Source organism: Rhipicephalus sanguineus, chromosome 10 (assembly GCF_013339695.2).
Source record: "Rhipicephalus sanguineus isolate Rsan-2018 chromosome 10, BIME_Rsan_1.4, whole genome shotgun sequence".
NCBI lineage: Eukaryota > Metazoa > Arthropoda > Arachnida > Ixodida > Ixodidae > Rhipicephalus > Rhipicephalus sanguineus.
Window position 1 is genome coordinate 5683851 of NC_051185.1, and position 144179 is coordinate 5828029.

A 144179-nucleotide genomic window follows, 5' to 3' on the forward strand; every position below is an offset into this window, starting at 1 on the left:
GCTTGATAACTTGCTATTAGGCTAGTTAATTCTCTGGAGTCTTTAAAATGGAAGAGGGTGCGGGGAAGGTGGGCTCAATTAAGCAGAGCTCGCTCGCCATGAGCTGCACAGTACCCTAAGAGAGAAATCGTCGTCTTTCAGCCGGCTTGCAATGGTGGGGCCAGCCTGAACTGTTGCCTTGTTCCGCTGCCCACTCTCAGTGCGCAGGCTCGCGCTTGCATAGCCCGCATTCTACGAATTGTTTGATTTCGTAGCATTGCGCGCTACGATGCGCATGATCGACAACACCCGCGACTGCGTTATGCTTTTTCGCTGGCGCTTCAACGTGGGTGGTTGGGTGCCTGGTTTAGACGTTTAGCCGGTTTTCTGTGAGACCGCAACACCCCACCCCGGCTACTGTTTATCGGTGTACTTGTTTGTAACACCGATAAGCGCTCCCTCACATCAAAACAGTAATAATTTCTGAGGTTTTACCTGCAATAACCACGATATGATAATGAGGCACGCCGTCGTTGGGAACTTCGGAGTATCGACCAACGGGGGTTCTTTCATGTGCACCTGAATGTAAGCATGTATGCATACACAATTTTCTTGCATTTCGCCTCCATCGAAATGAGGCCGCCGTGGTATACGGGACTGAACGCGCGCCCTCGAGCTTAGCAGCACGATCACATTAAATTGCACTTGCAGATCTTCGGATAAGGGTGTTCGTGCGTTTTCGAACGTGTTTTTGCGCCTGTGTGTGTGCTTCCTCGCCGTGGGTACATGTTGGCTTACGAAAGCGCTTTTTTTAAGTAAATGCACAAGACGTTCAACGCCTTCAAAATTTTATGTTTTGCAAATTTCCATCTAGCATTGCCGCGCTTTTCCATATCCAAAAAACAATAAAAGCTTGACAGCGCGGAACTTTTGGACGAGCAGAAATGCCACTTATGACGCGGTTGATAGAGCATCACGTCACTGTTGACTGAGGTCCTAGCAGTGGTGAAGCTGGCAAAATAGTGAGTCATGATTACTGGCACCCTTGTGGCATATGGCCCAGTAACCGCTGACACTAGGAAAATAGCCATACCTATGCAACGCCAGGCAGAACATTTCCCTTTAACTCAAATTTCAAGGCGGTGGTGTGTGACGTTCCTGCTGAATCGGGAGTTTCGCTGCTGTGCTTTTTAGAATATGGAAATAAGCAGCACTGCCCTCTCTTTCCGTCATTGATATTTCAGTTGTAGCCCGAAGACATCAGAGAGGAAAACTCAAGCTATGAGCAAATAGAAAAAGTAAAGTATCTTAGCTGTCGTATTTCTTCAAAGCAAATGCGCCTCGCGCTTCTTTAAGCGGCTGCGCGCTTAACAAGAGAGGAGTGCGAAGTAAATTGCTTCCGCCAGGAAACGTCGACAACCCGTTTCGGGAACCTTAACTGCGTCCCTCACCAAAGTCTTCAAGACCTAGTTAACAGACTGTCGACGGACTGCCGTCAAAATAAGCAGCCGCAGGCACCGTAACGTCTGAACACAGCGCTAAACGCAATTTCTCGAAGGTGTTTCCTGCTTCTAATTTTCCTTCGCTCGAAGACAATGAACACCGTTAGTTCTCGTTTTCCACAGTGCTCGTAGTCAGATTTCGCTATGCAAAAGGAACAAAATAAAAAGAAAGAGAAAGAACGAATGAAAAGATGATGCGAACAAAGACAGGTCGACGGTGCCAAAGTTAAGGAAACGCGGGAGCGAGGGATGGAGCTGAAAGAGACAATTGGCGGTTAAGAGACAGACGAAGATCTTAATCACCGTCTCTGTCTTGAGACTCGAAGACCGCGCTAAACAGCAGGCGCTAGTTTCAACAACTCCACGACGGAACAACAACAAAAAAGTTAAGACAAACTACAACTCGAACCGACGGGCTCCGCTTCTCGAGTCTTCCGAGGCCCTCTTCGCAAAGCAGTCGCTTTGTTTCGTATAAATTGAATTAACGATGCCGTGTGCTTTGACAGGCATCAGTACAGGGAGCGTACTCCTGGGAGATTTCGCTGCAGATGTTGCACGAATGTTTTTGTCTCGTTATTCGCTTCCCGCGGTTCGCTGAGAAGCCGTGGCGGGCGACCAAGGGGTAGTACATAAGACGAGAGGAATTTGAACGGAATAGAGAAACATGCAATAAGAGGAAGAAGTAAAAAAAGGGTGGGGGGTGAAATGTCACAGAAGTCAAGTGAAACACCGAAATAAATACCGGAAAAAGATTGCAAGCTCCATTGACATCACTTACAAAGAGTAAGCCCACTATAAGGCAGCACGAGAAGCGCTGTTCACAGTTTTTCTCTTGGTTTCTTGTTGAAAACTTCTTACGCTGAGGGGTTTAACTCTCCTGCTTTCTTCTTTTGGCTCGCCTACATCCTGTACCTATGTCTCTTGGACTTTAGATGAGTCTTAACTTCCTATCACAAGAAAGTTGTAATAACAAGTACCACGAAAAATTATGGGCCCTGAGATGATAACCTAATTATTCCTGTATAACTGCATGGCCGTGTCGTTGTTCAGTGCGTGCCGGTACTGTTCCTGCGGGCGATCATCGTTGTTCTATCAACGCTTTGTGTTTGTCCTTCCTGTGTCTCTTAAGTCATAATTTTTAGATCTTGACGCACTAACCGAATTCGCGAGGACTGACGCTAACATTAAAACAAAACAGTTGTATGTAAGCTTATCGATCTGGTGCCGATTCTGTAAACAGCCTTCTGTATACAGTCTTCTGTATACATATGGGGCCTCCGATCCAAGTGTTGTCTAGTAGATTACCTATCAAGCAATCCAATTTCGTTTCTTTTTCTACGGTTGTCATAGGTGGCGCATGTCTTGAGTACATCCTTCTGAATTTCTAACCACATCACGCGAACATCTATCCCACACTATGTCAAAATTTTCTGATTGCTATAATCTGCGATGCCTATGGCAATATACACAGTCCAGTCACATTAATGTTACCACCTGCCAAAAGCCGGAGTAACCATGCACCTTTCGTTGAGCGCACTGCTGCGAGGCTCGCATGCAGGTAGAGAGTCAATTAGGTTCCTGGAGGTGTTCACTGGGATGTTGAGCCATGCCGACGCCAGTGCTGTGGCCAGCTGCGCTAGATTACACTCCAACGCGCCAGCCTGGACCCTTCCGGCAATGGTTGCAGGGTGTTTTCTTTCAAAGGTTTCACGCCATATACGCCAACGTCCATCTGTCCGATGGAGCATAAAACGAGATTCATCGGAAAACGCCACCTGTCGCCACTCAGTAGACGTCCAGTGGCGGTACTGGCGTGCAAATTCCAGCCTTCGTCGCCGATGAACAGCAGTCAGCATAGGTGCATGAACCAGGTGTCTGCTGCGGAGGCCTAGACGCAGCAACGTTCGCTGAACTTTAGTTTGGAAGACACTGCTGGTAGCCCCTTGGTTCATCTAGGTGGTCAGTTGCACAACGGTAGCACGTCTATTTGCCCGAACGCATCTCCGCAGCCGTCGTTGACCTCTGTCATCTATGGCCCGTGGTGCACCACATTTGCCACGTCGCTGGTTTTGACAGTCCCATTTTGCCATGCACGGTACACTTTTACCACGGCGGCACGCGAACAGTTCAAAAACTTAGCCGTTTTCGGTAATGCTTCCAACCTGGGCCCGAGAGCCAATGATCAAGCCCTTTTGGACGTCGGATAAATCGCTCCGTTTCTGCATTACGCCAACGATTGCAATGTTTTCCGAAGCCCTCATACACCCTTTATATACGCTCAACTTCACCGTGCTGCTACCTACCTTTTGTGTATTAGCTTACAATAACAGAGAGCTGAGCTAGTTGGTAAGTATTCATTCTAAAAGACAGGGCGTGGTGTCCTGGCTTCTTTCTTGTGTCCGTGTTTGCACGCCCTGCCTTCTGTGATTGGTTATTTAACGTCAACGTCGAAAGTACCTGGTGGTCACATTAACGTGACTCGACTCTATACGCGAACAGGGCGATCACCCGTGCAAGCGTCCTCTGCTACACTGCTCCCTTCAGAATAGTAATATCTGGGGATTTTGCGCGCCCAAAAACCACGGTGAGGTTATGAGCCACACCCTAGTGGGTTGCTACAGATTAACTACGGTTTGACGCGTGCACATATATCTAAGCACACCGGTGTTCTCGGATTTCGCCCCCATCTAAATGTGGTCGCCGCGGCTGGGAATCGAACCCGCGCCCTTAAGCTTTCCTAAGGAAGAAAGCCATGTAACACAGATGCAATCAGTGACTGCTCTGCATATACGCGTGGAGGCATATATCGGTGTTGTCGACTGTCCATTCATGGTTCTACCTAATGAAACCAAAACAGAAAATGAGACCAAGGAAAGTATAGGGGCATCATTTGCAGTTTTTATCTGTTAAATACTGTTGTAACTGTTATAGTTAAAGACTACAAATAATGCCCCTATACTTTCCTTGGTTTCATTACGTCGTACAAAACAAAAAAAACGAGCCCCCTCCCTTCGTTCATCCCTGGTTCAGGAACATTTTGAGGCCGCGGCGGCTGCATTTTTGATGGAGACGAAAATGCTTGAGGCCCGTGGACTTAGATTTAGGTGCATGTTAAGGAACCCCAGGTGGTCGAAATTTCCGGAGCCCTCCACTACGGCGTCTCTCATAATCATATCGTGGTTTCGGGACGTTAAACCCCAGATATTATTATTATTAGGAGCATTTCGAGTATTAGACAAACAAAATGGAAAGAGCATATACTTTATCCCCTGAGCTTAGGCGACAGAAGGAAACGAAACAAGGGCGGCTTACCCGGAAGTCGGGACAGATCTAATAAAGCTGGGCCGGGCACTCGGCCCGGAACGTCGTCCGAAGAACAACCGGTCATTGGCGATCAAGAACAAGTAACGCACAGCGATCAAAGTACGCGTCCCGTTTCCGAAAACAATTCCGAGCTTGTATACGTGGCTCTCGATGAACGAACGTGCAGTATAGCCGTGGGAAACTTGCCGAAAGCGATGGGCGGTGCCTCCCTTTGTTTTCTGAGCAGCTTTTGTCGACGCTCGTTCCCTCGTTTTCCCGCCGTACACACTTTACGATAGAGCGCAATGGTGAACGAAGCGCGCCTCGTGACGTCTTCATCCGCGCTATAAGTGGTCCTCGTTTTTCCTGCTTGGGTGCGCGTGTTCTCACACGAAAGCGATCACCTTGTCCAGGCTATGCCGTCGCGCTTTAGAAACGAACACCTTTCTAATTAATGCTGCTGCGCCTAGCGAAAGACACGATAGGCTAACAAAGAGAACAGGACGAGTAAGTGTATGTCCCCAAAAGCACGTCGAAGATATGCACACAAAGCATGCAGTAATGACAACGAAGGACTATGTCACAACGTGATATACATAAAAGCAAGTCATTTCAAATCCTCGGGTTCCGCATGTGTAGCGCCAACTAACCTAGCAGTTGTCAGTCAAGTTAAAGGCTGTCTCACTTAGGGCGACAGAAGGCACGCTCACGTGGTTATGTGACTTTAACGTGAAATATGCCTCCCAGATTTCGCATGTTCCTTTAGAACTGCAATGCGCCAACTTCTGCGCTTGACTGAAAATGGGCTAACATGCAAATCTTGTGCAATGTGTAGCTAAGTGCCCTCTTGACTGAAGCATCTCTCTAGTATATGCACGTTCTCTTATTTTTATATTTACGCAACATCGGGACTGTCCAATGCAGAAATTTCCGCACGCGAATTTTATTCACTACACGGTCGTCACAATCTACATATCCTCTGGCATGCTTGACTGTGCACTTTTTCTTAGACGATGTTTCTGGGGAGTTATTAACTTGCTTAGATAAGCCTTTAAACTTCGATGGGGTTTGAAAAACAATCATTGCAGCATGCTTTTCCCCGATATTTTCGAGAGCATGCGAAATCTTATGCATATACGGAATTATGCTCCTTGCTTGCTCAGATTACTTTGCTGCACTCTTACTGTTAAGTAAATATTTTTGTAGCTATTAGGAAAAGCCGGGTATCCGCTATTATTAAGCTTCGTGATTTGTTGCTGAATACTATCACCGACCCTGTGGTCACATGACCTTCTGACGGTCTGTGTTAAGCGTGAGGAAACAATGACTCTCTTTACCAGTTTAGTGTGACCCGATACGGAAGCAGCAACTTGTTGCTTCGAGTTTTGTATTTCCAGCATGTATCGGACGCGTGGAAAGTTAACTTTAAGTCTAAAACTTGCCAGCTGTTGTTACATGGCATCGCGGCTGTGAACTCGAGCCTCTCGGTGTGCCTGTCTGAAGAAATCCAAAGTTTTCGTTTCTTTATATTCCGCGAAGCACGTGCCCATGTGGGAAACTAATCAAGAAATCGTCCACGTAACGAAAGCATCTCTAAGCCCCCAAATTGCTCATTTTTTCTAGCAAAATTCTGTCTCCTCTAGCTAAAAAAATGCCACAGAAATACGAAACCAACGACAAATGGTTTGCCGTCATCTGGCGTCATTAGGCTACTTTTACATTGCGCCTAATTAGCTAATTAATTAAAATCAACTGTGCAACATATTTAGTACTCACTTTAGGGCCACGTGCGTTTCGTTACGTTGTAGAGGGCATTCCAAAACGAGCGATCCAATTTTTAGCGGCAACGTACATGCTGCGTGGTGATTTCTTCGGGCGTTTAAAAAAGTCCACGAAAAAAATTATGGCTCCAATCCACGCTATGAAGGTGGTTGGACAGCGAAGCTGTAAACGACGCCCAGAACGATGACCCATTGCGGCATCGCTTGAATGGTCTTCCGCATTAGAATCGCACAAGAGTAAGATTGCCGTCTGACCTTCACCGGGAGCGAAGGCCAAGAAGTGCGCCTGATATTGCAGACCGGCTATGCATGTTTCATCGTAAACAACCGTCTGACTCGACGCGTTCATAGCCATGGCGCATTGCTTTGGGTCATCCAAGTTGTCGACGTCCATCAGCCTCTCGACCTCGTCGTCGTCTATCTACCCTTCGTCCGCAAGACGTTCGAAAGTCTGTGGGTTGAAGCGAATGTTGTTGAACTTGTAGAGCGGACTCTGGAGAAGAACGCCTATTAAACTTAGAATCTGCACCCTTCAAACAGTTGACAGCATTGCACCTTCTTCGCTACGCTGAGCGAGAACGTCTATTGAATTTATAATCTGCACCCTTGAAACGGAGCGTCCGAGCACGACACCCTTCTTCTTTCTTTTTGCTCACGCGTTTATTGCCCACGGAGACGGAACCGCCGAGGGCTAGAAGTATACGGCTTCGCTGTAATATTAATTAAAACCACGTGACCGCGCTCATGCCCTGCAGTATTGCAGCGCTATCAACCGTGCTTGGAACGAAAGAGCCGAGCGTGCCGACCGTGGTGAAATGAGCCGCCCACGGCTCCAGGTATCGGCTTCACAGCGCGTCAGCATTTTAGGTGCGAAGCAGCTTATGCGCTCGGGCCTGTCGTCGTAGCCCATAACGGTGTCTCCTGTCGTCACCGGTCAAGGTAAAGCAAGTGGCAAATAAGACGGCGTGTTCGCTCAGTGAAAGCTCGCGAGAACGCGCGCTCGCCCGCGAAAGACAATGCCACGTGCGCTTCCCCGAGTGACAAAGCGTTGGCTCGGGAAAAGCTCTGCTTCTGTGATGGACGCTGTCGACGATGGGCGCTGGACGCTGTCTGCAGCAATGAGAGGACGCTGTCCCCTCATTCCTAATGACGTGTCCCCATGGGAAACACCGGTGCATCGCACCTTCCCAGGTTTCACGTTACTGGAGCCGTCTTGTATATAATATAGTATAGCAGGGGGTGGGAAAGGGCAGTGAGGGTGAGGAGGAGGGCAACGCTACCAGCTCCGCCGCTTCCTTAGTCTTCGCACAGCTAGTGAGTATTTGACGGCACCGCGCGGCAAGGAAGCGCCGTCGTCCCCGATAAGCGATAGGCTGACGGTCCGCGCGCACGGCTGTGAGCGAGGGTCGTGGTGGACCTCAAGGTCCGCCGGCTACCAGACTGTCTTGTTGAAAAAGAGACGGCCGGTCCGAAACGAACAGTTCAAGCTCGCCGTTGGTCCGTGCGGCGTTCGCAAAAACTCGGCCTTGCTTTGGCGAGTACGTGCCACTGAAAGCGGATATGTGCCAAGCAGCTCCTAGCATAGCCATCGATGCCTAATGATAGGCAATCGATAACCAATCAACAGCTAATCGATCATCGAAAAATAACCAATAAATTCTAGAAAATGCTTGGATGTGCTTTGCATGGTCCAAATGCATGACCGATACCTTGATAACCAATCGATAGCCGATCAATAGCTGATCGATAATCGATCAATAATCAATACATTATAGGAAATCCTTGGATGAGCTTAGCATGACCCCCCCCCCCCCAAGAAAAGTATGACCGGCACGTTGTGATAACCAATCGATAATCGCCAATGAATAATTGATCAATAACTAATAAATTCTAGAAAATCCTTGGTCGTGCTTACCCTAGCCGTGTGTAGTACAATATAGCAAGGGGTGGGAAAGGGAAGTGATGGTGAGGAGGAGGGCAAGGAGGGTATGAGAGGGTTGAGTTGAGTTGAGTTGAGTTTATTTACCACGTACAGTTGTACATAGCATAGTCTTGTGCATAGCATAGCATAGCATAGCATAACATAGCATAGGTAGAGCATAGCATAGTCTTGTGCAGTATAGTACAGCAAAAGGTGGGAAAGGAAAGTGAAAAGAAGGGAAATTAGGGAGGCTTCCTCAACACTAGTGCGTAGCTGCCCCAACTTTTGGAACAACATGAATAAAAAAAAAAGGCTTCGTGCGCAGGAGCGAGAGGCAGCTCGTGAGGAGCAATAACGATGACGATGAAATACGTCTGCTAGGCTGATGAAGACCAAGTTCCAACAAGGATGTTTCAAGCGCTAAGAAATTACAAACGCGCGTTCACGTGTCCATTAAACTGCGTACGAAAGCGGAGGTTTAATCGCATAAGTTAAAAGAAGATGGGAGAAAACCCAAGCCGGGTGTGGCGCGCAAATAATCCGCACCATGCCACTAATAAAAAAGAACGCCAGACTTGCTTTCAAAACTAAAGCAGGGTTTTAGCACGGGCTAGATGGTATTCCACTGCAAAGTTTCGTATTTTTCTGCGCTGTGCGCAGAAAAATACGAAAGGACAGAAAGAAGAAGGAAGAGCGCTCGTCCATGTCGTTCTTTCTGTCCTGTCGTCTTTTTCTGCACTGCATGCAAGCTTGCTTTCAAAAGCCTCTAGGGGCCAAACACGTACAACCTATTAAATGTGCTCAGCGCCTGTATGCGTACAAAAGAAGAGCTACTTGTTACACATAAAAGATGCGAGATAAGACTTCCCGCTTCACGGTCTTTAAAAGTAAATTGGGCTTTATTTCTTCTTTTAGTGTCCGGCACCAATCAACTCAATCCAATCAGTTCTGGCTTCAGCGCTGATTGCATGGTTTCAGCTTCTTATGAAGGAGCTATTTCAAGAAGGAGACCCAAAAGAGAGGACATCGCAGGCTCTGAAGATTATTGCCTCGGCTCAGCAGTGCACGTGTGGGCGCTCATTCAAAGCACGCTGAAAAGGAGCGTCCAGTAACAAGAAGCCGAGGAGCAAAGGCGCTGCATCAAATGCTCGGGGCACCTCGCGGCCGCTGACCCAATAGTCTAGCTCCGTACTTTGCTCACAGATGGCGGGACGAGTTCCAAATTGGCCGGTGAGACCGGCTCGGGACGGCTCTCTTCTTTCCCGTCTTTGCGAGCGCGTTGCGTTGCAGACGACACACGTTCGGCGCCAAGTGCGGCGGTTCTTGTGTGTAGTTCAGCTCCGTGCTTTTTGCTCTTGATTGGTGCGCTTTAGTGGTCGGTGCACTTGTCACCTTGGCACCGAGGCGAGACACCGTGGTTCTGAGGCGAGGATGCGGCCTCTCGTTCGGATATGGATACTTTGCGTCACAGGTGAGACACCGTTTGAGCCGCCTCACTGCATCGCGCGGCTGACTATGAGAAGCACGTGCGTTATTAATCTTCGTGAGTGTGATGAGGAAAAAAAAACACGGCCGTGGTAGCATAACAGGCTGAGGCGTTGCGCTCTAAACTAGAGGTCGCGGGTTCGACTACCGCCATGGCGGCAACATTTAGATGGGGGCGAAATGTAATAACACCTATGTACCTTAAAGAATCCCAAGTTGTCAACATCAGTCGGGATTCCCCTACTGTGGAGTGCCTCATAATCATATTGGCCTTTCGGCACGTGAAACCCATGAATTATTATTATATTAGTGTGGTGATAAATCCATGATGTTTCGAAAATACTTAAGACAAAAACAATAAAGCGAGATGGAGAGCAACGTGCTTACAGGCACAGACAATTGTAAACGAAGCATTGATTGCAAGACGAGAGATGTATTATTTTTATCCTCACCATGCGTGCGAGTTTCTAAGAGTAGCAGCTACACAATCTTGCATTATAGGCTCTCTAGAAGAAGCGCCCGCGGAAAGCGTAAAGAAGTGACAGACAAATTTCTTATTTCGTACAAAACGCTGCCGGTTACATAATCAAAGTCATTCTATAATAACTCCGCATTTTCCAGTGTTTTATAACACATACCTGTTTCTTACTAATAGATGCGTTTTACAGTTAGCCTGCTTAACTTCGAGTTGTAGAACTTTTTGTGTAAAATTTGTTGTCATTCCATGGAAATAAGATGAAATGTTGCATCGTGTCCTTATATTTCTTCTTGTCATTTCACTTTTTTTCCCACACGACGGGAGATAAAGAAAGAGAGATCAAATATTAGAAAGGAAGATACATCGACACTTGTTGGACAAAATTGTTGTTTCTAGGTGCCGGTAAATTCTTCTTTGCATATCATCTTCAATTTCAAATGTTTGAAATACGTGCTGATGTACTATTTTTATTTTAGCACTAATGTGATTTCATTTACTGCTCTGTGAGATTTCTCGAATACTTTGCACATCTGCGAACTCATTTCGAAACCGATTATGTCATTAGGACCATTGGGAGATGGAAGCGGAAGCAGACATCAAAGCCTTTGAATAACATAATTTCTGCAGTGGACGATAGATGAAAGGTGTGGCCTACTAGTCCCGAGGACAAGAAAATCATGATTGCGCGATTGCATGGCTACCGCTTGCCGTGAGCTGAGAGAATAAGTGACCCACCAGTTATTTTGCTTTCACGCAAGAACACAAAAAAAGTTTTGAAAGAACCAGAGGCTCAACTAGAGGCGATTAAGAGTTGAGAAAGTTCTTGTTGCTCTATAAAGGCAAAAAAATAAATAAAACACGCTTAAATTTATGACATATCACAATATTGTACCGACACAGGGGCCTACATGCGAACTTAAAGAAAAATAAAAGATGATACGAAAGCTTCGTAAATTCTTTCTTTTCTGATATTCAAATCTTAGTGCAAATGGATGGGTATTTGACACGCCAGTTTATGTATCTGAATTGATTTAATGTTTCTCTTTATTATCTATTATATGCAGCCTCTACAAATTCTTGCCTGGCTGCACATACATCTAGCATGTTATAGTCTAAGTTTGTAGAGTCATACATGGAGTAACGTCTTCATGCATAGCACACGCACAGAGTCAATGTTACACGGTAACAGTTTTAAAAAGTGTAGGCCGTTAACAATGACGAGCACATGCATTCTTCCTGTGGCTTGTCGGAACCTGCTGCCGCTGCTTTATTTATTTTCTTTCCTATGTTCCGATTTTCTTAGGCGCAGTATTCAACCAGGGCGCAATTCCCCAAAAATTGTTTTACGCTGAAATTGTTCATAAAGGGCAATTCCAACCGGTTTTCTCGCTGGACCTGATGATTCTGATGGTGATCCCGATGTTGTTCGCGACGGCTGTTTACAAATATCAAAGCGCATTTACGAATGCAAAGATTCGCGAAATTTGGCAGCAGGTTACTTGCAGTAAATAGCGTTCGCGCGAAAATTTTTTCTGTATTCTCAATAAATATCTTTGTCCAAACGACGTGAATGAGAGTTAACAGAAAATCAAGCCAAGGGAAGTAGAGGGGATAGTACTTATAGTAATTATGATATATAGTGGACCAAAAGACAACTTGCCGGCGGCAGGCACCGAACCTGCAACCTTCGAATAAAGCGTCCGATGCTCTACCAATAGAGCTACGGTGGCGGTAGTCCTCCCGTCCACTTTATTGGACATATCTGTGCATTTAAACCTGGGAGTGCTAGTCAGCGCCGCTCGTAGCCACGACGGCGAGAGTGGGACAGTCTTTCTTTTGCCAGCTGGCGTTTTCGCTCTGGTTTGCTTATTTTCCACGCATAAAAATTGTGTAGTATACTTCATTTACCCGGTACAAATATTTTCTTACTTTTATTACTCTAAAGGCTTTGCACTTCTACATACTACAAATTTTATCACAAGAAACTTTTAACGTCTTAGGCATGTTCATAGTAGCATTGCTTGTTCATCAGACGCATTTTTCGGTGATCCATTATATAAGTTGCATGGAGTATTCAGCAGGGTCAGAAAGAGATTGTATTGCTTGGATAAGGAACTTCCATGTTTAGCCATCGCTCCTTTCTTTCTTTCGCGTGCATCCTTGTGTGTTACAGTACTTATAAGTGAAAAAAGAAAAAAGAAAAGAAAAAACAACAGAATCTGACAGTCTCGCTTGGAGGTTAAGCATTGAAAAACAATAGAAAGTTAAGTTATGCTTGAGTTTCTTGCACATTGTTGTAACAATGTGCGGGGAAGACATGAAGCAACGCTGCATGTGAGGCACTTGAGGCTAGACGGCAAGAACATCGTGTTGGCCAATACCAGGCCTGTGGCAACGCTGGCACACTGAGAAACGCCAGCAGCAACGTTACAAGCGCCGCACCCCAGTGGCGTACAAGATGAAAAAGAAGAGGAAGAGAAAAAAAAATACGAAGAAAACAATTCACGATTATTGTGATAGACAATTTGTATAGCGTTTTCACTGAAGAAGCGTTTCTTAATGCAGCTTCATGTCTGCACCATGATCGAATGAACGGCGACTCGATGACGCTGCGGCAGTGTTGTGAAAACGCGCCAATCGTTCCAACGCGCTGGCACGCACGAAGGAAGTTCACCGGGAAACCATAAGCGTTCTGGAAAACGTGCCGCGTTCCTGAAGGCATTTACTCGCACGCGGGATATTCAATAAGGTGTTGTGCTGGACCAGGGGCGTAGCCAGAAATTTTTTTCGGGGGGGGGGGGGTTCAACCATATCTTATGTATGTTCGTGCGTGCGTTTGTATGTGTGCGTGTATATGTACGCAAGCAAAACCGAAAAATTTCGGGGGGGGGGGGGGTTGAACCCCCCCAACCCCCCCCTTGGCTACGCCCCTGTGCTGGACATGATGTGCCTTGTGGCTTGTGCATGTGGAGTAGTGGAGTGCATAAGGCTACGGTACTGGAGGTCCAGAGTTCAAATACCACTGTCAGAACATTTTGAAACACTTTATTTATGTTCATTCGTTGTACGTGTGCTGCATTGACTTTTTCTCTCTCTTTTGATTTCTCTTCACCACGCGCGCGCGCGTGCGCGTGTGTGTGACGTCACTCAGATGCCGGGTCGGCTCTTATGGCTGGGAGATAGCTAAGGATATGCTGTAAGCATGTGAAAGCTGCATATTCGTTGAGAGCGAACAAGAAGCTTTTGTGAATTTTACATGTAAATGTCTGAGTTTGTTTTCAGCGAAGCACACGCACGCACGCACACGCACGCACACGCACACACTCACACACACACGCGCACACACACACACTCAAGGGCGTTCTATGCGCATTACTATATCAGAGTGCGGTTATTATTTAGAACCATCGACGCATTCATTCCGATAAGAAATTTCCTGCATAAAGACTTTCCCGTATGACACATCTCTGCTGGAGTTTGCTTCGAATATTTCTAATACGCTGCATTCTACTCCACTTACGCAACTGCCCGTTTTTCGCAATGCCTTTGTAGCCTCAACTACTGTGTCAGCGCTTCCGCATTTATTCCTTTGCCCGTAATTAGCGCGCGGCAGAGTGGAACCACGGAAAGTGGCCCGCGAACGCCTCGCTTTTTTCCTGTATCACTGAGCGCTGCCAGAGTATGGTGCAGTTGCTTGCTAGCTCTTGATTCCATGTCGCAAGAGGCAGGTCGGTGAAAAGGAAGAAGGGCGAGAAAACTTAGAAGAGATGGTATAAGGTGTCTTGAAGCAGGGCCCTCTTTCATACACGATCGGCAATGCGGTGGTTTGTACTGCTATTAATAATAATATCTGGGGTTTAACGTCCCAAAACCACAATATGATTATGAGAGACGTCGTATAGTGGAGGGCTCCGGAAATTTCGACCACCTGGGGCTCTTTAAAGGGATACAAAAGGCAAATAATAAGTCGACGTTGATTGTTGAAATAGCTGTCCAGAAACGTCGTAGTGCTACTGATGTGCCAAGGAAAGGCTTATTTTGAAGTAAAATCACGTTTTAGTGGTCCGCATCGCGTTAGCGCACTTCAAATCGCCCGCCTGAAAGCGGTATTTTGCACGTCGCTGTTGCCGTGCCCAACGTTGCCCGCCTGTACTGCGCGGCGGCGTGCACTGGCGGCGTGCACTATTCGGGCATCCGGCAACATCACATGCATGCGGTATTTTGTCGAACTTTCTATCAGAGCTACTTTCACGAGCGTGCAAAACGCACGCGGCAATACGCGATACCGAAACTACCGCTGAGACGTGACCGCGTGAGCGAAGCAGGGCGCCGGGCGAAGCGCAGTTCGGCGAAAACGGAACTTTTGAATCAAGCGTGCCGTTCCCCATGGCAACGCCGAAGAGGTTCTTTTTTCCATGAATCAAACAGAAACGAACAAGCAGCATTTTATTACGTCTCTTGATGCACGGAAGGTTTTTTTTATTGCAGCTAGTTTGATTACTAGTGATCAATTGTAGTCGGGCGCTCTCACGTCATCGGGATCACTTCCAAAATGTCCCACTCGTGGCGCTCATCGTGTGACACATTTAGCTAAATTTCTCGGTAAGTAGGGCACTGCTGTTGATAATACTGCCGTTCTAGACGTTGTCATACATTGAGCTTTCACTCTGACATAAATTGTTATTTGCCTGTAGTGTCCCTTTAACGTGCACCTAAATCTATGTACACGGGCCTCAAACATTTTCGCGTCTGTCGAAAATGCAGCCGCCGCGGCCGGGATTCGATCCCGCGACCTTCGCGTCAGCAGTCGAGTGCCACAACCACCAGACCACCGTGGCGGGGCTATACTGTTATTAAGGCGATAGCCTCACGCGATGGTGGCCTTGAGCTAAAAGCCGTCAACACGAAATCGTACAAAATAAGGGAGTTGTATACGAACAAGTCATGATATATATATATATATATATATATATATATATATATATTGTCACGGGCGGAGAAAGGCAGGAAAGTAAACCAGAGTTGAAACATCCGGTTTGCTACCCTGCACTAGGGGGAGGAGGAATAGGCAAGAAAGATGGAAAAGTAGCCTAGAGATGAGCAGGCGCTCAAGAAACAAACAAACAAAAAACAAAAGGATTCGATCCCCAATAATGGTAACAGGTAATCTTTTTCTTCTTAGAGTGTACTTTGGCGACAGGTTAGTAAGAAACCGTCAACGTTTCCGGGTTCTTGAAAGGTGTGACATGGAAGGCGCAACGCCGGGCCAGTACAGAAAAAGTTTAAGGAAGACAGACGGCAGGCGTAATTGTGTAAGCGGTGTATGTCCGACTTCTCCATTTTTCATTACCTCGATCTATTTATGTTGAAGTGCTGTTCGCGGCTTTAGAAGAATGACTGCAGAAAAATGATGAAGCATGTTGTAGCTACAACAACAGATATTAAGGAATGAGACTGAAAACATGAGTAATCACTTAAAGTGGGTGCGCCAAGAACTTTAGGGCTTCGTATTAGGATTGTGACTCACCCGTTTGGTTTACTCGATTTATTTAATTTAGAAGATCTGTTGAAGACTGAGTTATCTGCGTCCTCTCCTGTTCCTTCCTTGAAAGATAAAAATTTCTGCCGATTCTGACGTAGTGTTAAGATAAAATTCGTAGTAATAGAAAACTTCGAAACAGGAGATTGAAAATTCTACAACACTTAGCAGCGCGGCAGCTGTCAGCGCCATGAAAACAAAGCACGAACTTTTTTTTCCCTTTGAAACGCTTCTTCGCGGAATGCCTTCAGGATCGTAAGTAAACGAAAGTCGTGACTATATGTTAAGTCAAGTGCTTTACCACCGGCGAAAGGGCGATGAAAGCTTCTTCGAGAGAGAGAGCATGCATGAATAAGGAAGAACATGTTAGCTATGAAATATGTTCAACAGAGTGACATCAAACATATTGCAGGCAAGACATGAGCACAATGTTTCAACGCATAATCACCTACGCATTACTGACGGCAGAACGATATGCGCTACCATACGATGGGCGTTTCTGGAAGCAGCCCTTACCGGACTTTCACGAGAATCGGCCTTTTTTGCTTCTTTGTTGGCTAATCGTTGGCCATGAGTGATGCTCTTCCGTGGTCGGCGATGAATGACCGCGCTGTCCGGTCGGTGGGGCCCTCTGGACAATCCATTACTTCGCACTCGAAACGATTCCCTCGTGTCTGCGAGCTGAAACAGGGAGAAGGTCATCCCTGTCAGGCGCCGTCGGATAGAATGAGCGGAGCGTCGTGCTACCTTGGGCCTCTGCTTTGTGGCCTAATTTATTGTGTGTTCCCTGTGCCGGCCCACACGAGAATTTCGCCAGTATCTAGGGATACTGTGCGTATTTACCTATGTTACCGTAGAATGTCTGCATGAATAGAGTGTATTCTTAAGTCACAATTATACCTATACGAACACTTGTGAACGGTTGGACACTGGGTGCGTAGGTATGTATACATTCGTGAGCAGTAGGAGAGAGAACGCCGAATCCTTGTTTAATCGGCGATTCCCCTTAATGCATGTGACGTGTTGAATGACAAGAAATGCGTTTCCACTAGGGCATTTAGTGTTATGAGCATATTTGCGCTTGTCATCTGCATTTACCCGCTATGGCGTTTAAAAGGTAATTTCGGTGTTCTCTTTCGTATTGCTCACGAATGTACTTTGTGTATGTGCAAAGTATTAACTCTTCTCCGGCTCGTCATCCAGTTTTCATCCCGTTTCCCTAGGAGAGAACAGCAAACCGATCTCAGCATTGTTAACCACCCCGCCTTTCGTTTATATCTCGCAATATATATATCAAGCTCCTAAATTTGAGGCCGCCCACTTTTTATGCGTGACAATTTATATGCTGAATCCACCAGTAAACTATTCGTGAGTCCCTCTGTCACGTAAGACGATCGACGCCATGAAGAAATAAACAGTTTTCTTGGCGGTACTGGATTTCGAACACAGGCCCCCGAAAGGCCCATGAAAGAGCGGAGAACCTCGGCCTGCGCGTCCCGACATAGCACTAGACGAGAGTGGGCGAAGACCTCATACTCATCGCTCCGGACCAAATAAATGTCTTTTCTTTCTCTCTCTCCCCCCCCCCCCCCCCCCCCGCGCGCGCGCGCTCCGAAGGCGAGTGTCTTAACCACTGGGATGAACGCCTGCGCTTACGGGATATAAATGTACCTGAACCATATGAATGCGTTGTACCCGCGGTAATCATTATTATTATTATTATTATTGTTGTTGTTTGATTTGAGAAATAGAAAAAAAAGAACCCACTGCATTCCAACCGGTTCCTGAGCGCATTTCAAAATCCATCAAGTGCTGTACTTTCTACAATATTGGCTAAGAGACAATTTCACTCACAGATTGTTCTATGCAAAAATGGAGTTTTCAATGTATCAGCGCGGTTTATAAAACCTACACCTTCTTCGAACAACATGATCTCGATCGCGCAGCCCGTTCACGTGCCTTTTGATAGTAGTAGTTTCTGAGGTTTTGTGTGCCAATACCGCGGCATAATTATTGAGCATGCCTTAATCGCAGGTTCCGGGCTAATTCTGACCACATGAGGCTCTTTAACGTGCGCCTAAATCTGAGTAAATGAGTGTTTTTTGCATTTTGCCCTCATCAAAATGTGGCCGTTGAGGCCGGTAATCAAACCAGCGTCCTTGAGAATAACAATGCAACACGTTACCTGATAACTTACGGTAGTGGTTTTGTTTTGATACAAGCCTTAATAATTCCAATATTATACTGAGAAAGTACATAAACGAATGGCGAATTACATAACATATTACATAGAATGCATGAAGGCAAGTAACAAGAAACAAACCAGCGTTCGCGTCAGAGTATGTGCGACAACGGTACGGGATTAAATTTTTCACGCGCTGCGACTCTTAATTAGACAACAGTACTGGAATGCTCATTTCCATATCACTACCTCCTTTTTGCTCTGACGCAGAACCGGAAATGAACTCATTTATCTGAGCGCGCAAAAGAACGAGGGAAATGCGGACGGGTGCGTTCACCGCCATAACGGCAGGAAACTTAAGCGTGACGGTTGGTGGACACTGCGCGTACCTTGCTTCGTACGTGCAAAAAAAAAAAGCAAACGAAGCGGCAAGAGTAGGGATAATTATTGCAGAGAGTGTCCCGTGAAAAGACAGCCTCTAAGCGAGTCATTTTTCAACCGCGAATGGAACGTGTCATATCCCTACTGCGCCGTAAGGATTCAACGTTCCCGTCGTTCTTCAGGTAGACGTTATAAATCGGGCAAGTTGGCTAACTTCATGCCAGAACGAATCGGGCAATTCTTGAAACCCACTAAGACAAGTACACAAGTTCACAGATGAATCCATCTTAAAGGTCAACGTTTTCTTGAAAACTCCTGACGCTTCTTTATCACTTCGCCTTCTCGCTTTAGCGAAGACGAAGTGAGCGCGCAGCTCGTACACCTCGAGCGACACTTTTCTTACCTAGCTTTTTTTTATTACCAGTCGTGCTGACGTCAGCGACTCCGCATTTTCAGACTCGTGGGTGATATATGAGGCTTTCGCGTTAATAAAGCTGTATAACTGCACGAAAGCAGTGATCAATGACTCGCAGTCATGCTATAAAAAGAATACGCCAGTTTTTATATAATGAGAACTGCTTATTGATACACGGAAAGAATGCTAAGTGTACCGTTAACGGCCGTGGCACCATAGATTGTCGGGTCAAGGAATATAGCTGATATTCTTGTCCAGATTAGGAGAAGCGAGAGTTGGGTAGGCCATGTTATTTGTAGAACAGAGGACTTGTATTATATGACAGCATTAACATGGCCAACATTATTCAGTGTTATTACAGAAATATAGTGGGCGCGAAGATGAGGACGGGCAATCGAGGACAGCAGAAATCACGGTGGGATTTGGGATGTGATGGGGTATTTGCAGGTACACAAAGGGGGCTTTGACACGATACGGGAGTAATGAAGATTTATATATGGCTGTAAAAGCCTTCTTTCTGAACGGGATGCAATATAAATAGGCTCATTCCGACGAAGCTTTTAGGAATCCATTTTATGACCTACTTTTCGACTCATGTGGTAGCAGGACATGGAGTTCGAGTAGGACAGGGAAAACGGGTACAAAGTCAGCGCAGCTTGCACTGAGGCGCAATGCTAAATAGACAGCGGAGCCGATCGGCACCAACGTTGTTGCTCTTTGGCTAAGTTTTGAAATTTTTCCTTTTCTTTCTTCCTCTGTTTTTTTCTTTTTCTCTCTTGTCTCTGTTTTTGTGTATGTATTTTTTGCCTCTGTTTATTTATATTTCTTTCTATCTCTTTCTATCGCTCTCTATTCTCTTTCTCTCTCGTTCACGCCTTCTTTTATTTGTCTTCGGTCTCTTTATTTATGTCTTTCTTTTTCTTTGTACGCTATGCTTTATTATCTCCCCTCCTCCTCACCCTCACATCTGTCCTCCTCGCCCTGACTTATTTTTCCTGCCCCCTTACTGTACTTTACTATACAAGACTATGTACTATGCTCGGCTAACATGCCTGCATAGGCGAGTGGTTAAGGAGGAGGAAAACGAGAGAGAGGAGAGACAGGGATGTTAACCTGTTTTAAATAACCGGTATGCTACCCTGCACAGAGGGAAGGGATGGGGGAGGTTAAAAGAAAAGTAAAGAAAGAGAGAAAGAGAGGGGAACACACACGCACACACAACTTCACAGCGCAGAGCGGCAGTCTTGTGCGGTATGCGGCATCATTAGGAGTCTACAGCCGCTCGTGCAAGTCTGTTGTCCTTAGGAATTTGAGCAATGCCTTGGTTGCTTGATTTCTCGATGACTTTTCAGGATGAAACCAGTTGCGGTGATTTCAAATACAATCTGGACTCCGCCGAAGAGCTATGGTGGCTTTCACGAAGTCATATTCGTTTCGGATAGGGATGGCCGACAACGCTCTTTGCGACGCCTGCGGCACCGAGGAGACCTTGCAGCATATCTTCTGCGACTGTCCTCGCTACGATGCGCAGAGACGATCCCTCTTATTCGCTCTCGCTCGTCTTCACAACGGAACGATGACACTAGAAACAATTCGCCGAGTGGTTAAGACGCTCGCCGTCGGGAAGAATATTTTTACCGCTAGAATTTTTCTCTTTCCCTATTTCTCTTTCTTTTTCTCTCTTTCTTTCTCTATCTCTCTGCACTCGTTGTCTCACCCATAAGAGTTATTGCAGCACGCGCCGGAGCAATCGGTACACGTGCGAAGCAGAAAATGAAGACGACGACGATGAAGAAGAAGACGAAGAGAGCGCGTGCTGGTATCGCGGCGCAGCTGTGGCGTTAGCAGTTGCTAGGAAACACGAGGCACCCCGAGGAGGTTTTTTTTTTGTACACACCTTGTACACAACAAAGCTTTTACGACCTGCTTAAACATCTTCGCTATTAAAAAAGAAAGGAGGGCAGGTTAACCAGACGCATGTCTGGTTTGTTATCCTACGCATGGGAAAGGGTGTTAAGGGGTGAAAAAAAAAACAGTTAAACAGAGAGGGAAAGGGAAGGAGAGAGGCAGACAGACGGACATGTAGGCAGAAGCGAAAGAAAGAAAGAGAGAATGAAAGACAGGGAGGTTGACTTTAGCCAGACACAAAATGAGGCCTTGATTTTTGCAGCACGCTGATGGCGTATTTTTTCTTTTTCAAGGAGACGAGGGCTTGCAATGTGATCAGCCTCTGTCGCCATGCTATCGGACTCCTGAGTTGTCCTTGGGGGGCAATAATCAGACAAGTTGTTTTCCCGCCTGCGAATGTGATATCGTAGGAAGGGCCCCACGTTACGTCCTGTTTCTGATTTGTGCGTGCTAATGAGCCTCTCCATGCCGTATCTCACCACGAGATTATTACTTGGCGTGGGTTGCCATGCCGTTTCTTTTACTCAGCAATCACGGGACCAATGTCGTGATGGTGGCCCATGTTCACCATTTGTTATTAGTAGTTGCTTTTCTTGATTTTATTACGCAATATTGAGAATATGTAAGCGTTTTAGAGCGGCACCGGCTACTCCTTTTGACAAACAACTTTATATAGCGGGTGTCCCAAATACAGTGCAGCACGATTTAAAAAAGAGGAATGTCGCAACGCGAAGCACACCTAGAACATATTGTTCCCAGTATAATGTAGTAGCCACTACTAATTCTTTCGTTAATGAGGTTTAGTTAATTAGTCCCAATTATGTTTCTAACTCGACAAGTACTCACCAAATCATTAAAATGTCAATGAGGCATATGTATTAATAATTGCTGGGGTTTAACGTCCCAAAACCACGACATGATTATGAGAGACGCCGTAGTGGAGGGCTCTGGAAATTTCGATCTCCTGGGGTTCTTTAACGTGCACCTAAATCTAAGTACACGGGCCTCAAGCATTTTCACCTCCATCGAAAATGCGGCCGCCGCGGCCGGGATTCGATCCCGCGACCTGCGGTTGGGCAGTCGAGCACCATAACCACTAGACCACCGTGGCGGGTGATGGGGCATACGGAGGCATGTTCAAAGGACGTCTAAGTGCGTTATTCTCACAACGTACTAATTGCGTGCTCACTTTTTTTTGCTAATAAAGAAAGCCCGCGATATCTGAAAAATGACGCGGGACTAGATTGCAGCACTCATCAGGGAGCAGCGACCTCAAACAGGATCACTGTGAGGTAGCAAGTCAAGACTACGCTCCCACCTTTTGCGGGTGGGGGCGTAGTTACGTGTTATCTTTTCATATTTCGCGTGCTTTATGCATTATATATATATAGATATATACTGGCAATAAAGTAAAATGCCTGCACTGAACAGAACAAAGGCGAAAAAACTAAGCCAGACTCGTATACAGGGTATATATACTCTTTAAATATATTTCACGACAAAAATGACTTATAACGCAATGACCTATCTTGACACGCCTTGGTAAGTATCAAGATACACCATAATTTTCACCAAAGTTTCATCGATACGGAAGTGCTGGAAAACTTGCATACATTATGCGAGTCGTAGTTTCCGTCCTTGCTCAAATGGTAGAGCATCGGACGCGTAGTTCGAAGGTTGTGTATTCAGATCCCACCGACGGAAAGGGTGATTTTTTGTTCGCTTCAATTAACTTCAATTTGCTTCCGAATTAGTACACTACAGTTAAAGAGAACAATTAACGCCCTCTGTGCTTTCCCAGGTCTTACTATCTGTTCGATTCATGTGGTTTTGTCAAACATATAAAGAAGCCCCTCGGAAAAAAAATTCCCCTTCTTTCGCATAAGATATGTCATACGAGTCGCATAATATGTCGAATTTTGCAAAACAGCAACATGTTTGCCAATCTAGTGAATAAAAGGCGACATCTACGTTGAGCCGCACTTTTGTGAAGCTGGTAATTAAATTTTGCACGCGATAGCATGTTATGAAGGTGTCGATCCCTTAAGACGGGGTAAATTGGAGGTCGTTGGGAGAGGCTTTCTTCCTGCGGTGGGCATAAAAAATGAACTGAGAATGATGATGATGAAGTGTACTGTGTTTTGCTGGCAGTTCATTACAATTTATAGATTTCCAGACATCTCGCGTAGCGTGAGAGTTATAAAGATTTGCAATTTTTGTAAGGCTACGTTTTATCTAAAGAAATGATTCTTGCTTGCAATTAGTTGAGTCGGTCGATCGCTGACACAAGGATAGACTTCACACATGGTAGAATCCGCTACTTAGCTAAGCGTAACCCACCCTTCTGTTTAATATCAGGCTGTAGCGGCGAACAGACGTGTCCAGAATTAGAGCCGACGTCTGACAGTCGTCCACATTGTTGTGTTGTTATCACAGCTGAAAGCAGGCAGTCGGCGACCTAGCAGTCCAATCAGTTTGCTAGATTGAAGCTGCGCGAAGACAACCTCGTCGCTTGCATCGCAGTCGAGTGACGCTATCGAGGGAGGGCACTTTTCGCAAGCTGCCGTACGCAATGACAAACAATACGGAGCACCACGAACTTGGTATGCAGCGACGACGCTGATAATACACCGCGCACAGCGCGCTCGACTCAGTATCCATGCAGGGCACGTTTTCCTTGATCGCGTAGGCATAGCCACGAGGACGCACAGACGTGTGGCGTATTTCATTGGTCGCGTGGTCGAATGCACCAGGATGGTTGCTCGACTGTTTTCCCGCTGGGCGAACCGTCTCACTTTCAATTAGCCTCCTCTGCCAGTGGAGAAACAGCGCCTGTGTCATGCGCAATACAAAACCACTGTTGCTGTTTTTCAGAAGTACACGCCTTAGCGAAACTTTATGAATAACTCATTTGAGTATATGTGTGTGCGTGACTGCACGTGTTATTTGTGTGTATATGTGATCGTTGCAGATACCATAGTGAACACCCGACACCCGGAGTAGCAAGCCAGGCAATAAACCAGGCTAACATCTCCGGTGTTGTCATTTTGTAATTCTTACCTCCCGATCTTTTCAATAAGTGAAAGTGACTGCTGAGTATCCGCGTGCTCGCAAGCGCTATGCAGTTTCAGTTATTCAAAAACCCTGTTTTCATGCACTTATGCCTCTCTCTTCATAACATACACGTAAGCCCGGAACGCGATAAACCAACACGTCAGTAATTAAAATCCCTTTATATTACCTTGGTTCCGTGGCTCACCCCTAAGCGATTTCATGCTTGGAAAATTGTGTTATTATCCTAGTCCTTGAGGTAGGTTCGTGCATGACATCAGCGCTTACCTGTGAGCTTACAGCTGAAAGTTGAGTGCATGTGCAGGTATCGGCAAGCGTTACCGACTACGTGGTGGTGGAATAATCAATTGATTTGTTCCTGCGTTCAAATTAAGCACTCAGAACGGCATATATCAGAGTCCCTAGTGGTCACCGCCAGATGTATCTCTGTCACATTCGGTTCAATGTGCAGTGTGATCCCCTCTTCATAGGAAGCGGCTATCACAGTAAAAACCGAAATTTCGCGCTCAGCAGGAGAACGCCGAATCTACCGAGTCCCCGGTTTGGTCGCGTCTGTGCCAAGTCCTTTAATTTTGCTAAGATCATTATTAGACTTTATACAGGAAGCAAACTTGCATGTGTATTTTGACACCACCAATTACTGTGCCTAAGGGCAGGCTTTCGAAATAAAAAAAAAGCTTTAAGCACGCTCTTTATGCCGCATATACATCCATAAAAAAACTATTTCCTGTTACTCTTTTTGGTGTGTCCTGACCTGCCACATGCATAACTGTTCGTAACCCTTTCAGTCCTCAATTTTGCTTAACAGGTAGAAAAATTTTTTCTTGTTGAGTTTTCTTTACTAACACTTCAAAAGCACGAAAATAATGTATTCTGAGCACCCCCATCAGTATATAATATAAATGGCACCACGCACGATATACAGGGCACCAGGGCTTAGGGGTTGTAAAGTGAAATATGGGGAATTTCGATACTGCTGTTTATTTTTACCCTGTTAACTCGTGTAATTATTGTGAAGCTAGCATGTCAGCAACCATGAATTAGTTAGCGCGTCTGAAAGGTCCAAAAGCAAGTTTTTGCGCTCGTGATACACTGCTCTTCATTGCACTTGCATTGCCGTTGTCCAAGTATTGGACGCCTTCAATGGATCGCCGAATCTGCGTTTAGTGCGCCGAAATTATTTCCACCCATGCCTGCAAGGGCGAGCTGATGAAACTGAATTTCATCGTCGTTATCTTCAAGCTCCCTCACGCACCATTCATATAATGCAGCAAACGTATTCAAATCCATTATGTACAATTTTGTTATTGGAGCCCCCCTGCAAAATTAGCAAAGAAATCCAGGCTTACTTCTCGAGCAGAATAACAAGAAATCGGAAGCTGACACAAGCGCGCTGACTCTGGATCAGCATACAGTGCATCCAGAGCTCTGACAACGACTGAGCCCTGGTGTCCTATCTCGAGGCGATGAAGAAAGCATTGCCGAGGGCGACGCGTAAACGTTAGGAATGACCAACATTGTGAATAAGCCGGTAAACACCTTAGAAACAACCCAGAAATTTACCGAGAAGTTAGTTATACAATAAAATGTCATCAAATATTCGGTGGCGGCGTTTGTCGTCTTTTTCATCCGCCATCTTGCTTTCAATTTTGCATAGTTCCGAAGAAGACGATGATTAAAAAAAAGTACTACCTATGTTTGCGCAAGTGCATTGGGTATACCTCATACGCTTGTTTGAATTTCTTAGTTATTTGTGTCATTATTTATAGGAATATTTATTCGTGTACACGAATAAATATTCCGATACGATATATTACCTGTTACTCTTCTTGGTGAGTCCTGACCTGCTACATAACTATTTTTAAAATTACACCTTAAATTTCTTTTGGAACTAACTCTCTTTTTGAGGCTCGACACTCCAAAAGACAGTTAGCGTGTACCTTTAAAGAGAGTTATGTATTTGGTAAGCCAGGACCCACCAACGGGAGTAACAGATGAGCTTTTTTTTTTTTTTTTTTTTTTTTGCTCAAGTGCAAAGCAGATACATAATACATCGGGAGCAAAAAATATGCTCCTTCAGTAAGTTCTTCCCTTCGCTCTTCAACTTCGCTGTTCTCTTTCCCAATGGTCAGTCGGCAAATGTGTTCCGATAAACAGTTTAAGCAACCCCGCTGGTGATGATTTATGGGTTTCATGAAATCGCAGTGAGCATTGCGACGCTATATCGTAAATACAATATGTCAGGCAAGGGTGGTATTATTGCAAATCCCCTTTCAAATGGGTACTTAGCGGAAGTAAGTGAGGCAGATGGGTGGATTGGATTTCGGGAACAGGGTATCATGGATCAGATTCAAGGAGACTCGAAACTTACCTAACGTAGAAACGAGAAAACAACGAAAGATGCACGACAATGTCATTTTGATAATTCCTCACCAATTGGCCATGGTATCAAAAACTATAGCAGCAACTTGTCTTGGTTGGTGAAGAATTCTATTGTTGAAGAGGTGATAGACACACAGAAAATGTGAGCGACAACTAAACCCGCCATATAGGGGCAATTTCCCCGGGTTAAAAACGACTTTCTTTTTTTAGAGGGGTGGGGGGCGGGTGGAGGGACGGCTTACCGCGCTCCCATAGTTGAGTAGATAGTATTTTTTAATTGTCGACCATTTTCCTTGACGCCTCCCACTAATCAAGCGCAGCTCTTCTGAAAGAGAAACAAAAATGACATCTATCCAGTACCAGGACAAACCTAATGAACTGTTTGTAATTGCCTTAATATTTCTGTTGACCATGTTCCTATTTTAACGGATATGCTTCATAATAATTTTACTTGTGAGTGCATGAAAAATATTTATTTAATGTTTATCCGCGGCGAACTGTGCAACCGCCCACGGTGTTCAGCACTCTTCCCAGAAAGACTTTATTTGTACGCTAGCAATCGAACCTGTACATAGTGATTCCGATTGTTTCCTTCTTTTCGTGCTCGTTTGCCGATTTAAAATCAATTTCACGATGTCGGGATAGCCGGCTCTGACGCAGCCAACCTTCAGACGTTTTCACATCTAAATAAAAAAATTATGTCACTAGGAAGCTTTCTTGGTCTGTATAGACGTTTTTGTAGATTCGTGCTACAAACAGGTTGATGGCGAATTTTGTTGGGCGAGTTGGTGATTCATTATACTTGAAATACGAGAGCGCAATTTAAACATGGACTTAGGAAGACAAGAAAAGTTCTTGTCCTTGTCTTCCTAAGTTCCTGTTTAAGTTACGCGCTCGTATTTCAAGTATCCTTTCACGAACCTGTCTCCACAATCAGCAGAACCGATTTTACAAGCTTAGCTCCTGTGCCAAGACGTGAGCGAGCTGGCGGGTGACTTCGCATAATTACAATCGGCAGTATACACACAACAAATAAAACCAGTAGCCGCAGTTTCGCTCGCATTAACCCCATTTGCGGCACGCGAGCGTGTACCGCGGTCGGGGAGTACGCCGCCCGTAGGCAATGTAGGCAATGCAATTTGCGTGGGCGCGTGGTAGTGGGCGTGAGATGACGCGCTAAAGCGCGATGCTCTTCATGGTCGAATGAGTTGATGGGCCCCGCAATCTCGACTGTCGCGGCGCAAACAGGCGACTGCGCCTTGTGATGCAAATGCAAAGCTGGGCGTTCCCAACGCACGTACCCATCGCTTCTTAAAGGGGCAATGGCACACTGAGGAGATGCAGAATATACTCCACACTCCTCACACGATAGACTATCGTACTTTAACGGAAACTTAAAAAAAAAAAACTTGGAGGAAGCTGAAGCTTCGCCATTAATAGTGGAACACGATAGCGTCATTGCGCCTACGATTCACGTGTGTCATGTCCTGAAACATCTGAACTTATAAAGTACAAGAACATCTCTTACTGCGGCTCCCATAGGATACAGAGCGTCGCGGCCACCAAACCAATAGGAGTAGGAACTTGAACGAGTTGGTTCTGACTCATGACGGCGTATACACTGCAAACGCAAACTAGCCTAATTGGGCGTTTTAAGGGCTACAATCCTCCTTAATACTACCTTCATCTGGACAGTACTACCTTAGGGTGTAATGAGGTGGGTGTAATAAAGTTCTGCGTCCTCAATTTTACTTCGTTAAGAAATTATGTGGAAGAAAGGAGGTAAATTCACTATCTGACGCCATTCGTCGAATGGAGTTCAAGAACCAAGAAACTCCCATCTCATTTCCTCTGGCATGTTTTCTCTTTTTTTTTTCTTTTTCGAAGCTTTCCATAATGCCTTCAGTGCTGGCGGGCATGCATGCAGCTGTGCGGGGGAAAGAAGTAAAAGAAAGAGGCGGCATGCTTCAGCGCACTACAAATCCCTTGCACAGATAGCCCAGAGAAAGAGATATACGAGACCCTCCGAACGGCTGGAGAGGAAACGAGGAAGCCCTTTGGCCTTGGCGGCCCGCCCCCGCCAGGTCAAAAGCAAGCCAGACGAGGCGCTATTGAAGTGAAATGGGACAAAGCTTCGCGCCGCATGCGCGCGCGAAGAAAAAAAAAACAGAAAAAAAGAAAGAAACGTGAGGAGGGAGTCGTTCCCGCGGCGGCGCGATCGTCGTAGCAGCGCTAGCAGCGCCTCGTCGTAGCTAGGCCGGCTAGGCCTTGTGAACACCACTTCTCAAGTGATCAGCTGTGTCGGTCGTGTGTGCGCGTTTTGTGCCTGCAGCCTCACTGTGTTCTCGCCGCTGGATGTGATATGCGTGGTTTGACGACAGTGCGACATGCTGCGCTGCGAGTGCGATAATCGCGACGGCCTGTCGACTCAAGCGAGCGTGCCGCTGTGCATTACCATGCAGATGATGGGCACGCTGCGTGCTCGGCACAGTCAGGAACAAAAATGGTAAGTAATACTGATGTTCTCTCTCTTTGCGAGCCCTTATCGTCGCTTATGCACCTGTAGATGACCTTCTGCACATTGCGTCGATTGAAAAGTGCAATGAAAAGCAAAAAAAAGAAAGAAAGAAAAGAAAATCGGCATGTCAAGCTTGCGAAATGCCCGCCAGCGCACCATGAGCGTGGCATGTGACCCATGCCGTACATTACACGCATGTCATTCATTGTTTCCATGTTACCAGCCGTCATTTATGTACGTCGTACAGTCACGTCACGCTATACCAGTCTTGGTATGATATCAAGTTAGAGAACCGGACGTGAGTGCACCAGGCTCCATGCCGTAAATGACATACATGTCGTTATTTTCATGTTACTATATGTCATTTATGTTCGTCGCACAATCACGTCACGCTATATCAATTTAGGTGTATGTCAAGCTAGCGAACCGGCCGCGAGCGCACCATGAGCGTGGCGTGTGTACATGACATGCATGTCATTATTTTCATGTTGCCAGCTGTCATTTATGTTGGACGTACAGTCACACTGCACAATACCAATTTTGGTGTATATGAAGCAGGCGAAACGGCCACTAGCACCCCCGAGTCCATGTTGTCAAAATAACGCCATACATGACAAGCGTGTCATGATTTGCATGTTAGAAACTGTCGTTTATGTGCGTCATACACTCTTGTGACGCCATACCTATTTTGGTAAATATCAAGTTAACGAAACAGTCGCAAGAGAACCAAGAGAGTGACGTGTAAATCATGTCGTTAATGAAATGCATATCATGATTTTCAGGTTGAGACCCATCATTCATGTTCTTCATGCAGTCGTGTCATGCCACACGAATTTTGGCATACATCCCATTAACGAAACACCCACACGAGCTATGAGTCGTAGGCGGCTAGATAGATAGGTAGATAGATCCGTTCAAAGTTGTAGAAGTGTTTAACAAATGCTTCACATTTAAGTCGTTAAACTCAGATAGCAATGATGTGTGATGCACGTTTTGGAACTTCTGTGAATATCACTCATGCTTCATACGACCAGTCAATCGACCCAGGAGTGCGCCCTGATAAAGTTGTTTGCACGATATAATTTTCTTGCCTGCGATAAAGCATGAATGAGGCATGATGCTTTCAGGGAATATACATTACAGCAAAAGGCCACGATTATCACATTGTCACATGATGGAATGTGCATAAAGGACAACTTTGTTTTCGATTTATTCTTTTCTCCAACTTCATTTGTTTGTTTTAATCCTTCGTCATTGTGTCAATTTGCGCACATTGACATGTGACAAGACCGTGCGCTCTCATTTTGCAGCATCTACCTTGGATGCAGTCAACAACCCTGGACATCTTTCTCCCGCCATGCAACTGTGAGAACCCACCGAAGCACAGATTGTCATGAAGTGAAAAGACTTTTCGGCAACAATTTTGCATTGCGCACTCTGCCCATCTCCTGAAATAGCATATTAAGGTACATAAGCACTGTACCTTCATACATATGCATCAAGGAACAGTGAAATAGCATATCAAGGTACATTAACATCATTAGCTTGGATTCATTTAACTAGAACGAATAAATCATGTTAAAGCTATACAATGACGGCCATATCATGTGACAGACATCTGCTAAGTGCAGTGTGTATTGTGAAGCACATGCGTTTTATGGTATTGAATGAATGGATAAATGTTTATTCCAGCAAAATACAGGAAATGGGCCTCAAGTGAAAAGCGACAATGGTAGCTTGAGAAGTGTACTAGGCCCAGTAGAGCAAAAAGAGAGACAGAGCAGCGGAAACGTGTGCACGTTCAAAGGCAAAACATATACGCATACAAAAAGAAACAGGAAAGACAAAGCAGAAGAAACGTGCACATTCAAAGGCAAAACACCTACGCCATCTGCAAAGTGACAAAATCAAAAAGGGTGAACATTTACGCTAGTGAAAACAATGAAAATCAGAAAACAGTGAAAACAGAAAAGAAGGAACGGCCATTCAACGGCATGGAAGGAATGCAACTTCATTGGTCACGTATCAACAGTGGAATTTACATGTGCATATTCTTAGCCATTAGGAGATGTGCAAGGCTAATTTAATCGCATTGATATAAGTCAGCTGTTGAGTCTGTTGAACCAGATTGTTGAATCATCTTGTTTATTCCCTCTCGTTAATTTGCTGTTTTGCATTATGTTGCCATAGTTTTCAAGGTCAATACATAGTATCATGACTGTTGACACAATTTGACAAGGTGAAAGCGCTGTTATTGTGCCCAGGCCTTAGTTTATCCTGACTAGAAGTGCGCTGTTTATTTTTGCCATGGTTCAGTGCCAAGTTGCCCAATCTTCACTCCTAAGCAGAGTAGGTGCGGTTAATCAAGACCTTGCTAATATTCACAACCCTTTTAAGGTGTACTTATAATGATAACTTTACTGACATCAAAAACTACCCACATAATGGTAAACATGGCGAGAGTACACTTCTGGTGGTGTTTCGCATTTTTTTTACATCCGTTTGTTTTTCGCCCTGTGCACACGAAGTGAAACGCTCACAAGGAAATACTTAGCAGCATCTCAATGTTGTATTTATTTCGTGTTTTGACAAAATGTCTGCGATAAGGATAGTCAAGTGCGAATCTTTGGTAAGACATTCATTTTTATGTGTACAGAAATCTTAGTGGACTTCTTTTTTTGTAATTTTCAGGAATACACTTCTGGCAAAGCAGCAAGTGTTGCTTGCCCACCAGTCTGTGTTCAAGACAAGTGTATTGTGGGCATGAGTGTCGGCAGGATTTTGTCTTGGGGGTGCAAGGCGGCGTAACGTGTCGGCCTGATGAGCAGGAGAGCATTGGTGTAGCTTGCGTGGGTTCAAGTGCTGGTGTGTCTTGATGGCGGCAGGTGCCCTTTGTGCAAACCCCTGCCGACACCCATGATTGTGGGAACACCCTGATGTGCCTCACTTTACACTATGTCGAACAGCTCGTACATCTTACCACATTTAGGCCAACACTGGTATTGATGCAGAGTGTTATGCGCAATGCTGCGTGAAACGTTTCTGATATCTTGTGCATTTGAAAATTTCGCATTGTTTAAAAAGACGCTGAGTGGACCCAGTGTTATTCAGCAAACATAAGTCTTAACAGGGGCAGTTGGGTGAGTTGGTGTATATTCATAGTTAAAGAGGGTGCAAAAAAAATAACAGCACAGAGAAATCAAGGGGACAGGATGACGCGCTACTAGCAACTGAAGTTTAATCGAAACCACAGAAAGATGTAAACACACAGTACGAAAAAATTACAAGACTAAACAATCAGACATCCACAGAGGAATGAAGGGGGCAGACAGGACAATGCGCTACTAGTAACTGAAGTGTAATCAAAACCACAGAAAGATATAAACACACATGACTAAAAAAGCCAAGCACATGTTCAACTTCAGTTGTTAGTAGTGTGTCGTTCCGTCCCCTTTGTTGCTATGTGTTCTGATTTCGTTTTCATGTTTTCCTTACCTATGAACTGAACTCCTGACTGTTTCACAGTCTCTATATATGTGAGGTCAATATTTATTCATCCTCATGGCATATCAAGTCCTAGGATCCAATGTGCAAAGCGACCAGTCACTATTTACAGGAATTTTTTTATTTAGTGCCTGTGATTGCCTAATTGCAAGTTGACGTCGCAGCCATGGTGCTTGGATTATTTTCAATGTGGTAATTATGCGTAAGCCATCAAGTGAGGAATTAAGGATGAACTTTTGAGTTACAGGTGTTACAGATGGCACTAGCTGGCATAAAAACATTGAAGCATGGCTGTACTTGTTATGCATATTAGAAGTATTGGTACATTGCAGTCATGTGATTATGCCGACAAGTTCCCAAGCACACTTCCAGAAATTTACGATGGCTTCCAGGTATCTGTGAGTAAATATGTACAGCAACATATAAAGGCAACCTTGTAATTTTGTGGGCATTGCTGAATGCTTTTATGCACCTTGGTATGTGGACCTACAGTCAACACCACAGGTCTATTTTGGGCTTTTTTGTAGGAAACTCAACTCCAAAATCATGTGCGACATGTTTTGATGTCATAGGGCAAACTAATGCAATAAAAAACTGTACAACTGCCTGTCTACACGGTTTCATATTTCCCAAAAGTGATGCTAGCCTTATTGTACTAATTTAATTAGTTGCCTTCGTGTGTAGGCTGACACCAAGTTCCTTGGGTAGCTTATTTTTTTGGATTGTACTTACATACTGGCACGGTGAAGTGCACACGTTAGTGCACATCATGATGAGATTTTACACCCTACTTTCGTATTGCTTTACTGCTGTGAATTATGTATAGTGCTTAGGCTGTACTGTATATGTTGTTCCACGTATTCAGTTTTGGGAGTAGGTTCTGTTCATGACGATGGAAATATATACCTATATCCTTACATTGACACGAGAACTGCTGCTGTTTTGATTCCAATAAAATGTTGCAACAACTGGTTCTTGTATCAATTGAAGTATGACTACTTGCCTTGCATGCAAATTGAAGAAATGAATTTGTGCTTGCAAAACAAATTGCTGAAACACTGCCTGCTCAATGTAACTGCTTGTGTTTTATTACCAAACACATTGAACAGATGATTCACAGATTAGGACACATTGTAGAAGATAGGCAACAGAAAGTTAGACAGAAAGTCATCACTGTGTTCTAACGTAGATTGGGTGATCTTTTATCAATAGTAGCATAATTGAAGGTTGCTGTTGTATATATAAAGTTTAACGTAGTGTGCAGGTGGACGAGGGAGTGCACATATGATAGTTTTTCCAGTTTTCTGCATATTTGCTACAGTCCTCGTGTTTCTGTGTTACGATTGTGAAATTCTGAATTGCAAACAAGCCAACCTCTCTGCTGCTGTGGTGAAGTAATTCAACAGAACCATATTTTCTCAAGAATAGCTGTTCCATTGAGGAAGAGGGTAATGCTTTTTTTTAATGAGTACTGCATCATCTGTCTGAGGGGAGGGCCAAGTACACATGAACGTTCACAAGCAGGGGCGTAGCCAAGGGGGGGGGGGTTGGGAGGGTTCAAACCCCCCCCCCGAAATTTTTCTGTTTTGCTTGCTTATATAGGCACACACACATACAAACGCCCGCATGAACATACATAAAGTATGGTTGAACCCCCCCCCCCCCCCCCGAAAAAAATTTCTGGCTACGCCCCTGTTCACAAGAGAGAAGTGCAAGTACATTTTTTTGTGTTGTGGGAGACCTGTCAATGGTAAACTGGGGAGGTTGTCCTTGACCTTGGGGCATGCGTTAGGCATTCGCTTTAACGCGGTGGCGTGATGCTTACCAATAAAAGCTAATTAGTAAGAAATGTAGGTAGTATACGAGTATGAAAGCAAATAAATACTGAATATGCGTTATAGAGAAGCACTGAATGCCGTGCTAAAGCGTGCATTGCGAATAAGCGCTAATTGCGGAAATGATCAGCGTTCAGCTGCTCAGAAGGCGCTGCTGCCCCTATAGCTGCGTGCAGCTCGCGGCTGTACGCGCGCATTCAACCTGCATTCAACGCACTTTGTGTAGGCGCGTTACAATGTCCTTGTAACTCTCGAATTTTCTGCGTGTGTAATTTTCATATGCGAACGCAGGCGGTCCACACTAAAGGGTGCATTGCGAATAAGCGCTAATTGCGGAAACAGATTTTTGTTCAGCTGCTCAGAGAGCTCAGAGCGCTCTGCTGCCCCTGCGTGAAGCTCGCGGCAGTACGCGCGCATTAAATGCACTTAATGTAGGCGCGTTACAATGTTCTTCTAAGTCGGGCACCTGCGTGTGTAACTTTCATATGAGAACGCAGGCGGTCTTCGAACCACTCATAAAAGCTGCCGCATCTGGACGCGCGCAGTTCGCGGCTGCAGAAATAACGAAAATTGCTCCACAGCATACGCTCATGGAATGCACATACGTTCGCTCATCTGAAGATACCTTTGTCACGCTGGTATTCACGAATTTAGCGCGAGCGAAGAGGGCACACGTTTATAATTTTTCTAGCGGCACGGCACGGTGAACCGGAGAATTCGGAGCCGAGGGTGTTTACGTCGATCGGCTCGGCTTGCATGACGCCCCACAAATTATGTATTGACCTTCCGCAAGAGCAAACACACGCCGATGGTACAAGAACAGAAGTTCGAAGTTGTGCCGGCGGGTTACCAGCGGCTTTGTACATACATTTGTACATATATAAGCCCACGAAAAAAGCAAGCTTTCTAGTGGTGGCGCTGTGGTGTAATGGTTATAGTGCTTGCTTTGAGTGCGTGTGGTCGCGAGTTCGATTCCAGTGTCGTGCGTACTTGTATGCAAATGTCATGCTTGTGCATGAATACTTTGGTGTCCGTTTTCTATTATGTCCTAGTGATGAATAGTAGCGGAAATTGGCCGGTAAACGTAATATAGTGCCTAAAATATAATTTTTTTTTTTCATTTCGCGACCGCTCTAGGGCCTCGTATAAAAGGAGGTTTTAACAGCTCTCAAAAGAAGGAGAAAAACTCTCAATGCGCTCTGTTCAAGCCCCAAAAATGGCTTACATAAAAACACCAACTTTACCTCCAAAAGGAGGCTTTAAAAGCTCTCAAAAGAACCAGAAAAACTTCCAATGCGCTCCGTTCAAGCCCTCAAAATGAGTTCAATAAAAACACAAATTTACCTCCTTAGTTCCGTCTAATCACTGCCTTAAAGGATGTAAATAAAACCTCCTTTTGAACCTCTTCTTGAAGGGGGTTTTGCGTAGTACCTTTTGGATGCACGTTATGCGTCGAGCCCGAAACTCCCTAAAAGGCTCAAACCCGTTTGCAGTGTAGTACAGCACGTGAATTTAGGAAAAAAAAAGAGGACAGAGTAGGAAAACGTATTCTGTTCTTTCTTTTTTCCTACATTCGATATACGCACCACGCAACGAACTCGCAACCATGATTTTTCCGCAGTTTTTTCCATTTCTGATGTGACATTCTGTTGCGGTGTTTCTACTTGAGATGATGTTCATTTAAGGGTGAAATATGTTCAGCATATTGTACAGTAAGAAAAGGACAGCATCAATGTATCTTCGCCACCATTTGGTCGAAAGTGCGTTGAGTCCAGCGGCGCCTGTAACAGCGCGTATGCGGAAGCAGACCTGCCGTTGCAAAATCGGGTCTCATCTTATCCTCGGGCAACCAAGGCGGCGGCGGCTCAAGAGAGCTACTCGACCGGGTTTTTCGCCTTTATTTTTCGTTACGCCGTGGGCCGGTGGCGCGTGGTCCACTTCGCGTTATCGCATCTTCGCCACCGAACCGGGCACAGGCGGCCTCCCATCTGATCGAGAAAGCACGTCGCTTCGAGAAGGACCCGCTCACGACAGCTTCCTGCATTCGCCAACGGAAAACGAAGCCAAAGAAAGCGCTGCCCCGAGATCCACCTCGTACAGTGACCGGCCGACATTGTATAGGCACAACAGCCGCATTTACATTAATGATGAACAGCTGCGTGTATCTATATACGAAGTGATGTGTTAGTTCATATACTGTGGGTAAAACTGTAGGTATACAGTTGGTAGAGCAGAAATGGGTGAGCGTGAGCGCTCCATTGCGTAGTGTATTCATGAAATGAACTGTCCAATCCAACGTTCTGTTCTTTATGTTTCAGTTTGCTATATGTTTTTTTTTCTTTACTTGTTCATATTTTCTCTTGGGTAATCTTTTTGTTTTCCCTTTTCTTGCGCTGCGAAACTCATAGAAATGGAGTAGTTGAGGGGACATACGCCTCAACCTCTTCACAGCAAGCCAGTCAGAACAGAACAGAACAGAACAGAACAGAACAGAACAGAACGGAACGGAACGGAACGGAACGGAACGGAACGGAACAGAACAGAACAGAACAGAACAGAACAGGACAGGACAGGACAGGACAGGACAGGACAGGACAGGACAGAACAGAACAGAACAGAACAGAACAGAACAGAACAGAACAGAACAGAACTGAACTGAACTGAACTGAACTGAACTGAACTGAACTGAACTGAACTGAACTGAACTGAACTGAATGCGACTAATGGCGCATCGAATTTTTAGCGCCTCGCTTCTGTGCATGCAGTGTTAATTCGCTAGGTAGGCCAATCACATTAATGACGCGGGAGAAAAGGGCAGATCGAGAGGGCGAGTCGACTTACGCTTTGCATGTAAACGCTAGCGCATCGCACTGAGGGAGAGATGGAAAGTGTACCCGCATACACTCGGCACACACAAGTTCCGGCTTGTTTCTTTAGTGTCTATCCCACATGGACAACCCCTGTCCAGCCACCAGAAAAAAAAAAAAGAAATGTTAGATGTGAAGCAGCGTGGAAAACAATGGCACAATTGAAACTTCTGTACGATAGCAAACAGTGGCACCGAAATCGAACATCTAGCGATCAGCCTTCTGATCGGTGTTACGAAAACACTTCAGATATATAATTGATACTTGCATTGTAGGTACAAACTAAACTACTTCTCATGATGGCTAGCGCAAACGCGACACAGACGAAAGAAGAAGAACACAAGCGCTATGTCGTTGTTTCTTCTTCTTTCGTCTGTGTCGCGTTTGCGCTAACCGTCATGAGCATTTTCCAACTCGCCCAATTCTCTACCCTCCTGAACTACTTCTGTTTATGTGGAATACTCTAAATAAGTTTATATATGGTCCCCCTAGATGTCCTTCAACCTATATGCTATCATAAAGCTGCTATTGTTCTTAAATAGGAACAAGTTCTGTAGAAATGGGACAATTAATATTCTCATGTGTTTGTCCACATCTGATCTCATTTTTCGTACAAAGAATAGAAAGATACATTTTAGAATGGCTCATCGACAGGTTACCTTCCGTAGTATAATTACAGTCTCAACAGTTTATCCGCAGAGCGGTGAGGGTATCATGTAATGCCGTGATTTCCTGCATAATCAATTGAACCTGTTGAATTAAAATCGAAACATTTCTTAGCGAACCTTTGCCACTTTGAGCGTTTCTATCTATCTATCTATCTATCTATCTATCTATCTATCTATCTATCTATCTATCTATCTATCTATCTATCTATCTATCTATCTATCTATCTATCTATCTATCTATCTATCTATCTATCTATCTATCTATCTATCTATCTATCTATCTATCTATCTATCTATCTATCTATCTATCTATCTATCTATCTATCTATCTATCTATCTATCTATCTATCTATCTATCTATCTATCTATCTATCTATCTATCTATCTATCTAGCTGCCTCCGTCTGGGTGGTCTCCAACACAAAAACACAAAAATTGGCATGATAGGGTAAGAGGATCTGACAAATATGACTGTCGGGCCATACCATGAATATCGTGAAAATCCTGTCACGTACGTCATCAAAAGTTCAAACCCTTTCCTCCAGACACGTGTGACACCTACTCGTTTATCACGGACTGCGGTGTACGGGTATGCGCCACAGGGGATTGACAGTTTATATCCACCCAGGAACGGCGAGAACAGATTTCGTAATTTAAATGCGACCGCGTTAAGAAAAACCGACATTTTGAGCGTTGACCCGACGAATGGAAAGAATAAAGATTAGGATCCCAGCAGGAATCGAACCCAAGCATTCTGCGTGGCAGTCAGGTATTCTACCACAGAGTCACGCCGGGTCTATAAACTGATTGGGAAACACTGCCTATGCAGGCGTAACGGCGGTGCAACGTCAATTGTGGTTGTGGTGCTGGCTATCTAATTTTACAAGGAAGCAATAAACACTACATATGTACTCCTATGACACAGGCATCATGCCAGGCTAATGTCAACTGTGGTTCCAGTGTTGGCTCTGCTTTACAATAAACATTACATTTGAATTCCTATGATTCAGCAAGCTATATCCAAGCGTTGCTCGACCCTAGAGGAATACATTAATGAAAGTTACGTATGATATTCACATCATCGCACCGTAGCGTGCACTTCGTTTCGATAACACAGACGTATGTACTGTAATGTGAGGGCTGACGTTACGTCGCACCATAAGTTACCCTTTAAACGCCAGTGTTGACGTGCCTGGTAAGCCCACGATGTGCACACAGCCACTGCACTTACAAAAACACGTCGATACACCTCGCAACGCTTGGCTCAAAGCCATAAAATACAGCATAAAAGTACTCGCTGAGTGCTTCGCATGAAACCGATTCCCACAACGCGAGTTATCTGCCGATTTTTGTTTGTTCTTCATTGTACCCACCTCCTCTCTAACATGCTCCTAGGCCCTGACTGAAATGTAAGTGAATACTTCCTGTAGTGTGTATTTTTCTCACTGCTGTAGCTCACTGAATTAATGGATATTTCCATAACAAGTGTCAAAGTAACCGTGCAAGAGACCACGGTTGCTTGCAAACAGAATATCCGAATCCGAACCCACAGCCTTCGGATGACGCGTCCGTTGCTCTGCCAGTTGAGCTACGGCGGCGGCCGTTCCCCCGTCCACTTTATTGCATGGGTATTTCTGTGCGCGTAATGCAGAGAGTGTTATCCAGTGCCACTCAAAGCCATGGCGGTGAGTGTGAAACTCTTTCTTGTCAGATGGCGTCTCGTAGCACGTGATCTTTCTTGACAAGCTGACAGCTGACCAACAAATCCACGCATGCTACCTAAAGACATCAAGTCTGTCGGGACGAGACCCTCACTGTGAAAGGACGAATGCTATACTATAGTGTAGTAACTGTGACGTAAAGGGAAATGAATTAAAGAGGTCGAAAAAAACAGCTTGCCGCCGGTCTGGACCGCACCGACAACCGACAACCAAAGCTCAAGCGCATGCGGTACACCCGCGTGCGAGTCCTGCCGTCGATTTATCCTTAAGCAGAGAGAAAACGCTCTGCCCGTCTTGAAGGAGCATGAAGGGACGCCGGGGGAAGGGGGGGGGGGCTGTGCTGCTCAAGCAGCAACTGTGAACATTGATCATAAGGGCGCGGTCGCGATCGCTGGCGCGCGCGCTATCTCAGCAGGTATCAGCAAACGGCTCGTATACCCTTCTACGTGCTGTGCTCTCAACGCGAAGAGACGGCACGAAAACCGCTCCTCTCCCTGGCTACGTGAATAGCGCGGGAGGGGCACAAAGGCAAGGAACCATAGAGGGCTTTCGCTGGCATATATTAACACAATACATGAAAAAATACCAATACTCGCTGTCACGTATTGTGTTAATAAATGTTAGTTGGAAGTCAGCGCCAGTCCTCGTCGGTCCCTTGTCTTTGCGCATGTCCCGCGCTGTTCACGTGGCTATGGAGTACCATCTAGCCCAGTCACACACCTTGCTTCCCTCCCGCTCTGGAGCGGCCGTATTCTCTTACATCAGCGTTTTGTAGAGTTATGCGAAATCGGATCTAAAAGAGTTAGCTGCTAGCCTTACTTCGTATAATTTTACAATTTGTTGCTCTCGAATTCATTGCTTCGCCCTTGCGATGAAACTGTGATTATTTTTTTTTTGTCGAGTTTGACTCCTTTCCGGTTGTGTCAAAATTACCACACTATATGTAGACAGTTAAAAACTGCAAATGATGTCCCCTTTACTTTCCTTGGTTTGTTAACGGCTCTGCATGCCTTTAGCCTTTGCTTCTTTCTTTCCTTCGGTGTCTGTTGGCTTTATTAAATTATGCCGAACAAATAAACGAGCCCTTGATCCATTCTCCTTACGGAGTAACACATGCAGCCTTGACGCGACCGTACAGTAACTGTGCGGTTACACATGCTGCGACCTGCATTGCGATGGCGTACAGTGAGCCTTTGTTTTGCTAAGGCTCACTTTGTTTTGCTTCGTGGAAGCAGGACTTCGTGGAAAATACGGTTATGTTTCTCGCAGGTCCAGATTGCACGGTTATCTCTGTTTTTTCCTGCGTGTTCGGCTGTAGTAGACACTTCACTTCCCGCCCAGATCTGATGGCTGAACCCTCCCCTTGCGCTATCAGAAAGAAAACGGCACGTAGGTGGCATGCATTAGCGCCTTCTACGTGAACGCGGCGCCGAATCCCGTTAACCTGAGTTGACAATGCCGAGAAACAGGGTTCAGAAATACACATTCTACGCACGTAGCCCATGTATCCATCGCTATTATGTTTGGTACTATTTATTGAACAACACCAATTATTATGCTCTATATGAATTAAATTTACTTTAAGTATGAGGGTTTGTGTGCCAAAAGCACAAAATCATTATGAGTCATGTCATGTGAGGGATTGCGGAATAATTTTGACGACAGGATATTCTTCACCGTACCGTACCGTAGCAGTTAGGCCTACCCTTTATTTAAAGCTTGAGGCACATCGAAAGCTACAACCACAGATCCCCGTTTATGATCCATGCCCACAGGCCATGGATGACGTAAGAACAGCCTCACAGGTATACTATAGCAATGACAAACAGCTGAGGTAGAAGTGCCTGCTATATGCCCACAGTACAAGGTATGACCCAGCTGATAATTGGCACTTCAAATCAATGTATTAAAGAAATATTGCATCTAGGAATGACACACTACAGAAAATAATGGGAAAACCCATCTACTACTAGGCCAATCTTTAGATGGAGGCTAAATGCAAAGAACATCCGTGTACCTAGATTTAGGTGCACGTTAAAGAACACCAGGTGGTCCAAATCCGCAGTCCCTCACTACGGAGTGCCTCATAATCGTGTCGTGGTCTTGGCACGTGAAATTCCAGCAATTATTAACGCGCTAGTGTTAAAGAGCTCGTTTCGCAGTAATGCCGGTGTCGGCGTCAGCGGCGTCGGTTGTGAGCGAAAAATCATCATCTTGTCCGTGACCGAAAAATCGAGAAAGATGCAAATAAAATAAACAATAAAAAACTTCGGTTCGAGCGAGAGTTGTACTCAGGCCTTCTGGGTGGCAAGCAGATTTTCTACCACAAAGCCACGCTATTGCTTGAAAGCGCTTCGGAAAAAAAAAGAAAGAAAGAGCACTATGTGAATGTCATGTAGTGGAAGGTGTCTCCTTAACGCATGCAAATTGCGCGGCAGGAGCGTAGAATCGCGCCAGGCATCAAAACATGTGAATAGCGCAACGAGTGGGTGTTTTAAAGGCCCATCCATTACAAAGCGCTCAGGCATAATTAATTATCATCAGCTGCAAAAGCATCAACAAAGTGAGCAGCTGCGTAGGTTCGCGTGTTGCCTTACGGACGCGTAGTGGGCCCTTCACTGATTTGCAAAAGGAATAATTATGGCGTAGTGGGCTCTTAACAACTGTACTTGCGGTAGGCATTCTAGAATAGTTTCAAACGGCCAATGTTACGCGCACAGTCATTCGTTTCCTTACGGCACGGTTGAGGCATGCGCCGAGAACCGAAGCTAGGCTAGCGATTGAGAGGGCGATGCGCACGGGGCCCGATTGCACTATCGCGTTCTACTCTTGAAGTCGAAGCTCAAGCGTCCTCCAAGTGTTTATTGCATTACTCGGCCAATTCCCTGCATTGGGTATGGGTCATGATCATAGGACAACAATAACAACAGCAACAATAACAACAGCAACAATAATAACAACAACGATCCAGCTACTCGCGACACGACAGCAACTTGTATAGGAAATGCACACGAGTGTTCATACTCCGCTCTCGTCATATTGTCGCCCCGCCGGACGCGTAATGTATACAGGGTGTCTTTCTTACACAACACAGATTTTTGATAAACATCCTATGACAGCCAGGCTCTTGTCGTTTACGCACACAAATTCTACGTCGAGGCGGAAATACTTTGCCGTAAGGTGAGACTAAAGTGACTAATTGACAAAAACCCGTTAATGGACTTTTTAACGATTGACTTTCGGTCATTTTTTTATATTACGTAATTGTAGGCCGTTACAATTTATGGCATACCGACTTAAAAAAAAACAAAACGTGCATGTAATTCGGGATATTCGCATGCATGTATGATGTGTGTGTGTGTGGGGGGGGGGGGGGGGGTAGGGGAGGGGTGAGACCCCACATTTATCCACGCTAATAGAAACGACACGCGGCGACAAAATTATCCCTTGACGATTTGAATCCTTTAGTTTGGAAGCGGTCTCCATTCTCTGCCATTAGGCCGGAGCTCATTTCTTCGAGAGTCGCTCGGTGGGCATAGCCTTTGTTAAGCGCGTGTGCGAACACGATTGCTATTCCATCATCGCCGAGGACCGAACGCGCTCTAAGTAGACTGCTTGTTCGCCGTTCCCTCCGATTGGTTTCTTCAGCCTCGTCACAAATCCTGCCCTATAGCCTATCTTCCCAGATTGCCTCCCACGCACGCTGCAGCGTTAAACCCGGTCATCTGCTACGCTACACAGTTAGCGACTGGCAAGACGCGGCGGTGCTTCAATTTGCTCAAGTCCCACAGACGCGCACGACAGAGAGAGAGAGAGAGAGAGGATGGAAAGAGAGCTGATGGAAGCGCCGGCCTTGAAGCTCAGATCAGAAACTGCGTACGGCGGCACCGATCCAGCCGGCGCTTCCTTCAACAAGCGACGAGGCCATGCTGAAAACGGTGCAGCACTTCCAGTTCTCGCTGGACGCGCTTTCCATAGGCGCATATGAACTTAGAAGTCTTAACCATTCTAGAATTCGGTATTTCACGTGGGCCAGATAACGTCATGCTTATTTTGGCATGATTCGGCTAGCCTGCAGAGATAGATAGATCATAGGGTTTACCACGCTTGAAGGGACAGTTGTAATGGCATCGAAAAACGATGATTTAATACAGACGGGAAGAACACAAAGGGCGCATGATACGCAGAAGCAGTAGGAAAAATCGCGTAAGTTTGCCACGGAGAGCCATTTATATCAGACACTGTATAAAGATATTGCTTTCTGCGTTGATGCTTGAGTACAGAGCCGGAAGCGAAAGCTCCGAAGAGTCGAGACTCGAGACTACCACGTCTCTCCTTGACGTCTCTCCTGATAGACTACATGTCGTTTCTTTGCGTGACTCTCTCCGGTCTATCAAGCACGTCGTGTAGTACTTGCGTACAACTATGAACAACTGAGCACTGTTAAAGTAGTTTATAACACATTGGTGATCAGTACACGTACACGATATCTGTATACCTTATTTGAAAGTGTTGATATTGGTCGTGAGCTAGCCGCTCGCGATAGCCAATCGTCAAAACAAAACACTGGTCTGCCTGTATTCGGCTTGCGAGTTGTCCGAGGGACGCTTGCTTGGTGTCAGTGCTGCACGTTTTTATTGAGATTATAAATAACCCGCTTGCAGTCGGAAGTGCGGTCCCCAGCACGGCTATATATATATAGTTCGCGGCAGCGCGGTATTGAACTTGCAGTGGGCGGAATGCTGTGTGCCCACGCTCGGCGCAAGGCAGTTACGGAATGGGCAGCCTTGGCAGCAGCGCCAGCCATTCGTGTGGTAGCGAGATAACAGCAACGAGATTGCCCCGGAGACGAGAATTGGAAGTGCTCACACAGACACAGGGCATTATGCAGAGTCACCAGTGCGGATGGCCTTTGCCGCGTTTCCCCTCCTTGCTTTGTTAATTTGTACCATTCTGTCCGTCAAAAAACAAGGACATTTTTAACAAAACGTTTGATTCTCGACGGCGTCAAAGTGTCTGTCTGTGCAGCGCTTCGCAATATATTCTCTTTATTTCTTCGGGTTGGACAGGATAGCAAGAGACGACTGGAGTGTGAATTCTTTCGCGAGTCGTACGCGTCGCCAGAGTCATATACTCAGATGACCAGATCGGATGAGTCTGAATTGAATGCAAGAAAACGCGTGTATACTTTAGGTCTACGCTATTGATCCCCGGGTGATCAAAATTCACCCGGAGTTCTTTACGGCGCGCGTTACAATCGTCTACTAGCTTTGGCACATAAGACACCAGAATTTAAATTTATTTCTGTGCTGTTGTTATCTATAAACAAACAGCGCGAATCTGCCACGTCGATAAGCCGACGAGTCCTTCCGCAGTCACTGCGAACCTCCGTCCTTCGCAGCCTCCCTCTTTTGTAGCCCCGTCTTTTGACTGCGGAGCAGTTAAAGGGACCGCCATGTCGTCGTCTCATTTCTCGCGTAGGTGTCACGCAGGTCCAACGTTTGATACACATAAGCCGGGAAGGCTGCACGTTTGGAAGGCCACCGCGTGCTTGCCCGTGAACGCCAGCATCGCCGAAGGGCTAATTCGTCTGTCTGAGTCAGCGAAGTGACAGCGAAACGCCAGCGCCGGAAGTTAGACACAAATCTACAGAAGAGAGAAGTGGTGGCGAAGCGTCAGCTCCGGTAGTTAGACGCGCCGCGCTCGGAGCAGCAAACAGTAGAAAGAGTAGAAAGGAGACAAGTGAACAGAAAACAGATAATCGCAAAACAAATAAGCTAATCACAAGAAAAGAACAGAAAAGGGTATAAAGTAGCACATATAATCACACGAAAAGACCAGAAAAAAGAGCCGATAAACACGAGACAAGCACAAGGGAAACACGGGCGAATCAATGCCCCGCAGTTCGTGCACCTTTCACTTGGGCTAGAACCGGCTTAGCTTTTTCTTGTCATCGTATACGACGCCAGTGGTTTGCTCGCGTTTGTCGTCGCCTCTCAGTCGACAAACTAAATCAACCGATGGACAACGATATCGATCTTGCAAAGCCACTGGACCGTTATGTGTCGGGGTTGGGACCTGTCTCGTCCCGAGCCGGAAAAGCCGGACGAGGTTTCCGGCAAAACCGTCGTCGGCGATCGAAGAGGATTCACCGTCGGGAGCGGAGATGACCCGGAACACAAAAGGAAGCCACCGCCGCCACTTGGAGCTCGTTAGTCCGAGAGTCCGTAACGACTCGACCCGGCAACAAAAAAGGGGCAGCACGTTGAATCGCTCGCCTTTTCTTTTCGGATAAAGATCGCCGAAACCTTTCATTTTCCCTTCTGCTTTCCGCAATGAACGACTACGCTATCGATAGAGTATAGAGGCCGCCTTTCTGTAGAAAGCTTGGACATCAGTTGTGCGGAATCCCGCAGAGGGGCGAAAGGGTTAAGAAAGGGAACTCGACAACCGCCCGTGTGTAGCACGAGGCCACAAGAAAATCCGTACGGATTTCTCAGAAAGAATTAGCGCAGCTTGCACAAAGTCGTACAAGCCAGGGTCACAGCAGAGCAGGCGGGCACGTTTTGGCTTCTCTTGTGAACAATCTGTACAGAATGCTTGGGCGGTCATTGAGCGCGTACCGGTTCATGATGATGATAACTTTCTATCTACGACACACGGCAAACCTCGACCATAACAGCTCGGCTGCGAAAGCTTAAATGCCGGAAAATTCGTCCTGGTCCGGGGCTCGAACTCGGGACCAATGCCTTTCCGGATGACCGCTCTACCTGTGGCTTCGTGCTAAAAATTGGAGGTTGTCAATTTCTCTTTCTTAAGCGATTCCTTGCACAGAATTATTCGCAAGCTCTTTCACATGCTTCCCGCCAGAAATATCAGCGGAAATTTCATCATCGGTGCCTTTCTGAATCAGGAAGGAAGATGTATATTTAAATTACCCGCGAAAAGTTGTTTCTAATAACAACGCTAAATTGTATATTGTATGTACTGCGGGTTAATTGTGATTAGAAATTTCGACCCCATGTACTTTCTGTCTATGGACCCTATGTACTGCAATAGCTAAGGAGTAGCCGGCGCCTTATTTGTGCCCCAACATCTCCTTACATCAAGTTAATAAAAAGAAAGAAAAGAAAACGACTGCGTGCCGAGGTGCCCAAACCACGATATGATTATGGGGCACGCTGTAATGGGGGTCTACGGATTAATTTTGGCCATCTGGGGTTCTTTAACTCTTTCTCTTTCGCCCGGCTATTGAGCCACACAAACACATACACAAGAAAAAAAAACACAAGTAATAAAGAGTGTTTGCTACATCACTACCGTCTTTTGCTCTCTCTGTGGTCGGTGCTTCTGCTCACTTAGATTATCACAGAACACAGAGCACTACAATAGTTATCGGATCTAACAAACGTAATGGGAAGTTGTTGATGAACTCTCACGTGGGGACAATGCACATTCGGCAAAAAGAGAAGCTACAAACTTCCCCATCGCTGCACGCAATTCGCGGAAGAGAACGCGGACACGGTACGCGTGTTCTAATCACGCCGGCATGCACACGAACGAGGCTCAATTTCAAGTCGACCTTATTAATCTGCGATCCAAGAGAAGGGATTAGAATGAAGCCTCTCAAACCGTCTCCGATGTCAGTCTTCTTTTTTCCATTACGCTTGGATTTTCTTGAAGAAAAATATTTTCCACTTCAAGTCCTCCTGTCATACTCGCCGTTATGCCTTCATGCTTTATTTCGTTATTTTCACACATTCTTAGTTAACTGCGTATTACTGGTGGAAGGTTATTAAAAGCTTGGTCAGGTTTTTCTTCAGATGACAGTAGCCTGTCCCTAGCACTTCCCTCACTCTTTCATACCGGCCTTTAAAAGAAGAGATAGAAATGTTTTAATGAAACGCTGGAGATGTTAGCCTGGCAAAAACGAAGTCTCCCGGGATAACCATGCCTTCACTTTTTCTTCGGTACCGTGCAATTTCGAGGTTCTTACGAAAGGTGGTGGTGTGTGTTTCACTTAATCCCTCCTTAAGAGGCCTCTAAATCACTGGACGTATCTCTGTGCTGATTATAATGAGCCACATCTTTTCATTTCTACGAATTTCTCGCACATCCCATCTAGCTTTGAACCGCTCTTCTTATTACAAAAGCCAGCCTCTGTTCCCGCGCTCTCATCATCCGAACCACCCCTCCCGCCAAGTGGTCCTTGCTTCCTTTCTCCTTATTCTCTCGAACATTTGATAAATTCTTTTCGTGCACCGTACGCAGTTCCGACATGATTGGCACGCGCGGAGGATAAGCCATCCGTTCTAGGAAGGTTTGTCACGTGTATCAGATTCATCGCCCAAGTTCGCGAAGTTATTCCTCGTCATTTAATTGCTGAAATGAAAAAAAAAAAAACACGCGGGCACGCTTCCGCGCGTATTTGGGACACTCATCATTAAGGATAAAGTCTTCAATGTCTTCAAAGTCTTCAGCGTGACCTTGAAGGAGAACTGCGGCGACAACACGAAACGGTCCAGAAAAATATCACGTGAACACCCGAACTGCGCGATCACTTCGTCTTTGCGAAAGCGTGCAACAGGGGCGATAAAGAAGAAGATAAAGAGGACAAACCCCTGGCGCAGCAGTAGTCACAAAAAGCTTCCGCGGAGCGGCGCCGGCTGCTTGGGGAGTATAGAATAAGTGGCGTTCGCGTGACTCAGCCTACTGAAGGCTAAGGACTAAGGCGAAAAGGGTGCACGATGGAAGACGCTGAGCCAAGGCCTGCTGGATTGTCTGGTAGGCCGAATAACAGGGCAGTCGACTGGATAACAAACACTCACAGGGTCCCTTATGCATTCGCCTAAGACGACTCGAAGGCAAGAGCCATCTTCTTCTCAGTCGATGTATTGATCTTCCTTCGGCCCCCTCCGAAAGCTTTCTGCACCTGATGTCGTTTTGTGCTGCCTCCAGGAGCGGAGGCATTGCAAGCTTTCAGCACGTGCCTCACCTGGTTTTGCACTGCCTCCGCGATCGGCCCGCCTTTGACCAAGCGACGGTGTCATGTGATGACGTCATCATGCGGCGTCACTTGATGTGACATCATGATGAAGTCGCGATGACGCCACAAATTTTGGAGATCTCTGACACCATCATGTCGTCATATGGTGAGGTCATCACGTGATGCTGACCGTTTGCATCACTCGTGTTGACGTCGACGCCGACGGTCAATTTTCGCATTTGATGAGGCATCTAAGGCGTTCGCCTTAATATATTGTTTCAGGGCTTTTACGTGCAGAAACCACAATACGATTATACGTCAGGCATTAGTGTAGGGTTTCGGAAATTTCGACCATCGGGCGTTGTTTAACATGCACTTACTTGCAATAGAATAATAACGTCAAAGTAATTTAATTCGCGCCTCTCACACCGCGGCTCGTCATGCCATGCTAGAAGTCTGGTCCCCGATAGCGTAACTAAATGCATTACCAAGTGTGCAGCAGGCTTTGGTCTTTAATTCGAAGGTTGTGAGTTCAGATCCCAATGAAGAAAACGTTGATTTTTCGCCCACTTTTATTCATTTCTATTTACGTCACTATTATTACGCGAGAGTTAAAGACAACAATTAATGGTCCTTACGCTATCACTGACCTAATTGTCTGTTGGATTCATCTGGTTGTCTGGAAAAAAGAAACGAGTCCCTCGTAAAAATTGCCATCCTTTCTTTCAAGTGTTACAGAGAGTAACATGCTGCTCAATTTCTTTTTTAGCTTACGTAATGCGTCTACGTCGGCGATATGGTTGATGAATGGAACTGTTTAACACTTCATTTTTGCACGCCACTCTTCTGTACGCTCAGACATTTCCAGCGATTACCTCAACGCCATTTCAGACACTCGGGCTTCATTTCGTCGCGTTGATGACGACGTTGCTTCATCGTATCTGAAGGAGGTTCTCGTCCAATTTCTCGGTTGAGCGCCTTCGGGCTCGCTTGTAAATTTATCTTGTTGTTTCTTTTCGGTCGTCCTGAGCTCGGCTGGAGCAGGCGCTTATTCTCCGCGCGTGCCACCTTTCTCAGTGATACAAACCGCTCGCTTCTTTCCACTCGGATTTTGTATGCTTACCAGCAGTTTACCTCTTTTTAAATATTTGTGACGAGTTTGCAGTTTGTTCGCATGCTTGCATTTAGACATCGTGAGGCTGCGAAATTCTCTGGCGCTATATCGAGGTATCGATTTGTATGTTTTTGCTGTACATCTTACCCTGCTCGCCGTTTTTTGTCGCTTACGAAAGAACGTTCGCGAGCTTAATCTTCCTTTTTCTTTTTAATAAGGGGGGGGGGGGGGGGGCTTAGAAGATAGCAATCGAATAACAACATCTTAGAAGGCACATCAATTGGAGTAGGATAAAGGAACAGGAACGTTGTACGATATTCGCTCGTCGTCTTCTTGGTACGCTTACTTCATTGCAAAGAAAGAGATGATAACAAAGAGCAGCAACTGCGAACTTTGATCACAACGGCGTGGTCGCGAGTGCTGGCGCCATCTCGACAAGACTTCAGTAGACGGCTCGTATACGTGCTGCGCTCTCACCGTGTACTTCGCGTTGAGATGACAGATAGCACGAAAACGTCTTAGCTCACTGGAGCAGCCGCATTCGCTTAGGCCAGCGTTTTGTGGAGTTACGTGAGATCGGATCCAAGAGAGTTAGCTGCTAGCCTTGCTCCTTTAACATTCGAATTTATTGCTATCGCATTCATTGCTTCGCGCATGGGGCGAAACTGATTTTTTGTATGTCGCATATAATTGCTGATTTATTGAATGATGTAAGTAAATTTCAAAGGAAGACAAGAACAGTCAGGAACCACATAAGGAGGCATGATTAGATATGCAGGTAAAACTAAGGCAATTACGTGTTGGAATTAAACGTAGAAATGTAATTGGGCGCCCTTGTGCAATCGACATAAGCAAGTGTTATCGCGATAATGTGATTCCGAGCGCAGAACCGTAACGTGCGCATCTGCAGACACCACTGAGGCTAAGGGAACCAATCTGAAGCTGTTAACCTCAGGCTTGCGTTAGTCGACACGTGTGCATGGGTTATCGATTACCCCATACCAATGTGTCTCGGAGGGGATGACGGGAAGCTGCTGTGCTCGTCCCAATATTCGATGACCAGACGAGAACAAAGCCATTTCATCCGTGCCTTTTCAGGCATGGAATCTGCCAGAGTGAAGCAAATGCCGGCCTCTTGCGACAACAGTGCTTCGAAGCGTCAATCCAAAATCGATGACCCCTTCTTCGAAAGTGGCTCGGATGATCAGGTTGCCGAAACGAGACGCGCCGAGACGTGGGAACAATGGGTGGGTCTCCTTTGAATGGCGCGAGAGCAATCCTTTGTGAGCCAGGAGAGAGCTGGTGTCGCTGCCCGCTAGCGACGTGGCCTAAATCAGATATTCCGTAATAAAGCACCAAGTTGGTCGCACTTTAAATGCAAGCCGCGCACTGTTTGCTACGTAAGTGGCTAAAGGTCAGTCTATAGATAGGGTATTGTGGAGGTGCCTAATTGGGCATGCCGTCGAGTTTCTCCTGACGCTATTCGACGAGCAAAGGGAACACGCAACACGCAAGGTTAAAAGATGATGAAAAGACAAGTAAGTTCTATCAAACCGAAGGAAGGCGCCGTTTCGTCAACGCCGACAAACTTAATTAATTAATATCTGAGGTTCAACGTCCCAAAACCACGATATGATTATGAGAGACGCCGTAGTGGAGGGCACCGGAAATTTCGACCACCTGGGATTCTTTAACGTGCACCTAAATCTAAGTACACGGGCCTCAAACATTTTCGCCTCCATCGAAAATGCAGTCGCCGCAGGCGGGATTCGATCCCGCGACATTCGGGTCAGCAGCCGAACGCCGTAACCACTCGAGCACCGTGGCGGGGCAACGCCAAAAAAGTCGTCAATGACATTAAATGTCATCAATGCAACAACTTCAATACAATGGACGCTACCTCCCCGAAGAAAAATGTTCGCTCTCTTTTACATGTATACATCGCCTTCAGTAGTTTATGTAGTGTTTTGAGATGAAAAGGTGCCATGTAGAAAAACCTCGCGACATACAGAATATCGTTTTCGTTGTTTATTTTTTTTAAACAGGAGAGCAACAGTTATATACAGGTTGTTCAAAATTAAGCTTTACGGTTTTCTTAAAATTCAGCACTGGGAGGCACGTGGAAACCACCTTTGGAGATAAGTTTTTATCTAGGGGGACAAAAAAGTGAGACAATAATTATCTCTGTCATCCGCCCAAATAATTAAGATTGAATAATTAACCTTTTAATGAGTGCAGCACGCGGGCATGTTTGCATTCAAAAGTTGGAGACAGTCGCGATTCTACACAGTTCCACTTGCAAGGATTCTTCTAGCATGTCTGTGCCCCGAGATATCCCGCTGCAACGTTTGATTGCAGTTCGCATGATTACGCATGCAAGACAGTGAACACTAAACACTGCCGCAAAGCTCCTCCTTGATGTTCCGATAGATAGATAGATAGATAGATAGATAGATAGATAGATAGATAGATAGATAGATAGATAGATAGATAGGTAGGTAGGTAGGTAGGTAGGTAGGTAGGTAGGTAGGTAGGTAGGTAGGTAGGTAGGTAGGTAGGTAGGTAGGTAGGTAGGTAGGTAGGTAGGTAGGTAGGTAGGTAGTAGGTAGGTAGGTAGGTAGGTAGGTAGGTAGGAGGTAGGTAGGTAGTAGGTAGGTAGGTAGGTAGGTAGGTAGGTAGGTAGGTAGGTAGGTAGGTAGGTAGGTAGGAGGTAGGTAGGTAGGTAGGTAGGTAGGTAGGTGGTAGGTAGGTAGGTAGGTAGGTAGTAGGGTAGGTAGGTAGGTAGGTAGGTAGGTAGGTAGGTAGGTAGGTAGGTAGGTAGGTAGGTAGGTAGGTAGGTAGGTAGGTAGGTAGGTAGGTAGGTAGGTAGGTAGGTAGGTAGGTAGGTAGGTAGGTAGGTAGGTAGGTAGGTAGGTAGGTAGGTAGGTAGGTAGGTAGGTAGGTAGGTAGGGTAGGTAGGTAGGAGGTAGGTAGGTAGGTAGGTAGGTAGGTAGGTAGGTAGGTAGGTAGGTATAGGTAGGTAGGTAGGTAGGTAGGGTAGGTTAGGTAGGTAGGTAGGTAGGGTAGGTAGGTAGGTAGGTAGGTAGGTAGGTAGGTAGGTAGGTAGGTAGGTAGGTAGGTAGGTAGGTAGACATGTATCTGCTGGAAGGCGTCTCGTTCTCTAGACGCTATCAAGCGCATTCCGTGAAGCTGTGGATCGATCGATGTTCTCCAGGCCCCTTTGTGTGGCCACCATCATCACCGCCCACAAAGCGATGCGAATCCCAGGGGTTATGATTTACGGACCTCTCATTAGGAACGGTGCGGCCTGATTTACGGGCGCCATGCGTCCAGTGCTTGAAGCAGCAGCGAAACGGGAACAGACATTTCCTTTTTTTGTACTTGAGCGGACGGGCGGGGAAAAGGCTACTTCATGGTTCATACGGGATCCCCAAGAAGGCCTTATAGGCTTCTGGCACAATAGACTGCTGAGCCTCCAATCTTTGTACAGAACGTGCCGAAATCCTCTCGAGCGCCTACTTAATTGCCATCAGAAGCATGTATGCTTAGCTTTGCTGTAACGGTTGCTTATTAGCTCAAACTGTGCAAACCTTCTCGACTTCTGAAGCATAATAGTTGGCGCCGGAGAGTTGCAGTGGCGTGGCTCATTCGAAAGATGTTTCTATAGAAAGAGTCATGACTCATGGGCAACTGTTCTTTTACAAGTGATATGACTCTAATATCGTACATAAAGGAACCTGCTAACTATGAATTTCTATAAAATATTACACAGAGAGTGGTAAAACGGTTTGTTGTAAAGATACAAATGAAACTGGGAGGACGCTTGAGCTTCGCCTTCAAGAGTAGAACGCAATAGCGTGATCGGGCCCCGTGCGTATTGACTTCAGCCGTGCCGCAAGAAAAGGAACGTTTGTGCGTGTAACATTGGCCGTTTCAAACTGTCCTAGAGTACGTACTACTGCAAGTGCAGTTGCGAAGTGCCGACTACGCCATAATTCTTCCTTTTTTGCGAATCAGCGGAGAGCCCACTGCGCGTCCGTAAGGTGCCACGCACACCTGCGCAGCTGCACACTACTTTGTAATGGGTGGCGAGATTTAAACCCTCCACTCGTTGCGCAATTAACATGTTTTGACACCTGGTCCGGTTCCACTGTGCTACTACGCAATATTACATGCGTTAAACAGACTCCTCCCAGTACATGATAGTCTAAAAGATTTTTTTTACGAAGCAGCTTCAAGCATTGGCTTGGCTCCATGGTAGAAAACCTGCGTGGATTCGATTCTCACTTAAAGAGAAAATTTCTTATTTATTTATTTGCATCTATATCGAATTTTCGTTCACGGACAGCGCATATTTTTCGCTCACGACCAACGACGCCGACACCGACGCCAACACCGGAATTTGTGCGACAGGAGCTCTTTAACGCTATACACGAGGGGACCGGAAACAAGTACGTATTACGTTCCTTAGGCTGCGCATGTGGTGCTCTCATGTTCGCTTTGCTAAAAAAATATTGATGTCAAGGGTGGTAAAAAGACAAGTATGTACTACCATAAAGGCTAAACACCATTTTACATAAGAAATATTAAAACAGCTTACCAAGATATTTGTGCTAATGGAACTTTAATTCCTATTAGGCCAAATAAATAAATTGTATTGTGGTTAATTAATAAACGGTCTTCTCAGCAACGCGAAACCGAAGACTCGTTCTAAATTGTGCAAAACAATGCAAAAAGCGCTCCGGGTTAGCCACGCCTAAAACCGAAGCAAGAGGCACTGAAACCGGAACATGTTAGGTATTGTTTGTTGGCCTTCCTATAGGGTAAAATCGTCCACTTTCAATAAGGCATATTGCTCGGGCTGGTGCTCTAGGGCCTGTGGTGATTCTTGCTAGCCTGAACATAAAAGAAAATGCGGGACGTTTGCACTAAGTTGCGCAAAGACTGCCACATCGTAGTTGGTTGGTCCTCAGGTCGTCGTGCTGCAGCACGGGAATCGCAACGCCGGCGGCGATTGGATCCAGCGTGCTTGGCCGAAGAAGCGGCAGGCAAGAGATGGCGACGGGCAGATACGGAATCCGCCCGTTAGAGTGGCGAAGCTTGACACTCCGACCTTGTTGAAATCGCTGTCCCAGAGACACGGTGTAGGAAACTGTGGCGGTTGCTAAGGCGATGGCTCGGCGGCGGCTACTCCACGGCGTGGCGGTGGCTTGGCAGTTGCTATGGCAACGGTGCAGCAGGGTTTTTTTTTTTGTCAACGGACGTCTTACTGCCAGCTTTAACAGCTTCGCTTTCGAAGAAAAAACATTGCGGAATCAGCTACGGGCCGGGAACTGTCGCCTCGATGTAAAAATATGGTTGTTGTACATACACAAGCATCAGATATATTATTACACGAAGCGTGTAGACAAACTCACAGGGTCCCTTATGCATTTGCCTAAGACGACTCAAAGGCAAAAGCCCACACATCACAAAGCAACCACACATGTTTCACAGGCTAGTGGGAGGCATGTCTTGAGCACGAGGACAAGCAGAGCCAAATAGCTTTGCTTGACCAGGTACAGCGAGCCGCTCGTGCCAGCGGAGCCCTGGACTGAGGGCCCGACCAAACTGCCTGCATTTTATTTTATTTTTTTTTTCTTAATAAAGTTTCTTCCTCCTCCTCCATCTTCTCTTCTCAGTCGATGTATTGATCCTCCTTCGCCCCCCTCCATAAGCTTTCTGCACCTAACGTAGTTTTGCACTGCCTCCAGGATCGGAGGCATTGCAAGCTTTCTGTATACCTCAACTGGTTTTGCATTGTCTCCATGATCGGCCTACGTTGACCGAGCGCTGATGTCATGATTAGATTTAAAACTCGCGAAGGCGACGACGGACAAGAAAGATAGACACACACAGGGCGCCTTTTGGCACACTGGTTAGAAAAAACACTTAGCGGAAAGCCCGATATACCGGAAATATACGATGTTAGGGTGCACAAGTGGGAGTGTTGGTATTGCATGATCCGATGTAAAAGACGCGAAGACGACGACGGACAAGAGAGAGAGAGAGGCGCTCTGTGTGTGTCCCTCTCTTGTCCGTCATCGTCTTCGCGCTTTTTACATCGGATCATGCAATACCAACACGCGCATTTGTCCACCCTAACAAGACGATGTCATGTGATGACGTCCCAAATTTTGGGGGTCTGTGATGTCGTGATGACGTCATATGGTGAAGTCATCAGGTGATAATTTTTTCCATCATTCGTGTTGGCACCGACGGTCAGTTATCGCGTTTGATGAGGCATCTAAGGCTTTCGCCTTAATATTTAAGCATAACTGGCGGTTGACATTGTTGTCTTCACTATAATTTTCTTATTTGCTGTCATTTTACTCGTTATTTCTACGCAGTGATGGAAATGCACGCGCACTAATATAAAGACTGACTGATTGCAATGTTTTGTTGTACCACATTTTGCCGTCCAAGGCTGGATTCAAGCGGCACCGGAGTTCGACCGGTAATGAATGCGCATACTTGAATATTTGCCTTTAAACCCCTTTCTCGGAGTCTTTGAAGAGTCGCGCGTTGTTTGTTGAGTACATGGTGCGGGCAATTCACCCCAGCTTTCACCATTAAACCCAATCTCTTCATTTCCTCCATCAATCTTTCTAGTGTGTAGCAGAAATTACGCAATATCGGCGCCAGGAAGGAGGGACGAGAAAATCAAACAGAATGTTATTACGCGCAGGAGAAACCATAGCGACCTCGAGTGCGTTGCCTCCTCATTATTTCTCTGCTACATGAGTGAGGTGCCTGTCGCAATGCAATTCTAATGCATTGGCTCCGTTGCCTCATCAAAAGCATTATGGACTTCAGTTTATCCTAAAGGCCCAAGCAGAATCATAACTTGTATGTGTTTGAAATTGTGTAATGTTGCGATCATGTGCTTTACGTTATGTGCAATTGTTTGTCTTGTGTGTTTTGCCGTGTATTATAAGCCATGCAAATATTTCAATTCATACACGTACATCCGTGAGCAAAAGTATACGGACCATAGCCGTCCGTATACCTTTGCCGTCTACGCCGTCTAGTGGCGAGTCGTCTGCTGTCGACAGCATTGCTTTGGCGGAATTGCTGTCGAGAGCATTATACCCTGACAGAATTTGTCAGAGAAATGCTCTCGACAGCGGACGGCTCACCACTAGATGGTGCAGACGGTAAAGGTATACGGACGGCTATGGTCCGTATACTTTTTCTCACGGGTGTACATGAGAACTGATTTTGCTTTTCCTGAACTAATGTTCATATCTTTGTGACTCATGTCCTGTTGGATGGTACTATGTTTGTACATCTGGTGTTCTACAGTATGACCCGTCTTGTGCCATTGTTTATATACATTTGGTATTCGATGTTTTGCTTGCTAAGCAAGAAGAAGTAGCCACCACCACCACCATCATCATTCACAGCCTGTTTCTGTCCACTGCAGGACGAAGGCCTCTCCCAAAATTCTATAGTTGACCCCATCCAGTGCGAGCTGATTCCATTTTGTCCCTGCGGACTTCTTGATTTCGTCACTCCATCTAACTCTTTCCCTTCCTCGAATGCGTTTCCCGTCCATTGGTAACCATTGTGCTGCTCAAACTAACGAAGTGTTGTCTGTCCTACGCATTGCGTGGGCAGCACAGGTCCACTTCTTTCACTTGATGTCAACTAGAACAGCCGCCACACCTGTCTGTTCCCTGATCCATTAGGCCGTGTTCCAATCTCTCAATGTTACGCCTACCATTTTGCGTTCAGCTGCACGCTGCGTGGTCCTTAATTCGCTAGTTTCTTTGTTATCCTCCATGCTTGAGCCCCGTATGCTACGTAGGTGGCGGTTGCCATTATACCTATACTAATAACAACAATGATAATAATAATGACCTTTAAAATGTTACTGATATTTGCATATCTTATCCAGACATCGCGAGCTGACGAATTACCCTTGCCATTTAGACATGCGCTAAAGATTTTGCTCTTCGTGCTGTCAAGCACTGCATTGTTCTTTCGTAGCTGAATATTGTAATATGAACTTCCATTTTGTAAAAATTAATGATTCATCCGCTGCCTCAGTCTTAAAATCAAAATATTTCCCAATTGCTCTCGTCCTGTTTTCATGAATGTATTCTCGTCCTTGTCTTGTTCGCGCTATGAACTAATTAGCCAATTCCAAGATTCTTCTGCTCTGTCCCTTCGTTCGGAATTCTTTCTGTTATAACAGCTGCAGAAATAGGAGCATCAGTATTACATGTAGTACACGCCCATCACTTCCATAATTAACCAAAAGCAAATCAATAAACTACAAAGTGGCTACACAATGTAACGCTCTACCGCGTCTTTTTCTGTGCGTCCGTGCCGCTGTTATTAACACGATCTGTACCGACAGTTATCCTTCACCTCATCGACATGACAGGACGGTCGTGCACTGTTTGTGCAGCAGACGTTAGGGCAACACCGTCCCCGACGCCTGTCTGTCGACAATGCAGGATACTCACTATTGCAATTCTTGAGAACTACAGGCTTCAGCGAACGTCACCGTGCTTCATAATAATTTCTGGGATTTTACGTTCCAAAACCACGATATCATTACGAGGGATACCGTAGAAGAGGGCTTCGGGAATCTGTACCGCCTGGTGTTCTTTAACGTGCATCTAAATCTATCAGCATACGGCCCTCAAGCTTTTCGCCTCCATCGAAATGTGACCACCGCGACCGGGATTCGATCCCGCGACCTTCGTGTCAGTCACCGTATCTCGTCCGTGCGAGTACACGCATTCGATGCATCATTTCTAGCCCTTTCTCTTCCATCAACTTACGTTTTATATTTCCGTAGCTTTAGGTAGCCAACCAGACGCTTTTCTGGCAAACAGCGTCATTTACCTTTCCTTTTTTCTTTGTCTAAAAAGCTGTGCTCTCGGGAAAGCGCATAGTTTGCTGCTTACGCATCGCCGACGTGACAGCCAGGCGAATAACGTTTGAAGGCTGGAACCCATGCTAACACCCACTGAAACAGTTTCGTCAGACATCAGAACACAGCGGCACGGGTCCATTTTATCCACTACAGAAGACCTTTGCGACACTTTCTCACGAAGTGAAGTAAACACGAGAGGAAGAAAGAAGTAAACCCGCGGGCCGTGCTGACAGGAAGCAGATTGCGCCATCTCTTCCCATACTTCCTCACGATCATCATCGTCTCGTTTATATTTTTCGCTATCGCCGTTCTCGGCTGTTTCTCGGCTGAACGACTTCAGTCACGCGATGTACGTCAGCAACGCTTGTTGTACCACATGCTCTTTTGTCTTCCTTGCTCTTCTACCGCACCCGGTCTTTTCTTCGCTTTCTAAGTACTGTCCAGACAACTCCCACCGTTATAAAGGCGTCAGAGCAGGAGATTACTTGCAGAAGAAATGGCTTAGCAACACGTACTAACTCTTTTTAGCGACTGCCCTTCTTTTTATAGCTTTTGATGTCTTCTACTACGCACTTATTTTTTTTCTTTTTCTTTATTTCTTTTCTTTAGCGCTCGGCTCATCGTTCGCGCGAGAAATCACGCGGAACAAGACCACGCCTCCTCCCATGGGGACCGGCGCACCGATTACTTCGCCCTTTGCTGTTCGTTGTTACGGTTTTTTCCTGTTTAGTGGGGCGTCCGCCTTCTACCACTAGCGTCCGCGGAATGTTCCAATCACAGTTCGTTCTAGATTCTGCGACAAGGTATCTTTTTTTTTTAACGCTTACTTTGACCTCCTTTCTAATTTACTGCCCACCGGTGGCTAACATTCTTCCACACTGTTGACATCGCCAGAAACAACTCATTTCATTTGGAAGTTCTCCTGGTTATTTTCTTTAATATTTCATTGAATCGAACGCGATCATTTCCTTCGCTCGTTCAGGCATTGCTGCTGCGCGCCTTTCGTTCATTTTGACGTCTACGCCGCACACGTGCGTGTGTGTTCGTGCGTGCGCGTGCCTGTGCGTGTCCGCGTGTAAACGCGCGCGCGTTTGCACTGATGGCTTTCTTTTCACACTTACGCCCGCAAAGGTATCCTCATCAACGATGACTTCCGTTCTGTGGACTTTCTGGACTCTCGAATATTAGCCACGTTGAGTCTTGTCTTTTATTTGGTTGTAAAATATAAAAGCATAAATACTTCTTCAGCATGGTTTAACATTGTATATGAAAGAATCATGGTTCCGAGTGATGAGTAGCAGGAATTCTCAGACGTGCAGTAAAACGCGATATTAGCCTACATCGGCATTCCAGTAGTGAACCAAGCAGTGACTATCTCAGCTATTATTCCACCATCCCTTGCTTTATGTACAGCGAAATTTCTGCACGTATGAAAATATATGTCTCAATTTAGAATTCTGGGTACCGGCTCTTCCATAATATAGGGTAATTACTGAGCGTTCACAGGTAGAGAAATAGGTATAGAGAAATACATTAGTGACGTGTTAGAGGGGTTTTCCCCGGCAATTATTTTGTAATTCATATGCACGAAGTTATGCCTTCATACATGCCCACAGCTTACAGAGATAAGGAGCACGACCACAAACCGGCTGCAGGCGATTGTGATGTCGTGTTCGGATCAGTGTATAGGAGCCCGGAAAAAGTAACAGACCTTTCGTAGCACGCACAACTCTAGCAGTGCTGATACGAGGGTCAAAACGCGAAAACCTATTCCATCGACGCTTTCCGCAATGGATACTTTGTGTTGAAAACAAAGGCACCGCAATGTGGGAACAATACCGTCTTTCCTTCGCCATAACTTCGCACTATGCGGGATAACTTCTCGTGGTAAATAGTTTGCGACACCCAGTTTCTTAAGTCCCTGTAGTCATCTGTACCCTGAAGGAACCTTTAGGATCTATAGTTGATATCACGAATGCTCTAAAGGTTACAATACTCAATAAATATATACTCAAGTGACCTATTAGAAGTTTGCTGCGATTAAAAAAGGTGTATGATTGTGGCAGAACAGCTCAAAACACGGGACAATGAACAGAAGGACACAGCGCTATGCGTTCACTATCCCGTTTCGCACCCGCCACAGTGTTCTAGTGGTTATGGCTCTCGACTGCTGACACGAAGGTCGCGGGATGTAATCTCAGCCGCGGCGACCGCATTTTCGGTGGAGGCAAAAATGCCTGAGGCCCGTGTACTTAGATTTAGGTACAAGTTAAAGCACCGCAGGTGGTGGAAATTTCCGGAGTCCTCCACTACGGCGTCTCTCATAATGATATCGTGCTTTTGGAAGTTGAACCCCAACCATTTAAATGCGACAATTTTCATGAGCCAACTAGCCGACCTAAGAACCCTTGTGTATGGTTGCATGCTGCGCCTTTCACGAATGTGCTAGCACGAGCTGAACTCTAAATTTTTAAGGAGTTTGACTTAAGAATATGTTTGAGTACTAAAATACTGTAAATAATAACGTCCGACAGTGCACGTGGCTCGTGTCATCGGAAACAAAAAAAAAAAAAAACATTCCTTGGTGGTGCACTATTGCGACCAGCAGGAGGACGCTGGGAGATGTTTGAAGATATCGCCGTGAAATGGATGCGACATCCAAGCATGGAGAAGCTTGTAATATGTCGCAACACCCGGACGGCGTGCCCACGCAGCACCGTGGTTGCTGTATTCAGCATCGGTGACGCGAGCTGTGCGACTGGACACGAGTAAAAAGATGGAGGTTATCGGCCCTGCGAGGCAGACAGGCGTGCCTTGTCCATTTGTACAGCACTGCTTTGCCGTGACACCGCCATTGTGGACAGCCGCTGATGCGAGACAGAGAAGAAGTCGGCGCGTCTGCGGAACCCTCTGTGAAGCCCACGCCTTGCTCTGAAAGTCCGGAAGCTGTCCAATGTCTTATCCAGTTTAAGTTGCTTATTTTTTCCCCATCGTTGACTATTTCAGTGGTGCCCTCATTCGCGCGCTGGTGTTCGTGTACGTGCATGTGTGGGTAGGCATATGAATGGAAACAGACTGCCCCGAGCAAGCTTACGTTGCCGGTGGGTCGCGAAAACAACAAAAACAAGCTTTCCATTGTTCTCCTCGTCTTAATTGCGGCGTCAGGATAATTGTCTTCGTTCTGGGTGTTCGTTTATGTGAGTGTTTATCTCCCTTTCCATGTAAGTATTCTGACCCAATTCGTAAATTTAAGAAAAAAAAGGAAATATCGGCGAGTACCAATACAGGCTGTTGTCTATATACTTTTCACGAAAGGCTCCCTGGGCGCCGCCATAATCACTTCTGGGATGTGGTAGATAGGTGTGACTCCCCAAAAACGCACTGCCGAGGCAGTGACCTCAGCCTTTTTACTCTCGTGTCACAGTGCACAAAGGTGTTCCTGCTCTCCTGTGAAAAAGTCTATTTATGTGTGTTAACATTGTTGGATTTAAATGGAATGAGAACAGTTGCGCTTATAACAGCATATAGCCTAAGTTAGCTGGCGTTAGTTAACATTAAACAACACTTACCATCATTCAGACAGAATCATGAATAATTTAGCGTTATTAAGCAGGCATGAATCAGCAATGGCCACCATCAAACCAAGATTAGCCGACTTAATCGTTTATTTAGCCAGCCCTAGGCATCGTTCAGCCGTTTAGCAACGCCAGGCTGATTCCTGCCTTTCATTCAAATTGTACGGCAGTTGTATGACACCATGCATGACGTTTCTGCTTAGGATCACGTGACCCCGATCTGTTGGGGTGCAAATAAAATCACCCACGACAGTCTGATAAGTCCTTGCCAGATAGCCGCAGGTATTCTGCAGGCGCTGCCAAATAATGCCAGGAAATCTGCCACTGTCATTAAAGCGAAAAGTATACAATCACTGCTTACTGCCAGTTCTAACATATGGGGCTGAAACATGGAAGATAACAAAGCAACTGGAGAAAAAGTTGAGGACCACGCAGCGTGCAATGGAACGTAAAAAACTCATAAGGTCCCTTATGCATTCACTTAAGACGGCTCAAAGGCGTAAGCGATCTTCTTCTCAGTCGACGTATTGATACTCTGAAAGCCTCGCGCACCTACCGTGGCTTTGTATTGCCTCCAGGATCGGAGGCACTTCACCCGGTTTTGCCCTAGCTCCGTGATCCGCCCACTTTTGATCAAGCTACGATGTCATGTGGTGACAGCATCATGTGACGTCGCGTCACGCCAAAATTTGAGACGTCATCACGTGATCATGATTTTTTGCATCACTCGTCCCAAACGCCGCGGGACGCCGACGCCGAGGGTCAAATTTCGCGGTTGATGAGGCATTTAAGGCTTTCACCTTAATAAAATGATAGGAGTAACATTAAGAGATCGGAGGATGGCAGAATGGGTCAGGGAACAAACAGGGGCAACAGATATCCTGGTTGACAGTGAGCGAAAGAAATGGACTTGGGCCGACCACGTAACACGTAGGACAGTCAACCGGTGGACGTTAAGAGCAACAGAGCAGATACCAAGGGATGGGATACGCAGTCGGGGAAGGCAGAGAGTTAGATGAAGTCACGAAATTCAGAAGTTCGCAGGGACAAAATGCGATCAGCTCGCACGGAAACTGGAGATCATTGGGGAGGCCTTCGCCCTGCAGAGGACGTAAACAGGCTGAGAAGGATGATGACGATGAATGATGGTGACATCCAACTTCAGATCTCTTTCTCCGGAGCTTCTAGTTCGCATTCATGAGCTCAGATTCGTTATGTCGCAATAGCGCGGCACGCTAGAAGATGTTGAGAAGGACCTGTTGTTTCGCAGTAGACGGCGACGAAAGCCCACTTTCCTTTGAAACTTATTTCTTTTCTTCGGGATTCGCTTCGACGGCTGCGCCTCGCTTTCTCGTGGTCGACACGCTTATCTCTGCGGGGCGTGTCAGAACATTCGCGTTTTCATGCATGGGTGAGCACTCGGTGGTGCGTTAGGTGGGAAACTGAAGTGGGGTGAAGAGGGAGAAAGAGAGAGAGCGAGGAAGTGACGACATGACGTAACCAGGCGAAGAAAAATCACCGAGTCTGATAATAATAATATGTGGGGTTTTACATCCCAAAACCGCGATGATATTTTGAGCGACGCCGTAGTGGACAGCTGCGGAAATTTCAACCACCTGGGGTTATATAAAGTGCGCCTAAATCTAAGCAGACGGGTCTCTAGCATTTTGCCTCCATGGAAATGGGGCCTCCGCAGCCGGGATTCGAACGCACAACCTTCGGGTCAGCAGTCGAGCACCATAACCACTAGACCATCGTGGCGGGTAAAGCGCCGCGTCCGCAGTTTAGGTACCACCTCTCTGTTCATGTGTTTTCAGTGCCGTTTCTTTTTACCTGAACAAAGTGTCTTTTAAAGCAGCTGGTGCACACAGCACAATAACACTAATCCACTCCACCAAACCTGCTGCGATATCACTGTTTGCTAAGAGCGCTACAAAATAAGAGAGAGAGAAGCGAAGGGAAAAGTTAAGACGTTCTTGCGGGCTGGGTGGTTCATAATTTCAATAAAGTTAAAACTGCACAAAAAAGATGAAGAAAAACAGAAACTAAAACAGAATGACACCATTGGCGCAGGAGGTTCCCCAACGAGGTTAACCAAGCACGTTCTCGTTTGGCTAACCTATAGACGTGGGGAGGGGAAACGATCCATAGAGTGACTATAAACGCATATTTACCCAAAGAAATAAAACATTCAATATATTTGACGTCTAGGTGAAGATGAATTCCAACACTTACAACAACAAAGAAAACGCGTCAGTAAGTTTGAAAAGAGGTAGAAAGGAACGTTGTCACATCATCAACGTGTGCTGCAACCCGGACCACGCGTGCCTGCACGATATGTATACAGGCCGGAGAAAAGCTATACTGAGGCAGCTTCTCTTTAATCGCTAATGGAACCAGCGGAATGGATTTCCAGTCCGTGCGCGTCGTTCTCGCACCCCGAGCGGCAAATCGGGAGCGATGGCGGAGGTAGATTGGCACGGCCGCTGCTGTGTTGATGTGGCGTACACCCTCGCCGACGCAGCGTGCCTTCCGAAGGCGGTCACCGGAACTTACTTCCGGCTAGCTTAACCCCCTCGCCCAAGCCACGCGGAAGCACTAATGCACACCGCGTACTGTACGCGCCGGCGCTCTTTGATGCTGCGGCGAGCGGTCAAGCACTTAAGCAAACGTGCCGACTCGTTCGCGTGTTTCCCCTCGCTCGGTGGTTTGTGCCGGATGGTCGATAGCCGTGCTGCTCAGTCTTTGTGCGGCGTGTGTGTTCACAACCGTTTATGCAGTTCCTCATGTCTGGCCTGGTGAACGGCTTGATATCGCATGTGTGTATGTGTGTATATATATAAGCAAGATACTTGAGTATTACACAAGTTTGCCCAAGCCTTGTCTTTCAGCCTTTAAATGAGTGGATGACTTTGCGTGTACTGCTATGCCACTACTTCGCTCCATCAGATTCTTTGCACACTGCGACTGTTCTCATCATAGAAATTCGCCGCGATTGTTACCTGCATGCATTTGGAAGAAAAATACGATTGCTATTAGTTTAAAGACGATGGTAGTAAGAGCATGACGAAAACGCCTGCAGACTTATCACGATGCGTAGATAAATCCATATGCTACTTCAACATCCACGGTTACAAATGATGCAACAGTGAATGTCACCGTGTTTTACGATTTTTCATCGCTTCAAGATTCCATCTTCTCCAGAGTTTTTGTCTTGTTTGGACCTATAACATGCGCAGTAACTCTGGGCAACCTTACGGTAGACTTCCGGCAATTTCAGGCGCACTGTCCATGATTCTAACACGAAAGGAGCAGGTGCTCGTATAAGCGAAGCCCAGGCACAAGCGACAGCGGCCCTGTACAACTGCGTCTTCTTTCTTCAGAACTCTTTAAAAATGTGATTCTACCCCACAAACGCGGTGTTTCCTGCACAACGTACCACGTATTTTACAAATTGTTTCATGTCTGCTATTTTTCATCATAGTAAGCAAAGTTTACTGATTACATGGTATATATTTTTATTTCCGAAAAGATCTACAAACGCCGTATATTATCGACTCTTAGCGTAAATGTCAATAAATGGTTCGAAATTTTCCGTGAGGCTCTATTCTCTGTGATACTGCCGATAAATGGGCCTCAAAGAGGTCCATTTATGCTCAGAAGTTTCTTTTACAACGTGGTATTGCACGCAGTGTGTCGGAGCCGGCGCCTAATTAAGCTGCGACAGCAGCAGCGGGTTTAATGAGTTCCCTATGCACGTCACTCGGTGTACGATTAAGAAAGTAACGTGAACGATAAGATAAAAAAAAGAGGTGTCAGTGGCACTGCCCATCGTATGCGGTTATCACTAAGATGTTACGGTTTTATTCGTTCTGCAGTCATTTAATTTCGGGAGCATCGGGCTCGAGTAATCCGGTAAGACAGCTCATTTTGCGTCCTGAGGACAGCGATTTCAAGCGAACCGCCCCAGCATCCCACGGAAAGGTATCCAGGAAGAAGTGGCTTCTTTCTGCAAACGTTTGCAGCAAGCAAGCGCTTCCGGTTTTCTCTTTCTGCGGGACTGGCTCTCTTTAGTATAATGCCGCCAATTTCACGGCGAGATGCCGCTGCACGGAGAGGCCACGGATGCATAAGCTTCCTCTGACATTGCGCGTCTTGTGCGTACAGACGTAAATGGAGAGCTTGCCCTCGGCTGCGTGCGATCTCATTCAAGTAATGGCTCCGGTCACGTGCCGCCAAACGGAAGACAGAAAAAAAAAGTGCCTGGTGACGTAACCGTACCGGTTTCAAAGCTGTTACAAGCAGCGCCCGCTCGTAATATGCTCGCTTACGCTGCGCCTCTTTCTCCTTCGATAGGACAGCTCATTATTCCTGCTTCCCGTTTCTGTCGACCGCCGCACATCGACAATGGCTGGTTACATGTGTTATATTAATATTGATTTCTGGGTTTCACGTGTCAAAACTACGAGATATAGGTGTTCTTAAGATGTATTTAGAGTAGGACCATACGTTCATGGAAGCACCTTGCGCAGTGCGTTACTTTTCTCAGTAGTGGTGGGGATAAGCTGGTAGGTTATTTCCAGATATATGGCGTCAATATTAAGATTTGTCTCTTCTGAAGGTTCCGGTTTGACTCACGATTTCAAATTTAGTGTGTTGCGAAATCGTGACGACATTCTAGATTAAGTTATGAAACGACTTAACGGTGACCTGCATGGCACAAGCTGTCACGCACACCGTCGCTCGACAAAAGCGACAGTTTCGTATCGTGTCGCGACAACCCTGTATTGCGCACGCGTTGACCCGGATCATTAGCGCGCCTTGGGGTGGCGGAGTGACCTCAAGATCAGCAACGGAAATTGTCTCTGTTACAGCAACTTTGCTTAAGGGTTCAATCCACGCTTCACACACACAGCGGCTGTACGAGCGAAGTACGCCACGGGAACCCCGCGATAATGATTAACGTCCGACCTCATCAATTAGGCGTCAATGCAGGTCACGCTTCTTATCTCAACACGATCTACAGGTTCAAGCAGTTTGTCACCGTAATTATAGGGTGCGAGAAATGAAAAACGAAAGCCTTATTACAAAAAACACGGACCAAGTGTTTAACGTGCGTCTCGCATGGATGGATTGTGGAACATTATAAAGCGTTACGTGCAGGCTGGAATGTTTGCGACACTAACCTTATCTCAGTGCTCCTACTAGCTCAGCAATATATTCTCTGCTGCCTACAAATTAAATGGCTCTTGTGAAGTTGCGTTCACCGCTTCGGAATAAGTGGCCCGTCCTGCGGCTACTGAGTGACCAGGCCGAAAGCCCGTTCAAGGTTGTGAGAAATTCAGCGCCATTTTTCTTATTTCTAGACAGTGTAGGTGACACAGATTCCTTATATTTAATTATGTCCGTTGATTACGCTTTCGGCTGAGAATGATTCCGCTCATGCCGTGCGGTTTATGCACTGCCGCGAACAGTCACCTTGGTTGCTAATATGCGCCACTTAAAGATGCATTAGAGGAATAGGAACGAGACACACCTGAACCTGTACCTTTGTATCGCATTACGGAGGCCGGTGTCGTCGTTAGCAACACGATCTCGTGTGTGCGAGTTGACACAGCATAGGAAGGAGCGGAGCCGTCGAGTGTCTGGTTTGCTATTCCACATTGAGGATAGGGGATGGAAAGCAGAAAGAGGAAAAGAGGAAGAGTATAGCCACGAAGTAAAACAAGCGGGGAAATCTACAATGTAGAGCAAACTGAGACTCTTTCACGACGTTTTTGATGAAGTGTAAAGAGTTGCCAGACAACTGGATTATTGGAATGAAGATAATGGGATTGAATGAAAGCGAGAGTCGCTAAGTGGTCTTGTTGGTAGATCATTAGAGCAGTTTGTTGCAGCGCGAACTCGACACAAGGACAAAATAATTAAGCCACAAAGAAGACACACGCGTGTGTGTCTTCTTCGTACCTTAATTCTTTTATCCTTGTGTCGAGTTCGCGCTGCAACAAACTGCTCTAATGAATGACAGCAACAGCGGGTAGTCGACATTAGGGAGTTTTCGAACAGGGGCCCCAAAGAAATAGCATCGAGGCCACTGCGCATGCGCGAGACCCATACAGCGATATTGTTCACGATATTGTTATGGAGGGGTTATTTTACCTAAATAAATAAGGAAAATAGGTGTGTTTCTCGAGTAGGGAAGGCCTTCAGCCCCCCCCCCCTTTCCGAAAAGGATTCCTGGCTATGGGCCTGAGGCCAGTAAGACATCTTCTCCAAAATATTTCTTCGAAAGTTCTGCATATTTATCACTTTGCCCCCTCACGCTTTATATAGTTGTTTTGATAGCATCACTCTTGCCGGGAGTACGCCTTTTAGGCGCAGATCCTCGGCCGATATTTCTCATTATTATTTATTATTTATTTACTTAGTACTGCTGCCCTGCAGATGAAGCTGTACGCAGGGGTATTCGATATTCTTACCTAGACTGGCATGAGGTCTGACGATATACAAGTGTATTTACACTGCGGTGTAAAGCATTGAAAAAGATGGACGACAGCACACTGCGTAGCTATATAAAATACCGAACAAGGTGCTCATATATAAAAGAATCGATAAACAACAAACGTGTCACACAAACCGACAAAAAAACATGGCTGATCCCTCCGTCATAGGAATCGGTATAACACGAAAGTGAAACGTGTCTTCACGGAAGTAGTGCTTATTGTGTAGTGATATATGAGAGCTTGTACAATGTCTATTCGTGTTTGGCAGCTATAGCACCCTTTGACGTGGATGCACCCATGTTGACAGCATGTCTCTATCGCGACGACTAACGCCCATGATTATGATTAAACCGTTGTGGTAGCTGAGGGTGTGAACATATATTTGGACACAGCGAATCGTGACTCGCGCGTAAGGATGATATCAACAAGCTCATAATCAACACTGGTACCCGGTATGCACTTCTTCAAAGCGTCGTCAGTTAAGGAGAGAAACGGCACGGTGTGCGCTTTCTAGTAATGGGTAGCCGACGCCTGTGCTCATGCATACATAACACGCACTGCGCTTCAGCAACACGGGAGGTAGAGGTTCGTAGCCTGAGCCGCAAACGCGTGTGTCCCGCTGGCCTCTGTCTCGCAGGCGCTGCTCTCGCTCCACCAAGGCACGACATTCGCCCGTCGAAATCGCGTCCTTTCTGCAACGCATATTGCGGCAGTTTTGCTAGTCGGTGCTCTCGCAACTGAAGCAGTTGGCGGCGGAGGAATCCCGTTGGTGCACGTGGAAGATGCACTACTCCGATGAGCCGACGCACGCTAACACGAAGCCAAAGGCAAAGAACGTAACTGCGTCAAGGGTGCCTCGGCGACGCCAGCGCGGCCACTCTACCTCTCTGGTATCGAGACGCTTTAACCATGACCTCAGATATCGCGTGCAATCTCGGAGTAAGCGCTAGTAAGCGTCGACCGCGAAGTATTTACTTCTTTTCACCTCTCACAGTCGGCGGCACCGCTCCGCCCGCCGCGAAAGAGAATGTGTGAAAGATATAAGGCGTTCGCGCCGTGTCTAGCATCTCCCGAGATGGCTTAGTGGGTAGCGCGTCGGGCGCTTGTCGTTGCGGCCGCAACGTCGTGGGTTCGATTTCCAGCGGGGTATTTTTTCTTGATTTTTTTTTCTTTCTCACCCGTTGGTGTCCATTTTATCAACGTCATATCCGTGACGGATGTACTTGGTGGACCCCGGCATAAAACACTTTCGTGTTAAAATACGTTAGAAAGTGTGCTCACGGAAAGCAATACACAAGTGGACACAAGTAAACACAAGTGAACACATGTGACGTTCCTCAGCCCGATTCGCTTTGAATTCGAGTACCACTTTACACATTTTTTTCTCTCTCACCTTTACCAGGCCCGTGATCCTAAATCGTGCGCGGCTACAACGAGTATCGGGCCAACAGTCATCTATCAGCTTCAGAAATCTAGATCATTTTCTCCGCGATCGAGTCGCGCCCCTGCCGGCGCAGTCTCGAAACGAAAACGCGATCTTTTTCTCGACGCGCACTAATTACTATGGCGGAGCCCGTATTGAAGCGTGCCGGCGCCACGCCTTCCGCCTCATGGCTTCGCGTAGTCGGCGAGCCTTTGGCCCGCGGGCTGTGCCGTTTGGTTCGGTCCAACCGCGCGGCGGAAGCAGCGGCTTGGAAGCGGCGGCGGAAGGAGGCAAACGTGGCAAACGCGATTTGTGACCCCGACGCTCGGCGCAACACTTCCTGAAGGGGGGGCACGTTAAGCGGAGCACGATGAAGGGAAAGCAAGCAAGGCGAAAGGAGCGCTATCGTTCGCACGCAACACCGCACCCTGCAGGATCATAGCGACGCCGTTGAGGAGGAGGAGGAGGAGGAGGAAGAGTAACGCTAGAAGAAAGGCCGAGTGGAAGAAGGCATCAAGTTGGCCCTGTCAGGGCTGCTCCTTGTATAACAACTAAGGAGAAATGCACTGCAGAAGTTTGATACATTTCAAGCGTTTAAGAGAAATAGGAAACGTAAACACAGAGACATAAAAAGAACAGTAAGAACGCTGGTCTTCAACTGAGTTCCAACTTCAACTAACTTCACCTAACTTCAACTTAGATCGCCAAGAAACACGTGGACATAGAAAGACTGAACAGAAAGAACGCTAATCTTCAACTAAATTTAACTTACACTAACTTTAACTAACTTCATCTTCAACTAACTATATATATGTATACCTTCAACTACCTTCACCTAACTTCAACTTAGTCTACTTTAAACCTGAACGCTAAGACCCGAGTTCTTGGTGTTCGTTTGTCTTTCTGTGCCTCTGTGTTTATTTCCTATTTATCCTAAGCGCTGAAAAGGCATCAGGCTTAAGTATTACAACTAGCCCTGCTAACCGGTTTAAGGACTGCATAAGAAGGATGGCGAGTTGGCTGAGTTGTAGTTATTGCGTTTTATCAATAGACGAAACTCCAGGACAACAGGCTGACGAGCAGCCGGCTTTCGCAGCGTTATCAATAGTAAATAACACGTTGAAAAATTGCTGAGAAAATCCGGAAAATGTAGTCGTTCTCATCTTTACGATCACAGAATGTTGTAGTCTATATATGTACACCTTCCAGCAAAATTCACGGGACGCAAACTTTCCTAGAGATCTATATGCCCGCTTTGTTTGGGAACATAGCTTCCAATGTAATGTCCCAGCGACCTGTGCAATTAATCTCTGGATTAGGAGCGCCATGTAATAACACAGCATAAATTCGCATTGCATTGAAGCCCACGTCCCGTAAACTTCTGCCGCCGGTTGTACGTAAATTCCTTTTCACTATACTTGCCAGTGAAGAGTCACATGTATTATTATTATTATTATTATTATTATTATTATTATTATTATTATTATTATTATTATTATTATTATTATTATTATTATTATTATTATTATTATTATGCACCTAACATATAAAACCAGGGCAATGAAAAATAAAGAAGCGGACCGGCCATCATCTCCTAAAAGGGACACCAGGCCGACGGGCTTGAGGACGACAGGATAAAATACAGGAAAGCGAGATACTAATCGCAAACAATGCCATCATGATGGTGTACTTAGTATGCAGACGTAAATGGAACTTCGCTGACCAATGGTGCGGAATTGCCCCGAGACAAAACACTGCTGCGCGCAACAGATATCCTCTTCCCTACACCCGTTCACTTCATTCCTGTCGTCGCACGGAGGACAGGCGTGCGTGCACAGACCGCAGCGATCAGCCCGTGTGATAACTCATTCGGGTGCGACATATTTAGCTTTTCTACTGCTCGCGACGACATGCATCGTCAGTCGGCCGAGTTGTCCCACTTCAATGTCTTCCCCCTACAGGCTGTTTGACGCCTATGAACTGCTTGTGTTATAGCGGCTTGTCGAAGCAACCGAAACGTTCCACTGCTGAGAACGAGGCCGTGAGTTCGATTCCTTATCTACTGCGAAGCGACTTTTTTCCGTGTAGCCTAAGGACAAAGTTGCTTGATTCCCTGACGATATGTCGTGGAACTCCGAAGGGAGTCGAACTTCATTAAGGATGGACTTCGCGTGACATAAATCGCTAAGGCGTCCGTAACTTTACTCTTGCGACCCATTTATTCTACTGTTTGTCTTTCTTGTATGACAAGTTAAATATTCTCAGGCAGTCAACCAAATGAATCCAACAGACAATTAAGCCATGGAAATCATGGGGGCACTTCTCGTTGTTTTAAAAGCGAAGCTGTTCTGGCTCAGCGTAAAATGTCGTGACCCAAAATTATCATCGTCATGAACCGGTCCGCGCTCTCTTCATCCTCTTCTTCGCTGCCAGAACACGTTCCCCGATTTGTCAGGAGTACAGCAAGGGGGAAGCACAAAGCGAAGGAGAGATGTGAGGAGGATGGCAAAGAAGGAAACAGGCAGACAGGCAGACAGAATGAAATATATAAATAAAGAGAACATCTTGGCGAAAAAAAAATCCTCATGAGGCGGCGGGATTCGAACCCGCATACCCACGATCCGAAGGCGAGCGTCTTACCCACCTGGCTATCCTGGCACGCTGACGGAACATAGCATAGCCTTGTGTAGTATCGTATAGCAAGGCGGTAGAAAAGGAAAGTGAGGGTGAGGAGGAGGGGAGGAAGTAAAGCATAGCATGTAAAGAATGAGAAAGAGGGAGAATCAAACAAAGAGAAAGAAAGAAATAGAGAGGAAAAAAAAGATACAAAGAGGAAGCAAGCGAGGTATAGAGAGAGAGAGGGTGAGACAAAGATAGGAAAGAAAGAAAAAGAAAGTTAGAAAGAGAAAGAAAGAAAAAGAAGACGAGAAAGAGAGAAATAGAAGTAAACAGACAGAAAAAAACAGAGAAAAGAAGAAAAAGAAAGATAGGGAGAAAGAAAGAGAGAACTAAAGAGGAACAAAGGAGGCCGCCCAGCTCCACAGAGAAATAGGCTGCCCAGCGAGGGGCGACGGGACCGTGCTTCGCTGTACAAAGCTTTGCGAGACCTAGTGCAAACTTCCAGCATTTTTTAAACAGTACTTTCATAATTATAACACGAATAGAAATGAATTATAGTGGATGAAAAGACACTCTTTCCGTCGGCAGGATCCGAACCCACAACCTTCGAATTTGAACGTTGTGGGCGCAGATTCCACCGACGGATCTCACTTGGGAAATAAGCCGTAGCAATGCCTTACGTATTTTGCAGATATTGAGAAATTTTACAATTATTCTATTTTGCAAAAGCTATGCTTACTGTAGTTAGTTTCTTAATCGCAGGCATGGGCGGGAAAAGGAAAGGGGGCGGGGGTATCGCTGCCATCAAAATGCGACCGCTGTCGACGGAACTCAAACCCAGCCCTTCCTTTCGCGTCTAGCATCTCGGTGCTGTAACCAGCACATAAGTCATCGTGGTGGGTTACGCTCAGTGAAGGTGATGTAAAGAAGCAAAGAGTTGTGTTTCTCAAAGCTCGCCACAGCGCGATGCCTTAGAGAGTACCTGACTGGAATTGCACGTCTCTTTTAATGTACGACCACCGGAACTCGGGGGCGACGGAACGGTGACCCCAGAGTGCCGGCCAGATATTCCAGGCAGGCAGCAAGACGCTAAACGACATCGCTCCGGACGACGGTGCAGGTATAATTAAACTCCAGGGAGGAGCGCACCGCGCTGCGTGCAGTCGAATAATTCATGCAAATATGACCCTTCCCTCTTCCTCCGTCTGCCACAGAACGCGCCGCTGATTCTGCGCTTGCACGACTGGACAAATCTGTGTCGCGAGAGCGCGTGCAACGTTGTGCGAGCGATAAGGGCGCACTTCGCCGTAGGGAACCACCACGTGTAGTTGCGTGCAGAAGTTGTTGCAATCAACCCGGCTTATTATCATATTCCTGTCACACAAGCACTCTTCCTTTTCGCCGTAAGTCGATTTGTATCGATATTATTGAGCGTAAATCAAGAACGAGGCCTGATTGATAATAGCGGGGTTCAAGAGTTTAAAGCTTGCTTAAAGCACACGTGCACAAAAGTGCCTGATCTCTAGAATACGGAACGATTTCAAAACGATAATTCGCTTTCTGAGGGCGCTTATGACAACGGGCGAGAGAGCAGACGCTTGGGCAAGTTGGTTTTGGCCATTCATGAGTGCATAGGGCTGTACTTAAGTAACGTCTCTGACGTTCATTAAAAATAGCGCCTTTCAGTATTGAACTTGAGTTCAGAAATAGTTATTGTCCGTCACAGCATCAACTCTTCACGGCTTGATTAAAAAAATGAGTGCTACCGCAGCATGCTAATCTCTACGCATGTTAGTTATGTTTTTCTCAAGCTTTGTACAGCGCACAATATGTTACTGGTGATATCATCTGTTCGGAATCGCGAAGTCGTAATATTAGCGTTTGAAACGTTATTATAAGCCATTCAAACTGCCCGTTATAAGAAAATAAATCTCATACAAAAAGAAAATGCTTGTTATCTTTAATAGACTCCTTTACTCAGTCAACTTAAACTGGTTGTGCAACTTCCGCACGGGTAACTGAAACCTTTCGCACAGCCGACCCATTTTTTATTTCGAAAAGATTCATCGCTCCATGACAACGTTCCTGCGATTTAAGGTGCCGTAAACTAAGCATTCTAACACGTTTACGTGCGTTAATTCACGACCAAAGAATTCGTGTTGAACGGTGCTAAACTGAGCTGAAGGGGACGTCTTGAAATCAGCCGGCACGGCGCGTATGTGTGCACCGTAAATCCCTGTTGAGAATACCATGGCTGCAGCAGGGATTTCGGGCCGTTGCACAAACGTATCGCCAGTGCCAGTGAGTTCAGCTCTAAGCAAGAATACTAGCCTTGCCGCCATACCCCCCTCCCCCATTCACTCTTTCTAAAATTCCGCACGCTGCAAGCAAAACTTTGCTCCAATTTGAGAACAGCAAAGGCGCCCGAAGCAAGCACAAAAGAGCAACAGGGAAAACCCGAACAGTTAAATATAAAGACTCCCGTTCACGAACTTCGCTTTCCCTCTTCCCCAAGAACTGAGAAACCGCAGGACGCACATCGCATCAATCACGCTCCTAGTGTGTGCTTTCAGTGTGCGTGCGCCTGCGTGCACTTTGCATATTTTTTTATTTCTCATACGTCGAAGTACGCGCGGCTCTTTTCTTGCTTTATTTGCACAACGAAGCTGAAGCGGCGCACTGAACCCCGTTTCTTCATGAACTTTTTATTCAGCTGATTTTCGTCTAGTAAAAAGCAACTAAAATGATAACCTCTTTGTCTGTACGCAGGAAGAGATAAATGACGAAGATGAAACGATTGCCAGCCATCTCCTAACTTTTCAATCATCTTTTCTTCTTCATTGTAGCCCTAAAAAAACAAAATACACTGCTTTAAGAAGTTTACGGCTGCATCTGAAAAAATTCTGGAATTTTACGTGCCACCAAAACGATACCATTATATGGCACGACTAAGGGAAGACTCCGGGTAAATTTTGGACTACCTGGGCTTCTTTATGTGCACTTACACCTAAGTGCACTGGTTCGTTTGAATAGAGCTTAGCAGCGAGCATAGAGCTTAACACCTTGGCCTAAAACCTTAGCGTAGAGCTTAACACCTTAGCATATAGCTTATCATTTTGGCCTAACACGTTGGTCTAATACCTTGGCGTAGAGCTTAACAGCTTGGCTGAACAACTAAGCATAGAGCTAAGCTATATGTGCCTTTAAAGATGTCTCCTGTGGCCAACAGTTCTCGTATCGCGCGCCACCCTTGAATGAGGAATCGCTTTTCGTCTCCGCTTTTCTTTCCCCCTTTCCGCCAGTGCAGGGTAGCAAACCAGAAGACAGTTACCATTTTAAGACATTCCTCGCATAGAGTGAAACTCCTCGTCTTATCCGTTCACTATGCAGTGTGAACAGGAAGACCAGCTGAATCTGACTCCTCTCTGATACCAACACATCGAAGGATTGGAACCAGTTGCCGTCACAGATCTCTAGAGAGAGAGAGAGAGTGATTCGTGAAAGAAATGAAAAGGGGCGCTATTTTCTGCCTCCCGTCGTGGGGGCACGGCTCAGCGCAACCACGAGCACATTCCAATACTTTATTCATGGTAACGTTCGACCAAACATCTGTGATTAATAGTCAAATTGATTTTCGCTGCGCGTTCATATTTTGCGCTTTTATTCAATTAATGGTATTTTACACATTGGTTCTGTACCTCTTTCATACAGAATTTTGTACTTGTTTGACTATTATTTACTTTTTCCTTTGTAAACCGCTAACTTGAGTGATTACGTTTGTGTGCTTTTCACGTAACATACAAATAGATATATCTATTTTTTGTATCTTACTAAAAATTTTTTTTATCAGTCTTATGCACGCTTGAGTTTGTACGCGCACTGTATTTGTACCAGACACCCCCTATTAATACTCTCAAACAGAGGGCCCTCAGTGGTAACTTGAATAAATAAAATAAAACAAACATAATCTTGAGGAAAAGGTATGCCGATCATGCTTCACCGCCATGCCTTGTGAGCGAAATAAACAACCCGACGCGTTATTTGCCATCCTCTCCTGCATCTCGCATTGAAGGAATTTGAAGATGGAGGCAAAGTCGCTATCGACCCTCGTCGCAGAGGATTTTCTGCCCCAAGAGCTCGCGCCTCAATGCCAAGTCAAATATCCTATTGAAGAATAGGCAAAACGCGCCCTCAAGGGCAAATACATCCACACAGTTTCAAAGGCAGGCCTTGAAGTTTTCCCTGCTTTTGAAATCCGGGATCGTGACTACTATTTATAGATCAGGAAACGAAATGAGATTTCTGGCAGGGCGCAAGAAAAAGGAAGAAAGATAGGGAAAAAAACGCACCAAGAATTGTTCACATATTTTTTCTGTTCTTGTTGTCATTCAGTGATTCATTGATACGTTATTTTTACGCTGTATAAATTAATTTATATCTCAGTGCGCTGAACAATTGACAAATGCGACGTAGTAACGTGACCGCAAGACGCCCCTGAACATGAAGTCCCTAATGTTAGTCTTTATTTGGTTTTATAGCTTCTTTAACGTTCCATTTTTCTAACGAAAATTAGGCAGTATATCTTTAGCACTAGAAATAGTCTTTCGCACTAACTCTGTTTAACGCAACTTTTGTTTCGGAATTGCAATAACTGTCGTTAAGTAGTGCGACCGGGACCTTGGCAGATTACGTAGTGTATCACAAATTGCGTTGCGTTTTCTTTTGGCTTGTTATATTCTTATTGGGATTATTGATTTTTCTAGTCTGCCCTGTTCCTTTATTGAGCAACAGAAGATTACGAGGCGAGTTGGTACAGAATCATTACTTATAACGCAAAATGACTTAGGGAGGGAGTGAGGAACTCAATGAATGCTTCGAATATGTGATTGCCTCCTGTGCTTTCCAACCTTTTAATTCTTTATTGAGTCACTTGTTTTCTCGCCGTGCGAAGAAGAAAAACAGGCGCTCGTGAAGGCGCCAAGATCTATAAAGCATGTCGATGAAAAACAAAAGAACGGGTATAGGGCCAACACAAGGCACTTTAGGAATGATGAATTGACTTTGTTATGTTGGGCCGTTTGAAACGAATTTCGGCAAAATTCATTGTCTTATAATTTGAATGCTACTGTTTGTTTGTTATACTTGCATTGTCATCTATTTTGTAGTGGAAAATTGGTGCACTAATGTGCTTTAGCAATGTGTACTCTGTATTTGTATTCTGTATTATGTCTGCTTTTGCCACGGAATGTTATCAGTCTAATTTTATAAACTCCGTACTGCTGCCATGTATATGTCGCCAGGGCCTTTGTCAAGCCGTTCTCACGGCTTTTAGCCCTACTCACCTTCCGATTCTGTTCTGGTAAATAAAATTTGATTTGATTCGATTTGAGAATACGTAGATCTGCCACGTTTACGAATTTCGAAGGCTCTTGTTGCACCGCGCTGTGGTAGCCACTGGGCGCCACTGCGGCATTCATCCGGAGCGTGCGGGTGGTTCTTAATTGCGGAAGAAACACTCGGCTTCCAGCGGTTTTGCTTCGTGACGCGCAGCGGGTGCAATGGCTCGATGGTCGTGCTCCAGATACGAGACACGCTCGACCAACCGACACGCCGAGACGTCGACGCGGCGCCCTGAGCATCCTGAAAAGGAGCGCCCGTTCAAAAGGAGCGCCTCGCGAGCGCACTATACCTCCCATAGGAGAAGTCTCCCTCCCCGCCGTTCTTGCCGGCGACGGCATGTGCCACCGCCCGGGGCCGCACACTGGCTGCGAGTGGTTTCGAATGTCTCGCTTTTCTTCCCTCGTAAAGAAAACGAGAGGAAAAAGAGCCACTTCCGGCGTCTTGAGGGGAAGAGTTAATTCAGGAAGCAGCGACGTTGAAACCGCTACCACGGGAAAGCGTGCTCAAAAAGCGCACGAGAGAGTGCGCTTCGAGGAGGAAAAGAGGGAGGGGGCACCCACCGCCGTGGTCTCGTGGTTCTGGTGCTCGACTGCTGACCCGAAGGTCGCGGGATCGAATGCCGACCGCGGCGGCCGCATTTAGATGGAGGCAAAATGCGGGAGGCCCGTGTGCTTAGACTTAGATGTGCGTTAAAGAACCCCGGGTGTTCGAAATTTCCGGAGCCCTCCACTAATGCGTCCCTTACAAGAATATCATGGTTTTCGACGTAAAAGCTTCGCATTTATTATTATTATTATTATTATTATTATTATTATTATTATTATTATTATTATTATTATTATTATTATTATTATTATTATTATTATTATAAGGTGGAGGGCTGACGACAGTCGATGTACAATTCAGTGAAGACAACGTAAATGAAAAAAAAAAGTTGTTTTTACCTACTGTGATCTCATGATGAGGCACGTCGTAGTGACGGACTCAGTTCAGATTGTTTACCGCATGCGCACAGTGCACGGTATACGAGCGTCTATGCATTCCACTACCTTAGCTGGAATCGAACCCGTGACCTCGAGCTCAGGAGCACCAAGCAATAGCCACAGTGCTACAGTATGTGCGGGTATACGACGCACAGAATATCTCGTATACTGATAACAGGGAAGTTTATATATGTTTTCTGATGTACATCAAGCTGAAAGGAGGAAACAAAGCATCCCTCCTACTCCACCTTTATTATTTGTCAGAGAGAGAGAGAGATGATAAAAGGAAGGCTAGACTGCTAAAATAACAGTCAAACCAATAAAGGTGGCTCAGGAAAATACGATGAGTGCAGAGTAGCGTCTCGTATCGCTGACTGTTTTCCTAAATTTCTTCTTAAAGTATTCTTGCGAAAGGCACTTTGGCGAAACGTTACACTATTACCTCATGCTATGGACTATTTTACGGATGGGTTTCGGTGCCGCCATATTGGGCTGTTAACCTTGCCTTTTTGCATCTTGAACAACTAAGCGAACAGCGTTGCGGTGGGCGTATACACGACAAGAAGCACACGTTGTTGGGCTAGTCGGTTCATGTTCTTTCAGAAGCCGCGGAAGTGGCTATTTCGCGCAAAGAAAACACAAGGGGAGGGTTAAGGGGAGCGCAAACTTTCGACTGTTTATTCCATATTTACTGCAGAAGTATATATATATGCAAACGCATGCGCAGAAAGCGAGGCAAACAACGAACAGATAACGTTTTGTGCAATGCAATACAAAGGTATACGTAGACATGCGCGAAAGGGCAGGCTCACAACAGTCGAAAGTAACGTCGAATAAACAGTCGAAAGTTTGCGCTACCCTTAACCCTCCCCTTGTGTTTTCTTTGCGCGAAATAGCCACTTCCGTGGCTTCTGAAATATACACGACAAAACGGTTGGGTTGGTGTGTTCGGCGTTTCCTGACCTCATCAACTGGCGTCACGAGATACAAAAGAAAGAAAACATTCGTTTAACAGCCCAAGGTGGCGGCGCCCGTGTCTCACGTAAAATAGTCTGCATCTCAGTAATCATGCAACACTTGTTTGTGGAACAGCCGGGAACACAACAGTTGCTCGAAGGCGCAACTTAATTCTAATACATCAAAATCAAAATTAGGCAAACGTACCATATATTGGCATATTGAAAGTATTTTAGATGTACCATGTCATTTTCTTTGTGTTTTTTATGTGTCCTCTGCTATCATAGTAATTCTGTGAGCTCCTATTTCGCTCCGCTTATCATCCGAATAAAAGTAATCCAGTTCTTGGTATCCTGATTTGAGGCTCCTGTATAAATTCATAAGCACATAAAATTCTAGATTGAATGAATGAACAACTCTTTCTCAGATGTCACTGCAACAGGACACAAGAGACAGCGACAGGGCTTAACAAATTGGTCATCACAAGTTAGAGTAACATAAATAAAAGTAAAGTTTGGAGCGCGAATTCGCTTTTTTTAGTTTTTATTTTTCTTTCTCCCATCTCGGTACTACACTATCAACTCCGGCTGCGTAAACGTAGCAATGGTTTATCGATCAATTGGCCGAAAAAACGGTAAATACAAAGGCAAGGATCATTTCTGCGGCAGATTACTCATTCTTAAAGATGAAGCGCCATCAGTACGTTAACTATGGTTGTCCATAAAGGTTTCCATCACGGCTCATGGATGGAGAAGACAGTCACGCATAGTTTTGTACGCAGCAAAAAGCAGCGCATCCGTGCGGCTGTTGTCTTTTCCGGTATGAAGCCATGCAGGCCTTTTGATGAGTGTTCAAATTAAAAAAAAAATAAAAAATAAACTTCCAGCCAGCTTAAAAAGGCAGAAGTTCGGGGGAAAACGGAAGCTTGAAGAGATGAAAAATTCTTGAAAACGGGGCCTCGCTGGAGCCAACTTTTCGCCGATGGAAACGGGTAGAAATTTTTATGCCTTATACACGTAAGCTCAAAACTTGAGGAACTCATCTAAAGAGAACGCTGACGCAGGCTTACGAACGGACAGCGGGAGTAGCTTAGGAACTTTGAAGAACGAGAGGGCTTTCGTAGCTTCGGCACTGATGACTTTTTTATTACTTCCACGAATATTTTTTTGAAGTGTGCTTCTAAAAGATAGCTTTGAGTGGGCACACACAGCTCGTCTAAAAAGAGCTTACCTGAAGTTTTAATTTGTATGGACATGTCAGTACTCAGACCCAATATCTCCAATTTTATTTATTTTTACCATTAATAAGAAGTAGCGTTGAGGTGACGCCAGCGAGCTTTTAAAGCTACGTCAATCGTTTCGCCAAGTTTTTTTTTTTCTTTTTCCTTCAATTCGGCCGTCGTCTTTTGAAAAGGCTCGCTGTGTTGACACAGCGCCGACAGGATTGCCTTCATTTGTGGTGGTTCGGCACCGAGCCATTGAAAAAGACGTTATTACAATTCACTGAAAGGAAGCAAAGACCACTCATGTTTGTCTACACAGCTTTTTCTTTTTTTCTCCGCGCACGTACTGCGCCGTGTATATCTTGCTCGGCCGGAAGTCGTGAAATAGGGTTCTTTCTTTCTTTCTCTTTCTTTCTTTCTTTCTTTCTTTCTTTCTTTCTTTCTTTCTTTCTTTCTTTCTTTCTTTCTTTCTTTCTTTCTTTCTTTCTTTCTTTCTTTCTTTCTTTCTTTCTTATTAATGTGAAAGTCGTATATGGATCATGAACGAAAAAATCCGGCGTCGGCCGTTAACACGAATAGTGCGAAAAGTCATGCGCGGCGAGGATTAGAGTAAACTAAATCTGAATAAAATTGTTATTAAACGGAGTTAATCATCGCTTTATAAACTCGCTAGATTAAGTGCATAAGTTGCATATAATGTGAATTGAATTAAGGCGAACTAATGTGAATCAAAGTTGCATTAAGTTCAATTAAATGTGAGTCGCATGTCAACGAAAGTGAATTAAAGGAGAATAAAATATAAAATGAAGTGAATTATGTAGGAAGTGTATCAAGCGTTGGTAAAGTGCACAAGGTGAATAAAATGTGAACTGAATTAAGGTGAACTAAAAGGAATGCAAGGTTACTTAAGGTGAAAGAAATGCGAGTCACTTGTGAACTAAGGTGAATTAAATGTGAGTCACGCGTGAATTAGAGTGAATAAAATGGGAATCAAATGTGAAATGACAGTAAATCAAACGTCGGAGCATAGGCTTTCGCCTGCGCTCTCCCTAGCGTTAGGTGATGGGACGGTCAATTTTTCACAGAGGTACACCGTAAAGTGTTTCAGGGCGCCTTGCAGCACGTCAAAGTAAAACTGTTGTCTGCCACGATGGAGCAGTGGTTACGGTGCTCGGCTGCTGACACGAAGGTCGCGGGTTCGATCCCGGCCGCGGCGGTAGCATTTCGGTGGAGGCGAAATGGTGGAGGCCCGTGTACTGTGCGATGTCAGTGCACGTTAAAGAGCACCAGATGGTCTAAATTTCCGTAGCCCTCCACTACGGCGTCTCTCATAATCATATCGTGGTTTTGGGACGTAAATCCCCTGATATTATTATTATTAAAGTAAAATTGTTGGGGATATTAAATGGGACAGGACACAAACATCTTTCCAAGAACACTGTCGCAAGGGCAACGCCAATGAAAAGGGCCTTAGGGCTGCCGCCTGTAGTCTAGTCTTTCCTGTGCACTTGTGTCAATATAGGCTAGCCGTCAAGTAGGCCGCGTATGGCAGTGATTGAGTGAAATGTCGGTTTGGGCTCACGATGACAGATTAACCGCGCAGTCAAAACTCGATAGACAAAAGCGTCAGAGAGGGCGTAAACTTGTCGCTTCCTGTACTATCATCTTTCACTCGAACTGATAATTTGTTACCGTGGCAACAAGTCTCTCGTAGTAAAGAATCAACTCCAATAATTCTTGTAGAGAGGGATGAAAAGGTGAAGGAAAGATAGGGAGGCTAACCACGGGGTAAATTTCCGGTTGGCTACCCTGTACTTTATTTATTTATTTATTTATTTATTTATTTATTTATTTATTTATTTATTTATTTATTTATTTATTTATTTATTTATTTATTTTACCCTCAGGGCCAAGTGGCATTACAGAGGGGGATGGGTACAGAAAATTCATTGAACAAGAACAAAAAGAAAGAACAAAAACAAAACAAAAACAAAAAGCAGTGAATAGAGTAGGATCATACAACTGAAACTGGTATAATACAGTGTTAGCTAATACATACAATACTAATACATCACAGAATATAATTATACATTGTTAGCGAATACAACAACAAAATAAAAGCCTAATCACACAATGCTGGCTAATGCAGTACGGAACAAGTGATTATCATTTATGGAAACAATGTCACCGGGGAGTCTGTTCCACTCCTTTGATGTACGTGGCAAGAATGAAGTGAAGAAAGTTTTCGTGTTACATGAAGGGATGCCTACTTTGTGATGGTGATCAATGCGGCGAGATATGTGCTGTGGGCGAAGAAGTAGCTGGTCGTGCAGGAATGAATGGTGATATATCTTGTGAAATAGGGTTAAACGAGAAACTTTTCTACGAGATGTTAGAGAAGGGAGCTCAAGGGAAGTTTTCATAGTTGTTATGCTCGCAGTTATGTTGTAGTTAGACAATATAAAACGAACGGAATTATTCTGTACTAGTTCAAGGGAAGTTATTAAATTGTCGTAGCTGGGGTCACACACGGCTGTTGCATATTCTAGTTTGGACCGTATTAGTGTTTTATAAAGCTGCAATTTTAGGCCACATGGAGCATTAGAAAAGTTACGTCGTAAATAACCAAGCATGCGGTTAGCATTGTTAATAATATATTCAATATGTGGTGACCAGTTTAGATTAGAGGTGATGTGAACGCCAAGATATTTGTAAGAGTTAACAGAATCGAGAGGAATGTTATTGAGATAGTAAGGGGGCGGTTTTGTGGAAGTTCTGGACACACGCATGATTTTGCATTTTTTAATATTTAGGTCCATTAGCCAATTGTCACACCAGTTAGATGTAGCGTTAAGGTCAGATTGTAATACATTGACGTCATTATCGTTAGTAATTTCCCGAAAAATAACACAGTCGTCTGCAAAGAGATGAATGGTAGATGATATAACAGATGAGAGGTCATTAATGTAAATGAGAAACAATAAGGGGCCTAAGACGGAGCCTTGCGGAACGCCGGAACGAACTTCGCGAGAAGAAGAATTGTGACCGTTTGCAAAAACAAATTGTGACCTGTTAGTGAGAAAACATTCAATCCATTTTAAGAGGTTATCGTCAAGATTTAGTTGATGTAGTTTGTAAAGGAGCAGTCTATGGCAAACCTTGTCAAAAGCTTTTGAAAAATCTAAAAAAGTGCAGTCGGCTTGCGATGATTTATCAAGAATTTGATGTAAGTGATGTGTGAAGGATATTAACTGCGTTTCACATGAATATGTTTTGCGGAAGCCATGTTGTGCTGACGTGAAGAATGAATTTGATTCTAAAAAAAATTGACTAGGTTAGTAAATATGACATGCTAGAGTACTTTACAACATATACTAGTCAGAGAAATAGGACGATAATTAGTCGAACAGTTTTTATTACCGGATTTATGGAGTGGAACGACTTTTCCGATTTTCCATTGACTAGGAACAGTAGAAGTGTCCAGGGACTGTTGAAAAATTTTGGATAGTGCAATGGAACTGTAAGCGCTAGTATTTTTCAAAAATTTTGTGTTAATACCATCGTAACCGGGAGAAGAATCATTTTTTAGTGCTTCAATGAGTCGTACAATTCCAAGAGGTTCAATGATCACTGATGGCATGGGTGAATAACTCTGTGAAGTCGTGCTAGGTAATTCATTACGGTTATCTACGGAAAAGTTTTTAATGAAAGATTCGTTAAGAACAACAGCGCAATGGGCTTTACTTATTTCATTACCAGATGAATCAGTCAAGGCGATATTATCATCGGATGGGGGATTAATGACTCGCCAAAATCTTTTTGCGTTATTTTGTAACATAGACGGCAAAACGTTTGTAAGAAAGTTATCTTTAGCAGATTTAAGTGCAGATATGTAGATGGATGATGCAGATTTGTAAGCACTCCAGCGCGGGTGGTTAGTAGGTAAACTTCTCGCAGCACGATAAAAACGTTTCTTTCGATTCGATAAACGTTTGATGTGAGCATTGTGCGCACGCTCGTTAGATGTGAAAGTGCGGCAAGGTGTATACTTATTTGTTAGTCGATCTACTTCAGCTGCAAACATATCCCAGTTAGATTGCACTGAACGGGTGTAAAAACTGCTTAAAAATGTGTCTAAAAAATTTGCCAGTTCACTATTAATCATGTCAAAGTTTGCTTTTCTATAATCCCGGATAGTTTTCTTCTTTTTGTTTGCTTTAGGACACGGCGCATTAAATGAAAACGATAGTAATGAATGATCGCTAATCCCTGGCGCATAGGTTATAGCGCTAGCAAAGTCTGGTCGATTTGTTAAAATTAGATCGAGAATGGTAGCATTTCCAGTGCACGTCCTGGTTGGCAACGTTACAAGTTGTGTTAGGGAAAATACTGAACATAATTTAATAAATTCACTTGGCTGTGGTGAAGACGGTAATGAATAAGGCGCGTTTGCGTTCTATACTATACTAGGAAAGTTAAAATCTCCGAGCAGAAACAGTGGATGCGAGGGAAATTGTGTACAAACTATATTAATTGCGTCGTGCAGTTCATCGATGTCACAAACGATCGCGTTATAAAGCGCGCGCGAGGCCGCTTTCAAACTGCTACGAGACAGAACGGCGCGAATCGCGCGCCCAAGAAGCGCGAAAGACGAAAAAACAAGCATCAAAAGACACCGGCGCGCCGCATCCTCCTCACCCACTCGAGCCAGACGCCGTAAACACGATCGAACGCCTGGCAAGGCCTGGATCTTTCTAGAGGGGGAGGGTGACGCATCCGCGAACGATGCCGTCGCGATTCGAACATACGAGAAAGCTCTCGCCCTTTCCCCAGGCTTAGCTGTACTGCACGCAGAAGAAACATCCCGACGCTTCTAGAAACCGGGGAAGAAGGGATAAAAGCGTGCAAACGACGAGGCCAGTCAGTCAGTGCAGGCAGTGCAGTCAGTGAAGGGAGTCGGCAAGTCAGTGAGCGAGTCAGTCGGCCCGGTGATGGTGAAGTTACGCTAAGTGTGGCTCCGTTAGCCAAAGAAGACGTGTTTATGATGGTGTGCGGTCAATCGCTCGTGGATCTGGAAGAATCCGATGACGACGCCGTGTGAGCCGTGACAAGTCACGACGACGGTTGAGCTACGACGATCAACGCTGGAGCTGGCGTGAGTGTTTCCTTGAAGAGAAGCATTCGATTACCGTCCAAGTATTGCGGACTGGATACGCCATTGTATATTCAGGACTTTAACGGTCATTGAATAGTTGTAATGCATGCGATTGCATTTGTAGCGTGTGATCTGTTTGTTTAGCTCCCGTTGTGTAAACACCATCTGAGTTATATTGTGAAGCTGCAACTGGTACCAGCCGAGTGTGCATGTGTTTGTATTATTTGTATTGCCTTAACTGAGAATATATTTCGTTTTCGTTTGTGTTATCGACTCTCGGCTCTGACTCGGTCTTTGGACCACAACCGGCGTTCGCTGGCGCACCAAAGGACCAACTCTAAATTGTCCGCGCTCTCGTGGTGCGTTTTCGGAGGGCCGTGACGCCAGCCCTTAGAATCCGCCCGGCGATTGCCATCCCTATTAACGGGATTAGTGACAATTATTCTGGCGTCCGCGACAGGACCTTTTTGGTGCAAAAGTGTGTCCAAAGTAGGGAGAAAGAGCCTTGAGACGTTGATAGTGCTTGCGAACGATTTTTGAGTGTTGCACCGCGTTCTCGCTAACCTGTGTGCAGAGAGTGTACTGGTATTCGAAGTTAGGCAGAGATTTTGTGCACGCGGCTAGGTTTTGTTTGACGGGCATCATGGATCTCGAGAAATTAGTTGCCCTTGGTGAGAAGATGGGTCTTTCTGGGGCCGAACTACGAAAGTGGGTGAGCCAAAAGGAAAAGGAGGCGGTTGAGAGGGCTAACAAAGAGAGAGAAGCGGAACTGGAGAGAGAGAGGCTAGCAGCTGAGAGGGAGAGAGAAGAAAGAGAGGCGCAAGAGAGACAGATGCAAGCTGAGATGGCTGAGAGAGAAAGGCAACGGCAGCACGAATTGGAACTCGAACGGCTCCGTTTGCAGCAGCGCATAGAGACTCCCGTCCAGGCTAGAGTGGAGAGCAGCGAAAGGGAAGATCATAGCTTCCGTTTGAACCCAAGCAAACTGCTTGTGGCGTTTGACGAGAGGAAAGATGACCTTGATGCATACCTGCACAGGTTTGAGACTATAGCTAGAAGCCAAAATTGGCCGGAACAGCAATGGGCAACGGCTTTGAGCACTTGTTTGAGTGGCGAAGCGCTCAGTGTGTACGGTAGGCTGACACCTACCGATGCAGCTAATTACACGAAAGTGAAAGCTGCTTTGCTGAAACGATTTCGATTCACCGTGGAAGGCTTCCGAGATCGGTTCCGTACGGGAAAGCCAGCTGATGGCGAGACGGCAACGCAGTATGCTGCGCGGCTCAGCCATTATTTTGACAGGTGGATCGAACTTTCAGAGACGGCGCAGGAGTACGGTGAGCTTAGAGAGCTTCTAATCAGAGAGCAATTTCTCACCAGTTGCCACCCGAGCCTGTCGCTGTATCTGAAAGAGAGGAAAGCTAAATCGCTCGAGGATATGCTTGAATTGGCCGACCAATTCTTGGAAGCGCAAGGTGGCACGAATCTAGCCAAAGTAAAAAAAAGAAGTTCACGAGGAGTCAAAGAGATCGGCACCTGAAGAAACCAAGCGTGCACCAGAGAGTGTTCCGCGATGCTTTCTGTGTAACCGCGTGGGTCATCGCGCTAACAGTTGTCGGACCAACTTCTCACGCCCCAGTGTGATGAAGTGTTTTAAATGTGGTCAGACTGGGCACAAAGCCGACGCATGTCGAAGTGATGTGAGCAAAGCCCACCAAGCAGCTTGTGCGTATACCCCGCCAAACGAGGAAACAGAAGCGATCAAAGATGAATTGGCCGATGTGAAAAGCGGGAAGAAGATGGATTTCATTGGTGCTGCGGTGACAACAGACTCGACTAAAGGAATGCCGACACTTAAGGGGAAAGTTGGGGGAAAGGAAGTCACAGTACTAAGGGATAGTGGGTGCACCACGGTTATCGTACGAAAGAAATTGGTCCGAGAGAGTGACTTCACAGGCAATTCCACCCCGGTTCGCTTGCTTGATAGTTCCATTCGAATGCTTCCCGAAGCCAAGATTGAGGTTGAGACCCCTTACTTCAGCGGGAGAGTTACTGCCCTGTGCATGGATAACCCCCTGTTTGACCTAATCGTGGGAAACATCGACGGAGCTCGAGGGCCATACGATCCTGAACGTTTGGGAGAAGCCCCGAAGATGGAGCCCTCGTCAGTTCAGGAACCGCGACGTAAAGAAACCGCGGAAGAGAATCTCAGGAAAGATGTCACCCGAGCTCATACTGAAGCCGAGGCGTCAGAGAATGGCAACAATGGAGCTCCAACGGTCACTGTACCGCCGGTGACGACACGCAGAGCAGGTGACATTGCAACTGAGCGGCCACCATCATCTGCGGCTCAAAAGATGACGAAGGTGGTCGTTCAAGCAAAACACCACGACGCGCAGAAGTTGGCGAAGCACCGCGAACGTTCTAACGAACGCGACCACGCCTTGCTAGCGTCAGATGTGTCGACGGCAGCAGAGACGCCCCCTCCGGCACCGTCAAATGGAACGGCTCGCAAGAAAAACAAGAGAAACAGAAAGAGAGCGAGCGAGCACCGAAAGAAGGGGCGCAAGCGCGAGTCTGTTTGAACAGGACAGGGTGTTGGAATTGAAGTGTTTTGAGTTTGAATGTGTTGTGTTTATACCCTGCGGGAAGTGTGTATGGCTAGTGAGCCGAAGTGTTACTTGCGTTATTTTATGTGTACAATGCTATCGATATAATTGTATATGCATTATAATTGAAGAGCTTTGTTTTGTGCGTTCACATTGTTTTATACGAAATGTATGATGGCGTTTTGTACTTATGTACTTGGGTTTATATTTCGACATTGAAATGCCCTGTGAATTGTATTCAGAGTTCTATTATGAATGTGACGCGCATTGTGTGTGGACTGAGTTATGGACTCTGTATGTGGGACATTTTTGGATGTGTATGTGCGCGATCGTTTGTGTTGTTTGAATATTATGTGATAATATTCTTGAAGTGGGGGGCAGTGTCACAAACGATCGCGTTATAAAGCGCGCGCGAGGCCGCTTTCAAACTGCTACGAGACAGAACGGCGCGAATCGCGCGCCCAAGAAGCGCGAAAGACGAAAAAACAAGCATCAAAAGACACCGGCGCGCCGCATCCTCCTCACCCACTCGAGCCAGACGCCGTAAACACGATCGAACGCCTGGCAAGGCCTGGATCTTTCTAGAGGGGGAGGGTGACGCATCCGCGAACGATGCCGTCGCGATTCGAACATACGAGAAAGCTCTCGCCCTTTCCCCAGGCTTAGCTGTACTGCACGCAGAAGAAACATCCCGACGCTTCTAGAAACCGGGGAAGAAGGGATAAAAGCGTGCAAACGACGAGGCCAGTCAGTCAGTGCAGGCAGTGCAGTCAGTGAAGGGAGTCGGCAAGTCAGTGAGCGAGTCAGTCGGCCCGGTGATGGTGAAGTTACGCTAAGTGTGGCTCCGTTAGCCAAAGAAGACGTGTTTATGATGGTGTGCGGTCAATCGCTCGTGGATCTGGAAGAATCCGATGACGACGCCGTGTGAGCCGTGACAAGTCACGACGACGGTTGAGCTACGACGATCAACGCTGGAGCTGGCGTGAGTGTTTCCTTGAAGAGAAGCATTCGATTACCGTCCAAGTATTGCGGACTGGATACGCCATTGTATATTCAGGACTTTAACGGTCATTGAATAGTTGTAATGCATGCGATTGCATTTGTAGCGTGTGATCTGTTTGTTTAGCTCCCGTTGTGTAAACACCATCTGAGTTATATTGTGAAGCTGCAACTGGTACCAGCCGAGTGTGCATGTGTTTGTATTATTTGTATTGCCTTAACTGAGAATATATTTCGTTTTCGTTTGTGTTATCGACTCTCGGCTCTGACTCGGTCTTTGGACCACAACCGGCGTTCGCTGGCGCACCAAAGGACCAACTCTAAATTGTCCGCGCTCTCGTGGTGCGTTTTCGGAGGGCCGTGACGCCAGCCCTTAGAATCCGCCCGGCGATTGCCATCCCTATTAACGGGATTAGTGACAATCGACAAACGTTGAACCTGAGGAGGGAGAGCGATAACATATTCCTAGTATGATCTTATGGTAGCCGATGGTTACCATGGACAGAACTAGCTCTAGTTCGGTGTTAACGTGAATACACGAAGAAGGAATATCCTTGGAAATGGCAAGAAGAACGCCGCCTAGTGTCCGATCACAAAGGTATATGTGAAAGCAGTTTGCACCATCAAAGATTTCTTGATCACGGACATGCGCGTGGAGCCACGTTTCTGTTAAGGCCACTATCTTTGCGCTACATGAGTCAATAGCTGATGATAAAGAATTATATTTGTTTAGTGCACTTCTAACGTTTGAAAAAAGCACTGATACCTGAGGATGTGATTTGCGGCCACCTCCCCTCGCGCATCGCTACGTAGGCGTGTTCACTGAAGAAGTACGTGCATTACTGACATGATTAATGCGTTTGTTTACCTCAAGAACTTTGTCGCACTCTGGGAAGCACATGTAACATTTGTTATTGAGTAATAACTTGTTGTAACGCAGCTTAAGTGGCGGTGAACCGGTCTGAGCTTTTCCAAAGTCAATTAATTTCTTACGGGCCTGCCTTGTTGCAACAGAAAAATCTTCACTGACTGAGATGTTCTTATCCTTTAGTTGATTGCGCAGCGACAGTACTTTTTCTTTTGTTTTGAAGTTACTAAACTTGGCGATAATGGGGCGGCACTTTGTAGGTGAAAAGTTTCCTAAACGGTGAACTCTTTGAAATGACTCGCTGGGAGAACTGTCAAGAACAGCAGAAATGGAAGTGATTAATTTCGCTTCGGTTTCTTGCCAAGTTTCTTTAGAATCTGCAATTCCGTGAAAGATTAAATTGTCCCTTCTCGACCTGTCCTCTAGCTCGGTTAGTCTAGATTGCACATGGAAATTCACGTCAGTTAGCTCTTCCACGGATTTTTGCACACTTGTTAGTTCCTCCGTCATATCATCCAGTTTTTTAGATTTTTGTTCCAATTCATCAAGCCGCTGCCGGATGCCAGTAATTTCTACCTGAATACTTTTTTGTCCAGATTTAATTGCCTTGACATCAGCAGCAAGCTCGGACTGACACTTAGAGCTCTGTAAAGAGCGCGAGTGTACGTCTTTCAACATGCGGAATAATACTTTCATTTGATCGGCAGGGTTTTCGGGTAGGTCGTCAAATTCTTGTTGCACTGCGGTACGAGTGTTAGGTCCAGGGTTAGTTTCGATGTCACCGGAACAAAGCAAAAGATACGCCATTGAAAAACATTCGCTCAAGGTCTCGCACAAAACCCGTGGGCACGGGAACAGTAGTAGATAGCGGTTGCTAGATTTTTTAGCGTACAGTGAAGGAGTACACACCTGCATGGTGAAGAAATAGTGGCTTAGAGCGGCGTGAAGTCCACTGCTCTCGTGCCCACTGAAAGCGACGTCCAGGCGTTCCTTGATAAAACTGCTGGTGGCAATTGATGTCGTTGTCGATGGGGCTGGCCGGTCATCAAAGAGTATCCAAGGGGCGTCAATGCTCGGCATGTGTTGATCGGCTACACTGACGAGGCTTGTTGGCGTATTGGCGCACTTGCATGCGCCAAGCCGGCAGACGAAGTTGATAACCACGGCAGGATAATCGCCAGTAAGGCCTGCAAGGTGAAGAAATAGTGGCTTAGAGCGGCGTGAAGTCCACTGCTCTCATGCCCACTTGGGAAGGGGAAAGGGGGTGCGAAACAATGAAAGAGGAGGAGAGAGTCTGCCACTACACTGCAAAATCATGACAACAGCACTGCCTGAAAGCAACACATGAACATAGTCACTGAACTGTCACCACTATCTGTCAAAGGGTGATTGTCCAGCTGTCCTGTGCGACTGACAGTATCTGTGGGTTCTTCATGTTTTATCGCTGATTATGTTTCGTGGCAAGAGAAGAGAAATGAAGTTATCCGGGAAATATTCTGGATGTCACATGTGTGGATTATTGACCCCTACATGCATAAATGTCTCTTAATTTTATGTATCTGCTGAGTACTCGAGAAAATGTGCACTTTCAATGCGCTGGCGACTAATGCAAAAAGAAGTTTGACACTCGTGTATAACACCGGTGTCTTAAGTATTTACTTTAAAAGTACTTTAAAATTACTTGAAAGAACATACTCAAAGCTCAATCCAATTTTTTTTTTGTTACTGTGCACTCATTAAGAATTATGCATGTCTTTTCTTGGGGGTACCATTTTTATACATTGCTTCAACTTTCTTGAAAGAATATAAACTCCCATACACTAGGCAAGTTAAAGAGAGCAGAAACTAAAAATCAAAGGTATAGCAACGTAACAACCATACTTAAACGTTGCGAGTATAGCCGATGAATTCCCAGAGTTTTTATACGCTTTACTTAATGTTTAAAAGGAGTTCGCTAGCATCTTATACGCTATTCGCATTATTCACTATATAAATGGAGTCCGGAAATAACCACGAAATACTGAAGCGCGTTTGGAGCGCTTACGTAGGAGAAGAGACGTGCATAAGGAAAAAAAAGAAAGCGTTACTTCGCGTTTGTGTGCAGGCAGGTTTATGGTTTCGAGCACCTGAACACCGTTCCGTTTTCGATAAGCACCGCTGAGCATGGAGCAGGTTTGCACTCCGTCATAACATCATTCATGATTACCTCTGCCTCCTCTGCTGTTTTATCGACTGAAATCCGCGGGAACTGCTGAAGTAGACTTACAGTCGGCCGTGTGTATAAGAAAGAATTCCATTGGCTGACGCAATCTTTTGCAAATACACCGAGAACATCCAAGATCCTAGTACCGCGACCGCATAGCAGCTTTTCCAAGTTCGCAATGGGCATGCCATACATACATACATACATACATACATACATACATACATACATACATACATACATACATACATACATACATACATACATACATACATACATACATACATACATACATACATACATACATACATACATACATACATACATACATACAAGGTACCCCAGCTATCTCCAGCCAGAGTTTAAAAATATGCCGACTCACTCTATGACCACGGGACCAAATGCATGTTGTTGACTATTGCCTGGACTACGTCGTACTATCTTTTGTGTTCTTCTTAATTGCGTAATTAGGCGCAATTGCGTAATTAACTGACTTTTGAAGGATCGAAGCTGGGCAAAAATTTCCAATGAGAAAGTTGTAGATCGGTTTGCAAAACGTCCGATTAGGAAGTGTCTAACTTTCTATCCATTAAGTATTAGGGTATTTGTGCTTACTACAGATGCCCGCGAAATACGAAAAAATACCACGTGACATGCCCGCTTGCAATAAGCAAATTATCTCTGGTTGGAACAGTGATGGCTGTAGGAGGAGCTTGTATTTATTCTTAGCTTGTAATCTACTATAGAACTATAACTTACGATAGGAAAATTCTAATCGTGCCTTAAGTATGGACAGAAACTCTAATGTAATCCGATATATTTGATTTAGAACATCTAAGAGATGTTCCTGAAAATAAATATACAGACCAATGACATGCTGGAGATGTTAGCCTGTCTAATAACGCGTAGTGCCACAGACTCCAGGTGTCGGGTGACAATTACAGTACACATAGCGATCATATAATCATATTTTTCTGGATTGCATTGTTTCAGATAAATCTGTTTCTGAATATATAACCCGCACGTGGTTCCTACGATACTTTTGAAATTTTTCGTCCCCTTCGTGCAAGTTTCAGCTCTACGATAAAGCGTACAACGAGAAAAGGGACTAAGGACGGAAAGGTATCCACGGGAGACGAGCGCTCGCCTCTGCCCTTCCTTTAGGCCCTTTGTCCGCTTTCGCGCTGTGTGCAGTTAAACGTGGAATGCCAGCAAGCCCCGCTCCGACACTCCGGGAGATAATACTCTCTGAGGAAAGTTGGCGACAGTTTTGAAACTGAACTTCCGCTCAGAAACTCGAGATTCACTTCCGTTAGTCCGCACACAGTCACGACGGTGCGCTGATTCTGCCGAGAGGTCTCTAAATTAGAACGAAATTTCATCCCGTCGCATAAGAAATTCGTAATACAACGCCGAGAAAAGTTCCGCTTACTAACGAAGTGGTACTATCAAGTGGCAATGATTGTTTGGTCGGAGTTATATATATTTTTTGGTTTCTTGTAAAGATCGTCTCAGTTATCCCTCTCACATCCTGCTCTCACGAATTAAAAAAAGAAGAAAAATTTATGAAAGCTTAATGTAGATTTTGCTGTGGATGATCAAAACCTGCTTGCACTAGAGTTCTTCGACTTCGCATCCTGACCGTGTACAAAACCACGCTAGGTGCAGAAAGCCTTCAGGGAAGGCGGGGCTGGGTGAAGGATCGATACTTGGACTGAGAAAAAGAAGATGGCTCGCAGCTAATGCCAAGTTTACCGACAGCCAGTGCGAGTGACACTATCAAACCCCTAAGTTTTGCATTAAGGTCGCTTTACTTTTTTCGTTTGCTCTGTCTGCATCTGCTCTTATAAAAAGCCTTTCGTGTGCTTTTCTCTCCCCCTTCCACCACTGTAATGTCACCCACACCCTGCTTGTATAATGAGTAAGCAAACAAAACCTTTCACCGCGCGTCACGACAGGGTGTAGCCAACAGGATTTTTCAGTTCTATGTGATACACCAGCATTCATTCTTTCTTTCGTATATTTCCGTCCCTCTCCAATCAGAACCTACAAATGTTGAACACATGTTACAGGTTTCATGGGCGATTCGGATATCCGACCAAAGTAACCGATGCAAAAGAACATAAACACCAAGCCAACGTGATATCAACGTAACACCAGCTAACCATAAAGGTCGTTGCCTGCTATACTGTCAGGTCTTGTCGGAGAGACGTGCCCTGCCTTTCGCAGCTTCCTCCAGCCTTCGACGAGACTCAGTCCATTCCCCTCCTTAGAATACCAACGGCGAGGAGGACACGTTTGCGTTTCCTCTCCCTCTCTCTTTCTCTCAGTCACTGTCTTTTTTTTCTGTCCCTGTCATCGGCTACAAATAGTTGACGCTTCAGAGGATCACAAACAAGACCGCTCGCCGGCAGCTCCGCAAATAGTCGCGTGCCCTACCTTGTTCAGAGTGTGCTAACGCATTCTACCAGCAAATGCGTGTAGCACTACGATAGCTCGGCTAAAACCATGACCATGTGTTAGTTTTATATATATTGCTCATTAGTGCCCCACATGTCTTCCCCTGACACCGTTAAGGGCAAGGGAAACATTTTGCGTAAAAATAAACTGCAGCAACACATTAGGAGGAAAGATTGAGTGATGGCCAGAAAATATCACGGTACAATGCAGGTCACCAGGAAAAACTTATTTCGACAGACTGAATAGAGTCATTGGCCTGCTTTCTGAATATTTTCAGAGCGACTGTATGATGCTTTTATTTGCTCATTAGCTCATGCTCGTTAGCTTCATTTGCACGATTCTATGCGAATGTATCACAACAACAATAGAAAAGAAACTCCGCATATTGGACTATTGATGATCTTTGTTCTAGGCTTTCTTGGTTTCTCCTGAACGTTTTTTGTATCCCAGTACCTCATAGTTGCAGTATTAAATGAAGTTCTTGTAATTTTTGTTTCTATAGTGTTATCTGCCATAATATAGAGCAAGAAAACTGATTACGATGGGCTCAGTAAGGTGCGTTCGTTCGCATTTCGTCGCACGTAAGCAGCTTCAAAGTTATCACGTCTTGAGAACTTCTTTATGTTGTTCGTTACTAAATGTAACACTAGATGTTCGCACAAAAATTTTCGTTTGGTCGCACGACTCCGCAATCTTTTATTCGGTACATTCGCTGTCAATGTAAAGCATGTTTCATAGATACACTTTCCAAAATCTTTGTTATGTTACAACAGCATACTCAACGGTCACCTCTCTTCACGTAGCCAAATAGAATAGGCTTGTCTAGCCCTATGAACACATAAGAAAACGCTGTCTACCACATATAAAGTTATGCAGTATCACAAGGTGATTCCAAATACACTATTCAATAAAATAAATACTATATCAACAGGGGATATTAAGTAGTCTGTACACAGATGAAATCATGCCAATCGTGGAGAACGAACTTTTAGAGCGTTTCATGGGAGGTATGACAACCTTCGGTTATTTAATGTAAAACAGTATATGCGCATGATACTGCTTTAGTTAAGTTTTCTCACTGCTTCCGTACAGCTGCACATTTTTAGCACGGCACAGTTTAGCCCTTCCCGCTTTTGGATTCTCTTCCAAACGACCGCTCGCCAGAACCCGAGTGCGTCACCGCCTAAACCCTCTGCCAACAGGTTAGTGCCCGAGACTGCAGTGTTTACGATAGGCGGGTCGCGTTTCCCGGCCGAAGAAACCAGCGCTGTCGCCGATGCTGTCAGGTTTTTCTAGCCTAAGGCTAATAGCCCTTAAACTAGTAGCGCTGGCTATTAAACGTCTTTTATTATTTTTCACCCTAGTGAGGTTATTTTGTTTCGCTTACCAATATCGACAAGATGCGCTGCTCGGCGTAATCTTTCAGTTTTTTTATGTGTGGCCATTAAGGTGGCTCGACTGCCTTTCAGGACATGTCGTGGCCGATACTTCGGTGACACGTGTGGCGGCGTGAAGAAACTAGCAGCGCGCACTAATAGCCTTCCCGAGTCAGAAACATGGTTGCATCGTAGTTCCGAGACGGGCATGGGGCATCTACCTAACCTAAGACACGCGCCGATACGTCTGGGAAGGTGCGATTTTCCTTAGATTTGCTAAACGAGAGGCACTCAACTGTTCTATCATGTAGATTGCCTTAGGCCCCTTTTTATTGCATAGACATCAAGGCTTCAAGCCTCGGTAAACGCACATTTACACAGCCAACGTTATAAGTCCTATTTGTTTTCTTTTGAAGTTCTATTTTTTTTTTGATATATTACATGATGCGACAGATGACCACAGACGGTGTAATTTTCTTTTTTATTTCTTTGCACTTCTCGTCCCAACGCTGCATTGCCAAGGGAAACGATATTACTTCTATGATTAACTTCCCCTCCTGTCCTTTTGCTGACTTCTCTGTCGCTAACTGAGCGGACGACAGGGACGCCTGGTTACTGCGAATTACCAACAGCAAAAATCTCTAATAAAACGTAGTAAACATCAATGATATCTATACTTTCATGCGTAGACATCACACAGTTTTAGCGAGTCTGGCATTGCGTTGTACGCAGACATTTGGGTAATACCGGGTTATCGGATGATGGTGGTTACATCCTCAGATGCGTCTTTTCACCGTTTGCGGGTTTGATGAAAAGGCAACGCATTCGCAATTACGATGTTGCCAAAAATCTACACCATCAGGTCAAATGCTTATACAGCACCTATATACAGTATCCAATATACTTTGTTACTGCAAAAATAGTTCTGTGCTTACCTACTTGATATCTGCGTAGCCAGACGGCGCCATCAATCCGGCTGCTCACCTTTACGCCACCGGTAACGCGGTAAAAAGCAAACGCTCCGAAGTTTGCGGGAAAATGAAAGGAACCTGTTCTTTTCGTTCTTTCGTCTCCTATACAGTATCAAGACCAATTTCTCACAGTAATGTTCACACGTCCACAACAATGTTCACATGTCTTAAATGTTCACACACAAGAAACGTCCACGCTTTGCAGAAGAGTTCATCAAGGACATTTTCATGCGTAAATTTTGTATTGCTTTATGGTTATTGACAACTTCTCGATGTAAATTATTAAGTAAGAGAAGAGGAGCAGCTGGAGCTATGCCTGGGCACCAACCTGTCCTCATATACATTTAATAAAAATAAAAAGAAGATGCGTCAGAGTATACGTCTTCTTCATCAAAGCACGCGGAAGACCTTCCCTCGTAATCTACTTAGCGGCGATATAAATGGCGCTGATAGGTTGGTGAAGTTGTCGAACCCATTTCTTCATGTCCCACGTAGATCAAATGGCTTGGAAATTCTAACAATTTTTCTTTTTTTTTTGCCTATTTTACTGCAGCCGTAACGATGCTGTGCTGCTGCCGATGGGACGGTGGCGGGTGCTGGGCCGCTTCCACATTGATTACCGCACGTTCTAGAGGCCCCGCCAGCAGTGGTGGAGCTCGTTCCGGTCTCGTCAGAAGAACGAACGGCCCCGTCTCGTGCCAGAACGAGGTGGTCTCCGAGTGCGTGAGCAAGCTGGACCTGCTGTCGCAGAACAGGAGCCTCGCCTTCGCCACCACCGAGGAGGAGCTGAGGCAGATCTGCACGTCAGTACCGTGCCCGCCTCTCTGTATTCCTAACGCTCGGAATCAAGCCGTGACACAACTCTTTCTGGATTACACTGAGCGCAGGAAAGCGGCATAACGTCATACAGATTGCAGTAATGTTGCGCGCACAAACCTACAAGTCACACACCTATATTCTCTGTTGTGGGAGAACTAGAACGAAGCTTTTCGATTCGACCTACCATACATTTAGTAGGTGGAAGACGCTTGCAGCAGTGTTTGAGAACTAAGTCGTTTAAATATGTCAATAACATGTAACACAAGAAGGATAACGTCGAAAGCATATATATAAATGAAAATTCTGATCGTGGATGAGTTAACACTGGTGAAACATTACAACGGGATTACCATATGTGCACATGTAACTACGCCGACAGCCGAACAACCACAGACAACAATTCACAACACATGATGAAAATAAATCTTTATTTCACTTGACGTGATGAGAACGTCTGAAACCACTGTGCTTAACAAATCTGAAAGATGCTTACTGTCTATTGATACACGTTACTGTGGCAAATAGCCTAACACGGGGCTGCGCCAGTTAGCGACGGCGCTTGTGCGCCCCACACGCTGATAAACAGTGGGGAAACTGAACCATACGTCTCTGTGTTCTCGTGCAGTCATCTGACTGGGGCCATGGACTGCGTGAACGCGTTCACCCATCGCTGTTTCAACGAAAAGCAGCGCGAAATCTACAGGCGCCTCACGAGCGGCGCGGCTCAGCTTATCGAGGACTTCTGCCGGGAGGGTTCCAGGTTCAGGCTCAGTGAGTAGCCGGCCACTCTTACACTATTCATCTCGGTTATTCAATTATGTTTTTTTAGATGCGCAGCAGCTCTTTCACTAGCCTGTGTAACTCTGTCCGTCCGCACAAACGCGAGGCAACGCGCTTCCCTCCGCGCAGGTGGAGCGGTGCCAAGTAGGTCACGCCGCAGCTGGGCGTTGACGTCACGCACCCCTCGCACGCTTCCCTCGTAGGTGCGCGCGTACGTCACTCTCTCCCTCACCCGTCGGAGCGCCGCAGCTGCCGGCTCCAACGCCCGCTCGCCTCCCGTGTCTGCGTTTACACCAGTAAACGCTACACCGAGTTTCGCCGCTTCAAACGAATCTTCCAGCGCTCACCGCAGCACCCGCGTTAGCGCCGTTCAACCCGTGACGCCACCCGTGCGCAACGCTGCTGCTTCGCATCCCATCAGCGTTCCCTTCGGGGAGATGGTCCAATTTTTTTTCTTTGGTGCCTCAAATACTCTCGATGTTTCATCTGAGTCTGATAGGCTCGATGGCATAGTTCGTAAATGGATTAAACAGATTCTCAGGTTACCAGGGGGTTTCCCCAACTTGCATATCTATCTACCTTCTAAGTGTGGGGGGTTAGGTATTATTCAACTTCTTCGCGTTGCGCAAGCAGTCCATTTTAAAAGCTTGGTTAGATTACTTCGATTGGGCAGTTCCTTCGTCGACAGTCTATTCGATACTGTCCTTCACAAGAATTATTCTAGGTTATCCCAGGTGTTCAGTATTCCTTCCGGAGTAACAGCTCCTGCAGACGTTACTGCCGCTCTTCAGCGTGGTTTCAACCATTGGTGGACTAACCTTAAGGCTAGATACACTAACAAGGATCTCTTAACTCATCAGGATCAGGCTATTGCCAATACATGGCTGTATTATGATTCTAAACTGCTTAAGGAGGGGGATAGGATTAAGGCTTTGAGGATGCGTAACTAATTTGTACCCAACCAGGGCACTGACGAACAAACAAAGTACAGACCCTACATCACGACTTTGCCGTCGATGCGGTGAGAAACCTGAGACTGTGTTTCACATACTTCAAGAATTTCAGTCTATTCATTTGGCACGTACGGAGCGCCACAATTACGTGGCCAAACAGGTCGCTAGATTGATCACTGGAAAGAATCCCGGTGTGAAGGTCAGTGAGGAACCTAGGCTCACCTCGAGCGATGGGGTCCGGTTGAAGCCTGATCTCGTCGTTGAGTCGAGTGACGAGGTCATTGTGATCGATCTGGCGGTTGTCTGGGACGCCAATGAGGGGGTACTCAAAAATAAGGCTAAAGAAAAGGCTACTAAGTATGCTGTCCTTAGGGATAAGTTTGACACACGAAAGGGTTTCTCGTCGCATGGCATGGTCTTTGGTGCTAGAAGTATGGTATGTCGCGAGACGGTTGAGTTGGGGAGGGCCTTGGGGTTATCACGACATGACTTAGCTTTTCTTAGTGCATCTGTTTTAAGGGGGGGCTTAATTTGTCTAAATAGATTTAGAACACGTATGTAGCTCTTGTGCGTAGCTCTTGTTTCGGACATCGCGTTCCTTGTCGTTATGGTGTGTTTTTCTTTGCTTCAAAAGATGTTGATCTCGTTAAGTACCTTTTTTTTTCCTCGCGTACTAAGCGCGTTGCTCCATTCATTTCCCGGTGGCCACAGCAATAAAGACGAGTATCACACATATAACACTCTTAGCTTCCTCTGGATAGTTCACACTTGACGTCCTTGGGGAGGCCAGTTGAGACTGCAAAGGCCAACTTCGGCGGGGATTTTAACCCTTTCCCAACTGGTCCTGCGCAAGCGTCCTAACATTAAGTCTTGCTGTGGCCGCCATTCACCACATAAGTCTGTGGTAATTTATGTATTTAGCCTGCTTACGTATACACAGGTTTCTCGTTACGCATAACGACGAATTAATTCAGGGCCCTCGTCTAACAATAACGCTCCAGTTAGAACTGGCTAACATCCCTGTCTTTCCGCTATTTCTACCTCCTACAAAATTAGTGTCGCATTCCACTTTACTGTCCAATAAGCATTCATTTTTTCCTGTACTCCGAAGAAACCAATCGCGTTGTAAGGTTAATGGAGGACTTGACTGGCGTCCGATAGGAGTTGTGGAGGGAAGAGTGTCGAACAAAGACAAAGACAAAGGTGTTTCTAGCGCTTAAGTGCCATACTAATAAAGCTACTGCAGGGCCTAGTAGGCGTTAAATTATAGTTGAACGCGCTACCACGTTTTGATGCAATGCTAGAAGAGACCACACACGAAGACAAACCGAATATTGCGTATTTCCGTCTTTCTTTTGTGTTTGTTTTGTGTTTCGTCCGTTGTAGTATTTCATCAAAACTTACAGCGCGTTCTGCTATGAAAATTAAGAAGCAGCTTTTCATGTTCTATTCACAGCGCGAATTATTTTCGTAGATTTCTTTCGGCCTGAATTGCACACATTAACAATCAACTTCAGTGACTACAGAAAATAGAAGAAAAAAATGATGAAAAAATAAGTGTTCGCTTTGCTTGTGTGCAGCCTATCTGAAGCACTCCATGTGCTACAAAGAACTGCAAGACGACTACAACCAATGCGCTTCGGTGTACATGGCTCAGCGGGCCGAACTCCAAGGGCAGGCAATCAGCGCTCAAGACAAAATTCGGCATTCGTGTTGGTAAGTAAAGCTTAGTTACTCTCGCAGAAGGAAAGAAAGCCTTCCGCTGCTTCCACAGCAATTGAATGATATGTGAATCAAATGCTTCGCCACTCATCTTTTTTTTAACACGAAAGTGTTTTATGCCGGGGTCCACCACGGCTCCACTGCCGTATTTCCGTCACGGATATGACATTGTAAAATATAAAGCCTAACATATGACAAAGAAAAAAACTAGAAGAAAAAGTTACGTCTCCGTGAGACGAAGTTACGACCCCTCGATCCCCAGCGTACAGCGCGAAACGACTCGGCCACAGCCGACACGTTCTTCGTCATACTAACGGCATGCTATTTATATACACCATTTGCAGTCGGTGGTACGTCAGATCGGTGGTACGTCAGCATGCTTTCGTTATCACTAGCGAGATAGCTTGAAGGGCACGAAGGGGGCGCTTTGAAAGTCGTCGCCCCACGCGTTGAGATGAGCGTGCGCCTTTACGGGGCGTGGTCGCTCGTGCGCGCGCGCTTATGTCGTGATGGCGGTGGTTTGTACGTCTTGCGCTCTCACCGCGAGTTCGTGTTGAAGTTACTGAGAGCACGAAGGTCACTTCGCTCACTGCAGCGGCCGCTTTTGCGAAAGGAGCGCGCTGCTCACAAACAAATGTTACAAATGTGACAGTTCGCCCTCATCCTGTGTATACTTGTGCGTTCGTTTCGCGCGTGCTCCTTTGTACTGACCAGCGCGCTCTAACTGTCGAGCTTTGACAGTTGTTAGTTCGCGCTCATCCTGTGTATGTTCCTTCTGTGCGTCCTTTCTGCTTGAGCAGCGCGTTGCAAGTTTCGAGCTGCTTGCCGTTCTTCAGGTGACATTACACTTCGTTGCTATAGCATTCATTCCTTCGCCCTTGGGGTGAAACAATGCGCAACAAACGCTGAGCTACGCCTGTGAAGACACGGTTTACTTTCGTGCTATACCGATTCCTATGACAGAGAGATCAGTCATGTTTTTTTTGTTTCTTTCCCGTAGCCAAATGGACGGCTACAAACAGTGTGCCAAGACGGCTGTACTCCTGCGCTGCGACGTGGAAGCAGCGGAACTGGCGGAAGACATCATCGTCAAGGCCGGTGGCTACCTCGTGTCCACACACTGTTCCGGATACCGCATAGATGAGCCCAGCTGCAGCGGCTGTTCCACGAGGGTAGCCATTGCGTTGCCGGTTATCCTAGCAGTAGCTGCATGGCTGCACCTCTTCTCAAGAACAACCTAGCTGCCTGGCAGCTAGGTTGTCCTCCGTCGGTTGGCTGAGGGACAAGTCAAGCTTGCTGCAGTGCGGATCCTTGCGGACGTCTGCACAGTGAATGACCGAACTGTGGCCCAAGGCCAGTGTGCACGTAGTGGGGTTGCATAGTGCTAGCGCTTGCAGTCTTCGGGTCTTGTTGCTTTCGCGAGTTTGTGGAGTTTACGCTTTTACAGTTACCAACATAAAGCGGAGTGGAAACAAAGGCACAAGCGACTTAGCAACGGCGTGCCACGGCTTCATTCATCCTTACGTCGTCCGGAAGCACACACAACCACACCACGCGTTGCCATGGTGCGTGGGCGGTGAAGCGGCGAACCCCATCGGAGAGTGCATCGTAAAAGACAAAAGCGAGCGCGTTCTTCGCATAGCAAGAGAGTGTCTGGCGCTGGAAGCCTTTCGGCTACTGCTTTGTCGGAGACCGCGTTTGTCACACTTTTCAACAGTCATCGCACTGAGATGAGTAGCGCACTGTAGGAGAAACAAATTAGTGTTCAAATCGTAATAGGCGCCAAATGGCTGATAGTTTGTATTGGTCAACAAAAAGTCTTATATAATCGTTCATTACGAGCATTGATGCACATAGATGCCTAAGAGATACCTTCAAAAGAGCGGTGCCATTATTACAAATTTGATGTGCGCGCCAAAGTCTCTTACAGGACTGATCACTTCATTGACCACGTTCTGATAAAGCAGATTCTACAGGCTTGATGAGCATCAGAGTGTCCAATGCATAACATTTACACAAAGCCCGTCTGAATACCATGACTACGTAACTCGTAAAAAGGTCTACAAAATGATGATCAGATACGACGTACTAGAATTCCGGTTAGCTGATCCAGGTGCGGCCAATGGTACACCCTCAGAATTCTCAACATCCTGAAAGTTCAAAACCACGTGAACATCATTTTACGCTAATTAGCAAGCACACCGTAATCATGTCAAATGCTAACTGTATCGAATTACTGAAGGAACCGTTCACTATCTATAGCTGCTATTCTGCGCGGCTAATCGGGGAAAATGACCGAAGCACAGGCGTCCGTACCTGTCAAACACTCCAACTGTAGTCGTTGAGAACATTGTGTCAAGTGCTCTGAGGGGAATATCGGCCATGTTTGTTTTTCTCTGTTCTTCGGAAAAGGTTTTAGTACCACAGAACTCAAGCCAACGGCGTGCTGAAAGAAGTCCGTGCCGGAGTTGTATTCCCAACCCGGAACCACTTCACCGAAGAAAAATACTGACACTGTGTACATATGCCGCTCGGAATGTCCATGACCTTTAAGTGCGATATGATGGCCGGAAGAAAATGATGTAGGGTGAAGAATGTGCTCCTCGCTCATTGATGTTGAAGAAGTGTATCATATTGTGCTTCTGTCGCGATGTCAGTCACTGTGTCGAGCACTTGAGCGTACGCGTGTGACTTACTGGGGCTGTGCGCTGTCTGTCAAAATGTTTTCTCATCAGTGAGGAATTAGATATAACCAAGTATGGAGCGCCACCCCAATGCACGGGATCGAGGGAGCAGCAAAATGAGGCCCGAGTTCTTGCCGCGAAACCAAACAAAGAAGTGTACGGCATGCGCTAAGATTCGTGTTTCAGCGTATCAGTTTTGACCGACGCAAGACTGGTAACAAACCGCTGGAACAGCTTTAAAGGGACACTAAAGAGAAAAGTGATTTTTAACAGCAGAGCTCGAGGTTAGGCCGTGCAAGGTGAACGACAAACTATCATCATTATTATCGGCCTCTAAATTGTAGCACGTTATCTGCCGGCGCGCACTCTCTTCGTCTTCTTCATCTTCCTAAGACCTTGCTAATTAAAGTTAATTACGGTTAAATATAATCAAGGCCTTGTTAATTAAGGTAATGCTAATTAATGACATGCTAAGTAAGGCAATTCTAAGTAAAACAGTGATAATTAAGACCAATCTAATTAACAACATACTAATTAATCTTTCACTTCACGCACCGACAACGACACTTCGCATGCAATATAGTTCTACGCTCCACACAGCCAAGCATTGAAATGCTTAGCCAAAATTGCAAAGACTTAGTCGAGCTTGCACAAGCCGACAGGATCTAGGTGGGCCACAAGCTCCGCTATTAGTCCAGCCTTGCAACTTGCAAGCTGTCCACATTTTTTCTCGTATAAGTAAATTGTTGAAGAAGAACGGTGATTTGGGCGAGTTGGTTAAAGTGCATTTTTAAATGTGTTTGCAGCGCAAGCACCTAAGTGCTGAAGGAAAGGCGACACAGTGCAAGAACGGAAGACAAAGAGGGACGCACACGACTCACTGTGCCGCCTTTCTTTCAGCACTTGCGTGCTTGCGCTGCAAACTCTTTTAAAAAGTAAATTTTTCTTTCACGATACGAAAAACAACGCGCTTGGTGTGAGAAGACGCTTCGTAAGCGAGAAACGTGCGAAAAGAAAATGCGCGTGGCGACGCCGCCTTGACGTTTGCGCGCCAATCGCCGCGACGTCACAAATTTTGGCGGCGTCAAGTAAGGCCAACGTAGTTGCTAATCGGTTAAAGTGAAGTACATTCTGTTCTGAGGGAGCCAGAAACTTAACGTACCAAGTTTAAGGAAATTTAGTTGAGCCAATGTGGTCAAAATAGAAAAAAAAAACAACACTAAAATCCGTGACGTCGCCATCCGAGATTTCGGCGGGAAATTTCAAAGTGAAACTTTCGACATTGATTTTCTCATCTGTTAATCAACCTATGGTAGTAAAATTAACGACACTAGACTTTTCAGATATAATTTATCAGTCTAAATTAACTTACTGTTTCCCTTTAGTGTCTTTTTAAAAACATGAGCGCGCAATCTGGTGCAGCCATTTGAAGCACCCAACATTTCCAGATTCTTTCCGCACGACGCTTAACAGTGCTTTGAGCAAGAAGTCAGCCATCTTGCCATATACTGACAACGTCAGTTGGCTGTGAAGCCGCTAACGGAATTTCGCATGGCGCTTTCCTGGATGTTCTGTGGAACGCGGCCCAATTTTCCCTAGTCGCAACGGAGATGAGGACTCGTATGGACATTACGGAGACTGCCCGTTACCAAGAAGCGCCGTGTCACGGCTGCGTTGACCCCGTGTGAAATGTTGACGAAAAATATTAAGGAACACGACGACCACCATTTGTAGTGTTTCCCATGAAAGGCTGTAAACATTTTTTCGTTGCTGTTGTTTATAAAGTACTGACGTTACGCTGTAGTTCAGCTGCCTGAAGGGTCGGCATTTGTTGTCTTTGTAAAGAAATTTTTATTGTAGAGCTCCATATATACCACGTTTGTTCGTTGACAACTCTCAGCAGTTAATAAAAACTGGGGATTTTAGACAAAATAATAATTCTGCGCGTTTGACATAATAGTGTAATAAGCGCAGATAGCCTTCTTGCTTTAAAAAGTTGAATATTCACTTGTTTTAGTACTTACACTACTACGAAAAGGGAAAGTGAGAAAAAATAAAGAAAAAAAAAACGTCTGTCAGTACTCCCGGAAATTTGGCTAAGTAGGATTCCACAGCGTCACATGCATACCTTAGCAACATATGCGCGTATATCACTGCAAAAAATTCCTTAGTACAAATATTCCAGAACAGAATGCAAAAGTGTGGTCAAGTTTGACCAAGTACACCAAGTATGATCTCGCAATATAGAAAATAAACTACAGCAAATGCAGCGTAGGTAGTTACTTAAATGACACGACATTTGCATATTCGCATTCAATAATATCTATAAACCCGGCATTCTCTTGCGATTTTCAATAAGTGCACTTGCCGTGAATTCTGTCCAGCCTCTGCCTCCGGAGCTGCATTTGACTATAATAGAAAAACAATCGCATCCAGCAGTACATCCGTCTATGAAAGATGACAATGAAATGCTATTTTGTCTGAAATCCCCATTGTTTAATTATTCGATGCACACTCCGTACTTATACGTAGAGAGGCATCACGAGCCGCTTTGTGCACAACAATGAGCATAATGTGTTACTGTTGTGTTGTTGCCCCTGCACGAAGCAGTAGGTACCACAGTGTTTACAGGGATGTTAGAAGCTGTCATTTGATTTTTTTTTGTTTGCACAAAAGTGGCTGATATGTGTTGACCGAGGTGGTAGATCGGTAGGAGAATATGCTGTTACTTTTTTTTTAATTTAGGAAATGAAAATCTTGTTTGTAAAATAAAGTTCAAGTCATTGCTTTGTTTTCTGTCTTGCGTAAATAAATTCTGTTCAAGCACCTTCCTAAACAGAGGAAGCGAACGGTACGAAAGGTAGAAAAAAGAAACGTTGTGTTCCGGCACGTTCATCTATCAAAGCGATTCTGTAGGGCGCCTTAATGTCATTTATTTGGGGGCTTTACTCGAAAGGTAAGTATCAATTTCGAGAAATTATGCGCAGCTTCAACTGGCTTAACGTCGCGAAGGCTGATTAAACGGTAGAGCTGGTGGCATCAGCGCGCCTTCCTCCTTTGTTCGAGAAGCACCTGTGTTCGAGCGTGCGCTACCATTGGTCGACTCCTTTCGTCGGCACAGCCAATCGCGCTCCTGTTCTCTCCTCTCCGCACCATGTTCCGCTCTCGTCAAAGCTTCGCATTTGTTCTCATCCTCTCTACCCAACTTCACCCTCTCCACGTCGCTACCCTTTCCCTACCAGGCTCAACTCACTACACTTGGCTTCCCTATCACCCACTTAGCTTTACCACTGCTCTCCATCTCTCTCAGGATTCGCACTCGCAGCTGAGCTAGAAAGTGCGGACGACGGATCCCCAGGGGCTTACCTCGGCTTTAAACAGCTCCGCTCTAAAAACTGCGCAAGCGTGATGCATTATTTCGGCCTTTAACTCGATTACCGAGCGGGTTATTGCAGCAGAAAGGACCGGAGGAGGAGGAGGAGGAGGAGGAGGAGGAGGAGGAGGAAGGGAATCCGGGAAGGTGAACCAGACGCGCGTCCGCTTTGCATCCTACGCTGGGGAAAGGGGATTAAGGGATGAAAAGATAGAGAGATAGAAAGAAGGAAACATACAAAAAAGATACACGTGAGCTTAAACTACACTCCTGCGTTCGACAGTATCGGACGCAAGACCTCAGGCGTATCACGTTCCACTGTAGATTGTCGAGTCATTGTGCCTACCGACGGCTTGAAAGTACTGGACGTAGAACATCCAGTACCTGTTGTACGGACTCAGCGTATGGCGATTTCAGTCTGCCGACGAACACGCGAAGTGTGTCTAACAGTGACTGAAGCACTATGAGGATTGGGCAACTTGTCAGTCGGAGAATCAGGGTTCACTCTTGCCGATGTGCACTGCGAATCTTCGTGTCGCTGCGACTTCGGTAACGGAGGAAAAGCTGCGTCAGTTGTGTCCATGCCTTCCATGGTGTTTTGGTTTTTACCGGCAGTCGCCGATCTGTGTGGCTGCGGCTTTCTCAAGAACTCTGGGATGCACATAACATCGCCTTTATCCGGGTAGGTAGGTATAGTAGCCTATAATATACGTGCAAAAATAGTGTGTGGTCGCTGACATTCGTACTTTAGCGGCTTTCTCAAGAACTCTGGGATGCACATAACATCGCCTTTATCCGGGTAGGTAGGTATAGTAGCCTATAATATACGTGCAAAAATAGTGTGTGGTCGCTGACATTCGTACTTTAGACATATGAAAAGGGGGAGAAGTGGGGGAGTGCTCCCCTAATCCTCTCGGGGGCGCCAAGTTAGGCCCATATCTTTATTCATTCGAACATATCTCGTCGAAGTTTAATGCGAAGGGTTATGGCCATGCAGGTTTTTTACAGCGAAAGCTGTTATGAGATCATTTCACCGGCCGTTTTTGGTGCCGTAGTTGTCCGCCGCCGCCGCCGCCGCCGCCGGTGTCCGTAACCAGTATCGCTCGAAATAAGAAAAAAAAACTAAATAAGAAAAATATTCCAGGATGGAACGAGGTTCGAACCTGGGCCCTCTGCGTGGGAGCCCAGTATTCAACCTCTGAGCCATGCCGGTGCTTGAAACTGCTTTGCGAAAAGGTCCTATACAGGCTTCATGTCGGGAAGGAACCACATTAGCATATGCAATATAGCGTGGTAAAAGAGTAGAATAAGCACCAAGCGTCGCACAACGCGAATTCTGTAACCAGGCGTCACACAATGCGAATTGCGCAACGAGTAGGTTGTTGAATGCTTCCAACCCATTACAAAGAGCTCTGCCATAATTCTTCATCGTCATCACGCACAGCATCAACAAAGTGCGCATAATGCATTACATGCGTTTAGCAGGTACCACGGCTGTCTGTAGAATGACGAAAAATGGCACAGTGCCTACTGCCCTACTTCTCAAAAATTACAATGATTTATAGCGTAGTGGGTTCCTCGCAAGTGCACTTCTGTTGGTTGCCAAGGAAGCCCATAAGGCTCCCATGATCCATTTCCTCAGGGTCTCAATAAAGTCAATTCTCTCTCTCTCTCGCTCTACGCTTCTCCGGTTAAAGTGTGTTATAAAGCGTGGTGGAACAGTTAAATAACGACCGGCCGTCACACAATATGCATTACGTAACTAGTGGGTCGTTTAAAGCTTCTAACCCATTACAAAGGGCGCAACCATAATTATTCATCGTCATCAACCGCCGCATCAACAAACTGCACATAATCGCTTACATATGGTACCTCGCTTCTCCGCAGAACAACGAATAATGTCGTGCTGGGTGATTCCCAACTTCCCAAAAATTACGCTTTGTGGCGTAGTGGGTACGTTGCTAATGTACCTGTATTAGTAGCCACAGGAGAGTTTATAACGGTCTCTAGAAATGCCGCTCTTCCAGCTTTCGCTGTGACTGTGCTGCGCTTTCCGCGCAGGCCTGGCGTTTTTTACTATAATTGCAGCCGAGGACCTATTATTTCGCAATCCAAGAATGGCTTACTTCCCATTTGTACCCCAGAAAGCAGGGAACCAAAGGCTGGTAGCAGTGAGCAGCACGTCATTGCTTCATTTTCATTCTTGCATCCACTGTGAAGTTTTTTATTTCTTTCGTACTCGACCAGTTGGGGCGGGGAGATGAAAGTAATGGAGAACCCTGCGCACGCCTATGCTTCGTACGGATAATTAGGCACCCAACATGTGCAATAGGTGAACTTTTCCTGTTCGCAACTAGACGCACGTTTTCATACAAGTTCGAATCTTGGCGCCAAGAAAAGCTTTCATTAGCATCGGAGCTGCTTGCCCCCCCCCCCCCCTTCCGCTGTGCAGGGGTGGGGAAAATAGGGGATTGGAAAAAGGGAGATAAAACACAAACACACACACAAACAAACAAACAAACAAACAAACAAACACACACACACACACACACACACACACACACACACACACACACACACACACACACACACACACACACACACACACACACACACACACACACACACACACACACACACACACACACACACACACACACACACACACACACACACACACACACACACACACACACACACACACACACACACACACGAGAGCGTTTCTCTCAGTCGTTCAGACGGGCGGACCAGTAGAACGCAGGAAGCCCAGTAGCGCTTGTACGGCCTTCTTTTGCGACGTTAAGTCTGGATGATGGCGCAATATTGATACCATGCGGCCGCCGCAGCTGTTCCCCGTGAAAGAGGCTGGTCGTCCAACTTGCTGAGAGCATTACAAAGAGTGGCACAGCACTTTCGAGCTGCTGAAACGCAATAGCTAGGAGCTCGAAAGTAGATTTGCTTTATCTCACTTTCTACACACTAACCCAAAGAACAGGTTTTAATATTCTCTGAACAGCACCCAATACATGAGCTCCGCCACAGTACACATAAGGCATCCAAAATTTCTTATGTATTGTGTATTAGACGCCGCCCTGATATACACCACTAATTTATTTGTAGGATTTTTGTGAAACCTTCGTGAGCAATGCAACAACGAACGCAAACTGTAAATTCCTTTCAATTGATTCGTCCGCATCAGATGCCCTAAGGGATACAACAGCAAGATTTTTGAAAACTTACCAATTTTAGACTAATCGAAAGTATCCCACAGTTTAAACAAAATATCTTGCTTTTATATTCACTACCTGGTATGGTTATAATTTACCACCGTTCTCAAATGCAGAAAACTTTGTTAAAATCGGCCAAGCGTGTCTGTCTCAAAAATTTCTGCATTTTCCGCGTACTCGAACAAGGAAATCGAAATTGACTTCGAGCTGAAGCGCCTATTTTGCATACAGGCATTAGCCAAGGAAGCACCTTTAAAGGCTCGAGAATTCTTACTGTGCAACTATAGTGCGAATTTCCATATAGAAGTCAAATCGTGGTAATCCTCTAAAAAAATCACTCATGGCATTCAGTTTTATCAACGAAAAGTATGCTGAGGGCAAAAAAGAGAAAGAAAGCCACGATAAACGCTACCGAATCCCGAAGATTTCTGCAGGGGTAGCTCTCCTGAGGCTTAAAAAATTTTCTCGAGCACATATGCATGCACGGGATATGCATATAACGTATTCTGTAGCTCTTACATAATACAAAACAACAACGTGGAAACAAGAAACCATCCAAGAAGCCAATGAAAACCGCGTTAGGCAGCTATCGGTATTGATAGGTGTGCCTGGAGACGTTCTCGCTGATGTTTTACCCGCGCTGCCACGTAGCACCGCAGCCGACGTGCAGCCACTCGAGCTCTGAAGGATGAAGAGAAAGCACGTTCTATTCTACAGCCGTGCTTTAGAGGACTTGAAGTACGCTTTTGGCGCTGGAATTCCCAGGTCTCGCATACCGCGCAGCAGAAGCGACATTATTAGTGAAAGTGCTGAGCGGGCAAGCACACAGCGTAGCCAACGCTGACGCTTTCTTCGCTTTCAGTTCTTGCTTTACTGTAACGGGACACCGCAAGGAGTTGCTGCATAAATTTCTTGCGACACGAGCACATTTCATGATAAGCGTACGGTGCGAAAAGGCGCTGACGTCTCTCGAGGATTATATCCGGCTGCAGCGTAGAGTCACAGTCCAATATCTGGCCCTTTCACGCTCCGAAAGACCTCTCTAAAGTCCCCATTGAACGTATTTCAGATATTGAGTTACGACAAGGAATTCTGAAAGTTGTGCGCCGAGCGCTACGAAAACGCTTTAACATTTTTGCTGAGACACCTTTCTTGCAGGGATATCTCAATTGTTTAAACCGTGGAGCAGTCTAAGGGATCACGCTGTCGTCGTCTCATGTCTCGCGTTGGTGTCACGCAAGTGCCACGTTGATGGCCATAAGCCAAGCAGGCTGCAAGTTTGGAACGCCAGCGCGCGTTTGGCTGTGAACGCCAGCGTCGCCGAAGGGCTAATTCGTCTGTCCGAGCCAGCGAAGCGACAGCGAAACGCCAGCGTCGGGAGTCAGGCACCGATCTACGGAAGAGAGAAGCTGAGGCGAAACACTAGCGCCGGAAGTTAGACGCATCGCGCTCGGAGCAGCAGACAGTAGACGGGAGACCATAGAACAGAAAACAGATAGAACAGCAAAACAAATCAGAAGGAAAGAAGGGAAAACGATAGAAAATATCACCTAATCACACGAAAAGAACAGGAAAGAGCGCAAACGAGCAGATAAACACAAGAAAAGAAGAGAGCAGATAAATACAAGACAAACACAAGGGAAACACAGGCGACTCAATGCTCCGCAGTTCGCACAGCTTTCACTTGAAGTGGAACTGGCTTCGATTTTTTGGTACGTGCTTGGGAGTGTTTTCTGCATGTTTTGGCCAGCCCTCGCTGATTGACTGCTTGCAACATGGTGTGCTGCTCGACGTGACCATCGAGTCCTGCTAACTTTCGTGGACAAAACTGATTTGGCCTCCCGTTTAAAGACACCTTTCCGTGCTCTTAGTTACATCTGTGCGAGTATCCACCGTTTGTTTATTTACTATTTCTTTCCCCTTCCTTTCTTCATATGCTATCTTATCTCCTCCCGAAAGAGGACGCAGGCGTTGTGCCCCTCTAGGTAGCAGTTGTCAGCCTGCTCTCTCCCTCCTTCCTCTGTGTGCTCGTACACATATTAGATGATGATGATGATGATGATAATAATAATAATAATAATAATAATAATAATAATAATAATAATAATAATAATAATAATAATAATAATAATAATAATAATAATAGGTATGCGTGTTGGATATATGCTCACTCCCGCAGAGCCCAGATAATGGGTTGTCAGCGATTACGATGTCGGGTGTAACATACTACAATGTGCACGAAAATCCCACGCACAGACAGAAACAACACAAACACATACAGACACGCATGTAGTCAGTGGCGTAGTTAAACTGGCAGGATAACTGACCAAGACAGGCCTGCGCTGCTCTTTTTCTTTGTTTAAAAAAAAAAAGGAAAGGGTCGTCTTCAGACTTGGAAACTGTCCTACCTGTCAGTGCGAAATTCAAGCGTTCCAGGCTTATCGAATGGCGACAGAGACGAAAAAGAAAAAAAAGCAAAGAAAGATGTACGGACGGGGAACACCAAAAGGCAAGCGAGGCGATAACACTTACCGACTTGATATCTTGAACACTGTCCTATATGTTGGTGTCAAGATGCTTTCTAGTGGATGGGCGCGGAATTACGCTCAAGCAACTCTGTATAACTGCAGTAGGGTTGGCATTTGGGCCGGTTGGTTCATGGTTTACGCGTAGAAAAACAGCGCCAAAACGACAGGACGAAGAAAAAAAAAAGACGCCGACGCCGTGGTCTGTGTCCCTTCTTTGTCCCGTCGTCTTAGCGCTGTTTTTCCACGCGTGAATCTGTGTAACTCGTACTTTTATCCCAGCACGTGCTTTTATACAACTGCACGGTTTTACCGCCATGTTATCCAGTTGCATTCCATTGCAAAGCATTTTCCGAGCGGCTGCTCCCAAAGCCTCCGAGTGACGCCGCACAATGGGCCGTTTCGCGGCGACGGGTTAGTGCCTTAGGCCTGCTGTCTATACGACGCGACGCGTTCCCGAAACGAAGCAGCTAGTGTTGTTGACGGTGCTACCACTTTGCGTGAAGGCAACCAGAGCTTTGCGACGACAGCCGCAGCCCAGTTGTTAAGGGCACAGAAAATGCTTCTTCTCTCTGTGTATGCATGTTATATCGTTTGTATGTTTTCTAGACACGCGAGAGGCAGATGTATTAGCCGCCTTCTTCATCTGTCCTCTTTACGCACGCATTCCGATTTGCTTGACTTTCCGTTTACTCCCGCCGTTTGCCGGATACCGAGGGATACGGAATCGGCAGTAAAAAGAGCACTCCCTGTCCGGCCCGGTTGTAGGAAACTGCAGTCGAAGTATCAAGAAACGGAACATATGGAAACGACAGAAAACGCTGCGGAGCAGAGGGGGTGCCCAGTTCTCAAAAGGTCCTGTGTTTACATACCCCCGGCTGTTGGAGGTCGCTACAATAGCGTGGTCCTCTTTTCTGAGGCTTCTGAAAGAAGCCGCGGACGCCCTTAATGGCCCGTGTAGAGGGTCGCACGCGTTTCAGAAAAGAGAAGAATTCGACAGAGACGAAATGCACAATTGCCATAGTTCTCGCACACATTATCATTTTCTTATCTCAGACACACGCGCGCGCGTGCGGTGGGGGCCATGGTGGGGACCTAAGAATAAATGTGAGACCCGCCCACAACCGTCACTTTCCCACAAAAGGAAAATTTTCATAGATGCCCCATCCAATTGCATTTACTCATTTCCGTGGCGTCAATCATCTTTCGCTTATTTGAGGTGAGTGATTTTGCCATACAGATGCATGTGTGTGTCACTGGTTTTCGATCGAAAAGCTTAAGCTTCCTGACAAATTTCAGCAAAGATTACGCCTTAATTAACTCCTATTCGTATTATTCACATTAGCAGCGACAACGTACAGCCGCCCATTTTTTAAGCCTGAACGCGCGAACGTCGACCGCCGAGTTGATAAGCGCCGTAGAACGGAGCGCAGCGGCGAAATGAACGAGAATACGCGCATGCGCGCTATGAGCAGTCCTGGGCAGCTGTCGTCTGCTAGGCTTAACTGGGAACCGGACACCACCCCCGCTTCTTTTGAGCACAGCTTCCTTTTTTTTCTGTATCATTCTCTTTTTTCTGAACGCTGCCATCAGGTTATAAAAAAAGGCCAATTGGTAGCGCTTGAGGTCGATGAGATGTGATTACACGCGCTGATTATACTACGTGCGTATCAGCATTTTTACAGCGGTACTGTTGAGCTTTTCGTTTTGCCGTGCGGAGTCGACGAGAAACTATCAGCGGCCAGCGCGCTCTTTGACTCTCTTCGTGTTCTTCTTCATGTTCTTAGTCAGCCTTCATGCTTAGCCAAGCCAATCAATCTAAGCTATGCTAAGAGCAAGCTAAATAGGCCAAGCTATGTCATAATCACACTAATTAGGAGCATGCTGATTAAAAAATCGATAATTATGACCTTGCTAATCAGGATAATATAACTAGGACCTTACTAAGTCCTACCTAATAGGATCTTGTTAATCGAAATTACGATAATTAAGATCCTGTTAATTTGGACCATGCTGTTGAGAACGTTTAAGAACAAGCTAATTATGACTTTACAGTTTGAATCATTTTAATGAGGACCTTGCTATTAAGCAAGAACTAATTATCATAGTCTTACATAAAACGATCATAGTTAGCGATATTTTAATTATGAAGGTATTAAACGGACTAATCTACACTCTAATTATTACATCCCTAATTAACGCGGTATTGATTATTGGAATCTTAATTAGCGAGGTCTTGATTAACATCTCCTTACCTAGCAAAGCCGTAATTACAATGCCCATAATTAGTATGGTCTTAATTAGCTTGATCTTAGCATGGCATGACATAATGAGCTTGATATTAGCATATCCATACTTAATTGGCTTGACTAAGCATGAAGACTGAGACCATGAAAAAGAGGACGAAGAGAGTAAGAGCGCACCCCGGCCTCTGATGAGAGTTTCCTGTCGACTCCGCACGGCATAGCGAAAAGCTTAACAGCTCCGCTTTGAAAATGCTGATATGCACGTAGAACGATGAGCGGGTGTATCACGTGCCATCCATCTGAAGCATAACGCGATGGCAGCGTTCAGACAAGAAAAAAAAAATGGATGACGATAGTGGTGCCCGAAAAAAGCGGTTCCCGGAAAAGCCTAGCAGACGACAGCTGCGCAGGACTGCTTCTAGCGCGCATGCGCATATTCTCGTTCAGTTCGCCACTGCGCTCCGTTGTACGGCGCTTATCAACTCGGCGGTCGACGCTCGCGCGTTCAGGTTAAAAAAATGGGCGTCTGTACTTACGGTTACAACGAAAATAACCCAGCACGACTCGCTTGCACAGATGAATGGCAGGCACGCGCCGCAGTTTTGGGGATGTAGCTTGTGTTTATTCTTAGCTAGTGACAGACTATAGGCTTCCACATCACAGTAACCAACGATCAGCACGTCAAACTGCCAACCGTACATTGAAAGGAACAGGCGTGAAAAGCTGGGTGAACTCAGCAACTGATTAGCAAGCTGCAAGCCTAACCTCCATGTGGAAACTCAAGTTCCTTGAGCGACAGCTACGTACGGTGTGCGTCGGAGCGAACGAAGATGACACTCGAGACGCGTCGACACTTGAATCCGGCGCAAAGTCAGCGCGAATCGAAGACGGCGTCGCCGTTAATTAACTTATCTCCCGCGACGTTTGTCTCAGGGTCGTTGACAGCCAAGCGGAGCTTTGCTGCCAAGTTTCTCGTTTCTAATCTCAACCGCCTCAGCTCTCCGCCGGTACTGTGCGTATGGATTCATTGGCTTTACTAATGCGAGCACGTAGTGATGAATACCACAACGCCTGCACGAACTTTCTGACAGAAACTCTTCGAGAACGCGACGCACAAAGATGCTTACAAATACAGACGCGAAAAGACGAGGTCGATGCGTTTCGCGAATCTGTCGAGTACATGTGGCGAGCGGCAAATGTCGTTAAGGGCATTACCACAGCCGTTAACTTAACGGTGTTGTCTTTAGGCTTCCGAAAAGAACGCGCCTGTTTCAAATCGGAAAGACTATTTACGGTCATATTACAAGTGTCCAAATTTCTAGAAAGACACGATTTATCGCAGTCGTGACGCCTCTTGAGCAAACGTCGTATGAATTTGAATTGTCTCAAGTTTAAGCACGCGGTCGTTGCCCTTTTCTATAAGAACAACAGACGGGGTTTGGCAAACGGTAATTCGATAAGAAAGGCAATCGTACGGTCTCCAGTTTAATTTGTTACGGCCCTCGTCTGAGTATATGTCCTAACGAGAACAGTGCAGAGCAGGTACATCCGCCTCTGAATAGTATCACATTATTCATCGAGAAACGTTGAGGTAAGGACGCGAATTTCAATTATTGCTTGAAATCTGATATCCATGTCGATTTGGTAAGAGCCAAGCAAGTTAAATGCAATCCGAATGTAAAACGGAAGCAATGCGAACTACACGTCCTGCTGCGCCTGTACTTAGGCCTCGCATTTAGGACGAACGAATGAACGAGCCAACGAATGAACCACTGAATGAATGAATTAACTAATGAATGAATGAATGAATGAATGAATGAATGAATGAATGAATGAATGAATGAAAATAACAAATGAACGAAATGCAATACCTTCAAATCTTGTGCTATATATTTATTAATTACGTGCATCATAAGTTATGATTTCTCGGTTAATATAATTGACGAGTACTAATTTTCTGCCCACACAAACCGGTATTCACCCAACTTTTGCCGGCAGGAACGAAATAACCTTGTTTCATTTTGAGTTATTATGCAATATGACGTAGACGCCCATCTGGCAGCCTCCTGCAGCATTTATTGCGAAAATCGCGGAGAGTAAAATGATCAGCACGAAGCGCAGAAAGTGCGTTCTTTTTTTTACTTGAAAACATGTCGGCAGTACGCAGAAGCCGCTGATGAAAATGTGCAAGGGTGCGTAATTCAGCTCCCGTCAGACATCATTACGTCTCTCGCGCTTGCTTGCGCTTAACGGTGCGTCAGTCATTCCGCGATGCCCGTTCCTGGTTTTCATGCATATATAATGAAGGACGTGCCTTGTCTCGTCTTTTGCGCTGTAATCTACTCAGCGCATGGCGTGCACGAAAAGACGGCGTCGGTAACCTTCATTAGCGTTCATAATTGCATACTGTGGTACCCCTAAAGTTTGTTGTGTATGGCACTCTGCATCACGATTTCTTGCATAATTATCCAGATAAGTTCGGCAACTCAGTTATTAGCACATTTGCAAAACTTCCGTCAATGTCTTTTCAAGGTAACCTGGTCTTTTATTTATTTATTTATTTATTTATTTATTTATTTATTTATTTATTATGAAAGTACTGCTAGCCTAAGAAGGCTGTAAGCATGATCGAGGATGCAAAATGAGCCAATACGTAAATACTACACAAAAAGACAGCGATAGCTACACGCCACATGCTATGAGTACTTCTATATTACAATAATTGCGACACTTACAACAATTACGACAATAGATAACAACACTACAACTATTATCTGCTGCATACCTCTGATACATACTACACACAGCATAAAAGAATACATTCAATATATCACGTGGAAGATAACCGCATCTCGATTTTTGTATCGCAGAAAAAAAGAAAACATACAGGAAACATGCGAGGTGACGTCGACAAAAAGAAGTCATAACATTGCATTACATTATACATTACATTAGTACGAGAGGCATAGCCTATTCAACCATCGTAACCATTGTTTGTGCTTTTCCTTTAAGGATATTAATGTATATTAACTCCACTGAGCACGGGCAATTCTGCGCAACCGACATCTGGTTATTTCACACCCGTTTTATTTCCCAAATGAAACTAAATGTACTATGAAAGACGCGTCGCCTGTGTTAGCAACGTGCGTTGCTTAAAGAGCAGGTGCGAGTGAGAGCCTGTCCTCAGGCATATCTTTTGTCTCAATTTGCGGCGCTTTCGGTCGCATTTTCTTGGCGCTGTCGACACCCGTCTGCTATCGACGCGGACGAAGTCAAGCGAAGCGTAAATCAACATAACAAAAGGAGAACTCAGCCTGAGCAAACACTAAGAATATCTAAAGAAAGAAAAAGACCAGGTGGTGTCGAAGTCCCCGAAGCTACGCTAGTCTCAGAAGTTCTACAGAGCTGACATCCTGCTCATTTACATTCGTGACGACGCCCTTAAATGGCTCGGTATTAAAATAAATGTTCCGCGCTCATTCGTAGTTTGCGTGCCTACGGCATGGCCACACGATGAGCGATGACTTTGGCGCCATTCTTCTTCCTTATATTGACATCACGTGTGACTGATAGGCGGAGGCAAACTAACCCGAACGCGGAACTCCGCAAACAAATAGCACGCAGCTTACGCTAGAACAGCAGGAAATATATACACATATCAACAATATAAAAAGTCACACGGTCCCTTAATGCATTTGCCTAAGGCGACTGGAAGGTGAAAGCCATATTCTTCTTCTCCTTCTCAGTCGGTTGTATCGATCCCGTCCAACGTGGTCATGGACTGCTTCCGGGATCAGAGGAATTGGAAGCTTTGTGCGTAGTCTCGCAGTGCCTCCCTGATCATGCTGCCCACTTTTGGCAAAGTGATGCCAAGTGATGACGTCATCATGTGATGCCACGTGATGTGACGATGGTGTCATGATGACTACCAGTAGAAAAGCTAGTGTAAGCTAGCTGCGTGCTATTCTTATTCGGAGTTCCAGGTTCCGGTTAGTTTGCCTCCGCCTATCAGTCACACGTGATGTCAATAAAAGCTTAAAAGACGGGAAGAAGAAGGGACACAGAGGACGGCATCCTTTCTTCGTCCCGTCCCTTTAGCGCTGTTTTTCTGCTGGTAATCATGAACCAACCAGCCCAAATGCGTACCCTACTGCAGTCATGATGACGTCAAAAATTGTGCCGACTTGTGGTATCATGATGACGTCATACGGTGACGTCATAACGTGATGATGATTCTTTGCATCACTCGTGTTGACGCAGCGGACGCGAGACGCTGCCGCCGAAGGTCCATTTTCGCGTTTGATGAGGCATCTTAGGCTTTCGCCTAAAGCCTACAAAGTTGTCCAGTCTCCATCGTCTATTCAAATAAAGAATGGCTAACGTCGAGCTTTCGCACAACACTTCTGTTTCTGTTGGTAAGATTCATGGCTGAAGACCAGCTGGCCGCACAACAATCAGGAGTGCGGGCCGTGCTCGGACATCAATCATTCCTCGGCCAGAGATTGTTGCGCAATAAGTCTAGACTCGCTCGCATTTCGCATTGCAATGCGCGTAAGAGCACCATGCCTGTATTTGAGACTAACGCACCATTTGATGTGCATGGTTACATTTGCTTATCGATTTTTGTCACATTGTTTTCGCTGTGCGCAATACAGGCCTTTTTGTTTAACGTTATAGACAGAACAATTTTAACTTTCTTTAGCTCACTGTAAACACTTGTTTTTATTTAAATAAAATATTATGAATAGATTTAGCAACTCTACGATGATGACTACTTCATTTGACATACCAGTAAAGTTAATGTGTTTAAAATCGTGCAATGTTGTGATCACATGATCACGTGTTTTAGGTTATGTGTAATTGTTGGTCTTGTGTTTTTCTGTGTATTACGAGCCATAGAAATATTTGGACTTGTAGATGTACATGTCAACTCACTTTTCTTACCTGAACTGGTGCTCGAATCTTTGCGACTCAGGTGCTGTGGGATTGCACTGTGTTTGCACACCTGGTGTTCTATATACTGTATGACGTATTTAGCGTCATTTTTTATTTTTATTGTATTTCATGTTTTGTTCGCTCAGCGAGAAGGAGCAGCCGGTGCTCCTTCACTTCAAATCCGCCAAGCTCTCCTATATACATCATTTCAATAAAAAAAATTAATAAAACTTACCTCTACTGTAATATGACGACACAGCATTTTATCCTCTATGTAATCGATATCAACAATGTTGCGGTATCCGACAGACCTTGATACAACAGAAATCAGCGATGTTGGACGTGGTGACTAGTGCTTGTGAAGGTGGGTTCAATGACCCGAAATTTACTATTCACACCGGCATATCAAGGACGTCGCTATCGATAAGTTTAAGTTATCTATAAGTTTAAGTCAGCTGCCTTCATGACATTGCGTGTATTCGCGCTACCTTTCATTGCCTTACAGTCACAAAATAAATATTCGCCACATGTATGGTGATGGTTGCCACATCTAATAGTTGCAAAATATTAACAGTTTACTTAATACGGAATTGCTCTTTTCACAGTGTTGGTCTCTGTAAAGAAAAACGGACCATTCTGATTGGGTGTCTTTGCGAACAAACAATAATTTGCAAGCCCGCGAGGCGGCAAAGAGGCAAGACCTCGACGTCCCCACGTGGGAGGCCTAGGCACCTAAATTGCTGGTTCATAATAAAGTTTATTCCTCCTTCTCTCTGCAACGTGCGCGCATCAGTTGGGTTTCATACCAACCTCATATGAAGTGTGCTCCAGCATGTTTAATATTACACTTATCTTATCTATAACTATCCAAGAGATTTTTTTCTTCTTTATTTAGAGGTCATGTTTGCAAGCTATCCTACACTTCGTTGATATAAAAACAAATTGAGGCAGCTTCCCACTAGCGGTGCCAAGCCTGAAGGAAGTGCGGAGCTGGGTGGTCTTCTTTGTTTCTTTTTGTTTTTCTCTTTCTTCATGTCGTTCTTCCCTTCTCTATATTTTTTCTATGCCTTTTTTGTCTCCGTCTATTTCTATTTCTTCATTTCACTCTCTATACGTTTCTTTCTCTTTCTCGCCCTTTCTCTCTGTCTTTATTTCTAGCTTCCTCTTTCTTTCGATCTCTTTCTCTTTGTGTATATATTTCTCTCTCTCTCTTTCTTTCTGTTTCTGCCTTCCTTCCCTTTCTTCCTCTCTCTCTCCTTATGCCATGCCTTGCTCTCTCCCCTCCCCCTTTCCCTACACCTCACCCCCGCTTCCCCTATCCATCCCCTTGCTATACTGGATTATACAAGGCTATGTTTTGCTCTGCCATCGTGCCTGGATAGCCGAGTGGTTAAGATGCTCGCCTTCGGATCGTGGATATGCGGCTTCGAATCTAGCCTCGTCAAGAAATTTTTCTCGCCAACAATTTCTTTCTTTCTATTTCTTTCTCTCTCTCTCTCACTCGGTGCTCGTTCTCTCGCCCATCCGAGTTATTGAATCCCACGCCGGACAAGTCGGCGCAGAGGGAGAGTGCAAGCCGGGCGCACATGTTCGGGGAGCGAAGCAGAAGATGAAGAAGAGGACGAAGAGAGCGTGTGCCGGTTGAGTTATTCAGCTGCACGTGCTAGAATGGCAGAGGCCATTCATGATGATAGTATATGCGAACGCGTAATGGCATAACGAAAAGCATAACAACTCGACTGTAAAAGCATAGATTAGCCCAGAACAACTTGCAACTTATTGCGATCTGTGCGCTCCTTATTTGCGGTGCATAAATTAAACTCGTACAAAATGAACGTTAGATGTAATTAAGTGAACATACAAGTAAGGACATTCATTCAACCATTGTGGAGCTGCTGTTTTCTGTATTTCACGCGTCACTTCTAATAAGCGCGACCAACCAACAACTAAAAGCATGCACACCGTCCGCGTTGTGAATCTTCAACTCAGTTTCCATCAAAATGGGAAGACCACTAAAAAGCCGCACGCACGTTGAGCGTTAATCTCTGTCCTAAGTACACGCTTAGCTCCTTCAACGATCGATGAAGACATTAGCATTGCAGTCACTAAATCCCTCCATGCCTTGCCTCCAGTACGAACCGTTGCTTTCGATCTCCGAGAAGATCAACAGGAATAAGCAGTACTCAGGAAGGATTATTAGTTATTAAGGCGAAAGCCTTAGATGCGTCATCAAACGCGAAAATTGACCGTCGGCGTCGTCACGAGTGAGGCAAAAATCATCACGTGATGGTGTCCCCACATGATGTTATCATGGCGTCACAAATCAACAAAATTAGACGTCATCATGACGTCACATGACGTGCCGTCGCATGCTGACGTCATTACATGACATAGTCGCTTGGTCAAAGGTGGGCCGACCACGGAGGCAGTGCAACACGAGATGAGAAGCAGAAATCTTGCAATACCTCCGATACTGGAGGCGGTGCGAAACTACTTCAGGCGCAGAAAGCTTTCGAAGGGGGGCACGGGACTGAGAAGAAAACGAAGACTGCTTTCGCTTTCGAGTCGTTTTGGGCCAATGCGTAAGGGACCCTGCGAGTTCTTTTTTCTTAGAGTTTCGAGCTAAAAAGCAAATACATCATTGTCGAGGGACAGCCCTAAGCAATGATTTCCCCAAAGACACTTTTTCGCGAGGGGCGTTCTGTAGCCGAAGCAGCCACGCGGCCATTACACATCTTGGTTTATACGTTTCCTAAAGCCGATAGAGTTGCGAGAACAATATACAATCAATGTTTGTTTTTCGCGGCAACACTGCTGCCAGATGAAAGCTACCACTTTTCTTCGCACTTAGGCAATACAAGCAACGGGCGCCGAAACAAATATGTTCGTAAAACGAAAAGCCGGCACCGGAATAAAGCACAGCATTGCTGGGGGGTATGAGGGTTTAAGGAATTGGAGATGGGACTAAGGTTGGGCGAAACTGTTCCGTAAGAGTTTTTAGTTTCCGTTCCGAGTGGCGCTTTGTCTTGCGTTTTTCTTATGATGTCGTTCCAGTATTGCTCTTGCGTAAGGCAACGTGTTTATTTATTTAATAATGCAAAAGCCTTAGATGTCTCATCACATGTGAAAATTGACCGTCAGCGTCAACACGAGTGATGCAAGAAATCATCATCACGACGTCACCTTCGTCCCAATTTTGGACGTCACAATGACGTCACATAACGTGACGTGACGTGTTGACGTCATCAGACGAAATCATGGCATGGTCGAAGGTGGTAGATGACAAAACCAGCAACGAACAACGGACACAGAAAAAGAAGGCGACAGGACGAAGCTGGAACTAGCAACTAAAATGTATTTTAGTTGTCAGTTCTGTCTTCGTCCCGCAGCATTCTTTTTCTGTGTCCGTTTTTTCTTGTTCTTTTAAACACGACAGTGTTTTATTCCGGGGTCCACCAAGATTTCCGTCACGGAAATATATCAGCAAAATAAACACCATCAAATGGCAAAGAAAAAAAGAACAATAAGAAAAAGTTCCGTCGATAGGAGTCGAACCCATGACCTTTCGGTCCGCGACGATTGCTGGCGGCCGTTTAGCCCACTGAGCTACCGCCAAACACATGGCGGAGGCTACATGAACGCACCTTTTATCTTTCACTCTTTCCTCTCACAGTGCTCTTGCGTGGATGGATGGATGGATGCTATGAGCGTCCCTTTTATAACGGGGTGGTGACATGTGTGCCACCAGGATCGAAAAACAAAACAAAAAAACGCGCCGTTGCTGCGACCGTCCCATTCGGCGCGTTTCCAATAGAAGTATAATTTCGTTAGCGCAAGCGTCGCTCATAGCATGCACCCATATAGAAAAAAAGCTCTCCGACGCTCGCATGGCTGTCGCACCGCGTTCCCCGCTCGCCCTGTGAGAATTAACTGCCACACTCGAGGGAAGACACAACGCACGTAACGTTTCTCTTCGCGTTTCACGACGCTTTGGAGGAGTGCATATCGAGTATCAGTGTTTATTATATGCTTATATGCTTGAAGGCAATACGCACTACATATGTACTCCTGCGATACAGGCGTCATATCAGATTAACGTCCGTGGTTCCAGTGTTGGCTCCGCTTTTGTAGCAGTCTAATAAACATTAAATTTGTATTGCTATGATTCAGCAAGCTATACTGAAGCATTGCTCGAACCCGGAGGAATACATTAACGAAAGTTACGTATGATATTCACACGATTGCGCCATAATGCGCGCTTAATTTCGATAATACTGACGCATGTACTCTAACGTGTGAGCTGACGTTATGCCGCATCATAAGTTATCCGTTAAACGCCAGCGTTGTCGACGTGCCTGGTAAGCCAGCGATGTGCACACCGCTACTACACTTACAAAAACACGTCGATCCACCTCGTAACGCTTGGCTCAAGGCCATAATATACAGCATAGAAGTACTTGTTGACTGCTTCGCATGAAACCGATTTCCACAGCGTGTGATATCTGCCAAATTTTTTTAAACATATAATTGTACATGAGAAATACGTCACAATACGTTTATTGTACGCCACTTTTGTGTTTTGATATGTATATATGTGCAGGACTTTAATGCGGATTTGAAGATTATTATTATTATTATTATTATTATTATGATGATGAAGAGCTGCAACTTCTGAAGTCTGGATCGCGCTCATTTTGCTGCAATTTATGTGATCTGAGCAGTTCTTCTGATAAGCCTAACGAAGACAGCTCGGCGGCGTGCAGCGATGAGCCCTGCAGCTCTCAAACCGGTTCCCTCTCCACGTGTGCCCCTCCGGGTGGTGACCTCGCCGGGCTGCGCCGCCTCCTCCTCGACGCGTTGGAGGGAATCTCGTTCCTCAGCGACGAGGTATCCCAACTACGCGAAGAAAACGAGCGCCTCCGTAAAGGCCCGAACACACGTACGCGTTGCAGCGCGTCAACGCGTGACTTTTTGACGCGGCGTCGCGCCCTCTCCCTATGGAGAGGGAGGGCGCGCAGCTTCGCGTAGCCGCGCGCCCTCTCTCCCCATAGGGAAAGGGCGCGACGCTGCGTCAATAAGTCACGCGTTGACGCGCTGCAACGCGTACGTGTGTTCGGGCCTTAAGGATCGTTCCCGCGGTGTTGAACAACAAGCCCGTGTGGTCGCCTCCCTTCGTGCAGAGGTCCGCTTCCTGCGTGAGGAGCTGACGCGCCGCACGGCCGCCGTGTCAGTGAAGGCACCTGTGATCCCTCCAGAGCAGGTGACCGTTGGCCGATCTGTGACCTCCAAGCAACCTGCGTACTCTGAACAACCTCTGTCCAAAATTCTTTCATCTTCGAATTCGCCGCCATGTGACGTAGACACGTCCGAGCGTGTCAGTGTGATGCCTGCGACAGCCTCTTCTGCAGCGGTAACTGAGGGTGTAAGAAAGAAGAAACCCGCCTCGTTTGGAGCATTGAAGACATCCATTATATCTGTAGCTCAGCGGCCACAACGGCCACAACGGCCAAAGGCCATTTTTGTTACGAAGCTGAGCCCGGACACCACTGCTGCTGACATCAAAAAACATATTGCTTCATTCGATATGTCTCCCATTTCCTGCCGGCGACTTCAAACAAGATTCCAGTCATATTCTTCATTCTATATCGAAATTGACGAGGAAACGCTACAACGCCTGAATGACCCTTCGATGTGGCCCCTCGGATGCCTCTTCAAGCCATTTCGTGGGGAGCTGCGCGATGACATGCTTCATCCCTCTGAGCAAGTGACTGGAATCGAAAGTGCCGTGTAACGTAGACATATTCTACCAAAATGCTCGGGGTCTGCGTACCAAGACACTGGAGTTTTTCTCTAATGTTCTTTCGTCTTCTTTTCCTATTATCGCTATTTCTGAAACCTGGCTCGGCACTGAAATTCCCTCATCGGACTTTTTTCCCCCGACCTACACCACCTTCCGCCGTGACCGAGATTTCAGTGAAACCAAACAGAAAGGCGGTGGCGTGCTGATTGCCATTGACAATTCACTTAAATCCGTTAGACGGAAAGACCTAGAAACTATCGAAGAATCGATCTGGCTAGAAATCAACCTTGAGCGCCGTGAAAAATTGTTGATTGGATGCTTCTATTTACCGCCCAGCATTTCACCTGCCTCGTTTCACGATGTCATGTCTTCTATTGAACTTGTGATATCTTCTCATAGTGGGCAAAGAATTATTGTTCTTGGGGATTTCAATGCACCTGGAGTTGACTGGAGCACGCTTACCTTTTCTCATTACAATCATTTCACAGAGAAAAAGTGCAGCCTGCTCTTGGACTTTCTGGCGTTTAATTCCCTAGTGCAACATAATTCAGTCGTCAATTCCAGTGGCAACGTCTTAGACCTGTGTGTGTCAAACGATCAACCCCTTGAAGTTTCCCGCTCCGACAGCTCTCTTGTACGTCCGGACAAATTCCACCCACCACTTAACGTAAGATTATCCGCATCAGCCGAAACAACGAGCTTAAGCAGTTACGTAAACAAATCTCCAAGATTTGCGTTCAAGCGAGGTGATTACACGGGCCTCTATCATCACTTGTCCACCGTTGAGTGGTCACAGGTTACTGACAAACCTAATGTTGATGACCAGGTTGATCGGTTTACGGAGCTTGTACTGAGCAGCATGCTTAATTTTATTCCCCAGTATACACCTAAAGAACGTAAATATCCCCACTGGTTCTCATCTGAACTTATCAGTGCACTGAAGCATAAAGATCACGCACACAGGAAATCTAAATGTTCTCCATCCAGCGAGTGGAAGGAAGAGTTCAGCTTTTTTCGAACTCTCTATAAACCCCTATATAAACGGGATCATAGTTCGTACATTCAATTCTTAGAAAAAAGCGCCTCTGACAGGCCGGCTGAGTTTTGGAAGTATGTACGTAAACGGTCTAGCAAAAGCGGAGAGTCCTTCAGACTACTAGACTCAAATGGGGTAGAAGTGCATGCCATCGCTGACTGTTTTGCCACACATTTCTCATCCGTTTATAAGGCCTCAGACTCCAGCACTGATATCAGACAACAGTCCAAGGCAGTTAGCTCATCCAGTGCTTTGTCGCTGGATGAAAATCTTATCAGCGAATGTATTAAGCGCTTAAAACCATCCTTATCATGTGGTCCAGATGGCATCCCCTCCGCCATACTAAAAGCATATGGTACTATATTTGTCCCAGTACTGACTACGATATTTAATAACTGCCTGGACACTTCCACATTTCCTAGCATGTGGAAAACTGCTCGTGTTTTCCCAGTATTTAAGTCGGGCTCTAAGACAGATGTTTCTAATTATCGCCCGATTTCTCTACTATGTGCCACATCAAAGATCTTCGAACTGGCTCTTCACAAAATATTGTCTTTTAGTGTGAAAAACTCACTGATTCCAAATCAACATGGTTTTCTTGCTGGCCGCTCAACTACCACAAATCTTGCTAGTTTCATGACGCAGATCTCCACACCTATTTCTCAGAGAGGACAGGTTGACGTAATCTACTGTGACCTGAGCAAGGCTTTTGACGTAGTCAGCCACACACTGATTATGGTTAAACTTGCGAACTTTGACGTTGACTTGACGATTGTGAATCTCTTGCACAGCTATCTGCTCAATAGATCTTGTTATGTTGCCGTAAATGGCCAAACCTCTTCTTTGTATAAAGTGACTAGTGGGGTCCCTCAAGGGTCGGTATTAGGCCCACTCCTATTTTTAATTTACGTTAATGATGTTTTTTTTGCCATTCGTAATTCTTCTTTCCTCTTGTATGCCGATGACATCAAGATATTTAAGGAAATTCATTCAGTTAACGACTGTCGCTTGTTGCAGTCAGATTTGTGTTCTTTTTCCGAATGGTGCAACGGCAATAACCTTTCTCTAAATACCTCAAAGACAAAATTCATGTCTATCACTCGTAAAACATCTAGCGTGTCATTTCAATACTTTGTCAATTCTGTGCCGTTATGCAAGGTTTATGAAATCAGTGATCTTGGTGTTTTTGTTGACAGCGCGTTAAATTTTTCTTCTCACGTTAAGCGAGCTGCTATGCGGGGCCTTCGTTCTCTCGGATGTGTTTGTAGAATATCTCGAAAATTCAGGTCTCCCATGGCCCTACACAAATTGTACACGGCAGTATGTCTTCCGCAACTTGAGTATGCGTCCGTGATATGGAATGACATTGCTCAATCCAGCGGTAACACCATTGAACGAGTCCAGAAAAAATTCCTCAGCATATATAACCATCGCTTTGCTAAAAATGACTCTGGATCTCGTTCAAATACTGCTGAGTCATTATCACTGCCATCACTTCACTGCCGACGAAATCGTTCTGATCTCTTATTTCTCTACAAGCTAGTCCACGGTTTCATATCCTGCCTTGTACTTCTCAATTGTGTTAATTTTCGAATTCCGCGTAAGTTAACCAGAGAGAACAGACCGTTTCATGTACCCGCCTGCTTCTTCCAACACTCTACCGTTCACAGAATACAGTCTTTATAATATTACTTTTCTTGATCTTGACGTTTTTCATAGTCCACAATCACTGTTTTTATCCGAGCTTTGCACTGTTTTGACATAGTATGGCACAGTGTACAAAGTCTTCCCTTCTCCGTCTTTCCGCATAGTTGTATATGTGCAATCTAATTTTTTATTCCCCTTCAATATTTCTCATATTGTCTTATTTTACTCCTCCCCTTTAGTGTTCATTTCTCTTTGTCTACGTGTTTTTGCTCTTTTTATTTCTGAAGACTGTCTGTATTGTATTGTTTATTTTTATTGATTTTATTTTTGCGTGCGCCTGCACAAAGACCTCACGGTTGTTCCTGGGCACGTTAAATAAATGATTGATTGATTTATTATTATTATTATTATTATTATTATTATTATTATTATTATTATTATTATTATTATTATTATTATTATTATTATTATTATATGAAGCATATTAGGTCCACTGACCAGCCCTTCAGAAGAGCGACGAGTTTTAAAGGTATTTATTTACCTGTAAAAATTGGCCTTTTGGTTCATATAAAAAAGCCTAAACTTGCCTGACATCTCGGTTCTAAATATTAAGGCGAAAACCTTAGATGCCTCATCAAACGCAAAAATTGACCGTCGGTGTCGGTGTCCCGCTGTGTCGGGGATACGAGTGGTCCAAACAAATCATCATCACTTGATGAAGTCATCATCTGACGTCATCATGACGTCAGAAATCACCATCATTTATGACGTCATTGTGACTTCACACGGTGACGTTGTTACATGACATTGTAGCTCTGTCAAAGGTGGGCAGATCACGGAGACAGTGCAGTGTGGTGTTTCCAGTCCTTGAGGCAGTGCAAAACCACGTTAGGTGCAGAGAGCTTTCGGAGGGTGGCGGGGCAGTAATAATATTGTAGCGGGGTTGCAGCTATGACTATGGTGAGGTGTGCGAAGAAGAGGCAGACGACGTGTCGGTGTGCTGGAAGTAACAACCGCCATCTTGACTGCTGGACCATCCTACACTGTAAATAAGTTATAAATATATTCGCAACATTTTGGTGGTGGTGCTGGGTACTACGCAAGACGGAACTCCGCAGCGGACGTATCCTGGACAGCCGCAATATGTCAACAGAAAGCAACTCTGCTGCTGCCGCTTCGACCGCGCCTCCGGTACAGCCGGTACAGCCGGTCGTATTGACTCAACCCCGCGATCCCGGTAACTTCTGCGGCACCGACCACGTTGACGTCGATGACTGGATCGCGAAGTATGAGCGGTTTGCAGCGGTCTACCGGTGGGACCCTACAATGATGCTTGCCAACGTTGACTTCTATCTCTGCGGAACAGCAGGTACGTGGTTTCAGGCTCATGAAGCTGACATAACCAGTTGGGATGCCTGTAAACAGAAGCTTCGTGACCTATTTGGTAGAGCCGTCGGACGCCAGCGGGCCGCTTCTAAAGAACTCTCCTGTCGGGCACAATCTTCGACCGAATCGTATGTCTCCTACATCCTTGACGTCCTGGCCCTTTGCCGACGTGTCGACACCAACATGTCAGAGGGTGACAAAGTAAGCCACTTGCTCAAGGGAATTGCGGATGATGCTTTCAATTTACTAGTGTCTAAAGACTGCTCCACCGTGGACGACATCATCAAAGAGTGCCGCCGGTTCGAAGAACTGAAGAGTCGCCGCATTGCCCAGCATTTCGTGCGACTTCCGAACACGGCCGCTACATCATCTTGCGAGGACCTTCAGCCGCCATGCGGTCAACCGCCTACCAACGAGAGCGTAGTTCGCATCGTGCGCCGAGAAATCGAGGCGGCGTCGCCACCATCTTTCCTGACGCGGCCATCTGATGATCCTCGACCAACGATCTCGTTGATCCAGCAGGTTGTGAGGGAAGAGCTTGCGAATGTCGGACTGCAGCCGGTGTGTTCGTTGACGGAACCTCGTGTCAGTTCCATAACGCCTCCTCGTGCACAGGAAATGTTTCGCCGCTATCGTGATCCTGCCCAGTGGAGAACGCAGGACGACAAGCCGATCTGCTTTCGTTGCCACGGTGTAGGACATATTTCTCGCTACTGTCGTTCTCGCACCTTTCCATCTCGCTCGTTTTCTGGCTATCGACGTGACGACAACCACCGGCCCCTGCAGTTTCCCGCTCGTGACGGTGGACCATACGCTGAGGCTCCTGCGACATCGGTCCGACGCTCCAGCCGTTCGCCGTCCCCAAGCGATCGTCGCTCCCGGTCACCTCAGCCCCGTCGCCATTCGTCGCCTCGCCCTACTGGACGCCCATACTCGGAAAACTGAGCAATGCAGCTCCCGGAGGTGACGCTGCATTCGACCCCCGACCTGAAAACCCTCTGCTCACCCTCACTACGGACCAGAACCTGCTTGCTGTGGAAGTGGATGGCCTACCTGTTACTGCCCTCATTGATACCGGCGCACATATTTCTATTATGAGCTCTGATCTCCGTACACGATTAAATAAGGTCCTTACGCCGCCCGAGTCCCTATTTGTACGTGTCGCTAGTGGAGGAACTCCGGCTGTACTCTGAATGTGCACGGCACGTGTGAGGTTCTCCGACCGCCAGACGTCCGTTCTGTTTCATGTTCTCGCTCATTGTCCACATGATGTCATCCTCGGACTCGATTTCTTGTCTGACCACTCTGCTGTCATTGACTGCTCGGCCGGTGTTGTACAACTTGACTTGCCTGCGTCCGCCGACGTGTCGGAGGTGGTTCAGACCAAACGTTTGTGTGCTGAGGCTATTCGTCTGCCACCACAAGCCCTAACTTGCGTCGCTGTTGAACCCTATCCCAATGTACCGGATGGTGATTACGTGGTTTCTCCTTCTCCCAGTGTTCTACTGGCCCGCAGCGTCTCCTCTCCGTACACAGTTGTAACTGTTACAGCGAACAAGACGTGCCTTCCTCTTCTGAACTTCGGATTCAGCCTTCAAGTCCTACCACAAGGCATTGCTCTTGCTACTCTGTCACCGTCGCACGAGTGCCAGATCTCATCGGTGTCACCTGAACTGCCCGTTGTCGTCTCTCCGAACCCGCATAGAGTCGACGCAGTCACCTCTTCTACACTGCACAACAACATCACCAAGATGAGTGCCTCAGAACTTTTGCCCTCTCAAGTTAAAGACCTCACTGATCTCCTTATGATCTACTCTGACATATTTGACTTCGACGGTAGGCCCTTAGGTCAAACCTCGCAAGTCAAGCACCGCATAGATACCGGTGATGCAGCTCCAATTCACAGGCGTCCTTACCGAGTTTCACCATCAGAGCGCCAAGTTATTCAACAGGAGGTCGACAAGATGCTCACAAAAGGCATTATTGAGCCTTCTTCGAGTCCGTGGGCTTCCCCTGTAGTCTTAGTTAAAATAAAGACAACACCTGGCGTTTCTGCGTGGATTATCGGCATTTAAACAAGATCACCAAAAAGGATGTCTACCCGCTTCCTCGTATCGATGATGCCCTGGACTGCCTTCATGGTGCTACCTATTTTTCTTCGATAGACCTACGCTCTGGTTACTGGCAAATCGCCGTAGACGACCTCGACCGTGAGAAGACTGCCTTTGTAACGCCTGACGGTCTCTACCAATTCAGAGTCATGCCGTTCGGCTTGTGCAATGCGCCGGCCACGTTCGAGCGGATGATGGACACGCTTTTGCGCAGCTTTAAATGGTCTATCTGCCTGTGTTACCTGGACGACGTCATTGTATTTGCCCCCACCTTTGAGTCTCACCTCGACCGACTTTCGTCCATTCTTTCAGTGTTTCGTGCGGCTGGGCTACAACTTAATTCATCGAAATGCCACTTTGGCCATCGCCAAGTTGCTATTCTCGGGCATCTCGTTGACTCATCTGGCATCCGACCCGATCCCGACAAAGTTCGCGCTGTCCTCGATTTTCCCGTACCAACTTGTGCCAAAGACGTTCGAAGTTTTGTGGGCCTATGCTCATATTTCCGACGATTCGTCAGAAACTTCGCAGATATTGCCCGCCCCCTCACTGATCTTCTCAAGAAAGATGTGCCATTTTGGTGGGGTCCTGACCAAGCCAGTGCTTTTTCCCGCCTCATTACGCTGCTCACCACACCGCCGATCCTCGCCCACTTCGACCCGTCTGCTCAAACCGAGGTCCACACAGACGCTAGTGGTTACGGCATTGGCGCTGTGTTAGCCCAGCGTCAATCCGGTCATGATAGAGTTCTTGCGTATGCCAGCCGGCTCCTCTCCCCTGCCGAACGCAATTACTCTATTACTGAGCGCGAGTGCCTGGCGCTTGTATGGGCAGTTGGTAAATTCCGCCCCTATTTATATGCTCGACCTTTCACCGTTACCACAGACCACCACGCTCTATGCTGGCTTTCAGCACTCAAAGATCCAACAGGGCGCCTAGCTCGTTGGGCTCTGCGCCTCCAGGAATTCACGTACACAGTGGTCTACAAGTCCGGCCGTCTACATCAAGACGCCGACTGCCTTTCCCGGTACCCCGTTGACGATCCAGACCACGTAACGGATGACACGTCCATCTGTATCTCCTCGCTCTCTGCTTTCGGCAACATCGGTGACGAGCAACAGCGTGACGCGTCCCTACGAGATCTAATCACCCGCCTGAATACTGACTCGACGGACAGTTCGCTTCGCATGTTCGTCATCATAGACGGTATCTTATACCGCCGGAACATGCGCCCAGTGGGACAGGAACTACTAGTTGTAGTACCCACTCATCTCCGCTCGACCGTACTTCAGCAACTATATGATGTACCAACGGCCGGCCACCTTGGTGTTGCCAGAACGTACGACCGTGTCCGCCGACGCTTTTTCTGGCCCGGCCTCTACCGTTCCGTACATCGTTATGTCGCTTCTTGCGAGTCGTGCCAACGCCGGAAAAGGCCAGCTGTACACCCCGCCGGGCTCCTTCAACCCATAGACATACCTGCTGAGCCTTTTTTTCGTGTCGGCCTCGACCTTCTGGGACCTTTCCCACTTTCTCACAACGGTAACAGATGGGTCGCCGTCGCTACGGATTATTCTACCCGTTTTGCCATTACGAGACCTCTCCCGAGCAGCTGCGCTACAGACGTCGCCGACTTTTTGATACAAGACGTCATCTTACATCACGGCGCTCCTCGTCAACTCATCACGGACCGAGGCCGCTACTTTTTATCCAAGGTAATCGAGGACCTACTTCGCTCTTGTGCAACCAAGCACAAGCTTACAACGGCCTATCATCCCCAAACAAACGGACTCACAGAACGTTTGAATCGCACGATCACTGACATGCTCGCCATGTATGTCTCGACTGATCATCGCGACTGGGACATTGCTCTACCCTTTGTCACTTTCGCTTACAATAGCTCGCGCCACGACACTGCTGGATATTCTCCCTTTTACCTTTTGTATGGAAGAGAACCGACCTTGCCGTTCGACACGCTCGTACCCATCCCTGACCACATCTCCACCGAATATGCTCGCCACGCTATCAGCACAGCCGAAAAGGCCCGTCAGATCGCCCATCGACGCCTTTCGGACTCTCAACTCAGCCAGAAACATAGATACGACAGTTGCCACCGGAACGTTCGCTTCAGTCCGGGTGACCTCGTTCTCCTGTGGTCTCCGTCTCGGCATGTTGGCCTGGCCGAAAAACTTCTGCCCAAATACTCCGGCCCCTACCGTGTGCTACGCCAGGTGACTGAGGTTACCTATGACATCGCCCCTCTGGACCCTACGGCGCCCTCTACGTCTTCAAACGTCGTCCACGTCGCTCGCCTGAAGCCGTACCTTTCGCCCATCACCTGCTAACAGGCGCCGAGTCGGCGCTTTCGCCGCCGGAGGTCGATGTAGCGGGGTTGCAGCTATGACTATGGTGAGGTGTGCGAAGAAGAGGCAGACGACGTGTCGGTGTGCTGGAAGTAACAACCGCCATCTTGACTGCTGGACCATCCTACACTGTAAATAAGTTATAAATATATTCGCAACAATATATCGACAGATCAGTACATCGACGAAGAAAAAGAAGAAGGCTTTTGCCTTCGAGTCGTCCTCGGTGAATGCATAAGGGACCCTATGAGCTTTAGTATCACGTTCATTCGTGCATTGCACATTTCTTTTTATTCTCTTCTTTTTTATTATTATTTTCTTCCCTGTCTTCTGGAATATTTAAAACCCGTTCCCCATCCCTATACAGAGTAGCATGCCAGCGGTTATATACAGACGCCGGCAAAAATCTGTTTTTCTAAGAAATAGACTCACTTTCTCTCTGAAGCTATTTTGTGAACACTTTTTTGCTTGTGTCTTCTCTGTTGTCCATGTCTTTTTTGTTGCATAATCGTGCAGAAGTAATGGATTAACAGCTTGCACAGAATGCTGCTCTCCTTCGTGATCTCGTGTAGGGAATTGTAGGGATCCTTTCGGTGCCTTTAGTTACACGTGCGCGGAACTTTGCAAGTGTTCTGCTCTGCGTTTTCAAACTTTTTTTTCTAGTCATGTACGCAATGAAACGAGGTGCGATGGCTGCGCCAGTAAAGTCATCCATATATAGTACAAACCATATACTTAAAAAAAGCAGATTTTATATTTCGGTTTATTTATGCTTTCTTCAGAATCAGTCATCGTTGCCTTGTTCGGTAAATGCCAAAAGTTACGAACGAGAAGCCAAGTGGTCAAGCAAGCTAGTGCAATGACTCTTTCTGAGGTTCCTCTACTCATGCATAGTTTAATATCTCGCACTCGCATCGCTGTGCAGACACGCAAATAGCCCTGCGAGGGGTAAACGGCTTGTTACCAGAGCGGTGAGCGCCTCCGTCGGAATTCATTTCTTGCGTATGCAGATGAGCGGTTCTCCTGAAACGAGCGGCCGTCCTCGAGGAGCAAGATTGCGGTCGTTCACTGCCCCGTAATCATCGAGGCATTCGATTAGCGCGAGCAGCCTGACGTTAAGGATCGAGAAACAAGCAAAGGGCAGCGCGCATCAACCAACGTAATGAGACGGCGCGTGCAGGGTCGCGCCCTACCGGACACGTGCTGCGTAGTATGAGCGAATCATTTGCATGAGACTTTTAATGTTGATGTCTTCCGTATGAATACTTTCTGTCCAAACGGTTGACTGTTCCGTGATCAAAGGTAGGCAACACTATGTTTTATGAAACAAGCTCGAGGCACTCTACCATATTCAGCAAGCATGGCGAGGCCAGTACTTAAAGAAAAGCAATTAATAGAAAAATGGCATACCGTGAAATTTAGTAACTAAACACAAGTTTGTCAATCGCGTAAACGTAATGATAAACAAATAAACGAACACAATGAAAACTAGCAGTTGATAGAAAGATGTAGTAAAACTTTCCATAAAGGAAGTTTTACTAAACTGTTAGAGCCGATAAGATTGTTTAGCTGAGCCAGCCGCTTCGATCCCTGTCCCCTGATCATCTCATCCACGTCCATCTGTGCAAGTACACTTCATACGGCGAGCGCAGTGGTGTTGAGTGCAGAAATGTTCCTCAGGATATACCATAATTTCGTGCACGGAACAACATCCAAGGGAGACCTTGTTACTTGGAAGAGCACAAAGTGGGGCGCTTCCTTGGAGCAACCACCAAAGTACGTTAAACACGCACGCGCACTCTTTCATTGTCTTTGTCACGATTATGATTTAACCATCAATCCCCTTGGGTTCCCTCCTTGTCCATATATATATATATATATATATATATATATATATATATATATATATATATATATATATATATATGCTCAGAGCATGCTGTTTCGTGCACCCTTTCCCTGCATCAACTTCTTACCGCAGTCTCCCCTCACTCGAGTATTTGGCGATGCGTCTCCGAAAGAAACCGCTGAGTCGACTTTCTTTTCAACGCGCGTTCACTGCCTCTGCAAGTTAGCCAAGGCCCCTCATACAGTGATTCAGCTGTAAAGGAAAAAAAATAAAGATAAATAAAGAGAAAGCTAACGATAAGCGTAGAAAAAGAAGGGGACGAACGGAGTCACCCTCTCGGGAAGCTTTCAGGAGCTTAGTACCTGCTCCGGTATGCACCTCCATCTCTCCTTCCTACTTATGCGTTCCTCTTCTCGGTCTTAGCACTGCCTCGATCTCTGCAAATCTGGTTTCGCTCTAGTCTTGTCCGCTCTCCCGTTCGCATCCAGGTGTTCCATAGGCACTGACTTTCCTGAGTGTCTTCACCTCTGCTCCTACTCTTCACCTTCCATGAAAATTTCTGGCTCTAGTAATGCGGAGCTAAAATATATAATATATTGTAGTTGTTGGGGTTCAACATCACAAAACCCCGAGATGACTTTGAGGCACGCCGTAGTCGAAGGCTCCAGAATCAATACATCGACTGAAAAGAAAAAGAAGATGGCTTTCTCCTTCGAGTCGTCTTAGGCAAATGTATGGGGGTCCAGTGATATTTTTTTATACCGTACGCGTTTATATTGCTGCCCATCACCATCACACATGCGCACACCACTTTCTTAGAAAATCAATGAAAGCAGAAAAGAGAGGGTAACAAGTTGGGCTAGTTGGTGCTTGTCCATTTTTGAAGAAAAACAGAGCACAAAAAGACTTAAAAGAAAAAGAAAAAGGGAACGCACTCAATGCTGTGTTTGTATCCTCTCTTTTTTCTCTACGTCTTTTTGTGCGCTGTTTTTCTTCAAAAGAGCGAGAGATAAAAATGAGAGAAAGGCAGGGAGGTCAGACATAAACGAAACATCCGGTTTGCAACCACACACTAGGGGGAGGGAAAGGGAAGATGGGAAAGAAGTGGAGAGTAGCGCAGAGAAGATTTCCCTACCGGGTTCTGGGTAGGTCAACACTCCATTTGAATACCTTCGTGATGAAGAGTTATCCTTTCTGAGAAAGTGGTACGCGCATGTGTGATCGGCTGCATTATAAATGTGTATGATAGAACATAGACATCTCTTGTTAGTTTGAGCTCTTTTGTCGTCTCGCGTCTTCTGTTGTGTCCATGTTATTTGCTGTCACTGATTCAGAACCAACAGCCCCGAATAGCCACGTTTTCCTTGTGTTTGATGAAAAAGAGGATCTTCGTGTGTTTCGCGAATGAACTGAACTTTCACATGAAAACGAGCGTGCAATTATGATCACTTCTCCTGGTTTCGTTTGTCTTGTCTGTGCTTTTTATTTTTGCAGTTTTTGTAGAAATACTAGCTTTTTGTTTGTGTGATGTGCATATGCATGTTCATGGGGAAGTCGGCAATCGAAACTTTTCAAGTGTTTATTTGGATATAGCGGCTCTAGTGTATTCCAGCTTTCCTTATGTGGGCAACCATTAAATAATAAGCAGGTGTCCTCCACGAGGGGGGCAGTCATGGCTGTGCACTTTCCTTCTCTTCCCTTCCGATCTTGAAATGTCTGCGTCAGACTCCTTCTCTCCGGTCCTTCTTTATACTTATTTACTTCCGTGATCCTATTTAAACACCTTCTCAAGTTCACGCGGAAGGTTTTTACGTGCCTTTCGCCGACTGTTAGCTACGGATGTCACTTGCTCTTGAATATTTGCATTAAAAATTTTCTGATTACAGCAGATTCTAAAATGCTTCTTTGGTATCGATACATCGCAAAACACAGGGATGCACAGCATGTGCGATTAAGCTCATCTTCTACTTTAGTAAATAAACAAACCCCCTGAAGTCGAACCAGTGGTTCAGGTTCCGTGGGTATAATCGCACGTGGCAGTTCAGATGCCTGTTAATGAGACGCTCAGGTTCCAGCCAGAACAATTTTCTTGTCTGCTGCGCAGCGTTAAAGATAGTAATAAGCAAAGGGAGGATGGCGTTAATAAGGAGTACGTTAAGCTGGCGTTGCACCACCCGAAAGAAAGAAAAAAGAAAAAAAAATACCTCTACGCACTCTTTATATAGTACTACGTTCTGTGCGCCAGTTTTCAGAATAATCCCCGACTGTCTTCAGCGTTCTGCGAGCAGTAAGCTGTTTTCGCGCTCTCGAATTAATACTCGCCGTGAGCCTCTGCCGCACTCAAAATGATAATGAGCACTATATGAAGTATAAGACTGTGTTTTCTTTTCTCGACGGGCAGCCGCACGTACCACCCTTTAATTAAGAAGACGTGTCATGATCGTGTACTTTACGGTATGTGTAATTAATTGTCTTCTGTGTTCTGCTGTGTGTGACAAGCCATACAAAAATTCCTGCATTTTTGTTACCCTCCTCACCACTGAGGCTAACTTACAGCTTGCTTTCCCATCTCCCAAATGTCTTCGAGCTATTATTTAAATGTATTATTCTTTCTTCCATCCTCCCTCATTCGCTCAATGTCCTGCTTCACTTTTATTTTGAATTCCTTTTTTTGTATATTGAGTAAGCACTAAATCACATGTTAACCATAACAGCTGCAGTCGGTTACAACCTAATAAAAAAATGTAAACTCCGTCCACAGCCGTGTCTGTCCCACCGAGAGAGAACTTGCACAGTGCTGCTCAACATTTTTTTTCGCTGTTGACTATTCTGATGACCTATTACCTGAATTGAATGATCATTTGGCTACTGACATGTTTCAGTTCATCATTTAGCATGTATACTAGGGTCGGGCGTTACGTGTGCCGTGAAGTCAAGCCCTGCCTTGTGTTTTTTTGTATCCGGGCCTCTGTCAAGCTGCAGACCGCAGCTTTTAGCCCTGAAATACATTCCAAATGTTTTGGAAAAATGAAGAACTCCAATTTCTATGCCCCGTCCAATTGTACGTGCTCATTTCCGTGACGTCAAGCACGTATCCAGATAGGAAAATCCAGATAGGGGATTTTCCCATGCAGAAGCCTGTTCGTGTCGCTGATTTTCGATGAAAAAACCTAAACTTCCTAGCATATATCAGTAGACTCCGAGATCACTCTCAGTGAAACGTTATATTTTCAGTAGCGACGACGAACTTTCAATTAATAATATACGTAATATTTACATAAGCAGCCAAAAAGTACATATGTTTACACCGGAAACGACCTAGCACGTCTCTCTTGCACAGCTGAATGGCAGGCGCGCCGCAGTTCTGGAGGTGGAGCTTGAATTTAATCTTAGGTTGTAACCGACTGTAGGGCACTTTGCTATGGACAAGGCAACTTAAAGTTTGCGCACGCGACGCCAGCGCCGGATGCTCCCCTGGTGGGCCGAGGAAAACGTCAAAGGTCGTCGGCTCGCCTGCCGAAGCGATTGCGCACGTATTTTTGGCGGAGCGCGTGCTGTCGGTAGAGTGGTGCCGGTGATTGCGTTTGCAAGTTGCAAAGAAAGCCACGACATTCCGTAAGTCGGTATGCACTTTTCTATGCTGCGCAGTGCCGCATCAGCCTTGAGGCGATGATAAACACTGAAATGAATCTGTGAAACTGCATATTTGAGGGAATACACAGGCAAAACAAGAGCCAAGCTGTACGCAGATTCGAATCGACATTTATTTTGCGTGCCTTGTTTTGACCGTTGTCGTCAGGGCAGATCGAGTGTCGCTTACGCATACAATAGAGTTTAGCCGACTTCTCCCACATCGTCGCACCCATTCAATACCTTCAGGAAAGAGCACACTGGAACACCAGCTGATGTAAAAACCCGTTGTGGAACTGCGCATTCTGCGAAATATTTAGCACAGTGATCGCGATTACGTATCTGCACTGGTGCTCTCCGATAATCCTACTTGCGGTCTGCGAGCCCGTGAGGCAGCCGCATGAACGAAGGGGTTCTGTATTGTAGATTTATCACACAAATGCACAAATGGCGATTGTATTTTTTCTCATTCATGACCAGGATTTGGGGACATGTGCACGTAGCGCCATCTCTTGTCGAAGACAGCGGTGGCCTGCCGTAACTGAATGGGCAATAGGCGAAAAAAAATTATATCTGACGAAAGAAGCTAGTTATCAAAAACGACTCTCGGTTCTATACAGCAGAGACTTATTTGAATATTCTGGTAAAATTACAGCATCGTACTACAAACTGCGTGGCTTCCCAGACCGTTTAATATTTAACAATAGGGCCCCACGTGTTTCTAATGGGCGGTGTTCAATTGTCCTGGGAAGCCACACGTTTTGTAATGCGATACTGCAATTTTGTCATAATGTTCCAGCAGGTTACTGCTGCAAAGAACCGGGAGTCGTTTCTGATAAGTAGCATTCTTCAAGATGTGATTTTTTTCGCCTATTTCCCATTCAGTTATGGCAGGATGCCATTGCTGTCGCCGAGAGATGGCGGTACGTAGAGATGTCCCCAAATCCTGGGAATGACTAACTCGATTAGTTTATTCTGATAGCCCTTCGAAAGTCCTTGTATCATTTATTGTACGCACTCCTCACCAAAACAAAGACCATTATTGATCGTTTTATACATGTCGTTAATCCACTACATGATGAGAAACGCTTTTCTACATCGCAAAAGCGGGTGCTCAAGCTACTTCACTTTTCCTTTTTATTTTAAGCGCCTAAACAGGCCATATCGCTGCAACGGAAGTTCCAGCAGTCCGTTCTTTCATTGACTACTGTGGACAAAGCTATTGTAATTGGTAACAAAAATAAATCTCGCCCATGTTTCTGAGGGAACAAAGCGCTTGTACTGTCGTATTCATTCGTTTGTTGTCCTTGTTCTCGTCGTGGTGTGCGTCGTGGCCTATGCCCTTGTGCAGTTCACCCCAAGAATCTTTTGCCAAAAAGCCCAGCTTAAAATCCGTTTTCGGAGGGACTCACCCGTTTCCGGGTGGTTTTCATGACAAATTCGGGTTGACATGAATTATTCCATGCTGGTTGTGTCATTTATAAACGCTTCTCTCATATGCGCACACGTTTTTAAACTTTTTTCTTTCGTTTATTTTCATATCGAGGTTGAAGAATGTCTCGTCATAAATATCCTGCGCGATATTTTTGCCATTACTTTTAACCGTTCTAAAAGCATGACGCACTAATTTATGTTCAATCTTTCATTTTCTCCACCTTCTGGGCATTGTCGTCGCCAGGAGTGTCTTCCTTGGCCAGTCTCTTGACAAAGGTGCTCTACACCATCTCCACTGACCCCGTGAGACCACGACCTGCAGTTATATATAACGCGAGAGCAAGCACAGCGCGGGTTTAGCGCGCAAGCGCGCTCTCATAAGTACCGCGAGCAAGAGCACGCGCACTACTACTCAGCGCAGCGGGAGAGGGGAACGCGCGCACGAGCGCCTTGGAGAGCGCGCGCGTAGCGCGAGCAGAGAACGAGAGAGAAACTTTGCAACGGACATCATTCCTTTCTCCACATTTCTGGCGTTCGCTACTGCCCCCAATCCGTGTCAGCCGTCTCAATTATTCTCTGCATTTATAACTAGATGCGGTTGATATTCGGCACGAGATCAGTGGCATTTCCCCATCAAACGTAGTGCACCCATTCCCACGGTCTTTGATGTCGAAATAACAACACGATTTCAAACAAACGGTCAAGCGGCACGCGCGGTCTGTTTAAACGAGTGCCATCGAACAACACGCATGTATATTGGGGATCGTGAGCCAGGTCCGTGCCGGAGGCCGTTTACTCTTTCTCCACTGAACTTGCAGCTCTGCCTGCTAGCTTACTCGCAGTGCAGTGAAACGCACCGCCGGTGCAAGCACGGGATATTGTTGAACGTGTTGGGCTTGAAAGTTGGAAAAGGAAATGATGCACTCATTAGAGCAAGCCTTTAAATTGAACAAAGTGGAATGTTGGACGACACACCCAATGCAAATTGTAGCAGCAGTATGGTGTAGCGTGTGTGTGTGTGTGTGTGTGTGTGTGTGTGTGTGTGTGTGTGTGTGTGTGTGTGTGTGTGTGTGTGTGTGTGTGTGTGTGTGTGTGTGTGTGTGTGTGTGTGTGTGTGTGTGTGTGTGTGTGTGTGCGTGTGTGCGTGCGTGCGTGTGTGCGAGCGTGTGTGTGTGTGTGTGTATGTGTATTGATGAGCTTGTGCGCGTGTTAATTAGTACTAACAGACAATCAAGCCAAGGAAAGTATCGAGAATGGTATTTGTACTAACTGTGATATAAATGTGGAGAGATTAAAGTGAACGGAAAGAAAACTTGCCTCCAGCAGGAATCGAATCTGCAACTTTTTGTTAGTTATAATTAATGCTAGTGCAGATAAAAAAATATATAACGAGCAACTTTCAAATTGCGAATCACTCATGTGATTTCTTTTGATCCTTCTATACTAGAATGCGAGTCCCAGGTAACTATTTTTCCAGATATACTAACCCGCGAGATATATTCATTATTTTGCAGAACAATTCGCTTTTGAAGCGGGGATTGCGAATTCGCCATAAATAAATGTCTTCTTTCAGGTGGAAAGATAAGACCAGCTATCATCAAAAACAGAGAAGGAAGCAGAAAGAAATGGAATTATATTAGCTAATAATGATGAAATCAAGAATAAGATTTAGCGCTTGAAAAAGAAGCGAAACGGGAGTACTTGGGATGTCAGAATATGCGCCCGGTAATCCCTCATTTCGAGCCGTGCATCTCGAAAACATCTCCGTGTGCCTACCGGTAATTGCATACGTTTTCCGAACCATTCCCACGAAACTCATTTTCTCGTGTATACCGCGCGGAAGCAAAAATACCGGCCCTCTAAT

At 45.8% G+C, this 144179-nt stretch overlaps 1 protein-coding gene across 1 annotated transcript; it reads left to right on the forward strand.

The window, feature by feature from the left end:
- Window positions 1–9756: 9756 nt before the first annotated feature.
- Window positions 9757–107539, forward strand: LOC119406892 (uncharacterized). Its single transcript, XM_037673664.1, has 5 exons — window positions 9757–9957; window positions 98346–98595; window positions 99237–99382; window positions 101925–102060; window positions 103067–107539. Exons 1-5 carry the CDS (start codon window positions 9918–9920, stop codon window positions 103305–103307), a joined length of 813 nt encoding a protein of 270 aa, XP_037529592.1. The 5' UTR covers window positions 9757–9917; the 3' UTR covers window positions 103308–107539.
- The last annotated feature ends 36640 nt before the right edge of the window (window positions 107540–144179 follow it).

What these genes read in the sequence shown, in the direction of transcription:
- LOC119406892 (XM_037673664.1), top strand. Translation starts at nt 9,918, where the DNA reads ATGCGGCCTCTCGTTCGGATATGGATACTTTGCGTCACAG. An exon ending in GAGCTGAGGCAGATCTGCAC is followed by an intron (nt 98,596 to 99,236) that starts GTCAGTACCGTG and finishes GTTCTCGTGCAG; the next exon opens with TCATCTGACTGGGGCCATGG. An exon ending in GGGTTCCAGGTTCAGGCTCA is followed by an intron (nt 99,383 to 101,924) that starts GTGAGTAGCCGG and finishes GCTTGTGTGCAG; the next exon opens with CCTATCTGAAGCACTCCATG.